Below are 144,179 nucleotides of genomic sequence, written 5' to 3'. Positions count from 1 at the left end.
CAAGCTGCCTACCATACAGGTACCTGTCACAGGACAGGGGAAAGGACCAGGACCTTGTTTGGACACTTTAGGCAGCAAGGGACTTATAGCAAGCACAAAGTGGAAGGCTGCCAACCTGACTTGTCAAGGGGATTTCACTTATTTCCGGGCTGCCTGGACACCTAATGTACCAGTTGCCGGTACCCTGGACTGAGGCCTGTTACATCTTCAGTAAACCAAGTAAAGATTGCAACACTGTGTCCTTTACTCATTGACCGGCATACACCACCATCGCCATACTCCCTGGGAGCCCTGGTGACCCCGGTTCACCTGTGTGAAGTGTCACCATCATTGCTGCAACAACATCCCCCTGAGGACCCCTTTAAAGCAGCGTCGGTCCCCCTCTGGCATCACGACAGACTTTATCACAATCCCCTCTAAGGACCGTTTCCCTTTTACAGTGAGTCCCAGGGCCACAGACTGGGTCGCAGCCACTTTGACATCCCCTTTAAGAGCTACCGAACCCGATGCCGAGCACCCCGCTGCCCTGGTGGGCAAATCATATATATATATATATACAGTGGGGCAAAAAAGTATTTAGTCAGTCAGCAATAGTGCAAGTTCCACCACTTAAAAAGATGAGTGGCGTCTGTAATTTACATCATAGGTAGACCTCAACTATGGGAGACAAACTGAGAAAACAAAAATCCAGAAAATCACATTGTCTGTTTTTTTAACATTTTATTTGCATATTATGGTGGAAAATAAGTATTTGGTCAGAAACAAAATTTCATCTCAATACTTTGTAATATATCCTTTGTTGGCAATGACAGAGGTTAAACGTTTTCTGTAAGTCTTCACAAGGTTGCCACACACTGTTGTTGGTATGTTGGCCCATTCCTCCATGCAGATCTCCTCTAGAGCAGTGATGTTTTTAGCTTTTCGCTTGGCAACACGGACTTTCAACTCCCTCCAAAGGTTTTCTATAGGGTTGAGATCTGGAGACTGGCTAGGCCACTCCAGGACCTTGAAATGCTTCTTATGAAGCCACTCCTTCGTTGCCCTGGCGGTGTGCTTTGGATCATTGTCATGTTGAAAGACCCAGCCACGTTTCATCTTCAATGCCCTTGCTGATGGAAGGAGGTTTGCACTCAAAATCTCACGATACATGGCCCCATTCATTCTTTCATGTACCCGGATCAGTCGTCCTGGCCCCTTTGCAGAGAAACAGCCCCAAAGCATGATGTTTCCACCACCATGCTTTACAGTAGGTATGGTGTTTGATGGATGCAACTCAGTATTCTTTTTCCTCCAAACACGACAAGTTGTGTTTCTACCAAACAGTTCCAGTTTTGTTTCATCAGACCATAGGACATTCTCCCAAAACTCCTCTGGATCACTGGATCATCCAAATGCTCTCTAGCAAACTTCAGACGGGCCCGGACATGTACTGGCTTAAGCAGTGGGACACGTCTGGCACTGCAGGATCTGAGTCCATGGTGGTGTAGTGTGTTACTTATGGTAGGCCTTGTTACATTGGTCCCAGCTCTCTGCAGTTCATTCACTAGGTCCCCCCGCGTGGTTCTGGGATTTTTGCTCACCGTTCTTGTGAACATTCTGACCCCACGGGGTGGGATTTTGCGTGGAGCCCCAGATCGAGGGAGATTATCAGTGGTCTTGTATGTCTTTCATTTTCTAATTATTGCTCCCACTGTTGATTTCTTCACTCCAAGCTGGTTGGCTATTGCAGATTCAGTCTTCCCAGCCTGGTGCAGGGCTACCATTTTGTTTCTGGTGTCCTTTGACAGCTCTTTGGTCTTCACCATAGTGGAGTTTGGAGTCAGACTGTTTGAGGGTGTGCACAGGTGTCTTTTTATACTGATAACAAGTTTAAACAGGTGCCATTACTACAGGTAATGAGTGGAGGAAAGAGGAGACTCTTAAAGAAGAAGTTACAGGTCTGTGAGAGCCAGAAATCTTGATTGTTTGTTTCTGACCAAATACTTATTTTCCACCATAATATGCAAATAAAATGTTAAAAAAACAGACAATGTGATTTTCTGGATTTTTTTTTCTCAGTTTATCTCCCATAGTTGAGGTCTACCTATGATGTAAATTACAGACGCCTCTCATCTTTTTAAGTGGTGGAACTTGCACTATTGCTGACTGACTAAATACTTTTTTGCCCCACTGTATATATATATATATATATATATATATATATATATATATAAATATATATATATACACCAGTTAACTGTGAATATTGTTAGTTGTTGCAGCTATGGACATATCTTGTATTTTACTGGTCTGTCTCTAAGTTGTTATTTTTGTACCTTGTTGGGTATTGTTAACTAATTTTGTATTATAAACCCTGTTTTCATATGTACCGCACACTGGAGTAAAAGGCGACATAAGAATAAGAAGAATAAGAAGAATATTTAATCCTAGTGAATATCTTACATGGGTACCTTCTTTATTTCTGATATATACATCCTAAATGCATTCATTTCCATTTATACCCATAGTCCACAATATTGCTTATGGTCACTTCGATATACATAAACACATATCCTGGTGTGGTATCCCACAACAGAAAAGAAGTGAAAGGAATTATTTTTTATATTAAAAAGGTAAATTTTTATTACATAATTAAATCAGAATACAACAATAATAAAATAAGTGAAAAAGAGCAAAATAGACAGGGGGGTGGTGACAAAAACACCAGATTACAACGGGAGAAAAAATAGCACCGAAAATGGTTCCTGTACACAGGGGTATAAGAGCTATGTAGCTACATAGAGTCAACACAGCACAGTACCGTGAAACCAAATATAATGCACCGGTAATATTACCATAAGGTCATGACAACTACAGCAAAGTGCTAACGGGTATCAAGATGTAAAGAATATATATAGATAGCAACCAGAAACCTTCAAAGGAATATATTGTCCTGGAATCAAGCAACTACCTACATAGTATAGGGACTAACTGTGCATGACTTTTATGCCAGAATAATGCAGAAATTGCTAATATATCTGGTGTGTGCGCTAAGCACTAATCCAAAGCCTGCAATGTAGTATACCCAATGTAGAGAGAAATTCCAAAGTGACAGTTCTGGTTACCTGTAGTGTGACTGCTATGTCATGAAAAGACCGACTGTGTAACGTGCAGGATAGCCGGTGCTATGGTCCCGAGCCCGACGAGCGCCGTTTCGCACAAGCTTCTTCAACTGGGGCGTGTGGAGGAATGGTCAGGCATGGGGGATTATATATCACTGCTGGATGATTGCACCGGAAGCATACAGAGGAAGTTCAAATGTGCGCGCGCATGCAGGGCCGTCCCACCGTTGCCAAGGGAACCCCCCGAGGGCGCTCCGTGACACGCAGTGGAACGCACTGCGGTCACGTGAGGCGGCGCCATCAGGAGGTCAGAGGCGGAGCCAACGGACCCCGCGCACGCGCGCGAGAACTCCAGAGATGCCGGCGAAGAAAGAGATGAGAGGGAGAGGGTGAGACCACGGGACTGGGTTTGTTGTTGGTGCGTGTATCTAGTGCAGCGGATAGATAAAGAGGGGGAGTCATATTGAAAGAGTGGATCGCTAGTAAAAAAAGGGGGAGGAAAGGAAGGGGGCGGGCCAGATGACCGAATTGTTGCAGACACTGGGACTGAGACTGTGCCGCATTGAAGGGGAAATTATAGAAGAAACCCCCGTAAAGGGAATAAAAACCAAATGTTTGGACTACTGAACCCAATATATATTGATACATGTTGAGAGAAATTGGGCATAGTAAAAAATATATATATTGGTTGACAACCATGGACAAGTGCAAAGCTGCACAAAAGTAAAGTGCATATGTGACTATGTGAAAAAAGCCGAATATTATTATAATATTAATAGGGGAAATATTGATTGCAAGGGTCTAATAATATATTTGTTGAATGATTCTAAGGAATAAAAATGTTAAGGATACACTAAGGTATGTGCCAAATAGACATAAATAAGGTGCTGAAGTGACAAAGGGGAGGAACTAAATGTTATGACCGCATTTGTAAAGGAAATGTTGTTACAAACATATATATATATGCAGAAAGTAAAATGCTGGTGTAACGGTGGAGGAGGATTTGATGACTGCGTTAGTGCAAAAATAGGCATAAATAAAGTGCTAATGAGACAATAGGGAGGGGGAAATGTTGTAGCAAACATATATATATACAGAAAGTAAAGTGCTGGAGTGGCAATGGGGAAGGATTTAATGACTGCATATGTGCAAAATATGCATAAATAAAGTGCTAATGTGACAATAGGGAGGGGCTAACTATTATAACAGCTATTATAAGAGAAATGTTGTTACAAGCAATATGTATACATATATAGGTAGGGTGCAGGTGTGACAGAGGGAGAGAGTTACGTGGCAGTATTGTAAGAAAAAATGCTGTTGAAAGCCTATAGTTATGCCTAGGCAAAACATATTTTGTCGGCAAGGGTGAGGGACATGCGAATGCATGTTAAACATGATTAAACACCTAAATATGTGCAGATTAAGCATACATAAGGGTTCATGTGACTGCAGGGAGAAGAATGAACACTATAATAAATAACAATCAATATATCTCCTTTGCCTCTTTTCAGTTCTGGATTTCTGCACCCAAGGCATCATATCACCTCTCCCCAGAAAGTCCTCAGAGATCCCTTATCCCAAAATGTCCACTCCCAATCTAGGCGGATTTCAGTCGTATGGACGCATAGAAGACTTTTGATGCATCAAGTATATTTCGTGGAGATGAAGAAGAAGGTAAATATAACTGAATTCCATTCAATCCTGCGAGCATCCCAGATGTTCATGCTGAATATTATACAGGTATAGCAGCATAAATACATAATCCTATAAGTTGAAACAGAGGTTAGTATGAATATAGGGACAACAATATAAATTACAACAATTAAAAACAAGGGTTCTAAAAACTACATACGAAGAATACTAACTACATACTAAAAATAGATATAGTTGCCTATACACTAAAGATAACTAGTAATTAAAATGCCTTAAAAACCTAAATATAAAATTGAAGAGATACAGTTTACAAAAAGGAATTAAAGCCGAAGCTTTCATTTAGGCCACGTGGTGTGATTGTGCCAAGTCTATATATCCATTTGCTCTCTAGTTGTGCTAGAGACTTGGCCAGATCACCTCCACGTAGACCCAAATTGATCTGATCAATGACTTTAAATAAAAGGCCTCTGGGATTACAGCTATGATGAGTTTTGAAGTGACGTGGTACAGATTTCAATAAAGATAAATCGTCTATAGTTTTGGCCTTTTCAATATCCCGAACGTGTTCACGGACCCGAATTTTTGCCTCGCGAGTTGTTAGGCCAATATAAATCAGCCCGCATGGACAAGTGGCATGATAAATAATTCCCTTGGAGGAACAAGTGAGGTATTTACGGATTTCAAAAGTTTTAGATCCATCAAAATTCGTGAATGAATGGGCCCTCTCTGTATTCAGGCATGCCTTACACATGCCACAGGGGAAAAAACCTTGCTGTGATGATTTTTGAGTTAATTTAGATGCTGGCTCGTAATGACTATGAACCAATAAGTCACGTAAGTTTTTGCTTCTTCTTGATATTAGTAAAGGGCCATCGGGGAGAATTTTCTGTAGGACAGGGTCCGTCATCAGGATATTCCAATGTTTCTTAAATAAGGTTTTGAGGTCATTCCAGCGGTTGTTATATGTTGAAATATATCTAACCTGGTCATTGTTTGTTTTGGATTTTTTGTTGTTTTTATTGGAGGAAAAAAGCAGTTTGTCTCTAGTGATTGTCTTTGCTCTCCTATATCCATTTCTTATGTACCGTTTGCTATAACCCCGGTCAAGAAATCTATTGGTGAGGTCGACAGCCTGGTTTTCAAAATCCTGTTCTTCGGAGCAGATACGTTTTGCTCGTAAAAATTGGCCCACTGGTATACCTTTGATTGTATTTGAAGGATGTGAGGAGGCTGCATGTAAAATGGAATTAGTGGAAGTGGGTTTTCTGTGGAGGTTGGTACGAATCATGCCATCATGTAGGACATCAATTTTGATGTCTAGAAACTCCAGTTCCCGGCCAAATTGATAAGTCAGGTATATATTTAAATTGTTATCATTTAATTTTGTCACAAAATTATGGAGTTCATTAATTGTGCCTTCCCAGACAAACCACACATCGTCGATATATCTCATTCATCCGTGTGCCAACTGTGCTTCTGGATACAAGTCCCCCTGAAAAATCTCCCTTTCCCATGCCCCTAAAAATAAGTTAGCATATGACGGGGCACAGGAAGCACCCATGGCGGTGCCTTGTGTCTGCAAATAAATATGTTTATTGAAAGTGAAGATGTTATGAGTCAATACAAACTCCAAGAGGGAGATAATCAAGGGGATTAGAGCTTGATCCATATTGCTAGATCTCAAAAACCATTCTGCTGCCTTAAGTCCATCCTGATGTTTAATGGAGGTGTACAAGGCCTCCACGTCGGCTGTGACCATAACCATATGTTTTTCCAGGGATAAGTTATTGAGCTTCTGTAAAGCTGATGTGGTATCCTGAATATAGGACGGTAACGTTGACGCTATTGGTTTCAAAAAATAATCAATAAAGTCGGAAATCACCTCACAGAGGCCTCCATTACCCGAGATGATGGGTCTTCCTGGCGGATCCACGGGATTTTTGTGCAATTTGGCATGAGGTATAGGGTAGGCAATTTAGGACTTAAATTTTGAACAGTGTCCAGCATTTTACGGGTAATAATTCCTTTTTCGAAGGCCTGCTCGACTATGGATGTTAATTCAGTATGATACCTCGAGAGAGGATTAAATGATAATCTTTGATAACAGTGGGGGGCATTTAGTAGTTTATAGGCCTGCTTCTCATACATATCTACAGGCCACACTACCAAATTGCCCCCTTTGTCTGCTGGCTTGAAGACAACGTCCTCCAGAGACTGGAGGTGAACCAGGGCCAATTTTTCCTCTTTATTAATATTGGAGGCCCAGGATGGTATTTTTGATAGTAACTCTATTTCATCTGTGAGGACCTTCGTAAAAATTTCAATGGCCGAGCATGTGTTAACTGGAGGGAATTTTTTAGATTTATTGAATAATTCATGTGGAAAGTTGCTTACCTGAGTAGACGAATTTTCCTGTAGAAGTTCCTCCAAGTTCCTCAATGCTTCCCTTTCTTCCACTGTGGAGAAGGTGTTAGTGATATCGTTTTTATAATGCAATTTTTTAAGGGTCAATTTCCTAGAAAAAAGATGTAGATCCTTTACAGCCGTAAAGGTATCCAATCGATTGGTGGGGGAGAAGGTTAGTCCTTTCTCCAGGAGTTTGACCTCGGTCGTGGACAGTTGGTATTGGGATAAATTAATTACCTTAAGCTGTTGTCCCTGGGTACGAAGGGCTTTAGATCTTGTAAAAATATCTGGCAATTTTTTTGATGATGTATCCGCCGTTGAGTTTTCAGCATCACTAACTGAAGTATTGATATCAGAAGTAGATGCGGCAGAGCTGACTGATGGACTTCTATACTGGTTTGATCTAGGCGTCCTCTTGTCAGTGGATTTCTTTTTATGAACTGGGTTGGTCTTCTTAAATTGCCACCGATATATTCTGTCTGTGTCGTAGTCATTTAAGTCTCTTTGGAATTTTTTTGTTTTGCTTAGACACACTTCGTTTTCCCATTTGTCGACATCTTTATTAATCTCCGTCATGATTTTGTCAAAGCCCTCAACCGGAGTGTCCTTCATCAATCTTTGTTCACATTCCTCAATTTCTGAGTCCAGTAATGTGAGGGACATTGTATTTTTATCAATAATAATCTGAAGAAATTCCAGAGAGCAGGTCATGGCTGTAGAGATCCATCGTTTAGTTAATACGTCATCTTCAAGTTCGAAAGAGGGATATAGCTGCACCCTTAATCCTCTTGGGATAATTTGTTTATCGATGTAATTTTCCAACGCAGATCTATTCCACCATATACGTGTCTTTTTATACAGGGCATTTCTATACTGTTTGATCAGATCTTTATTGATAGTAACTGCATCCTCAGTAACCTGGGTGGCCCCCTGCCTAAATACATCAGATGCTTTAGCTTGCCAGTTTTTTTCCCTGGCTTTGAAATCCATTTTATGGAGTAGGCGGACACTCTGTCTACAAAATACAGAAAAAGTCAATATACCCATAGTCCACAATATTGCTTATGGTCACTTCGATATACATAAACACATATCCTGGTGTGGTATCCCACAACAGAAAAGAAGTGAAAGGAATTATTTTTTATATTAAAAAGGTAAATTTTTATTACATAATTAAATCAGAATACAACAATAATAAAATAAGTGAAAAAGAGCAAAATAGACAGGGGGGTGGTGACAAAAACACCAGATTACAACGGGAGAAAAAATAGCACCGAAAATGGTTCCTGTACACAGGGGTATAAGAGCTATGTAGCTACATAGAGTCAACACAGCACAGTACCGTGAAACCAAATATAATGCACCGGTAATATTACCATAAGGTCATGACAACTACAGCAAAGTGCTAACGGGTATCAAGATGTAAAGAATATATATAGATAGCAACCAGAAACCTTCAAAGGAATATATTGTCCTGGAATCAAGCAACTACCTACATAGTATAGGGACTAACTGTGCATGACTTTTATGCCAGAATAATGCAGAAATTGCTAATATATCTGGTGTGTGCGCTAAGCACTAATCCAAAGCCTGCAATGTAGTATACCCAATGTAGAGAGAAATTCCAAAGTGACAGTTCTGGTTACCTGTAGTGTGACTGCTATGTCATGAAAAGACCGACTGTGTAACGTGCAGGATAGCCGGTGCTATGGTCCCGAGCCCGATGAGCGCCGTTTCGCACAAGCTTCTTCAACTGGGGCGTGTGGAGGAATGGTCAGGCATGGGGGATTATATATCACTGCTGGATGATTGCACCGGAAGCATACAGAGGAAGTTCAAATGTGCGCGCGCATGCAGGGCCGTCCCACCGTTGCCAAGGGAACCCCCCGAGGGCGCTCCGTGACACGCAGTGGAACGCACTGCGGTCACGTGAGGCGGCGCCATCAGGAGGTCAGAGGCGGAGCCAACGGACCCCGCGCACGCGCGCGAGAACTCCAGAGATGCCGGCGAAGAAAGAGATGAGAGGGAGAGGGTGAGACCACGGGACTGGGTTTGTTGTTGGTGCGTGTATCTAGTGCAGCGGATAGATAAAGAGGGGGAGTCATATTGAAAGAGTGGATCGCTAGTAAAAAAAGGGGGAGGAAAGGAAGGGGGCGGGCCAGATGACCGAATTGTTGCAGACACTGGGACTGAGACTGTGCCGCATTGAAGGGGAAATTATAGAAGAAACCCCCGTAAAGGGAATAAAAACCAAATGTTGGGACTACTGAACCCAATATATATTGATACATGTTGAGAGAAATTGGGCATAGTAAAAAATATATATATTGGTTGACAACCATGGACAAGTGCAAAGCTGCACAAAAGTAAAGTGCATATGTGACTATGTGAAAAAAGCCGAATATTATTATAATATTAATAGGGGAAATATTGATTGCAAGGGTCTAATAATATATTTGTTGAATGATTCTAAGGAATAAAAATGTTAAGGATACACTAAGGTATGTGCCAAATAGACATAAATAAGGTGCTGAAGTGACAAAGGGGAGGAACTAAATGTTATGACCGCATTTGTAAAGGAAATGTTGTTACAAACATATATATATATGCAGAAAGTAAAATGCTGGTGTAACGGTGGAGGAGGATTTGATGACTGCGTTAGTGCAAAAATAGGCATAAATAAAGTGCTAATGAGACAATAGGGAGGGGGAAATGTTGTAGCAAACATATATATATACAGAAAGTAAAGTGCTGGAGTGGCAATGGGGAAGGATTTAATGACTGCATATGTGCAAAATATGCATAAATAAAGTGCTAATGTGACAATAGGGAGGGGCTAACTATTATAACAGCTATTATAAGAGAAATGTTGTTACAAGCAATATGTATACATATATAGGTAGGGTGCAGGTGTGACAGAGGGAGAGAGTTACGTGGCAGTATTGTAAGAAGAAATGCTGTTGAAAGCCTATAGTTATGCCTAGGCAAAACATATTTTGTCGGCAAGGGTGAGGGACATGCGAATGCATGTTAAACATGATTAAACACCTAAATATGTGCAGATTAAGCATACATAAGGGTTCATGTGACTGCAGGGAGAAGAATGAACACTATAATAAATAACAATCAATATATCTCCTTTGCCTCTTTTCAGTTCCGGATTTCTGCACCCAAGGCATCATATCACCTCCCCCCAGAAAGTCCTCAGAGATCCCTTATCCCAAAATGTCCACTCCCAATCTAGGCGGATTTCAGTCGTATGGACGCATAGAAGACTTTTGATGCATCAAGTATATATATGTTTGTAACAACATTTCCTTTACAAATGCGGTCATAACATTTAGTTCCTCCCCTTTGTCACTTCAGCACCTTATTTATGTCTATTTGGCACATACCTTAGTGTATCCTTAACATTTTTATTCCTTAGAATCATTCAACAAATATATTATTAGACCCTTGCAATCAATATTTCCCCTATTAATATTATAATAATATTCGGCTTTTTTCACATAGTCACATATGCACTTTACTTTTGTGCAGCTTTGCACTTGTCCATGGTTGTCAACCAATATATATATTTTTTACTATGCCCAATTTCTCTCAACATGTATCAATATATATTGGGTTCAGTAGTCCCAACATTTGGTTTTTATTCCCTTTACGGGGGTTTCTTCTATAATTTCCCCTTCAATGCGGCACAGTCTCAGTCCCAGTGTCTGCAACAATTCGGTCATCTGGCCCGCCCCCTTCCTTTCCTCCCCCTTTTTTTACTAGCGATCCACTCTTTCAATATGACTCCCCCTCTTTATCTATCCGCTGCACTAGATACACGCACCAACAACAAACCCAGTCCCGTGGTCTCACCCTCTCCCTCTCATCTCTTTCTTCGCCGGCATCTCTGGAGTTCTCACGCGCGTGCGCGGGGTCCGTTGGCTCCGCCTCTGACCTCCTGATGGCGCCGCCTCACGTGACCGCAGTGCGTTCCACTGCGTGTCACGGAGCGCCCTCGGGGGGTTCCCTTGGCAACGGTGGGACGGCCCTGCATGCGCGCGCACATTTGAACTTCCTCTGTATGCTTCCGGTGCAATCATCCAGCAGTGATATATAATCCCCCATGCCTGACCATTCCTCCACACGCCCCAGTTGAAGAAGCTTGTGCGAAACGGCGCTCGTCGGGCTCGGGACCATAGCACCGGCTATCCTGCACGTTACACAGTCGGTCTTTTCATGACATAGCAGTCACACTACAGGTAACCAGAACTGTCACTTTGGAATTTCTCTCTACATTGGGTATACTACATTGCAGGCTTTGGATTAGTGCTTAGCGCACACACCAGATATATTAGCAATTTCTGCATTATTCTGGCATAAAAGTCATGCACAGTTAGTCCCTATACTATGTAGGTAGTTGCTTGATTCCAGGACAATATATTCCTTTGAAGGTTTCTGGTTGCTATCTATATATATTCTTTACATCTTGATACCCGTTAGCACTTTGCTGTAGTTGTCATGACCTTATGGTAATATTACCGGTGCATTATATTTGGTTTCACGGTACTGTGCTGTGTTGACTCTATGTAGCTACATAGCTCTTATACCCCTGTGTACAGGAACCATTTTCGGTGCTATTTTTTCTCCCGTTGTAATCTGGTGTTTTTGTCACCACCCCCCTGTCTATTTTGCTCTTTTTCACTTATTTTATTATTGTTGTATTCTGATTTAATTATGTAATAAAAATTTACCTTTTTAATATAAAAAATAATTCCTTTCACTTCTTTTCTGTTGTGGGATACCACACCAGGATATGTGTTTATATTCATTTCCATTTGTCTGTGCATTGCATATACATTTTTCTACAACGTCTGTTTTCATCTAAAGAAATAATGAAGCAGGATAGGCAAATGAAATCTTTATGTTTCATTTCATTTCCATTAAGTTAAAAAAGTAAAACACACTGTGACGTGTTTCTGGCGTCAACTTTGCCCTTAGTCATAGAGAATGTCTGTTTCCAGTTTATTTCTGGATATTGTAGACCTTTCATTTGCCACCCGTAATTGTACATTTTCATCCATTTGTCAATGAGACCAGAGTATTCTATATCTCACCGCTACACGTGGCCACATTTCCATATTTCATCAATCATATCATTTATATAATGTGAATTTGCAAGCAAGCATGTTTATGGAAACATGACTTTCCACACTGGAAAAACAGCCCTGTGCCGTACATAATAAGTGACCTTTTCTCAGATTTTATTATTTAAAATTCTAATAAATGTAAATCAGCCAATTAAACATTATATGTTGGCACTTAGTTTTTCTGAGTAATCTGTGGGAAGGCATCTCATGCTATACTGAAATTGTAATACCACCACTGATATGCTATTCCTTGTGGCATTCATAATTAGGATGCACAATTAAACAGAGGAGTTGTTTAGTTTACCATACAAAACTAGGCCATAAATCTACTTTCCGTAACCCTCCGGAGAGAGTCATTCCGAGTGCAGACTCCACGTCTTCATCAAGATGAGGAAGGACACGGGGGATCGATGTAAAAGGTCATAGTAAGTTTTCTAATACTCCTGGCAAATGAAGATCAACCAGTGAATCAATTTGACCAAAGCATGTGTAGATTTTCCCTAATCCTTTTATGATAATGGTGTCTTACATGCGAAAGAGATTCAATCCTGCAATATCTTTATCTAGAAAAGTAACTTCTTTTATTAGGCTTTTATTTTTCCAAATCGTTAGGGTGAAAAAGTTAAAACATGGCAATATAAAGTCATAAAGCCGTTGTAAGAAAGATCTTATAAAGTGAAGAATACTTTGACTTCCATTTATTAATGAAATGATTATTGTCTGTCATTATCAAAGAAAATATCTAAAAGTTTATAATGTGTCTTAAATGAGTTGCCGCTATTGGACAAACCCTTTTCAATGGCCCCAGGGGGCTGAATAAAGTTTAAAAATCTATTCTTACCTCCTAGACCGGTGCTGCTGCTTTGCTTTCAGCTGTGTGTCTCCAGCTGGATGGGACCACTGCGGCAAGCCAGTGACCACTTGTCAGTTGTAGCCTTTGCAGTTTTGTCCAAACAAAAGAGCAATATTTCTTCTGCCTGAACAAAAATATAGTGTTTGGCTAAGTTCAAACATTGCATTTGTGCAGTATTTTTTGCTGCTTTTTATGGAAGGCTGGGGTCACCCTTGCGAGTGCAATGTGAGAAACTCGCGCGAGTCTCTCGCATCAATACTCGGCACTCAGCAGTTTGGACCAGAGCGTTCAGCTGCATAGAAATACATACAGCCGCACACTCTGGTCCCGAGTGCTGGCGGCAGTGTCGGGTATTGAGGTTAGAGACTCGCACGAGTTTCTCACATTGCACTCGCAAGGGTGACCCTGGACTAAATAAAAAACTGTTTTTTTTTCAGTACTAGCAAAAACTTTGAAATTTCAGAAATCTCATACATACAATTGTTTTTTTTCTTATTCCAGGCCAAATTGGAAAACTGTTGTTTTTGACAACTGCATCACGTAAATGCTTTCAGAGGTTTTTTTTACAGTAGAAAGCAATGAGAAATTGTAAAAATTGTAAAAAAAAGCTGCAAAAAACACGGCTGTTTTCCTGCTTTTTTTGTTGCAAGAAAAACAAACTTTACTTCACTGTAGAAAATTAACTCTTATAATCCGCACTAAAACATGCAGAAAAAAAAGCAGCAAAACCTGATTTTTGAGCTTTAGAAAGCAGGTTTTGCCTGCAGAAAAAAACGCAGCAAAAATGTAACTTAAATAATAATCTTTATATAGCGCTAACATATTCCGCAGCGCTTTACAGGTTGCACACATTATCATCACTGTCCCTGTTGGGGCTCACAATCTAAATTCCCTATCAGTATGTCTTTGGAATGTAGGAGGAAACCGGAGTACGCGGAGGAAACCCACGCAAACACGGAGAGAACATACATGTTTGCAGATGTGTCCTTGGTGGGGTTTGAACCCAGGACTCCAGCGCTGCAAGGCTGCTGTGCTAACCACTGTGCCACCGTGCTGCCCATGAGTATAGCTTTAGGCTGAAATCATTTTTATGTATTGATATCCTTAACAGGTCTATCAATCTAATTTCCTTATCCAAGAGGGTAATAAAATTTTCCTGGCCTCACTGCAAAATTATAAGGGATCCAAAAGGTACAGTATCTCATGCAACTAATAATACTGTTGACTTTTTATAATACATCATAGCCTGGTTGCAACAATTACTGCTTCAACACCATGTAGCTACACGAATGTCATTATTAGAGCGGGTTCAGCCGAACAGTTGAAAAAAGTTAGGTTCAGCTATCAGAACAGTAGCCAAGCCCAAACCAGGACCCCATTCACATGAATGGAAGGCCCAAACATCCCTTGTTTGCCATGCTGTCATCTGCATGACAGGGCAGCAAACACTGTCTCTGATCGGCAGTAAAATCATTATCGCAGATCAGAGAGCTGTGACTGCCATGCAGTAAGCCTAATTACAGAGAACCAGCATCTGTGCTATAAATAAATAAATCATAAATCAAATTGACAAGGGTTCCCCTGTATTTTTGATAACCAGCATGGCAAAACTGACAGCTACGGGCAGCAACCCTCAGCTTTATCATGGCTAGCTATCAAGAATAGAGGGGTACCCATGCCGCTTATTTAAATTATTTAACTAAATAATTTAAAAAATGGTTGAGGTCCCTGCCCATTTTTGACAACCAGCCAAGTGAAAGCAGACAGCTGGTGGCTCGGCTCTTCCATCTTGCCATGTGGCAGTGGCTAGGGGGGTAATATTTGTGGGGTTGATGTCACCTTTGCATTGTCAGGTGACAACAAACTCACCGGTTAGTAATAGAGAGGTGTCTATAAGTTTGTATTAAAGACAAAACATTTTATAAATAAAAAACACAGTTATACTCATCTAACACCCATTTCCTTGAAGCCCTGGTATCCTGTAAAAAAAGCAAAAATAAAAAAAACATATCCCTTACCTGTTCAATGTTCTGTCCCATGCCATAATCCATGTCTGTGATAAATGGTTCAACCGTCCAGGCTGAAAACTATGGGAGAATGAGCTATTGCAAGCACAGTGTCAATGATTAGTCATAACTGCAGGTCACTGAGGCTGCATTCTCAGCTGGGCCAATGAACTGCGGTGACCTCAATGAGGTCACCGCTAGCATGCTGAGGAAAAGTCTCACAGTGCAGAGCTGAACTCAGTGAGTTCACCGCAGTTCACTGTGAGAAAATTAGGTGGTGAAATCACTTAGCTCAGCCCTGCACCGTGAGTCTTTTTCTCAGGATGCTAGCGGTGATTTCACTGAGATCAGCGCAGTTTATTGGTCGGGCTGGGAATGCTGCCTTAGTGAACTGCGGTAAACTCAATGACATCATTGCTAGTCAGCTGTCTGCTTTAGCTTGACTAGTTGTCAAAAATGGAGGAGACCCATGCTGTTTTTTAAACTATCTATTTAAAAAATTTAAAAAACACATTGGGACATCTCGATTCTTGATAATCAGCCATGAGGGTTGCAACTCATAGCTATCAGTTTTGCCTGGCTGATTATCAAAAATATAGGGGAAGCCACACCATTTTTTTTATTTATTTACTTGTACAGCAGGCATCGGCTGATGAATACTTCCATGAGCCGCTGCCTGATATTGCTGTTTTCAGCGACTGCATGCATATGCTTGATAAAACACAGTGAACCTACACCAGTTGATGACATGGCTCCCCAAACATTCACTGATTGTGGAAGCTTCACACTAGACCTCAAGCAGCTTGGTTTGTCTGTCTCTCCACTCTTCCTTCAGACTCTGGGACCTTGATTTCCAAGGTCTAGTGTGAAATATCCACAATCACTGTTGGTTGCGGGAGCCATGTTATCTGCTGGTGTAGGTGCACTGTGTTTTATCAAGACAAAAGTCAGCGCAGGAAATTTTATAGCACTCCATAATTCCCTCTGCCGACAAGCTTTTGGGAGATATAAATTTAAATCTCCATCAGGACTTGGCACCTATCCACACTGCCAAAAGTACCAATATCAGGTTTAGAAAACAACAGTATCACTGTGCTTGATTGGCTAGCAAACTCATCTGACCTTAACCCCATAGAGAATCTATGGGGTATTGTGAAGAGGAAGATGAGAGACACCAGATTCAACAATGCAGATGAGTTGAAGGCTGCTATCAAAGCAGGCTTTCATAACACCTCAGCAGTGCCACAGACTGATCGCCTCCATGCCACGCCACATTGATGCAGTAATTGATGCAAAAAGAGCCCAGACCAAGTATTGAGTGTAGAGCACCCAGCCAGAGCCTACGGGTTCTCGGTACTGGGTCCAGTCATCGTTAAAGGGATGGTCTCAGTAGCAGCGACCCGGTCCATGGCCATGGGCATCCAAGTAAAAGGGACAGTCTTTAAAGGGGTTTATAAAATAATAAATGTTCGTGACGCCACCTGTGGTATTCGGTCAGATTTGACCAATGCTGCCTATAGGGGTCCTCTGGAGAGTGATGGCACTGCAGCAAAGATGGTATGGCTTTCCACAGGTGAAAGTGGGGTTCCCAGGGCTCCCGGTGTGTTTGGCAAAGATGGTGTGGTGCCAGAAATAAATAGAGGACTCAAGGTTGCAGTTTCTTTTCCTGGTTTACTGATGGTAGACAGCCACAGTCCAGGGTACCAGCAACAGGTGTTGACGAGGTCCAGTTGGCTTGGAGGCTATGATGGATCCCTCTCTCAGGTGAGGTTTGTAAGACGTCCTTCTCGTGATTTGAGGCGAATCCCTTGCTGCCTGTGGCTCTGCCAAAGTCCTCTCTGTCCCGGTCCTAAGACAGTACCTGTATGGTAGGCAACACAAGCCTTTTAACAAGGTCTCTATTATGACCTGGGCTCTATGTGTTGCTGTACCTTTGGGTGTAGGTGTGGGCAGACAACCTGTAGTCTTCTGCCTTCTGGTTCTGCTGTGGGACATAAAGTACTACACAGCCTCGGGCTCCTGGTGCCCCCTTTCTGCGCTTCAGCTTGGAGGGAGCCCAGTCACAACTCTCCTCCAGCTCCTTTGTTCTCCTGTGCTTCTCCCCTCTGGCACTTGCTATCAATGCAACCCGTCTGCTTCTCTTCCCTCTCCTGGAGCTGCAGCACCACATGTGGCTGCACAGCCCCAGCTCAGCTCTCACTTCTCTCTCCTCCACTGTCTGCTACCAACTCCCTCCTCAGACTGACTTGACTCCTCCTCCAAGTCAGAATATATATATCTAGGGAAGCTCCCCTGAAACCAAGTTCAGAGCTCCCCCTTCTGGCCTGGAATCAGAATAAGGTGCATGTATGTGTACCACCTGTTAAAGGGATCCTCCTTGCTTCCAGGCATGGCATCACCCTCCCTGAAACGAAAGCGAGATCACTGTAACAGCCGGTTTCCTGAGGTGTTACAAGTGCATTTGCTGAACATACATTTCAGTAGGCCAACATTTCGGATGTTTTCGGAAACACCGTCGAACCCCATTGAAACCAATGGCAGGCAAAACAAAACACATACAAACACATGGAAAACACATAGAAAACACCTTAAAAGGTGTCCAAAAGCTGACAAACTGCTCAGAAGACACAACAAACACATGGAAAAGTCACAACTACATATAGTCATGCGAAAAGAAAGAGTTGGAGGAGTAAAATGAGGAGGAGACACAGATATAGGCTTGAAAAAGGTCCACGGACCGAAACGTTGCAGATGGCAGAATAAATACGGGAGCTGTTTTTTCACAATTGCTGTGGTGCTGTCCTTCTCTTCATGCGCTTACAGATATAGGCTTGTCATGCCCTTCTAAAATCAAGGAAGGCTGGAGTAAAAATCTAAACTCACTATACCAACACCCAGACGTCTTGACAAAAAAAAATAAAATAAATATCTTTAGGTAGAATGGCGGCGGGTCCATTCAGAACACTTTCCTTAGAAGACGTAGTGGTACCCCCGTTGGGAGTTGTGCCAAAAATGAACCCAATACATTCAGACTAATCCACCAGATACTGAAGCTTTGGAGAAGACCTCTGAATCCCAGGCCATAGTATGAGTAAACAACTCTGCAGACGACCCCACCCACCTGGAATTGATGATGGCAATGTGATGTAAAACTCAGCAAGGGGACTAAATAAAGAGTCTCCATTTTTTCCCAAAAATCGGCCACAGACACCACTTAAGTGGCATCAATTTCGCCAGAGTATTTTATAACAGTTGGTGAGTTGATTTTCTAAAATCATCAAGCTTTTAGTCTACCCAAGATGACACAGGGGTAGAAAAGTCCTTGCGGATCCAGGATTTGTTCATCTTGATGAACGTTAGTCTGTCTACATTGTCACTGGACAGCCGCATGCAGTTATCTGTCAGCACACCACCAGCAGCGCTGAACACACGTTCAGAGAGAATGCTGGCTGGGGGGCACGACAAGATCTCCAAGGCGTGAGTGGCGAGCTCAGGCCATTTTTCAAGATTGGAATCCCAAAATGAGCAAGGGTCCAGTTCCAAAGTCATGGCATTGATGTTAACTTGGAGATACTCTTTTACCATCCTCTCTAGGCGTTGGCTGTGCGTCAGACTTCTTGTCTCCTGTGGCCTTGCAAAGGATGGTCTAAAAAAATCTTGAAACGATTGGAAAAATTGCTGTTACCACCAGATACGATGTTACTGTTACGGTTTGAGTGATGACTCGATAGTCCCATGGTTGGCAAGTTAGAACTCATAGATTCACTTCGTGCACCACTGGTGTTTTGTGGAAAAGCAGATGTTAGATTCTGTAACAGTCTCTGCTGGTACTCCTGCATGCGTAAATCCCTTTCTATGGCAGGAATTATTTTACCAAATTTGCTTTTGTACCGGGGATCTAAGAGTGTGGCAACCCAGTAGTCGGTATTACTTCGGATTCTGACAATCCGAGGGTCATGTTGCAGGTAGTGCAGCAGGAAGGCACTTATGTGTCTTGCGCATCCAGGAGGACCAAGTCCTTGTTCTCTTGGTGGTGACGCGGTGAGAATCATGCTTCCTTCGTCTGCCCTCTCTCCCCAACCTCGCACAACAGAAATTTGATCAAAGTCTCCCTCATCTGATGAGTCTCCCATGCCCAGCGCCAGTTTGTCCTACACTTCTTCATCACCTCCTGCACCTTCCTCAACAGTTTGGCTGCTACCATGTGCCCTCGGCAATCGCTCTCCCAAGCCTCCAATGCCAGCCGCCTTGGTGCTGCCAACCTTCTTGACCTTGGAGATATGATCCCTTCTGCATACGACTCCTCCTGTTGCTCCTCCTCCTCCTCCTATTGTCCCACCACCTGACTCTGAACACTGTGTAAGGTGTGCTCCAGCATGTAAATCACTGGAATGGTCATGCAGGTAATGGCATCGTCAGCACTAAACATTTTTGTTGCAATTTCAAAACTGTGCAGAAGGGTGCATAGGTCCCTCATCTGAGACCACTCCTGCAGCGTGATTTGCCTCACCTCTTGATCTCGTTGGCCCAGGCCATACGTCATAACGTCATAACGTATTGCACCAGGACTCGTCGGTGCTGCCGCAGTCGCTGCAACATGTGCAGAGTTGAATTCCACTGTGTGGGCACATCGCATTTCAGCCGGTGAACTGGCAGGCCCAACAACTTCTGTAGAGATGCAAGTCGTCAAGCTGCGGGATGCGAACGGCGGAAGGGAGCACACAGCAACTGTGCCCTCTGCAGTAGCCCATCTAGTCAGGGATAGTGGGATAAAAATTGCTGGACAAATAGGTTCAAAACGTGAGCCATACAAGGCACGTGTGTGACATTGCCTCGGTGAAGGGCCACACCCAGGTTTGCAGCATTGTCGCACACAGCCTTCCCTTGCTGCAGGTTGAGTGGAGACAACTATTGTTGGAACTCGGTTTCCAGAGCTGACCACAACTCCTCAGATGTATGACTCATATTTCCCAGACATTTCAATGTAAACACTGCCTGATTCCATTGAGCCCTGGTCACAGCATAGTGAGGAAGTGTGTAGGATTCCTTCTGCGCAATTACAACGCGGGTGGCATTACCAGAGAGGCTTTGGGTGCAGGTGGAGGACCGAGAGGAGGTGGAGGAGGCAGAAGCAGTGGAGGAACTTCTAGATACAGAGGATCGACGAACAACTCGTGGGGACGGCAAGACTCGGACAGCAGCCCCTTCTCCTGGTGTCACCGTAGTTACCCAGTGCCCAGTCACCGACATGTAACGCCCCTGTCCATGTCTAATCGTCCAAGTGTCTGTGGTGAAATGCACCCTGTCACACACAGAGTTTCTCAAGGAAGCGGTGATGTTGTGTGTGACATGCTGGTGTAGCGCAGGCACAGCTTTCTTTGAGAAGTAGTGGCGACTAGGCATCTGGTACTGGGGCACTGCGACGGACATAAGATCTCGAAAATCATCTGTGTCCACCAGGCGGAAAGCCAGCATTTCTGTAGCCAACAGCTTGCAGATGGAGAAATCCATCCTCTTAGTTTTGTCATGGCTAGGAGGAAATTGTCTTTTACTTGTCCACATCTGAGGGACTGGGGGCTTGTTACCATGCTTAGACGGAGTTGAGTAGGGTGTCCCCGGCAAACTGCTGGTCTGTGAGGAAGGTGCAGGTGGAGATGTTATGTTGCCTTGATCAAAATGTGGTGTCGATGTCAGAGAGCGCTCAACACCAGCAGGTGTTTCCACGTGCAAATGTCCTGATGACCTGCCAATCACACTGGCTGTTGCGGGTAAAGAGGTGGAAGGTCTGCATCCAAAACCATGTGTGACTGCTGTCCCCACAGTCACAGAGGATGAAGAGAATGCGGATGCACTTGATGGGGCAGACGGTGGTTGACCCGGCCCACTAGGCCGCAATGTAGCACAGTGAGCTTCCCACTGCAACTTATACCTCATATCCATGTGACGGTTCATGCATGAAGTACTCAAGCTAGTGATTTTTTTGCCTCTACTGAGATTTTGTTGACAAATCTTACAGCTAACATGAGTTGGGTCATCCTTTGCGATGTCAAAAAAATGCCTAAGTTATGCAAGGCTTAAAGCCCGTATGACCTGAAGAGCCACCACGACTTCAGGTCTGAGGCACAGTCGGGGTTGAGGATGCAGTTGTTGATGTGCTTCCAGTACTCTGTCTCTGTCCAGGAAGGTGCACCGTTACCTCATTGTCAGACTCGTCACTAGCATCCTCCTCCACCTCCTCTGCTGACCTCATGGACTGGCGGACTGGGGGTCTACAAACTCGTCATCATCATCCTGTGTGTTCTCACGCCTGTCGTCCTCAGAGCCAACCTCTTCCTGCCCCGACCGAAAAGTCAAGTTTTCATTCCAATCAGGTATCTCAGTCTCATCATCATCTTCCTCATTGTCTCCACCAGCAGGAGTTACAGTTTGGGAGCGAGGGTCTACATTATGCTCAGAACCTTTTTCATCTGGGCCTGGATCCGACTCACAAAGATTCTGGGCATCAATGCAGATCATTTCCTCATCTGGATTCACAGAAGCTCTGGAGCAGACCTCTGATTCCCAAGCTATAGTATGCGTAAACAGCTCTACAGACTCAACCATGTGTGTCACCCCATAATCAGACGGGCAGCTGGAGACTTGGGAGCTGTGAGGAAGCAAGTGCAATTGGGGTGACAACTCTGAGGACTGGAGTAGTTGTGATGTTGAAGTTGACATGGAGGAGAGCCCACTTGAACGAGCACTTGATATCCATTCAAGCACCTGCTGTTTTTGTGCATCTGGAATTTTCAGCGATGCTTGTAGCGATGGTCGTAAGAAAGGGATCATATCAGATTATCCACGAAAAGAAGTAGACATCTTACTTTGGCTGGAAGATGGTCTTTCTTCTGCAGATGTTACTGTTGCTTGACCACCTACCCCACGGACACAACCTTTTTTTCCCTTTCCAACACACCTATTCCCCTTTCCACCAGCAGCAGGTCTTTTGCCACTCATTTTAGTGCTTAACTAATTGGCAACTCTGTATCTGTATTTGTTGGCACAACAACCGATGGAAGAAAACCGAGCAGAACTGAGTGGCAAAACTGTGGTACTAGGCCCAAAACATAATAACTGGATTAGATGCAGTGAAAATTGAGATACACAGACATTATATTTAGTTTCACAGGCGGGCTACTCTGCTGATGTGCAGACACTTCTCCTAGGCCCTAAACTATCAACCGGATTAGATGCAGTGAAAATTGAGATACACAGGCGATAGTTTGTTTCACAGGCGGGCTACTCTGCTGACGTGCAGACACTGCTCCTAGGCCCTAAACTATCAACTGGATTAGATGCAGTGAAAATTGAGACACACAGGTGGTATAGTTTGTTTCACAGGGAGGCTACTCTGCTGATGTGCAGACACTGCTCATAGGCCCTAAACTATCAACTGGATTAGATGCAGTGAAAATTGAGATACACAGGCGGTATAGTTAGTTTCACAGGTGGGCTACTCTGCTGACGTGCAGACACTGCTCCTAGGCCCTAAACTATTAACTGGATTAGATGCAGTGAAAATTGAGATACACAGGCGATAGTTTGTTTCACAGGTGGGCTACTCTGCTGACGTGCAGACACTGCTCCTAGGCCCTAAACTATCAACTGGATTAGATGCAGTGAAAAATGAGATACACAGGCTTTGTAGCTAGCTTCACAGGCAGGCTACTGAGATGACTATCAGACAATGCTATTAGCCCAAAAGGATTGGCTGAGCTAGATTACACCAAATGCTGTGACAAACACTTGCACATCACTGGCACAGACCAGCCTGGCAATCAGTGCTATGAACTGCTGTAACCTACCCTGAAAAGGGCTGATATTACAACTAGTCCCGAATCCTCCCGACTCCCTAAGCCTATCTCTCTGACAATTCGCTCCAAAAAACACAGTATTAGTCTGTATAGCACCCACAGCAGCAGCGGTGCAGTCTAACACCAAGCTGCAGCAGTGAGAAATGGTGGCGACAGGGTAAATTGCTGGTTCTTATAGGGCAAGGACATGTTACATACACAGCCAATGACACATGCCCTTGCTTGTGTGCATCATATGCACATTGCTGTGTGTGTGCGCTGCTGATAGGCTGAGAGATTGCACCGCCCCACTGTAAATGCGGGAAAGAAAAAAAAATGGAGATCGGCATTATTTCAGCACAGATCTATCCCCCCCGCCCACTATACACTGAAACAGTCTATTAACAATGATAAACAGTTTTAATGTGCAAATCAACCTAGGCTTTTGGTGAACAAACATTTATCAAATAGAAACTCGAACAGCCGAATTTTAAGCAAATTGTTTGGGTTCGTCGAACGACTCAAAAACCGCCCAAAACAGCTCGAATTTGAAATTGGCGAACAGTTCGACTCGAACACCGCTCATCTCTAGTCAGAACTGGATGTCTAATCCATGGACGGAGACAGAGGTGGAAATCACAAAACAATCCCAAGGTCAGGATCAGAGGCAAATAACAATCAGGAAGATTTTGGAGAAAGCTAAAAAAAGAAGTTTTCTGCAACAATGTGTGTAATGAAGGACAATATGCACCGCTTTACTGTTGAAAGTTAATTTATCAATCTCTGATGTGAAAGTCACAAGGCCGCTCTCAGTGTTGGGTCAGGGATGAGTTGTATTTAATTTAAAAAATGCAGTTAATCTAAAAGATGGATAATGCAATGGCACTTCAAATATAATAGGAGCAATATTCTTATTTACAACAATGAGTCAAGGCTTTTACGATATTTCAAATTAAATTTATTGAGCAGAATAATGCAATGCTTAATTATACCTGGAGGTGCAAGACTATATCTCAGCTAAGACAAGTTTACAAAGGAATGACTCTTTATATTGTGCTGGACTCCCATGTCTTTCCACTACAATGCCCATGATTTTTAGTTCAGATTAGACCTTTGATCAGTTCAGTAACTGTGGTCTGTACATGGAGCGTGAAGCGTAGTGTGAATCAAGCCTCTACACTGCGTGATATGCAATATATGCAGAGTGCATTGCAGTAACAAAGGTAGAAAAGGAATGAGACAAGACTAGTCACATATGAGAAATAGGGTTTTTTTGCCACCCAGCGTGGAATTGTACACCTACACATTCACTTTCTTAACTTGGATTCTAAAACAAAGGACTTTTTTATTATAAGATTGCATTTTTGTAAGCCAAGTAGTGATGTAAAATTGTGTTTTTGTAGAAATTCTTTCGTTATGTCAAAATTGGTTGCAAAATGGTATTTGCAACCTCCACCCCACAACATTAATACCATTGTTAATAAGTAAAAAAGAGAAATGGATAGATGGAAGGGGGCATAATTACAAGTGTAGTCTACTCGTATGGCAGCATGTTAACACAAAGAGACATAACAGATGGCTTAATTTATTCGAGTGGTATTGAATTCTACTCTTGTCTTACAAAAGTCTGAAAATTGAAGAATACAGATTTTTTTTTATGGTTTGCTTCCTGCCAATTTGCTAAACAGTAGGAAAAAGTAAAAAAAAAAAACCACACAGCTCACAGCCCACCTTTCTGACTTCTCCACCTCATCCCTATCTGCTCTACAGATTTCTGCACCTTTGCCACAAAGCATCTCTGGCCCAGTGTTCACTCTAGGTTAGGACTTTCATTGAAGTGAGTCTTTTGCATTTGAAATTTATCTTTACTCTGTTGATTCATTCAGTTGATAAACAATTACTTTGCGGCACAATTAATTTTCTGGTAAAATCTACGTGATTCAATGAATTTGATCTGCTCTTCTTTAGCTTGTATACTATCCGTAAATTATGCAGACCTATGGGATTGCTTTATGCCAGTGTAATAAAAAGAGTATACACTCGAGTATAAGCCGACCCGAGTATAAGCCGACCCCCCTAATTTTGCCACAAAAAACTGGGAAAACTTAATGTCTCGAGTATAAGCCTAGGGTGAGAAATGCAGAGGCTACCGGTAAATGTCAAAAATAAAAATAGATACCAATAAAAGTAAAATTAATTGAGACATCAGTAGGTTAAGTGTTTTTGAATACACATATTGAATCAGTAGCCCCATATAATGCTCCATAAAGTTTATGATGGCCCCACAAGATGCTCCATATTAAAATATGCCCCATATAATCCTGCATAAAGGGTAATAATGGCCCCATAAGATGTTCCATAGACACATTTGTCCAATATAATGCTGCACAAATGTTGATTATGGCCCCATAAGATGCTCCATAAAGATATTCTCCCCATATAGTGCTGCACAAACCTTGATTATGGCCTTATAAGATGCTCCATACAGACACTTGCCCCATATAATGCTCCACAAACATTAATTATAGCCCCATAGGATGCTTCATACAGACACTTGCCCCATATAGTGCTGCACAAATGTTGATTATGGCCCCATACAGACACTTGCCCCATATAATGCTCCACAAACGTTAATTATAGCCCCATAAGATGCTTCATACAGACACTTGCCCCATATAGTGCTGCACAAATGTTGATTATGGCCCCATACAGACACTTGCCCCATATAGTGGTGCACAAACTTTATGGCCCCATAAGATGCTCCATAAAGACACTTGCTGTCTCACTTACTCACTTCTCCATCACTCAGGCCCCCAGCACTTTCAAAATTCACCTGACTTTGTTCCATTGCCGTTCCATCTTCAGCGTCTTCTGCACTGACATTCAGGCAGAGGGCATGCACTAACCACATCATCACGCCCTCTGACCTTAGCGTCACTGCAGAATGCGCTGAAGGCGGAGCAGCGCCCGGAACAGGGAGCAGGTGAATATCACGCAGTGCTCCTCCTCCCCATTATACTCACCTGCTCCTGGCGCTGTGCAGTCCCTGCTTCCCCGGCGCCGCAGCTTCTTCCTGTACTGAGAGGTCACTGTTACCGCTCATTACAGTAATGAATATGCGGCTCCACCCCTATGGGAGGTGGAGCAGCATATTCATTACTGTAATGAGCGGTACCATGTGACCGCTCAGTACAGGAAGAAGATGGGGCACCGGGGAGCTAGGGACCTGCAGGGACCATGCCAGGAGTAGGTTAGTATAATTAGACACCCCCGCTCCCCCTCCCCTGCCGACCCCTGGGTATGACTGAATTATAAGCCAAGAGGGGGACTTTCAGCCCCCAAAAATGGGCCGAAAATCTCGGCTTATACTCGAGTATATACGGTAATTAAAAGAAGCAAATTCAACAAAATTATTTAAATATTTATTTAACCAGTTCACCCATGAGCCTGATTTAATCTTCCTGACCAGGCCAAATTAAAAAAATTCTGATCATTGCTATTTTCTGTCAAAACACTTCTGGAGCACTTAAATGTATTATGTTAGTGGTAGATTTAGGCAAATATTTTTTATTTCTGAAAATATCAGAAATTTTGCTAAAATGTTGAACATTTTTCAATTTTCAAACTTTTAATTTTTATGCCCTTAAACCAGATAGTTTAATTACACAACATAATTAATAAATAACATGTTTAATTTTAATCAATATGATTTTTTAAACCTACCGTATATACTCGAATATAAGCCGAGATTTTCAGCCCAAATTTTTGGGCTGAAAGTGCCCCCCTCGGCTTATACTCGAGTCACGGTAGCGGTGGGGTCGGCGGGTGAGGGGGACAGTGCGCTGAGGTATACTTACCTAGTCCCAGCGATCCTCGCGCTGTCCCTGCCGTCCCACGGGCTTCGGCGCTGCAGCTTCTTCCTCTCTTCAGGGTCACGTGGGACCGCTCATTAGAAAAATGAATAGGCGGCTCCACCTCCCATAGGGGTGGAGCCGCCTATTCATTTCTCTAATCAGCGGTGCCGGTGACCGCTGATAGAGAAAGAAGCTGCGGCACCGAAGACAGCTGTGACAGGTGGGGACAGCGCGAGGATCGCCAGGACTAGGTGAGTATGTTATAATCACCTGTCCACGTTCCAGCCGCCGGGCGCCGATCCATCTTACCGGCGTCTATCTGCGCTCTGACTGTTCAGCTCAGAGGGCGCGATGACGCACTAGTATGCGCGGCGCCCTCTGCCTGATCAGTCAGTGCAGAGAAACGCCGGGACCGGACGCTGGGAGCTGCAATCAGCGAGGTGAGTATGGCTTTTTTTTTTTTTTTTATTGCAGCAGCAGCGGTTATGGCACAGACTTATACCGAGCATCTATGGGGCAATATGAACGCAGCAGAGCACAGTATGGGGCAGATATGGGGATATATGAACGCAGCAGAGCACAGTATGGGGCAGATATGGGGATATACAGTGGGGCAAAAAAGTATTTAGTCAGTCAGCAATAGTACAAGTTCCACCACTTAAAAAGATGAGAGGCGTCTGTAATTTACATCATAGGTAGACCTCAACTATGGGAGACAAACTGAGAAAAAAAAATCCAGAAAATCACATTGTCTGTTTTTTTAACATTTTATTTGCATATTATGGTGGAAAATAAGTATTTGGTCAGAAACAAACAATCAAGATTTCTGGCTCTCACAGACCTGTAACTTCTTCTTTAAGAGTCTCCTATTTCCTCCACTCATTACCTGTAGTAATGGCACCTGTTTAAACTTGTTATCAGTATAAAAAGACACCTGTGCACACCCTCAAACAGTCTGACTCCAAACTCCACTATGGTGAAGACCAAAGAGCTGTCAAAGGACACCAGAAACAAAATTGTAGCCCTGCACCAGGCTGGGAAGACTGAATCTGCAATAGCCAACCAGCTTGGAGTGAAGAAATCAACAGTGGGAGCAATAATTAGAAAATGGAAGACATACAAGACCACTGATAATCTCCCTCGATCTGGGGCTCCACGCAAAATCCCACCCCGTGGGGTCAGAATGATCACGAGAACGGTGAGCAAAAATCCCAGAACCACGCGGGGGGACCTAGTGAATGAACTGCAGAGAGCTGGGACCAATGTAACAAGGCCTACCATAAGTAACACACTATGCTACCATGGATTCAGATCCTGCAGTGCCAGACGTGTCCCACGGCTTAAGCCAGTACATGTCCGGGCCCGTCTGAAGTTTGCTAGAGAGCATTTGGATGATCCAGAGGAGTTTTGGGAGAATGTCCTATGGTCTGATGAAACCAAACTGGAACTATTTGGTAGAAACACAACTTGTCGTGTTTGGAGGAAAAAGAATACTGAGTTGCATCCATCAAACACCATACCTACTGTAAAGCATGGTGGTGGAAACATCATGCTTTGGGGCTGTTTCTCTGCAAAGGGGCCAGGACGACTGATCCGGGTACATGAAAGAATGAATGGGGCCATGTATCGTGAGATTTTGAGTGCAAACCTCCTTCCATCAGCAAGGGCATTGAAGATGAAACGTGGCTGGGTCTTTCAACATGACAATGATCCAAAGCACACCGCCAGGGCAACGAAGGAGTGGCTTCGTAAGAAGCATTTCAAGGTCCTGGAGTGGCCTAGCCAGTCTCCAGATCTCAACCCTATAGAAAACCTTTGGAGGGAGTTGAAAGTCCGTGTTGCCAAGCGAAAAGCCAAAAACATCACTGCTCTAGAGGAGATCTGCATGGAGGAATGGGCCAACATACCAACAACAGTGTGTGGCAACCTCATAAGACTTACAGAAAACGTTTGACCTCTGTCATTGCCAACAAAGGATATATTACAAAGTATTGAGATGAAATTTTGTTTCTGACCAAATACTTATTTTCCACCATAATATACAAATAAATTGTTAAAAAAACAGACAATGTGATTTTCTGGATTTTTTTTTCTCAGTTTGTCTCCCATAGTTGAGGTCTACCTATGATGTAAATTACAGACGCCTCTCATCTTTTTAAGTGGTGGAACTTGCACTATTGCTGACTGACTAAATACTTTTTTGCCCCACTGTATGAATGCAGCAGAGCACAGTATGGGGCAGATATGGGGCAATATGAACGCAGCAGAGCACAGTATGGGGCAGATATGGGGATATATGAACGCAGCAGAGCACAGTATGGGGCAGATATGGGGATATATGAATGCAGCAGAGCACAGTATGGGGCAGATATGGGGATATATGAACGCAGCAGAGCACAGTATGGGGCAGATATGGGGATATATGAACGCAGCAGAGCACAGTATGGGGCAGATATGGGGATATATGAACGCAGCAGAGCACAGTATGGGGCAGATATGGGGATATATGAACGCAGCAGAGCACAGTATGGGGCAGATATGGGGATATATGAACGCAGCAGAGCACAGTATGGGGCAGATATGGGGATATATGAACGCAGCAGAGCACAGTATGGGGCAGATATGGGGATATATGAACGCAGCAGAGCACAGTATGGGGCAGATATGGGGATATATGAACGCAGCAGAGCACAGTATGGGGCAGATATGGGGATTTATGAACGCAGCAGAGCACAGTATGGGGCAGATATGGGGATATATGAACGCAGCTACTGATGTCTCAATTAATTTTACTTTTATTGGTATCTATTTTTATTTTTGAAATTCACCGGTAGTTGCTGCATTTCCACCCTAGGCTTATACTCGAGTCAATAAGTTTTCCCAGTTTTTTGTGGCAAAATTAGGGGGTCGGCTTATACTCGGGTTGGCTTATACTCGAGTATATACGGTAATTGTTTTGTTTGTTCGAAATGTAGAAGGTTAAAATATGATCAGCAATTTCTTAATTTTCCAACCACAGCACATTTGAAGTGGCTTTGAGTGGCCTATAAAACAGAAAATACTCAAAAGTGACAACTTATTAAACTCTGCACCCCTCAAAGTTCTCAAGATCACAGTGAATATGATTATTAACCCTACAGGTGCTTCACAGGAATTCTAGCAATGTGGATCAAAAAAAATGAAAATTTTTCATTTTCTCTGAAAAATGTTGATTTAGCCCCAAATTTCAAGAGGGTGACAGAAGAAAATAGACCATGCAATTTGATGTGCAATTTTTCCTGAGTATGCCTATACCCCATATATGATAGAAAACTACTGCTTTGACACACAGCAGGGCTTGGAAGGGATGGAGCACCATTTGACTTTTGGAGAGCAAAATTAACTGGGATAGATAGCAAATGCCATGACATACTTGAAAAGTGACTATATTATGAAAAATACACTGTAGAAAGCTGTGAAAGTGAAAAAAAAATAATGTAACAGCAAAATTGTTGTTTTTGCCACAAATTTTTCATTTTCAAAAGGGTAACAATAGAAAATAATCCATACATTTTGCTGTGCAATTTCTCTTGAATACAACAACACCCCATATGTGGTCAAATTTTACTGTCACCATTTTACAAACTACATCCCCAATGAAATCATCTAGTAGTGCAGAGAGCATGGTGACACTACATGTGCTTCACAGAATTTTATACCATTGAGTGGTGAAGAAAGAATACCGTATATACACTACTCCCTTAGGCATGGAGTGGAGCGCATATTCATGACCTTAATGAGCGGTACCACGTGACCATTTAGCACAGGAAGAACTGTTGTGCTGGGACAATGGAGATGCAGGGACATTCAGCGAGGGGGGTGAGTATGACGGGGAGGACGGGGAGCCATGTATACAAGTATGGGACCAGGGGAATTGAGCATACAAGGATGAGACCGGGGAGCCGAGCATACAAGGATGGGACTGGGAGAGTCAAGCATACAAGGATGGGATCGGGGGAGCCAAGCATACAAGGATGGGACCGGGGGAGCTGAGCATAGAAGGATGGGACTGGGGGAGCCGAGCCATATATATGTGGCACCCCAGAAGTCCGGTTGTCACAGTGGCATTGCCTCCCTCACAGGGGGTGATGTCATGCCTGGAAGCAAGGAGGGGTTCCCTTACCAGGTAACATCAGCATACAACACCGTTCCTGACATCAGACTAGAAGGGTGAGCTCTAACACCGGTTTCAGGGGAGCTTCCCTATAAGTTCTGGCCTGAAGGTGGGGTTAGTCTAGTGAGTATTCTGAGTCTGAAAGGAGAGGAGAGGAGGGAAGTCGAGGAGAACTTAGGGAGTGGAGCTGTAGCCAGGCTCACCCCAGAAGAGAGCGCTGACAAAGGGGATGCCAGAGTCATTGGCTGTGTGGGTGCTGTATGCCCCGGCAGCCGAATCTGGAGGGCAGGGAACTGCAAGCTACTTGACTACACTGAACACCTGGAGGCACCGTAGCAGACCAAGAGCTGGGTCTGCCAGTGAAAAGGCAGTGCCTGTGATAGGCTCACGCTGACTGCCATACAGGTTAGAAGCAACACGCAGGAGAGGGACGGTGCAAAGTTTAAATAAGCAAGGACCTAGACTATAGCACAGAAGGTAGGCCTCCAAAACCACCTGGATAGTGGGATCCCAAGTTGCTTCCAGGCTGCCCAGACCCCATCATCATCTGTTATCCGTACCCCGGACTGCACCTGCAACTGACAGGTAAAGGAAACTGCAATCCTTGTGTCCCTAAGTAATTTCCCAAACCCTCAGTACTGCACCCCATCATCCATGATCCCTAACCAACTATACTGGTAGCCTTTAAGCCCTGCTCCACCTGTGGGAAGCAGAACCATCCCAGCTGCATCACCATCGGCCCCAGCGGTCCCTTTAAGCAGCGTCTGCCATCCATAGCCAAACACCACAGGTGGCATCACAAACTAACTCCCTATAGACTCTATGTCCCCTTCATTTCATTCATTTTTTTTGACTCCCAAGGACACGGACCGGATCACTGCTGCCATTACCACCCCCTTAAGAACCGTCGGACCTGACCCGGGCACCCCATGGTGAGAGTTTTTAATGTTAGTAGCTTTTTGTTATCCCAGTTTTTTGTATGTGTTTGTACACTAACATTTCCATCCCAGGCATTCTGAGGTACAGGGAGGGTCATCTTACGGTATAACAGGAGATTAGTAAGACTGGTGGCCAAAATCTCCTCACCTTAAGGTACCGTCACACTGGATGATATCGCTAGCGATCCATGACGTTGCAGCATCCTCGCTAGCGATATCGTCCAGTGTGACAGGCAGCAGCGATCAGGCCCCTGCTGTGATATCGCTGGTCGGGGCAGAAAGTCCAGAACTTTGTTTCGTCGCTGGCTCTCCCGCTGACATCGCTGAATCGGCGTGTGTGACGCCGATTCAGCGATGTCTTCGCTGGTAACCAGGGTAAACATCGGGTTACTAAGCGCAGGGCCGCGCTTAGTAACCCGATGTTTACCCTGGTTACCATCGTTAAAGTAAAAAAAACAACCACTACATACTTACCTACTGCTGTCTGTCCCTCGCTCTGTTTCTCTGCTCTGGCTGTGAGCGCCGGGCAGCCGGAAAGCAGAGCGGTGACGTCACCGCTGTGCTTTCCGGCCGCTGTGCTTACACAGGGCAGAGAAGCAGAGCGCCGGGGACAGACAGCGGTAGGTAAGTATGTAGTGGTTGTTTTTTTTTACTTTAACGATGGTAACCAGGGTAAACATCGGGTTACTAAGCGCGGCCCTGCGCTTAGTAACCCGATGTTTACCCTGGTTACCGGCATCGTTGGTCGCTGGAGAGCGGTCTGTGTGACAGCTCTCCAGCGACCAAACAGCGACCGGATCGTTGTCGGTATCGCTGCAGCGTCGCTTAGTGTGACGGTACCTTTAGAGACACCTTTGCGAGCAGGGATATTTAGGTTTCCAGCCCAAGGGACAGTGCAGGTCCCATTTCCCCATTTACATACATTCACAGCGTGACAAGTGCTCAGCGTAGAGCACACATAAATGTGAGATGAGCTTACTGTGATCTTTGGTAGGAATATCATGTTTAATTGATAAGACGGCTTTTTTCTTTGGGTTGATGTGATTACAGTGATACCAGAGTTATATGTTTTATGTTCGGCTACTATCACACACTAAAAGAAGACTTTTTTTTTTCTCCAAAAAGCTTTTGCCTTCCCATATTTTGAGAGCTATAATTTTTCTATATTTTTTCCAGCAGAGTCATGTGACTGCTTGTTTTTTGCAGGACAAGTAAACATTTTATTGGTACCATTTTCGGGCACATAACATTTTATATTGTTTTGTATTCCAATTTTTGTGAAACAGATTGAACAAAAACCAGCAATCCAGGAATTGCTTTTTATTTTATGCCATACACCATATGCTAAAAGTTGTAAGACAGCTTTATTCTTTGGGTCAGTATGATTACAGAGATACTGAGTTTATATGTCGAGTTTTGTGGACTATATGAGGGTGGGGACCATAATTTTGGGGAGGAAAATAGGAAGAAAACAGAAAATGATGGTGCGTCTTGAAGTCCGATTTTAGAGTAGCTTACTTGTAAAGGCAGCTGCGGTGGAGTGGGATCACAGGAGGTAGGGTTGCTGCTGCAGGAAGTTAGTGGCAGGAAGAATGAGGTGATGATCTGAATCTGCCACCTCTGGCGACCATTTTCCTGAAGCTTACTGCAGGTAAATCAATTGGAATGTATTGGGACTTCGCTCAATGCCAACATTTTCTGACAGCCCAAGGCTCACAGCCTTGCAGCACTGGGACACCCCCTCCTCCAAGCCCAGGCCCCGTGGCAACAACCCCCTCCTGTAGCAGCAACCTTGCCTCCTATGACCCCGCTCCACCACAGAGCCGCCCCCCTTGGTAAGCTATATTCAGATTATAAGATGCACCACCATTTTCCTCCCAAATTTGGGGAAAAAAGTCCGTCTCATAATCTGAAAAATATGGTAATTTTTTTATGTTTTGTCTCCATCAAAACCGGATAGTCTGATTGTATGCCTTCAAACAATAGATGTATACAGAAAAGAGTGTAAAACCTAACTTTTAATATCATTTTTATCCTGTCTTTGACAACCTATCTCTGTGCTGATTGGACTAACATTTCCAGTGTAAGGAATACCACAAGTGAGCATGAATTAGATGGGTGGGCTATACTCCATCTTGATAATTCTTTAGCCACTGGAGAGACTGGAGCGTAAACACCTAAAGTTGCAAAATTTTGAACAATATCATGTTGTACAGAAATGTTTTATCTTTATCTTCAGCTTCAACTTCAAATGTTTTATGCTAGAAAACCGGCTCCAAAATGTTGATGAATTAGCCCTAATATGTCATCACAAAATTACCAATTGTCATCAGGTTTAGGATATCATGTTTTATGTTAAAGGGAGCCTACAGTGAGAAAGGAACGCTGGCGGGGAAAGTTCATTTTCTCTCCTCAGCGTTCGGATAAGTGTGGGCACTTTGCAGATTAATAACGCTATTAACCTGCAGAATAACTCCTTATGTTTTTTTCAGGTGACATGTTCCCTTTAAAAAGTATTTTTTTGCATAGACCTTCTAATCTGAGCATGTTCTTCCTTCTGCAAAAGTAGTTTGTGAAGGGGGAGGTAGGGGAGATTTGAGCTTTAACATCACCAATGTGAATTGTTGATCCTGTGTTACCTTCTGAATATAAAATAGTTACTTCTCATAATGACTCTGTCAGTGATAACAGTGACACTGCTGAATTCTTTTGTACAGCTGTTCAGAACAAAATGTGCAAGTAGTGTATAAGGCTTGGTAGCCAGTGTAAAAATTACGAGATGTGTTATTTTTTTCTATTGTGTTAATAAGTATGATTAGAGATGAGTGGATCAATCCACAACGGATTGAGTTTAGGTAGAATTTTCAAAAATTTCCAAATTGGTTCACTTTGAGACTCTATTGGCAGTTCGCGGAAAAAATAAAACATTTTCCTGATATCGTTTTCCACATTGAGAAAAGGCTAATGTCTTTTTGTGTGGCCAAGTGGGCCTCCTCAAAATGCCCTGCAACTATGACATCTTAAGTCAAATGAGAAGAAATGTGGCACTCGCCCCAAATATGCTGAATTCAATGTCCTTTATGCAGTGACAGACATCAGTGGAGAGGCGGCAGGTAAAAGTGAGGGTGCGGGGAGTGAAAGAAGGACGACGGCCGTTTCGCGCAAATGCGCTTCCACATGCCCAAGTGCAAGATTAAAAAACGTAAATTCCTTTATAGGTAGATTAACACACTAGTAAAACAAAGTAAACTGTTGCTAACATCAAAATAATTTGCTTTTTGCAACAAATACTAATACATTCTGACATTTAAATGGATTGCAACATTCCAAACTTATAGAAATATGGCCATGTCAAGTTTGTCGTTTAGACCAATAAGACCTTTGGCATTCATTTTCATTATACACCTGGCTTCGCCTTGGAGGAGTAATTTGTTTAAATTACCGCCCTGGGGTGGAGATTTAACCAACTCTAAACCCGCAAATCGTAGTATATTAGGATCGGCATTATGCTTGTCATGCATATGTTTTTTTAACTGTAGACTGCCCTTACCTGATAACATTGAGTTATAATGCTCCCTAAACCTAGTTACCAACGGGCGTATGGTCTTGCCAATATAATGAAACAAGCATGGACAGAAAATTACATAGACTACAAACCTGCTTTTACAGGAAATAAAGTCGTGGACCATGTGATTTATCGGACCTATACGTATGGGACTGTTTAAAAAACGCAAATGACAAAAATTACAATTGCCGCATTTAAAGTTTCCCTGCGGCTGGGATTTTTTAACCAATTACTCTCAGTTGGGCGGAGGCGATTATGAACAAGAAGGTCGCCCAGATTTTTTGTGCGTTTTTACATTCAAACTGAGGACACTTTGCTGTTATTTTTGAGAGGTCCTTATAATTTTTTAACACATGCCAGTTTTTTCTAATAGCACCATAGACTTCATTGTCCATTGGGCTGTGTATAAAACTGAATGTAAACCTCTGCTGCTCCTTCTGTTTAAAAGGGTATCGCTTTTCCTTTCTGCAATTTTTTTAGAAGATGTGCTTGCGCAAGTTTACTCACCCGATTCTCTGCCTCATCTAATAACTGGGATGGATAATTCCTATTTATAAAACACGTTTTTATATCAGCGATCTGTTCTTTAAATGTCTCATCATCATTATTTAATTTTCTAAACCGTACCATTTGGCTATATGGTATGCTCTTTTTTGTACGGAATGGATGCGCACTATCGAAATGTAGTAAGTTATTTGTCGCCGTTGGTTTTTTATACATCTTTGTATTTAACTTACCATCAATTATGTCTATCTTCACATCTAATAATTCAAGCGTATTTTCACCAAAACATGATGTGAAATGCATGTTATCCTCATTGATGTCATTCAGAAATGTCACAAAATCATCAAAATCCTGTTTTGATCCATCCCAGATGATAAAAATATCATCAGCGAATCTCAAATACATTTGCTTATGTTTCAAAAAGGGATTTATGGTATTAGTAATGTATTTTTCTTCGAAGGCAGCGAGGAACAAATTAGCAAAAACGCACGCGACAGGAGTGCCCATCGCAGTGCCCGTTTTTTGTAAATACCACCTATTTATAAATTTAAAAGCATTATGCGATAGTACAAAATTAAGGCTCTGAAAAATGAAGGAGATGAAATCAGGGTCTTTGTCTGTATTCAAGAGTATTTTATGAACCGCGTCTATACCTTTTGCCTGAGGTATTCTGGTGTATAAGTTAACAATGCCTATTGATGCTAAAGCAAAGCTCGATTGCCAATCAATTGTTTTAAGAGCTAGTAGGAAATCTCCTGAATCTTTGACAAAAGAGGGTATTTTAAGCAGCAGTGGTTTTAGTAACCAATCTAAAAATTGGGACAGGGGCTCCGTTAGGGAATCAATCCCTGAAATTATTGGACGTCCAAGGGGATGTGTGGCATTTTTATGGATTTTCGGGATGCTGTACAAGCGTGGAAAATTAGGACACTCCGGCAATAATTTTCCAGCCTTATTTTTTTGTCAAGATTCCCTTTGTTACATATTTATTTAATAGAGATCTTAATTTCTCCTTAAATTTAACTGTGGGATTGTTATCCAAAGGTAAATAAGTTGTCGTATCATTAAGCTGTGTCATTTACATAATAATCCTTTTCTAAAATTACCAGGTTACCCCCCTTGTCCGCCTTTCTGATTATCACATCATCCCACTGCTGCATTTCTTGAAGTGCGTTTTCTTCGTTTTTAGACAAATTTTTTATGGGCTTTCGATATAAAATGGATTCATAGTAACATAGTAACATAGTAACATAGTTAGTAAGGCCGAAAAAAGACATTTGTCCATCCAGTTCAGCCTATATTCCATCATAATAAATCCCCTGATCTATGTCCTTCTACAGAACCTAATAATTGTATGATACAATATTGTTCTGCTCCAGGAAGACATCCAGGCCTCTCTTGAACCCCTCGACTGAGTTCGCCATCACCACCTCCTCAGGCAAGCAATTCCAGATTCTCACTGCCCTAACAGTAAAGAATCTGTTGTGAATTCTGTGGCTGAATTCACTCCTGTGGTCACAAGTGGTACTGCAGCTTCTGAGCTTCCTCCCTCAGGTGTTCTGGTGAGCTCGTTTACTGCTTCATTACTTAATTCCGCCTGATGCTGCTATCCTTGCTCCTTGTCAATGTTTCAGTGTTGGATCTGAGCTTCTCCTGATTGTTCCTGTGACCTGCTGCTCTGTATAGCTAAGTGCTTTTTGCTTTTTTGTTGCTTTTTTTCTGTCCAGCTTGTCTTTTGTTTTGCTGGTAGCTCTGAGACGCAAAGGGTGTACCGCCGTGCCGTTAGTTCAGCACGGTGGTTTTTTTTTGCCCTCTTTGCGTGGTTTTGCTTTAGGGTTTTTTGTAGACTGCAAAGTTCGCTTTACTGTCCTCGCTCTGTCCTAGAATATCGGGCCCCACTTTGCTGAATCTATTTCATCCCTACGTTTTGTCTTTTCATCTTACTCACAGTCATTATATGTGGGGGGCTGCCTTTTCCTTTGGGGAATTTCTCTGGGGCAAGTCAGGCCTATTTTTCTATCTTCAGGCTAGCTAGTTTCTTAGGCTGTGCCGAGTTGCCTAGGTAGTTGTTAGGCGCAATCCACAGCCGCTTTTAGTTGTGTTTAGGATAGGATCAGGTGTGCAGTCTACAGAGTTTCCACGTCTCAGAGCTTGTTCTTGTATTTTTGGGTATTTGTCAGATCACTGTGTGCGCTCTGATCGCTAAGCACACTGTGTTTCTGGATTGCCTTCATAACACCTGTCATTAGCAAACATAACAAGAATCCTCTTCTATGTTGGTGGAAAAACCTTCTCTCCTCCAGACGCAAAGAATGCCCCCTTGTGCCCGTCATCTTCCTTGGTATAAACACATCCTCAGCGAGATATTTGTATTGTCCCCTTATATACTTATACATGGTTATTAGATCGCACCTCAGTCGTCTTTTTTCTAGACTAAATAATCCTAATTTCGCTAATCTATCTGGGTATTGTAGTTCTCCTATCCCCTTTATTAATTTTGTTGCCCTCCTTTGTACTCTCTCTAGTTCCATTATATCCTTCCTGAGCACTGGTGCCCAAAACTGGACACAGTACTCCATGTGCGGTCTAACTAGGGATTTGTACAGAGGCAGTATAATGCTCTCATCATGTGTATCCAGACCTCTTTTAATGCCTCTTTTAATACCAAATCATGAAATAAATCAATGACATTACCGGGTGAAGTGGGTGGCATGAAGTTGGATCTCACTCCCCCTGTAAAGGGTTCGCTTCCACCTCTTCCACCTCACCTTCACCAAGCACAGCATGATCCGTTGTACTATCACATAAATTGGCTAAAAGCCAAGTGTCCTCAATGTCTCTAATGTCTGTCGGTGAATACGCCATAAATCCCAGATTTCCTATTGTGACGGGGCTCTCAGTTGCTATAGTTCGTTCTCCAGAGTTTTTATTTTTAATATTAGCAAAGTGTTTATGTAGATATAATTTTCTTACACTTTTGAAGAAGTCTATTTTAAATTCTGTCAAATCAAAAACTTCTGGTAAACAGAGATTTAGACCCCGAGATAATACTAGCTCTTGATCTACTGTTAATGTTTTATTAGACAAATTTATAATTTGTAGTTTATTATCCCCGGCAATGATAAGGACCTCTCAAAAATAACAGCAAACTGTCCTCAGTTTGCATGTAAAAACGCACAAGAAATCTGGGCGACCTTCTTGTTCATAATTGCCTTCGCCCAACTGAGAGTAATTTGTTAAAAAATCCCAGCTGCAGGGAAACTTTAAATGCGGCAATTGTAATTTTTGTCATTTGCGTTTTTTAAACAGTCCCATACGTATAGGTCCAATAAATCACATGGTCCATGACTTTATTTCCTGTAAAAGCAGGTTTGTAGTCTATGTAATTTTCTGTCCATGCTTGTTTTATTATATTGGCAAGACCATACACCCGTAGGTAACGAGGTTTAGGGAGCATTATAACCCAATATATAATACCAAGGAAGGTGACGGGCACAAGGGGGCATTCTTTGCGTCTGGAGGAGAGAAGGTTTTTCCACCAACATAGAAGAGGATTCTTTACTGTTAGGGCAGTGAGAATCTGGAATTGCTTGCCTGAGGAGGTGGTGATGGCGAACTCAGTCGAGGGGTTCAAGAGAGGCCTGGATGTCTTCCTGGAGCAGAACAATATTGTATCATACAATTATTAGGTTCTGTAGAAGGACGTAGATCTGGGTATTTATTATGATGGAATATAGGCTGAACTGGATGGACAAATGTCTTTTTTCGGCCTTACTAACTATGTTACTATGTTACTATGTAATATTATCAGGTAAGGGCAGTCTACGGTTAATGAAACATATGCATGACAAGCATAATGCCAATCCTAATCTACTACGATTTGCGTGTTTAGAGTTGGTTAAAACTCCACCCCAAGGCGGTAATTTAAAAAAATGACTCCTCCAACGCAAAACCAGGTGGATAATGAAAACGAATTCCAAAGGTCTTATTGGTCTAAACGACAAACTTGACATGGCCATATTTCTATAAGTTCGGAATGTTGCAATCCATTTAAATGTCAGAATGTATTAGTATTTGCAAAAAGCAAATTATTTTGATGTTAGCAACAGTTTACTTTGTTTTACTAGTGTGTTAATCTCCCTATAAAGGAAATTACATTTTTTAATCTTGCACTTGGACCCGTGGAAGCACATTTGCACGAAACGGCCGTCGTCCTTCCCTCACTCCCCGTACCCTTACTTTTACCTGCCGCCACTCCACTGATGTCTGTCACTGCATAAAGGTAAATAAAGGACACTGAATTCAGCATATTTGGGGTGAGTGCCACATTTCTTCTCATTTAACTTACAACTGGACTTCATTACGCTGGTATATGTTGAGCACCACCCAATTGATGCATTCACCAGCCATGTATATGAAAGGTGTTTGTAGAATCTCTCCTCATTTACCTTGCCTGTGATTATACTAATACCTGGTGCCGTTCATTTGTACTTGTTCGGGAATATGACATCTTAAGGATTATCATACCTTGAACAATAGTGGTCATCATCAGTACCTGGGTCATCACAGATTAACCAGCCCCGAAACAGATGTCAATGTGATGTCTGTTTTTTGGGGGAGGAACTGTTCTCTACTCTCCCTGTTCTGCTTGCCACACTCTCCCATTTTCAATGCCCACTGACAGTTCACTCTCTTGCCGGCTCATCACCTATCATTAAAGCCAGTAAGGGAGTGAACTGTCACTGTGTCTTGAAAAGGAATATCACTCACTGAGCTCATACTGAGCATACGCCAGAATTAAGAACCAACACATGCTCATAGTCATAGAACAAGCACTATCCCATCTCTTAAACAAAAGTCACTGATGACGCTTTATTTCAGGGCAAGGAAAGCAGCTGCAACAGTGACCGCAGTCCCTGGACCCTGATGACTTATTGTGTGAGTATCTCAACATGCACTAAGGATTTTGAAAAAAAGAGTCATCAAATAGAGTTAAAATAAATGAACCATATAGAGTAGAGGGAACAGTATGGACTTTTTAAATGTACTTGAAAATAGATTAGATCATCATATTAAATAAATAGACATTTAGGATTAAAATGAATATTAGTTTTGGATCACCTCATTAAAGAACTATCCAGAATAATATTTTGTACTGAATAAGAAGGTTTTAGGAGAATTACATAAATAATCGAATTGTAGTGACACAGTTAGAAAGCAAGTAGTATATTGTAATATTCTACAGAATGCTTCCAAATGATTTCCATGTACAATTGCTCAACTTATGTATCCTTTTCCACTTATCAGACCACAATGTAATATCTGCAGAGAAATCTTATTTTTTACAGTGTGTTGCTTTATCTTTAACAGGTGTGAGAGTTATCCCATTAAAACAGTAAGAGAACATATATAGACACTGAAACTAATGTCAGGTTACGACAAATTGGTCTGAAGGGCAGTGAGCCGAACCTCCAATGTTGATTTTCTTTCCAGAACAAATTGATAGAATCAGATCCTTTCCCCACATTCTGTGGATGAACTCAGCAGGTGTAATGCTGCATTTCAGGTAGTTGAACTAAATTATATAACCGTATCAATTTTGGAAAGGAAAAACTTGTGGATTACACAAAATTACACATATGTTTACATAACAGTTCAAATTTTTTTCAGAAAGTAATGTCTCAAAGCAGCTTACATTCTTAGTATAAATAAATATTTAAATAATTTATATCAAAATATAAAATACTACAATATTAAAAAAAATAAAATTTGAAACAGCTAATCTGAAAACTAAACTTATAATATATTGACTAAGGGTCATTAAAAGAGTTGGTTCAAGTCGATACGCATGTCCCAGCTTGGGTTACCAATCGTACAGAAATTCCAGGACAATCTGTAAAATAGTGTTATATAAAGACTTGACACTCAGATAAATGGGTGGAAATATAAAGGTTTATTTAAAGTGTAGTAGTACAGTGTGACATTTCAGTCGGCAAGGACCTTCGTCAGAGTACTAAAAAAAACATAACTTACAGCAAAAAAGTCATAGAGTCACATGAATGATGGTCATATATGGGTACAAGTAATATAATAGAAGGAAACACCAAACCATGGATCAAAGTGACACGTTCTCCAAAGTAAAAGAAAAGAAAACATAAAAGAGAGGGTCTTTCATACCACACTGTTAAGTTGTGAGTGAAGTAGACACGATGTCTGGGGGTATAGCCTCTTTAAATAAGATCCCATAGGACATGGGTTGAAAATACACCTAATACCAAGGGTCCTTAGGGAATTCAGTATCAATGTGGTGGCGTGAACATGGTATCCACCGCTTGTTCATGTGCACGCTAATGCCCAATGTGATGCATCAGACTAAAAGGACTAGGGGTGGGGTTAGCCGCTATTCTAACCCATTGGAGGCATAGGTGCGTGACCGGAAGTTAGGTCGTGTGTGACCGGAAGTGAGGTCGTGTGTGACATGAAAAAGTCCTATCCAGCAGTGCAGTGAAAACGTGTATAGCTTGCATGCCAGCAGAAGGAAGTAGTGTTCCACAGTAAGTTTCATAGGAGATAAGTGGTGGACGATATGGCCAAGTGAAGTTGTATAATGAAAGAATATTACTGCTAGCGCTTTAGATGGAAATCTATTAATTTATGAGTGAAGATCAAAGTGTGGCTCTGAAACAAAGAATAAGAACACCACCAGAGATATAAAACATAACAATTGGACACCTGAGGAGAAAGGAAATTTAAACTGACATTATAAAAAAGAACATATGTAATTATTATGGATATAGCTTTAATACATTTAGTCATATGAAAGCCTGGAGGCAACTGACATTGTAAAGAGCGTATGCAATTATGCTGGGTGTGTGTAGCTTACATATCATCATATGAAAGTCTGGAGGTCATAATCTCTATTCAGTCCCTATGGAGCCAGAGAATTTAACTCATGGGCAGCACGGTGGCTCAGTAGTTAGCACTACCTGCTTGCAGTGCTGGAGTCCTGGGTTCAAATGCCACCAAGGACAACATCTGCAAGGAGTTTGTATGTTCGCGTGTTTGCGTGGGTTTCCTCCTGGTACTCCGGTTTCCTCCCACATTCCAAAGACATACTGATAGGGAATTTAGATTGTGAGCCCCATCGGGGACAGTAATGATAATGTGTGTAAACTGTAAATCATTGAGGAATATTGTTATCGCTATATTAAAAAATAAAGATTATTATCATTATTATCATTGTTATCGCTATATAAAAAATAAAGATTATTAAAGATTATTATCCATTTGTTTGAGCATGCAAATTTGATCACCCCCTCATCACAAGGGAGGCGTGAGTTCAATAATTTGTATCTTTAATTGTCCGAGTTTATATCCTGCCGAAATGAAGTGGAATGGTAGGGGTAATAGGAGATTTTTGCATGTGATTGTAACCGGGTTCTCTGGTTTCCTCCCACATTCCAAAGACATCATGATAGGTAATTTAGATTGTGAGCCCCATTGGGGACAGCGATGATAATGTGTGCAAACTGTAAAGCACTGCGGAATATGTTAGCGCTATATAAAAAGATTATTATTATTATTACTTCTTAGACCTGGTCTTTTCACGTGTTTCTATTTTTATATTTTGTTTATATTTTTATTTTATTTTTAAACTTCGTAAGTTTAAGGATTTTTTGTTCACTTCATTTTGGGCATAACCTGATGTATGTACTCATCAAGGCACTGTAGTCATTAAGATGCAGAAAACAGAAAGCCATTTACAGAAAATGCTTGAACACTCACATGGGCTTTATTTTTAATGTAAGCTGTGGCAGAAATAGTTGAAAAGGGTTGTCCGGTCCAAAACTACGATGCTGCAGTCACTCTCTATGACTATAGACTTGTGAATCCTCACATCACATGCACTGTATGATGTGAGGATTCTCCAGTGTCAGTGCCAAAAATGGTAGTATATGCATACTTCTGGCTACAATCTGATTAGACTGTTTCCGGCCTCGCTTAATACACTTGCATTGAGCGATGCCACACCCATCTAGTCGGATTGTGGTCAGGAGTATACATATCATATACTTGCGGTGACATGAAAGCTGTTCATGTCACTGACAATAAAATATCCTCACAGCACGCAGTGAGCACAATGTGACAATTCACAAGTCTCTTAAGTTACGTAGAGTTTTAGATTGAACGATTCCTTTAATGTGGTCAGAAGGCTGAAGTCGAGAGAGTGTTTTCTGCCAAAATGGAAGAAATCAGTTTAAAGCTAGTTCTACACAGAAACCTATAGAGTAGCTAAAGACTGCTAGGTGTCACTGTTACATCGCTGTGCAATACAAGTGAATGGGGTCACATTGCGACCTTGAGGCTACTGCAATAGCGGCAAGTTGCAAAATGTCTAACCACCATAGATCTTTTGCGACTATCATCCATTAAAAGGTCACTTTGATGTGATTGGATGGCTTTTGCCCTCTTGATCAAAAAATGCTAAGTATCGTATTATTTTTGACATTTGCAGCAATGTTGGGGTTTATGTGTTGATCAGTCGCAGTGTGATGTTGCATCTTGTATGTTTGCCTCTATATTTTCTGCTACATTAAATTTTATTAGTTCAAGTTAAAATATGCTTTAAAAAGGATTGCCTCAAGAAAGCTGTAGGCTTTAATTCATTGACCCCGAAAAATGCTTTTGCCAAGACAGATACGTTCATCAATTGGCAAAAGGAGAAGGCTACCAAAGGCTAAAATTCAGGGTTTTGATTTACTCTGATGGTTTTACATATCTTATACCTTTTAGCCCCAGCTGTCTATCCTGAACCGTCTTCTCACAATATACTTGTACACTTGACTCTAATGAATGTCCTTGTTTCCTCAGTAGGAAAAGAGAAGAAAGCTGTTAACAGTGGTTTGTCCTCCCAAGAACAAGTCCAATTGTACAATACTGATTTTCCTTGACATCTGCTTTCCGGGGAGTTGGCAGACCCTCATATCTATTAGATGGTAATCCAGTCCGACTGAAATCAAGGGTTTAGATTATATACATTTACTTTTTATTGCCAGCTTTGCCCATACATAGCCTTCTATCAGTCCAGAGTGTAGCTTACTGGAGCATAACTCATGCTGACTGTGGTTGTGTTAGGGTTAACTATTACAGAAATATCTTGTAGGATGTGGAGATTTGAAAGAACATTTTTCAAAATGAGCATAACAAAGCATAGGATATTGGACAATGAGAAAATTAGCATGCGGGTTGCACACTTACTAATCCAGAAGGAATTTATTCACAATGCCTAGGGCGGTATCATCACTGTCAAGATGTCTCAATTAAACTATGCCATGATACAAAATGGAATAGAGTTTGGTTCATCTATTTGTTTATAATGTACTACATGAATATTGCAAATGAGAAATGTTAAGCAGGAGAATTTGGTAAAAGGGGATGGAGGATTTTGCTCACCTACATTTGGATTTTCATTTCAATTTTATTGCTTGTTATAGTTTGGGAACATTCAAAATGTTGAGTGAGAACGACTTAATTCTCCCTTCCCTCCCAAGATAAAGTGCTAGAAGACTATATCTACTACTTCTGGAATTGGTACGGGAGCTTAAAGTATCATCTTTATGTAGTATTCCTCTCCATTACCATTCCATGAAGTGAACTGAATCTTTGCCAGGGGCTGAAATGTCTTAAATGAGAAAGTAATTGGTATACATATAATCCACTGACTCACTTGTATGGATTATACAAACCATTACACTTTTTAGATATATAAAACAAGAAAGATGAGAGAAAATACCAGTTTTCGTCTAAAATTTAAAATTGTCTATTAAGTGAAAACACAAAATGCATAATATTTAAATTGCATTCATTTATATTGTCAAAAAGCAATAGAAGGCCACCCACCCAGAGTCCTTGCATCTCTACCTTAAGCTTGTTGGCACTCCATGTGACACATGTGTGATTCCGTGACATTCTCTCCAGCATATTATAGGACCTGGTCAGAGGCTTAATTATCGCAAATGTCTTTGGCCCTATTGCCTCAATTTATAGCACTAGTGTACTCTTAGATGGCAGAATGTTTATGTCTAATGGTGTTTTTAATGGTGCAATTGCAACCTCTCCACCCTATTTTTGTTAAAGGGAAATTCCAGTTTAAATGAAATATGAAAATGAACACTGGATATATTAGTATGGTTCCAACTGCTAGGAAGTGATCATCAGAATTTGGGTCTTATTTCTCCCTGCATTCAGTAGAATATTAAGCATGAAAGTCTATGCCACAGGAAAGAGAGCTTCAGTTAGTGGTTAGGGATCATTTGTTGACATTCAGAATACCTGTTGAAACCCCGTTCTAACCTTAGATGTTTAGGTATGTCTAAGGTTGCATACCCCTGTTTGCTGGCTCTAAGCCCTCAACTTTTCTGGCACATATCAGCTGATTGCATTAGGTAACATGTGCCCCTAGCAGCCACGGGTGGAATTGCGATCCACCCACGGCTGTTAACATGTTAACAGCTGGAAGCTCAGCACTAATTTCGCCCATCCGGTCCCATCTCACATTACCACGGGTCACTAATGGGTTGGTATGACAACCCATGGTATGCAGGAGACCCCTGTGGTTGTCATTGCCAGATAGCTATGAGTGCCACCTAGGGGTCGGCGCTCATAGCAAGTGAACATTTCCCCTACACAGAGCAGGGCTGCAGCCCTCCTCTGTGTAGCACAAGCAATCTAATGATTGCAGCTTCTAGTCTCCCATGGAGAATATTCAAGCAAGGGAAAAGTAAAAAAAAGTTTTTAAAAATATGAAAAATATAATAAAAGTATGAAAGTTTAAATCATTCCCCATTTGCCCCATTCAAACTAAAACAGTGAAAAAAAAATTAAATACACATATTTGGTATCGCCATTTCCAAAAAAAAGAAAAGAATTAATCTGATAGGTAAATGGTGTAACAAGAGAAAAAATCAATGTAATAACGGGAGATCAAAAGAACGCATCAACACCAAAATTATATCAATGAAAACGTCAAACCCTGTTGTGAATTCTGTGGTCGAGCTCCCTCCTGTGGTCATGAGTGGTACTTCAGCTGGTTCTGTCTATGAGCTTCCTCTGGTGGATGTGAGTGGGGCTGCGGCTTCTGAGTTTCTTTCCTCAGGTGACGAGGTTAAGTCGTTAGGTGCTGCTCTATTTAACTCCACCTAGTTCTTTGTTCCTGGCCTCCAGTCAATGTTCCAGTATTGGTCTTGCTCTCTCCTGGATCGTCTTGTGGCCTGTCTGCCCTGCATAAGCTAAGTTCTGCTTGTGTTACTTTTGTTTGCTATTTTTTCTGTCCAGCTTGCTATATTGGTTTTTCTTGCTTGCTGGTAGCTCTGGGACGCAGAGGAAGCACCTCCGTGCCGTTAGTCGGTACGGAGGGTCTTTTTGCGCCCTCTGCGTGGTTGTTTGTAGGTTTTTGTGCTGACCGCAAAGCTATCTTTACTATCCTCGGTCTATTCAGTAAGTCGGGCCTCACTTTGCTAAAACCTATTTCATCTCTGTGTTTGTGTTTTCATCTTTACTCACAGTCATTATATGTGGGGGGCTGCCTTTTCCTTTGGGGAATTTCTCTGAGGCAAGGTAGGCTTATTTTTCTATCTTCAGGGCTAGCTAGTTTCTCAGGCTGTGCCCGAGGCGCCTAGGTCTGGTCAGGAGCGCTCCACGGCTACCTCTAGTGTGGTGTGATAGGATTAGGGATTGCGGTCAGCAGACTTCCACGTCTCAGAGCTCGTCCTATGTTATTAGTAACTATCAGGTCACTTTGTGTGCTCTTAACCACCAGGTCCATTGTGTTTCCGAATCACCAGTTCATAACAGTACTGGAGGCCCAAAGTACTAATGCTTCTCAATAGAGGGAAGAGAGAAGTTCTGAGACCATTTTTTTTTCTTTGCACTGTGTTTTGTCTTTCTTTTCCCCTTTACATCAGGGTGGTTCAGAACACAGATGTGGACATGGACATTCAAGGTCTGTCCTTTTTGATGGATAATCTCACTTTAAGTGTACAGAACATTCAAGATTTAGTGGTTCAGAATCCTATGTTAGAACCTAAAATTCCTATTCCTGAGTTATTTTCTGGAGATAGAGCTAAGTTTCTGAATTTCAAAAATAATTGTAAACTATGTTAGGAGTAGAGTTTCCTCTGCTGCACAGGGGGAATCTCGATCCGTGTCTGCTGCGGTCTCCCATTCGGTATCGGCCGCAGTGGGCTCTGCTCAGCGGAGACGTCGCTCCCAGCGTCTCGCTGGGGCTGATTCGGTGCATAGGGTCACTACTGCCTTTTCTGGCTTTCCTATGGTACCCTGCACTGATCTGCGGCAAGCGAGCCTCTCTGGGACTAAGTCCTTGTTTACTCACACTGAGCATGCCCAGGGCAGGGTCTCCCATTGGAGGTCGAGGGCCACATGTTCGGTCACATGCTCAGGTGCTGCAGTACATTCCATTGGTCCTTCTGGAAGGTCCTGAAAGGGCAAAACATGCTCAGGTACTGTAGCACTTTCCATTGGTCCTTCTGGAAGGTCCTGAAAGGGCAAAAACTTCAGTAGCAGCTTCCTGTGCTGCAACTATATAAACTGCGCATGACCGCACGGCCATGCGCTAGTATCGTCTTATGCTATATGCTTTGCGCCAATGTGGTCATGTGTTTGAATGTGTTCAGGGACCCGGCTGAAATAAGCCCCTAGAATGCTGGCACCTCCTGCGAGGAGATTGTGTTTAAGTGTGTTCAGGGACCCGGCTGAAATAAGCCCCTAGAATGCTGGCATCTCCGGCGAGGAGTTTTGTATGCATGCATGACCACTCACTGCTCACATCTGGGTAGTAGGCCTGTGCCTCTGTGAAAGTCTAACAGGGCACAGAGCTTTCCTCTCGCGGTTACTCTGTGAAGCTAACAGAGTTGGTATATACCGCCATATAGAGCCGCCATTATTTAGCAGCAGGTGCTTTCCTGCACGGTGGATCCCGGGTTGCGAACGCACCAATTCCATTTAATAAATTATATATTTGGTGCGTTCCGCCAACCCTAACAAACTATTTCTGGCTTTGAAACCCCGCTCCTCTGGTGACCCAGTTCAACAAGTTAAGATCATTATTTCTTTATTACGTGGCGACCCTCAAGACTGGGCATTTTCCCTTGCGCCAGGAGATCCTGCATTATGTAATATTGATGCGTTTTTTCTGGCGCTCGGATTGCTTTATGATGAACCTAATTCAGTGGATCAGGCAGAGAAAAATTTGCTGGCTCTGTGTCAGGGTCAGGATGAGGTAGAAATATATTGTCAGAAGTTTAGGAAGTGGTCTGTGCTCACTCAATGGAATGAATGTGGGCTGGCAGCAATTTTCAGAAAGGGTCTCTCTGAAGCCCTTAAGGATGTCATGGTGGGATTTCCTATGCCTGCTGGTCTGAATGAGTCTATGTCTTTGGCCATTCAGATCGATCGACGCTTACGTGAGCGTAAAAATGTGCACCATTTGGCGGTATTATCTGAGCATAAACCTGAGCCTATGCAATGTGATAGGACTTTGACCAGAGCTGAGCGGCAAGAACACAGACGTCGGAATGGGCTGTGTTTTTATTGTGGTGATTCCACTCATGCTATCTCCGATTGTCCTAAGCGCACTAAGCGGTTCGCTAGATCTGCCACCATTGGTACGGTACAGTCGAAATTTCTTTTGTCCGTTACTTTGATCTGCTCTTTGTCATCCTATTCTGTCATGGTATTTGTGGATTCAGGCGCTGCCCTGAATTTGATGGACTTGGACTTTGCTAGGCGCTGTGGGTTTTTCTTGGAGCCCTTGCAGTATCCTATTCAATTGAGAGGAATTGATGCTACGCCTTTGGCCAAGAATAAGCCTCAGTACTGGACCCAACTGACCATGTGCATGGCTCCTGCGCATCAGGAGGATATTTGCTTTTTGGTGTTGCATAATCTGCATGATGTGGTCGTATTAGGGTTGCCATGGCTACAAGTCCATAACCCAGTATTGGATTGGAAATCAATGACTGTGTCTAGCTGGGGTTGTCAGGGGGTACATGGTGATGTTCCAGTTCTGTCTATTTCATCATCCACCCCTTCTGAGGTCACAGAGTTCTTGTCGGATTACCGGGATGTATTTGATGAGCCCAAGTCCAGTGCCCTACCTCCGCATAGGGATTGCGATTGTGCTATCGATTTGATTCCTGGTAGTAAGTTTCCTACGGGTCGACTGTTTAATTTGTCTGTGCCTGAGCACGCCGCTATGCGGAGTTACGTAAAGGAATCCTTGGAGAAGGGTCATATTCGCCCGTCGTCGTCGCCATTGGGAGCGGGGTTCTTTTTTGTGGGCAAGAAGGATGGTTCGTTGAGACCTTGTATTGATTACCGCCTTCTAAATAAAATCACAGTCAAATTTCAGTACCCCTTGCCGCTGCTGTCTGATTTGTTTGCTCGGATTAAGGGGGCTAGTTGGTTCACCAAGATAGATCTTCGTGGTGCGTATAATCTTGTGCGTATTAAACAGGGCGATGAATGGAAAACAGCATTTAACACCCGAGGGCCATTTTGAGTACCTGGTTATGCCATTCGGGCTTTCCAATGCTCCATCAGTATTTCAGTCCTTTATGCATGACATCTTCCGAGAGTACCTGGATAAATTCCTGATTGTATACTTGGACGATATTTTGGTCTTCTCGGATGATTGGGAGTCTCACGTGAAGCAGGTTAGAATGGTGTTCCAGGTCCTGCGTGCGAATTCTTTGTTTGTGAAGGGGTCAAAGTGTCTCTTTGGTGTTCAGAAGGTTTCATTTTTGGGTTTCATTTTTTCTCCTTCTACTATCGAGATGGACCCTGTTAAAGTTCAGGCCATTTATGATTGGACTCAGCCGACATCTCTGAAGAGTCTGCAAAAGTTCCTGGGCTTTGCTAATTTTTATCGTCGCTTCATCAATAATTTCTCTAGTATTGCTAAACCGTTGACTGATTTAACCAAGAATGGTGCTGATGTGGTCAATTGGTCTTCTGCTGCTGTAGAAGCTTTTCAGGAGTTGAAGCGTCGTTTTTCTTCTGCCCCTGTGTTGTGCCAGCCAGATGTTTCACTCCCATTCCAGGTCGAGGTTGATGCTTCTGAGATTGGAGCAGGGGCTGTTCTGTCGCAAAGAAGTTCTGATGGCTCGGTGATGAAACCATGTGCCTTCTTTTCCAGGAAGTTTTCGCCTGCTGAGCGTAATTATGATTTGGCAATCGAGAGTTGTTGGCCATGAAGTGGGCATTCGAGGAGTTGCGTCATTGGCTTGAAGGATCTAAGCATCGCGTGGTGGTTTTGACTGATCACAAGAACTTGACTTATCTCAAGTCTGCCAAACGGTTGAATCCAAGACAGGCTCGTTGGTCGCTGTTTTTCTCCCGTTTTGACTTTATGGTTTCGTACCTTCCGGGCTTTAAGGATGTGAAGGCGGATGCCCTGTCTAGGAGTTTTGTGCCCGACTCTCCGGGTTTGCCTGAACCGGCGGGTATTCTCAAAGAGGGGGTAATTTTGTCTGCCATCTCCCCTGATTTGCGGCGGGTGCTGCAAAAATTTCAGGCTAATAGACCTGACCGTTGCCCAGCGGAGAAACTGTTTGTCCCTGATAAATGGACGAGTAGAGTTATCTCTGAGGTTCATTGTTCGGTGTTGGCTGGTCATCCTGGAATCTTTGGTACCAGAGATTTGGTGGCTAGATCCTTTTGGTGGCCGTCTATGTCGCGGGATGTGCGTTCGTTTGTGCAGTCCTGTGGGATTTGTGCTCGGGCTAAGCCCTGCTGTTCTCGTGCCAGTGGGTTGCTTTTGCCCTTGCCAGTCCCGAAGAGGCCCTGGACACATACAGTGGGGTAAAAAAGTATTTAGTCAGTCAGCAATAGTGCAAGTTCCACCACTTAAAAAGATGAGAGGTGTCTGTAATTTACATCATAGGTAGACCTCAACTATGGGAGACAAACTGAGAAAAAAAAATCCAGAAAATCACATTGTCTGTTTTTTTAACATTTTATTTGCATATTATGGTGGAAAATAAGTATTTGGTCAGAAACAAAATTTCATCTCAATACTTTGTAATATATCCTTTGTTGGCAATGACAGAGGTCAAACGTTTTCTGTAAGTCTTCACAAGGTTGCCACACACTGTTGTTGGTATGTTGGCCCATTCCTCCATGCAGATCTCCTCTAGAGCAGTGATGTTTTTGGCTTTTCGCTTGGCAACACGGACTTTCAACTCCCTCCAAAGGTTTTTTATAGGGTTGAGATCTGGAGACTGGCTAGGCCACTCCAGGACCTTGAAATGCTTCTTACGAAGCCACTCCTTCGTTGCCCTGGCGATGTGCTTTGGATCATTGTCATGTTGAAAGACCCAGCCACGTTTCATCTTCAATGCCCTTGCTGATGGAAGGAGGTTTGCACTCAAAATCTCACGATACATGGCCCCATTCATTCTTTCATGTACCCGGATCAGTCGTCCTGGCCCCTTTGCAGAGAAACAGCCCCAAAGCATGATGTTTCCATCACCATGCTTTACAGTAGGTATGGTGTTTGATGGATGCAACTCAGTATTCTTTTTCCTCCAAACATGACAAGTTGTGTTTCTACCAAACAGTTCCAGTTTGGTTTCATCAGACCATAGGACATTCTCCCAAAACTCCACTGGATCATCCAAATGCTCTCTAGCAAACTTCAGACGGGCCCGAACATGTACTGGCTTAAGCATTGGGACACGTCTGGCACTGCAGGATCTGAGTCCATGGTGGCGTAGTGTGTTACTTATGGTAGGCCTTGTTACATTGGTCCCAGCTCTCTGCAGTTCATTCACTAGGTCTCCCCGCTTGGTTCTGGGATTTTTGCTCACCGTTCTTGTGATCATTCTGACCCCACGGGGTGGGATTTTGCGTGGAGCCCCAGATCGAGGGAGATTATCAGTGGTCTTGTATGTCTTCCATTTTCTAATTATTGCTCCCACTGTTGATTTCTTCACTCCAAGCTGGTTGGCTATTGCAGATTTAGTCTTCCCAGCCTGGTGCAGGGCTACAATTTTGTTTCTGGTGTCCTTTGACAGCTCTTTGGTCTTCACCATAGTGGAGTTTGGAGTCAGACTGTTTGAGGGTGTGCACAGGTGTCTTTTTATACTGATAACAAGTTTAAACAGGTGCCATTACTACAGGTAATGAGTGGAAGAAAGAGGAGACTCTTAAAGAAGAAGTTACAGGTCTGAGAGAGCCAGAAATCTTGATTGTTTGTTTCTGACCAAATACTTATTTTCCACCATAATATGCAAATAAAATGTTAAAAAAACAGACAATGTGATTTTCTGGATTTTTTTTTCTCAGTTTGTCTCCCATAGTTGAGGTCTACCTATGATGTAAATTACAGACGCCTCTCATCTTTTTAAGTGGTGGAACTTGCACTATTGCTGACTGACTAAATACTTTTTTGCCCCACTGTATCTCTATGGATTTTATTTTGGATCTCCCCGTCTCTCAAAAGATGTCGGTCATTTGGGTGGTTTGTGATCGCTTCTCTAAGATGGTCCATTTGGTACCCTTGTCTAAATTGCCTTCCTCCTCTGATTTGGTGCCATTGTTTTTCCAGCATGTGGTTCGTTTACATGGCATTCCGGAGAACATCGTTTCTGACAGAGGTTCCCAGTTTGTTTCGAGGTTTTGGCGAGCCTTTTGTGCTAGGATGGGCATTGATTTGTCTTTTTCCTCGGCTTTCCATCCTCAGACAAATGGCCAAACTGAACGAACCAATCAGACCTTGGAAACATATCTGAGATGTTTTGTTTCTGCTGATCAGGATGATTGGGTGTCCTTTTTGCCTTTGGCCGAGTTCGCCCTTAATAATCGGGCCAGCTCGGCTACTTTGGTTTCACCGTTTTTCTGCAATTCTGGTTTCCATCCTCGTTTCTCTTCAGGGCAGGTTGAGTCTTCGGACTGTCCTGGTGTGGATACTGTGGTGGATAGGTTGCAGCAGATTTGGACTCATGTAGTGGACAATTTGACATTGTCCCAGGAGAAGGCTCAACGTTTCGCTAACCGCAGGCGCTGTGTGGGTGCCCGACTTCGTGTTGGGGATTTGGTTTGGTTGTCGTCTCGTTATATTCCTATGAAAGTTTCCTCTCCTAAGTTTAAGCCTCGTTTCATTGGTCTGTATAGGATTTCTGAGGTTCTTAATCCTGTGTCTTTTCGTTTGACCCTTCCAGCTTCTTTTTCCATCCATAATGTGTTCCATAGGTCATTGTTGCGGAGATACGTGGCACCTGTGGTTCCATCCGTTGATCCTCCTGCCCCGGTTTTGGTTGAGGGGGAGTTGGAGTATATAGTGGAGAAGATTTTGGATTCTCGTATTTCGAGACGGAAACTCCAGTACCTGGTTAAGTGGAAGGGTTATGGTCAGGAAGATAATTCCTGGGTCTTTGCCTCTGATATTCATGCTGCCGATCTGGTTCGTGCCTTTCATTTGGCTCATCCTGGACGGCCTGGGGGCTCTGGTGAGGGTTCGGTGACCCCTCCTCAAGGGGGGGGGTACTGTTGTGAATTCTGTGGTCGAGCTCCCTCCTGTGGTCATGAGTGGTACTTCGGCTGGTTCTGTCTATGAGCTTCCTCTGGTGGATGTGAGTGGGGCTGCGGCTTCTGAGTTTCTTTCCTCAGGTGACGAGGTTAAGTCGTTAGGTGCTGCTCTATTTAACTCCACCTAGTTCTTTGTTCCTGGCCTCCAGTCAATGTTCCAGTATTGGTCTTGCTCTCTCCTGGATCGTCTTGTGGCCTGTCTGCCCTGCATAAGCTAAGTTCTGCTTGTGTTACTTTTGTTTGCTATTTTTTCTGTCCAGCTTGCTATATTGGTTTTTCTTGCTTGCTGGTAGCTCTGGGACGCAGAGGAAGCACCTCCGTGCCGTTAGTCGGTACGGAGGGTCTTTTTGCGCCCTCTGCGTGGTTGTTTGTAGGTTTTTGTGCTGACCGCAAAGCTATCTTTACTATCCTCGGTCTATTCAGTAAGTCGGGCCTCACTTTGCTAAAACCTATTTCATCTCTGTGTTTGTGTTTTCATCTTTACTCACAGTCATTATATGTGGGGGGCTGCCTTTTCCTTTGGGGAATTTCTCTGAGGCAAGGTAGGCTTATTTTTCTATCTTCAGGGCTAGCTAGTTTCTCAGGCTGTGCCCGAGGCGCCTAGGTCTGGTCAGGAGCGCTCCACGGCTACCTCTAGTGTGGTGTGATAGGATTAGGGATTGCGGTCAGCAGACTTCCCACGTCTCAGAGCTCGTCCTATGTTATTAGTAACTATCAGGTCACTTTGTGTGCTCTTAACCACCAGGTCCATTGTGTTTCCGAATCACCAGTTCATAACAAAACCCTCACCTAGCCCCAGATCCCAAAAAATGGAGACACTATGGTTCTTGGAAAATGGCAAAAAAAATTTAAACTTTATTTTTTTCACCACTTAAATAAAAAAAAAAAACCTATACATGTTTGGTATCTATGAACCTGTAATGACCTGGGAAATCATAATGGCAGGTCAGGAAAGAAATGTAAACTCAAAAATGGAAAAAGCTGCTGATGTCAGTTGCCGGCGCTGCAGAGGCACGCATTGGTGATAAGTGCTCCAGTGGAGCTGGAGACATTAAAGATTCTGTGTAATAGGAGAGATTTAGGGAGGGAATATTTAATGATTGGGGAGATTTAGTTTGCGGGGAACGTTTAGTTTGTGGGGGAAATTTTGTGTGGGGAATTTAGTGTGGGGGGAGCGGTGGGGGAGATTTATTGTTGGGGAAGGGTGCGGGTGACTTAGTGTGGGGGGAGGGGTGGGGACGATTTGAGGACACAAGTTTTTGGAGCAAGGAAAGGACAGGAGCAGACACAATAAGGGAAGCAGGATAAAATTGAAAACACTGTCAGGAGCAAGGGAAGATATGGGGGCATGAGGAAACAGTATGGGAGGATGAGTGCAGACACAATATGATGAGTGGGGTGATGGGTATAGACACAGTATGGTGAGTGGGGGATGGTGCAGACACAGTATGATGAGTTGGGGGTGGGTGCGGACAAAGTATGAGGAGCAAGGCGGGAATATATGAGCAGTGATGAGTGCTAACACAATATGGTTAGTGGGGAGATTGTTGCTGACACAAAATGGGGAGGATGGGTGTGAAAGCAGTATGAGGAGCAAAAGGGGAATGTATGCTAACACAGTATGAGGAGGGAATGTATGAGGGAAAATGGGAGAAGACATAGTATGGTGAGTGGGAGGATGAGTGTGGACAGAGAATGTGGAGGATGGGTGCAAAGGGAGAGTGCATGCAGACACAGTATGGGGAGTGAGTGTGGGATGGGTGTGGGGACAGCATTGGAAGCGAGTAGGGGGATAGGTGCAGACACAGTATGAGTAGCGAGGGAAAAAATGCATGCGGACACACTATGGGGAGCGAGGGTGATGGCTTGTGTGCACAGTATGAGGAGTCATGGGATGTGTGAGTATGCAGTATGGAGATCGAGGGTTAAATATATCAGGAGACAGTATGGTTGGCAGAGGGATGTGAGATAAGACATTATGAGGAGGGAGGGGGAAATGTGTGAGGGGACTATTGAGGGGGATAGTGTGAGGAGACAATATGGGGAGAAAAGTGTGAGTGAGCTCAATAAAGAGACTGAGTAGTGTTGGAGGTAGCATGGGGAGACAGTGTAAGGGCACAGCCAGGTGGGGACAGTATGCCAAGGAGGGAGAGTGTGATAAGGGGCACAATATAGAAATTGGGCCCTATGGGGCTACACAGAGTGAGAGGATAGCATGAAGAGTAGGCCTAGTATGTAAAAGAGAGGGCAATGCAGAGGGCATGTACCATAAGAGGAACATTGTGGTGGTCAAATTTTTTGCAGGAAATATAGTGAGGGACAATAATTTATTCAGGGGCTCAGCGTAGAGGCAGATATTTTTATTCAGGAGCATTATAATAACACTTATTTTTAAGGGCATCATGTGGGAATGTGCTGCAGAAGACTTGAAAAGATGGAAATCTGCAGAGATTGGCTGTGGATGAGAACAGTCAACATGGAATCTGCACAAGATGAAGTACCTCCATGTAATTTTTTTATGATACTGACTAATTCTCATATTTTTATTTATGTTAGGAGCATTAAAGGGGTGGTCCAAATTTGTGATGAGTCTCCAGTCATTCTATGAGACTGCAAATTTTCGAATTCCCACAATGTGCACTGCACGCTGTCAGAATTCTCTTGTGCTGACAATTTGCATACATGCGATCACAACGATTTGCAAATATGCAGTCATGTGCCAACTAGATATGCATGGCCTCACTCAATGAAAATGATTTGAGCGAGGCCAGACACGTCTAGTCGGAATGTGGCCAGAAGTATACAAATCGCATAATTGTGCTGACATGACTGTGCACTCTTGCTACTGGCAAAGTAGAATCCTAAAACTGTGCAGTGCAAATGCTATGAGAATTCAGAAGCCTACAGTCACCTAGAGTGATTGCAGAATTTCATCTCAAACCTGGACAAGCCCGCTAATTACAAATAAGCCTTGTGGCAGCCAATCCTTACAGCGTGCAATATATTCAATGTCAGGATTTAGCTCTGCTGGCAGGTTCCAGCAATCATCATATGGCCACTTCACTCACATGCAATTTTCATACTTACGGTCACGTGACAAATAGCTTCCCTTCCTGCTTCTCTCAGTTTTTCACTGAACATTGAGAGAATTAGGGAGAGCAACTCAATAGCACGTGACTAAATGTGCAAAATGCATATGTGATTGAGGAGGAGGTGCGGGTGCGGCCAAATGAATTCTTGCCTCACGTGCCCGAAAACCTAGATACACCTCTGACATCACCCCTATCCTTTTATCTGAATACGTGGATAAGACACTTTTACACGTTCCACATCTTTTGCGGAATTTATTTGATGCTGACATCACAGAAATGATAGACTATGGACATATACAGAATATTTTTTGGTTTCTCTAACAGAACAATAAAAATATTACCTGAGTTCTGTGGCTTTTTACTATGATTAATCTTAGGCAAGTTTTACTATTAGACATTTTTATGATCAAAGACTTATTTTTGCATATTTACTAGAAATAAGCAAATCAGTTAAAAACTTATCTAATTCGCTTAAAATTCTAGGTGGTTAAACTTTTTGAATCTATCAAAATGCTGGATTCTGAGGACCATGAAGGTTTTTTTTTAACCCTATATACTCACCTCTTCACAGTACTTCTCACACTTGTCCTGCTGCTACCACTCTTCTTTATTCTTCTGACAGGTTCCTGTTCATTCTTCAACAGTCTGGTCTTCCTTCCCGCCAGGCTTCTGGTAGGTGTAGCAGCTGCTGACTAGTCTCCAAAGATCACTTGGTGATCACTCTTTGTTAGATGTTGAGTTCCCACCTCTGCACAGGGGGAATCTCGAACCATCTCTGCTGCGGTCTCCCATTCTTCTCCAGCCGCAGTGGAGTCTGCTCAGCGGAGATGTCGGTCCCAGCGTCTTGCTCAGTCTCACTCTGTGCATAGGGTTACTGCTGCTTTTCCAGCTTCTGCCATTGAAGCCAGTGCTGGGCAGCGGTGAGCAGATGCCTTTGGGACTAAGTCCTGCTTTTCCTCTTCTGAGCATGCCCAGGGCAAGATCTCCTGTTGGAGATCGAGGGTCACATGCTCAGAAACTGCAGCAGATCCCATTGGTCCTCCAGGAAGGTCCTGAAGGTGCTCAATTTCTGTGGCAGCCTCCCATTGGTCCTTCTGAGAAGGTCATGTACATGCTGCAGCAATATAAGGTTCGCATGACCGCACGGCCATGCGCTAGTGCACATTTGTAAACGTGTGTGTGTTGTGAGTGAAAGTCGTTCTTTAAAATCCCCTCCCTATTGGATGACTGCTCGCGGAAGGTGGATGATTGCTATCTAGTGCCCGACTAAGCCATCAGCACATAACACACCATACAGCGTCTAATTGCTGACCGCCAGTGCGGCGCCGTGCGCTTTCACAGTGCTTTCCTGACCCAAGCCTGGGTGGTTAGTGGCGTCCACCAGTGCGGACACGCACGCACTCTCGTGCATCTTTAATTATTAGTTTGGTTACGCTGACACCCCATTAGCGGTGTCGAGCGCAAGTAGTCTAGACGGACTCGGATCCCAAGTCTTGGGACTGAGCTCGGTGACTCCTTGCTTGCGCTCTTGTGTCCGGTACTGTGGCCCTGTGACTTAACATGGTTCGCTTCCTTCACACAGGGTGAAGTTAACCCGTGTGTGTATTCACATTGTACCACCATATAGTCCGTCATTACTTGGCAGCAGGTTCCATCTCTGCACGGTGGACCCCGGGCTGCGAACGCACCTTGTTCTATCTTTCTTATTATTTGGTGCGTTCCGCTAGCCCTAACACTCTTCATATCAATGATATGCCCTGCATCCCACTCAACCATAAAAGGTGCGCACCACATGTTATTGACATGTCACATCCTATGTGACCATCTGGGGCATACTGCAGATCATTCATATGCCATGTGTTCTACAGGACCAAGGAACATAGTTAGCGGTAGCAGTGCCGATAGGACACATTTATCAAAGATAGTCTAGACCGGGTAAAATGCAAGAAAATTCTGTCAAAATAAGGAAGAGGAATGACAGCGGAATGCTGAGTATACACGTTTTTGGTTTTTTTTAACCCCTTTCTAGTGGATTCGATTTTCACTGAATTTATTTGAGACTTTTCTTCCACATTCTATTGAGAAATACTCCTAAAATTTTATTTCAGGAGCTTAGCTCAACACTACTGCACAGTTAATACATTATAAGAAATAATAATATAAATGATGAAAGATATAATCATTTTCAAGACAACTGACAAGGATATTATGAGAATAATAGATTCTTGTAAAAATGTCCCTTTATCGATACATAATTATAATAAACTTTGAAATTTATGATATTTTAAATGCAATTTTTCCTGTTAGCCATTACCATTTTCGAGAACTGCATCAGCTACTCCATTTCCACCCTGTAAACTAACATAACCTTGTGGCATTAACCTAATAATATATGGTGTTAATTTATTCCCACTATTGAATGCTGTCCTGCTTCGACACATTCTACACAAGCCAATATGATATATGAGGCCGAGAGCAGAAAATAAGATTCAGTCACTTGGTGATGATGTCAATTGATATTAAGCACTAGGAATTCTGCCATAACAGAGACTAGACTTAAACATTAACTTAGATTTCACATGATATGTGGCTTAAATAATATATTCTTAAAAGGAAGGTGCCATATAAAATTCAACAATTGAAAAATGTAAAGTGTCAATGTTTTAATGTAAAAACAAATATATAATTTAATGGAGTAAAATTTGAAAAGTAATTTGAAAAGGTATGATATTTTCCACTTATTAACACTAGGGGGTGCAGCAGCTGAAATTTGCTATGAAAGCCTAGTGTGGTGCTAGCTCACATTATGACTGCAGTAACTGTGGGCGGGATCAGCTCATGTGTGTGACATCTCCTCTCCTTCTGGGTGTTTACAAAATGATAATTGAGGGTGAAGTTTAGGATTACAGTATAGAACCATTTTGTTGGTGACTGCAAAGTGATACTGACAAGTATACAGTGTCACAAATTCTGTTAATTGGTGTTGCTCGCTGTATCTTACGCTGGGGTTAGATCACGTGCTATGATTAAATACACTTAGAGTGGGATTAGATACAGGGCTCTGTGTGGTGTATTACATGATGGAATTAGAAATAGGGCTCTGTCTAATTCTATAGGGGCAGTAGTATAATGTGTGGCCCTGCTCTATTTACTTCTATGGGAGCAGTGGTGTATTGTGTGACCTGGCTCTGTCTACTTCTATGGAGCTTTGAAAAAAAATAAAGTTGGATCCAAAATGGCCGACTTCAAAATGTCCGCTATGGTCACCACTCACCTCTGAAAAGTTTCCTCCCTCCCATATACTAATGTGCCACAAGCAGGAAGTTGATATCATCAACCATTCCCATTTTATTTAGGTGTATCCATATAAATGGCCCACCCTGTACTGATGCTAGGCTGGAATCACCTCTCGCTGCCATCGATATTCGCCTCATCCAGGACCTTCACTCCCTGCATCTTCTGTCCCCACTCCCAGCCCAGCAACCCCAGTCCCTGTGCTAAGCACTGAGCAGTGACAGGGGGAAAGTGCAGCCCGCAGCATAAGTTACAGGCTTGACAAAAATTACTCTAATTTCCTCCCACAGCTGTGACCTGGACAGCTCAGGCGGTGTGCCCAGGTCAGAGCAGGAAGCAGCCACAGTGTAGGAAATGCATCTGTCCAACCGCAGACTCCCATGTACAGGGGCTGCCATATTTGAAGTGTGTAAGTGTCGTTGCACATCAGCAAATGCAAATGGCAGCGCCCAGTGGCTGCAGAAAGCAATAATTTACAAAATAAGCGTTAAAACGGTGAACTTAATTTTTCATAAAAAATAATTGATTATATTAACCCCTTCATGACCCAGCCTATTTTGACCTTAAAGACCTTGCCGTTTTTTGCAATTCTGACCAGTGTCCCTTTATGAGGTAATAACTCAGGAACGCTTCAACGGATCCTAGCGGTTCTGAGATTGTTTTTTCGTGACATATTGGGCTTCATGTTAATGGTAAATTTAGGTCAATAAAATCTGGGTTTATTTGTGATAAAAACGGAAATTTGGCAAAAATTTTGAAAATTTCGCAATTTTCACATTTTGAATTTTTATTCTGTTAAACTAGAGAGTTATGTGACACAAAATAGTTAATAAATAACATTTCCCACATGTATACTTTACATCAGCACAATTTTGGAAACAAAATTTTTTTTTGCTAGGAAGTTATAAGGGTTAAAATTTGACCAGCGATTTCTCATTTTTACAACGAAATTTACAAAACCATTTTTTTAGGGACCACCTCACATTTGAAGTCAGTTTGAGGGGTCTATATGGCTGAAAATACCCAAAAGTGACACCATTCTAAAAACTGCACCCCTCAAGGTACTCAAAACCACATTCAAGAAGTTTATTAACCCTTCAGGTGCTTCACAGCAGCAGAAGCAACATGGAAGGAAAAAATGAACATTTAACTTTTTAGTCACAAAAATTATTTTTTCGCAACAATTTTTTTATTTTTCCAATGGTAAAAGGAGAAACTGAACCACGAAAGTTGTTGTCCAATTTGTCGGGGTAAACCACTGTTTGGGCGCACGGCAGGGCTTGGAAGGGAAGGAGCGCCATTTGACTTTTTGAATAAAAAATTGGCTCCACTCTTTAGCGGACACAATGTCACATTTGGAGAGCCCCCATGTGCCTAAAAATTGGAGCTCCCCCACAAGTGACCCCATTTTGGAAACTAGACCCCCCAAGGAACTTATCTAGATGCCTAATGAGCACTTTAAACCCTCAGGTGCTTCAAAAATTGATCTGTAAAAATGAAAAAGTACTTTTTTTTCACACAAAAAATTCTTTTCGCCTCAATTTTTTCATTTTCACATGGGCAATAGGATAAAATGGATCATAAAATTTGTTGGGCAATTTCTCCCGAGCACATCGATACCTCATATGTGGGGGTAAACCACTGTTTGGGCACACGGCAGGGCTCGGAAGGGAAGGCGTGCCATTTGACTTTTTGAATGGAAAATTAGCTCCAATTGTTAGCAGACACCATGTCGCGTTTGGAGAGCCCCTGTGTGCCTAAACATTGGAGATCCCCCACAAGTGACCCCATTTTGGAAACTAGACCCCCCAAGGAACTTATCTAGATGCATATTGAGCACTTTAAACCCCCAGGTGCTTCACAGAAGTTTATAACGCAGAGCCATGAAAATAAAAAATAATTTTTCTTTCCTCAAAAATGATTTTTTAGCCTGGAATTTCCAATTTTGCCAAGGGTAATAGGAGAAATTGGACCCGAAATGTTGTTGTCCAGTTTGTCCTGAGTACGCTGATACCCCATATGTGGGGGTAAACCACTGTTTAGGCGCACGGCAGGGCTCGGAAGGGAAGGCACGCCATTTGGCTTTTTAAATGGAAAATTAGCTCCAATTGTTAGCAGACACCATGTCGCGTTTGGAGAGCCCCTGTGTGCCTAAACATTGGAGATCCCCCAGAAATGACCCCATTTTGGAAACTAGACCCCCAAAGGAACTAATCTAGATGTGTCGCGAGGACTTTGAACCCCCAAGTGCTTCACAGAAGTTTATAACGCAGAGCCATGAAAATAAAAAAAAAAATTATTTTCTCAAAAATGATCTTTTAGCCTGCAATTTTTTATTTTCCCAAGGGTAACAGGAGAAATTTGACCACAAAAGTTGTTGTCCAATTCGTCCTGAGTACGCTGATACCCCATATGTGGGGGTAAACCACTGTTTGGGCACATGCCGGGGCTCGGAAGTGAAGTAGTGATGTTTTGAAATGCAGACTTTGATGGAATGCTCTGTGGGCGTCACGTTGAGTTTGCAGAGCCCCTGATGTGGCTTAACAGTAGAAACCCCCCACAAGTGACCCCATTTTGGAAACTAGACCCCGAAAGGAACTTATCTAGATGTGTGGTGAGCACTTTGAACCCCCAAGTGCTTCACAGAAGTTTATAATGCAGAGCCGTGAAAATAATAAATACGTTTTCTTTCCTCAAAAATAATTATTTAGCCCAGAATTTTTTAATTTTCCCAAGGGTAACAGGAGAAATTTGACCCCAATATTTGTTTTCCTGTTTCTCCTGAGTACGGTGAGACCCCATATGTGGGGGTAAACTACTGTTTGGGCACATGCCGGGGCTCGGAATTGAAGTAGTGACGTTTTGAAATGCAGACTTTGATGGAATGCTCTGCGGGCGTCACGTTGCGTTTGCAGAGCCCCTGATGTGGCTAAACAGTAGAAACCCCCCACAAGTGACCCCATTTTAGAAACTAGACCCCGAAAGGAACTTATCTAGATGTGTGGTGAGCACTTTGAACCCCCAAGTGCTTCATAGAAGTTTATAATGCAGAACCGTGAAAATAATAAATACGTTTTCTTTCCTCAAAAATAATTATTTAGCCCAGAATTTTTTATTTTCCCAAGGGTTACAGGAGAAATTAGACCCCAAAAGTTGTTGTTCAGTTTCTCCTGAGTATGCTGATACCCCATGTGTGGGGGTAAACCACTGTTTGGGCACACGTCGGGGCTCAGAAGGGAAGTAGTGACTTTTGAAATGCAGAATTTGATGGAATGGTCTGCGGGCGTCATGTTGCGTTTGCAGAGCCCCTGGTGTTCCTAAACAGTAGAAACCCCCCACAAGTGACCCCATTTTAGAAACTAGACCCCCCAAGGAACTTATCTAGATATGTGGTGAGCACTTTGAACCCCCAAGTGCTTCACAGACGTTTACAACGCAGAGCCGTGAAACTAAAAAATCATTTTTCTTTCCTCAAAAATGATGTTTTAGCAAGCATTTTTTTATTTTCACAAGGGTAACAGGATAAATTGGACCCCAGTAATTGTTGCGCAGTTTATCCTGAGTATGCTGGTACCCCATATGTGGGGGTAAACCACTGTTTGGGCACACGTCGGGGCTCGGAATTGAGGGAGCACCATTTGACTTTTTGAATACGAGATTGGCTGGAATCAATGGTGGCGCCATGTTGCGTTTGGAGACCCCTGATGTGCCTAAACAGTGGAAACCCCTCAATTCTACCTCCAACACTAACCCCCCCACACCCCTAACCCTAATCCCAACTGTAGCCATAACCCTAATCACAACCCTAACCCCAACCCTAACCCTAAGGCTATGTGCCCACGTTGCGGATTCGTGTGAGATTTTTCAGCATCATTTTTGAAAAATCCGCGGGTAAAAGGCACTGTGTTTTACCTGCGGATTTACCGCGGATTTCCAGTGTTTTTTGTGCGGATTTCACCTGCGGATTCCTATTGAGGAACAGGTGTAAAACGCTGCGGAATCCGCACAAAGAATTGACATGCTGCGGAAAATACAACGCAGCGTTTCAGTGCTGTATTTTCCGCACCATGGGCACAGCGGATTTGGTTTTCCATAGGTTTACTTGGAACTGTAAACCTGATGGAACACTGCTGCGAATCCGCAGCAGCCAATCCGCAGTGTGGGCACATAGCCTAATTCTAAAGGTATGTGCACACGCTGCGGAAAACACTGCGGATCCGCAGCAGTTTCCCATGAGTTTACAGTTCAATGCAAACCCATGGGAAACAAAAATCGCTGTACACATGCTGCGGAAAAACTGCACGGAAACGCAGCGGTTTACATTCCGCAGCATGTCACTTCTTTTTGCGGATTCCGCAGCGGTTTTACAACTGCTCCAATAGAAAATCGCAGTTGTAAAACCGCAGTGAAATGCGCAGAAAAAACGCGGTAAATCCGCCATAAATCCGCAGCGGTTTAGCACTGCGGATTTATCAAATCCACAGCGGAAAAATCCGCAGAGGACCAGAATACGTGTGCACATAACGAAACCCTAGCCCTAACCCTAGCCCTACCCCTAACCCTAGCCCTACCCCTAACCCTAACCCTACCCCTAACCCTACCCCTAACCCTAACCCTACCCCTAACCCTACCCCTAACCCTACCCCTAACCCTACCCCTAACCCTAACCCTAACCCTACCCCTAACCCTATTCTAACATTAGTGGAAAAAAAAAATTCTTTATTTTTTTATTGTCCCTACCTATGGGGGTGACAAAGGGGGGGGTTCATTTATTATTTTTTTATTTTGATCACTGAGATAGATTATATCTCAGTGATCAAAATGCACTTTGGAACGAATCTGCCGGCCGGCAGATTCGGCGGGCGCACTGCGCATGCGCCCGCCATTTTGGAAGATGGCGGCGCCCGTGGAGAAGACGGACGGACCCCGGCAGGATCGGTAAGTATGATGGGGTGGGGGGGAGCACGGGGGGGATCGGAGCATGGGGGGGTGAATCGGAGCGCGGGATGGGTGGAACGGAGCACGGGGAGGGTGGAACGGAGCACGGGGGGCGGAACGGAGCACGGGGGGGTGGAACGGAGCACGGGGGGTGGATCGGAGTGCAGGGGGGGTGACTGGAGCACGGGGGGGTGATTGGAGCACGGGGGTGAGCGGACAAGAGCACGGGGGGAGCGGAGCACAGGACGGAGGGGAGCGGGGCAGTGTACCGGGCAGATCGGAGGGCTGGGGGGGCGATCGGTGGGGTGGGGGCACATTAGTACTTCCAGCCATGGCCGATGATATTTCAGCATCGGCCATGGCTGGATTGTAATATTTCACCCGTTATAATAGGTGAAATATTACAAATCGCTCTGATTGGCAGTTTCACTTTCAACAGCCAATCAGAGCGATCGTAGCCACGGGGGGTGAAGCCACCCCCCCTGGGCTAAACTACCACTCCCCCTGTCCCTGCAGATCGGGTAAAATGGGAGTTAACCCTTTCACCCGATCTGCAGGGACGCGATCTTTCCATGACGCCACATAGGCGTCATGGGTCGGATTGGCACCGACTTTCATGACGCCTACGTGGCGTCATGGGTCGGGAAGGGGTTAATATAAAGATAAAAAATCTTTCAACCGTCCCTTTGAACAACTAACATTTATATTTCTTTTATTGATTATTTCTGTAGTAAAGCAAATTGATACTAAAAGTTGAATTTCCTGAAATTCGTAGTTACCGGTGAATTAGAATAATTTGAGATTTGATTAGCTTGGATTGCAAAAAACAAACAAACAAAAGCGTGCTATCACATGAATTGGTCTAGTGCAGTCAGTCAGGTGGTATTATCATTGGGACTATAAGGCCAAATTCACATGTTTAGTATTTGGTCCGTATTTCACACCAGTAAGCCAAAACCAAGAGTGGGTGAAAAATGCAGAAGTGGTGACGTGGTTCTATTACACTTTTCCTTTGATTGTTCCATTCCAGTAAAGCTTGGCGGCTAAGTCACTTTAGGCCTTTATGCCAGAAAACAAAAATTCACCTAGCTCTTGTTGTATTCCTGGTGCCATAACATTTTTTTTTTTTTGGTGGCAAACTTGTATTAGGGCTTGATTTTTTAAAAAAAATGAATTGATAAGGAATATTAATAAAACAGTTCTGCCACTGTTCTTTTTATGGTTTAAATTTTACACTGTTCACCGTGCTGTATCAATTAAGTTTTAACTTTATGCTGTGGGTCAGTGCAAATATGACAAAAAAGTAATTTATACAGTTTTATTTATTTTTAATTACTTTTGTACTTCTTCTTAACTCACTGGGTAGAATAAAGAACTAACAACACAAATTCTATTTTTTTAAACATCAATCATTGTTCTGTATAATTGCATGTGTGGATTGATATGATCACGGCAATACCAAATTTGTATAGTTTTTTTTTATATAGTTCCAGTAGAAATTGCTTAAAAAATGTTTTTTTGACACCATAATTTGACACCCATAACTTTCTTAATGTTCCATAGATAGAGCTTTGTGAATTTTTTTTTTTGCGGGACAGGTTGTAGTTAGTGTTGAGCATTCCGATACCGCAAGTATCGGGTATTGGCCGATACTTGCGGTATCGGAATTCCGATACCGAGATCCGATAGTTTTGTGGTATCGGGTATCGGTATCGGATCCATAGGGATGTGTAAAATAAAGAATTAAAATAAAAAATATTGATATATTCACCTGTCCGGCGGCCCCTGGACATCACGCTGGTAACCGGCAGGCTTCTTTGTTTAAAATGTGCGCGTTTAGGACCTGCGAATGACGTCCTGGCTTCTGATTGGTCGCGTGCCGCCCATGTGACCGCCACGCGACCAATCAGAAGCCGTGACGTCATTCGCAGGTCCTCAATTCCTAGAATTAGGAGTTTAGTGAATGAGAATGACGTCGCGGCTTCTGATTGGTCGCGTGCCGCTCATGTGACCGCCACGCGACCAATCAGAAGCCGCGACGTCATTCTCATTCACTAAACTCCTAATTCTAGGAATTGAGGACCTGCGAATGACATCACAGCTTCTGAATGGTCGCGTGGCGGTCACATGGGCGGCACGCGACCAATCAGAAGCTGGGACGTCATTCGCAGGTCCTAAACGCGCGCATTTTAAACAAAGAAGTCTGCCGGTTACCAGCATGATGTTCAGGGGCCGCCGGACAGGTGAATATATCAATATTTTTTATTTTAATTCTTTATTTTACACATTAATATGGATCCCAGGGCCTGAAGGAGAGTTTCCTCTCCTTCAGACCCTGGGAACCATCAGCATACCTTCCGATACTTGGTGTCCCATTGACTTGTATTGATATCGGATATCGGTATCAGCGATATCCGATATTTTTCGGGTATCGGCCGATACTATCCGATGCCGATACTTTCAAGTATCGGACGGTATCGCTCAACACTAGTTGTAGTATTTACTGGTACCACATTTTGTTACAAACTACTTTTTGATTACAGTTTCTTTTTTTTGCAATAAGCATGAATAATGAACATTAAGGCCTCAATTCATCTTTGCCTTTAAGCCTGTTTTTCATTTAGTTTTGGGTGTTTTGCACTTTTTTTGCTTGAACCAAATTCATTAATTATTTGCGCCTTTTTGCAGAGTTTAATTTATGCCTCTTTCACACATCCATGTCTAAGGTACAAACCCAAATGAATGGGTCTGAGCACATGTCAGTGTGTGCCCCATACATAGACATGTCCGTTTTTTACCGTCAGCACGGGCGGCAAAACGTCCAGCATACATGCACATGGAGAACACAAAATGACGTTATCCATGTGACACGCATCGGCACCGGGAAAGAAGCGCTACACACCGCACTGATTGCTGAGCAGGGGAGAATGATGAGAGCCATCTTCAGCACCTGCCACTGGGGAACAGCGCTTACTGTAGTGCTTCTTCCCCGGCGGCCATCCATGTGGTACTGATGCAGCACACGGGCGGCACATGGTTGCCACACGTGTGCCACAAGTATTACACACATGGACACATGGAAACATGGACATGGATATCTTTGGTACCGGTTTCTCCAGTACAGGAAATAAACGGACATGTGAAACTGGCCATATGTTGTTTTATTCCTGCTTGGAGGGCAGAGTCAAGCAATTGCATGTGTTTTTGCCTGATTCATCAATTGCAACTTTTTAAAAAGCCACAAAATGTGGTGAAAGTATCTATTGCAGTACCACCCTGGTGTATTTTTGAGTGCGTTAAAACATTGGGCACAATTTTTCAGAGTACTGCCACCAGCTTATGACTTTTTGTGGCAAAAGTTACAAAAATAGTTTAAGGATTTCTTCATAGGTCTGTTTTTTGTGTCCTTATGTGGCCTGTCTTTTAAAGGTCGAAAATACGGACACACGCACACCCATTGTATTCAATGGTGGTGCGCAGTTGTCAGGTTTTTCACACCGTGTGTTCTGTGAAAAATTTTCCGAAATGTCAGGTTTGTTTTGCGCACCATGGACTAAATGCTGCACACTGACAACACACAGATAACATCCATGTGTAATCATTGTGAATGTACCGGTGCCTGGGAAGTAGTAATACAGTTTGCGCTGTTCTCAGGTGCCAACCATCTATTAAAAGCAGCTCTCAGACTTTGCTCCGACTGAAGCTGAGATCAGCATGACCAGGAGACAATGATGGGAGTTGTATTCAGCAGCAGCTGTGTAATTCCTCTGTAAAATAAAGAATGACATTAAAAAAACGGAATTTTCAAAACCTGCAGAGCGAAAGCCCATGTATGGGGGTTGATGTTAATAATCTGGGAAAAGAGACAATATCCCATAAGATTCCAAAGCTATTAATAACTGCTCACAGCTGTTTGTTCAGCCTTTCCTGGTGAATTTTCAGGAGAACACCAGAGAAAAATTAGCAGCATCCATCATTCTTCCCACTTACTTTGTGGTGGTGGGGGCAAATGAGGTAATAGAGTTGGGGTTGATGTCACATTTTCATTTTCAGGTGGCATTAAGCCCAGGGCTTAGTAATGGAGAGACATCTTTAAGACACCCACATTAGTAACCCCATAGTAATTCTGGAAATAAACAAACAGCCAAATGAAAATCCTTTATTTGAAACAAAAATAAACACCCTGTTTTACACATTTATTTAAAAATGAAAAGCAAGTTATGGTTAACTACTCCATTAAAGCCCTTGTCCCCTGTATAAGACAGAAAATAATAAACAACAAAAATACTCACCTTACACCCAATCCATTGATGCCCATGTGTCCTGTAAAAAACAAAATTAGTAAACAACCATATCCCTCACCTGTCCGAAGTGCTAGTGAGCCATACTGTTCCATGCCGTAATCCATCTCTGCAATATGTGGGTTTTAATATGAACAGTGCCAGTGCCACAATATCACCATCCACTCTGAAAAGCAGGGCACAATGAGCTACTGTGAATGCAGCGAAAAAATAGCAACGATTACCACTAGAAAAAAACGAACGTGACTTAAAAAAAACCCAATTAATGAATTGGGGCCTAAATCAGGTGATAAAATCCATCTTGTGGTTTTTATTTACCACATTTTCCGGCGTATAAGACGACTTTTTAACCCCTAAAAATTCTCCCAAAAGTCGGGGGTCGTCTTATATGCCGGGTATGGGTGCACGGAGCGATCCTGGATGGTTCCCAGGGTCTGAAGGATAGGATACTCTCCTTCAGGCCCTGGGATCCATATTCATGTAAAAAATAAAGAATAAAAATAAAAAATATGGATATACTCACCCCTCCGACGGACCCTGGCTTTCAGCGGTGCAAGCGTCTGCCTCCATTCCTAAGAATGCAGTGAGTGAAGAACCTTCGATAATGTCGCGGTAACATGAGCGGTCACGTGAGCGGTCACGTGACCACGACGTCATCGAAGGTCTTTCACTCACTGCATTCTTAGGAACGGAGGGAGACGCTAGCAGCGCTGAGAGCCAGGGTCCGTCGGAGGGGTGAGTATATCCATATTTTTTATGTTTATTCTTTATTTTTTACATGAATATGGATCCCAGGGCCTGAAGGAGAGTTTCCTCTCCTCCAGACCCTGGGAACCACACGCCGTATAAGATGACTGGGCGTATAAGATGACCCCCATCTTATACGGCGGGTATATCCCAAATTCCATATTTTATATGGAAAAGTTGGGGGTCGTCTTATATGCCCAGTCGTCTTATACGCCAGAAAATATGGTAATCTTTATTTGCAGTTTTCAGTTAAGAAGATTCTCGTGCTTCCTGGCGGTGGAGGCAGCGACGCCTGCGCTGTTGCATGATACATTGTATATTTGGCATGTAAAATTATCTTAATCAAGAACGCAATAGATGGTACTGCGCAGGTGACCCTCCTGGCGCCATTTTACTGGAGGAAAAAACATAGCTCCATCAAAATGGCGCTGGTGGCGCCTGAACTTTTTCATCTATAAGATCAGATGTCACTACGCAGGAGTTGCCGCCTGCGCCATTTTGATTAAGATAATTTTTTTCCCAACAGCACAAAATGCCTAAATAAAATGAATATACGCCTATTATACATCATATCATGCTACAGTATAGGCACCGGTGCCTGCTTGATGAATGTATTTTTTTTCAAACAATACTATTTTCACTATGTAAAATAGGGGGCAGGTAACTGAAACTGACGCTCCCTCTCCCATCATTTCCCCTTGGTGTATAAAGTCTCATCACAGAGAGCATAATGGCGATGGCACCCACTGACCTGCGATGTACTGGTGCTTCAGAACTCTTACTGTAGAGATCGGAGCAGCGGGGGAAAGAGTAGGAGAGGTGGGCATTGCATTTTTTTAAATCAGTGAGTACATTGTGGTGGTTATAATACTCTATAGAGGACTATGGTTTGTATTATACTATTTGGAAGAGTATGGAATGCATTTTAGTATAAGTATGACTATGGAGTGCATTATGCTATAAGAAGACCTATGTGGAGTGCATTGTGCTACTTGGAGAACTAGGGGGTGCAGTATATGTTTGCCTATGATTTTGACTATAAGTTTGACTCTGGTTGACTATGGGGAGTGTTTTATACTGTATATAGGACTATGTGGAGTGCATTACACTGTATAGAGGACTATGGAGTGCATTCATTAGGTCTTCAATAGGAGGAAAATTACTTTGTAGGAACTGTAAAGTTGTGAGATATTCTTTTCTGTGACCACGCCAAATATTAATTATTTATTGTTTTTGTTTGGTTGGGATCAATTAAAACTTCTGCTATGTTTGTCCATAATTTCAATGTACGCCCCTGCATATGATTTTTGATTATTTATTTTATTTTCCCAATGTTAATAAAAATAGCAATTATGTAATAAGCATGATAAAAAAATTGTAATCGATGTAGACAATATACTTGAGTCCAAAATGTATGGTAAATGAAAATGGGTGTAGTAATATGTGAGTTATAGAGCACAATAAATGTGCATTCTTTAACTCTCATTTTACCACATCTATTGTATATTACCAGATCCATTGTATGGCAAAAAATGTGGGCGCCATTAACAGCAGCACCACCTGCATTGCTGATAACTAGGGTTGAGCGAAACGGATCGTTCATTTTCAAAAGTCGCCGACTTTTGGCAAAGTCGGGTTTCATGAAACCCGACCCGATCCCTGTGTGGGGTCGGCCATGCGGTACGCGACTTTCGCGCCAAAGTCGCGTTTCGTATGACGCGCTTGGCGCCATTTTTTTCAGCCAATGAAGGGGCGTGGGCAGAGTGATGACATAGGTCTTAGGGGCGTGGACGCCTATCGCCATGTTGTCGCTTGTGCGATGTAGCGATTTGCACTGTGTAACACCAGCTTTTCAGTTCAGGGACGGACGGAGGGGAGAGAGAGAGAGAGAGAGAGAGAGAGAGAGAGATTGAGAGAGAGAGAGAGAGAGAGAGAGAGAGAGAGAAAAAAAAAAAAAAATATCCCATTGCCTTTGCATTGGGTTTCGTGTTTCGGTCGATCCTCGACTTTTCGCCATAATCGGCCGATTTCACTCGACTCGACTTTTGCGATAGTCGGGTTTCGCGAAACCCGGCTCGACCCTAAAAAAGTCAAGGTCGCTCAACCCTACTGATAACAGCCGGTAGTAGTAAAGCCAAACACAAATCTCAAATTCTCTACTTTGCCACTGCCAAGTGTATTACTGGGGAGGAAGAGGAAAGTGTAATGGATTGTATAGCACATGCATCATCTCAGTCACAGCAGGAAGATGGTACCTCCAAGTTACATATTCTTGGATGCTGTACCTCTATTTGCATGTTATCCCTCCTAGTTGAATATTACCTATTGGAAATACTCTTATGAGTAATTTATGCTTTTTTTTGCTTACCTACTAGATTTAGTGACCATCCTGATCTGGTACACCTTGCCGCGCTGGGATTTTATGCTTTATTGATTTACTAAGTACTTTTAATACAGCAGAAAAGGGGCAGCGGTGCTTACCTGCCAAGGTCTCCGAACAAATGCTCTATCAGGATGCAGCAAACCCATGTAGTAAAGATGGCGGCAACACGGGTGCAAAATACTGATAAGACAACCACTCTAGTGCAATCATATACTAAGCAGTCACCTCCTCTATGAATCGGTAGGCTGTGAGTGGTTGTCTTATTAGTATTTTGCACCTGTGTTGCCGCCATCTTTACATTAGTTTGATTCATCCGGATAGTGCATTTGTTCGGAGACCTGGGCCCCTTTTCTCCTGTATTAATTCAATAATTTTTGGAGGATTTGTAGTCCACTTTCTGTCGCTTTGCTATTAAGTCCACTAAGTATTTTACGTTATTTACATTTACTTTTACTACTTACTTATGGCAGGGTATCTGTTCATTATTTTATCCTTGCTTTTTTACATTTTTAATGTTCAGTCAGCTGCCACTAGGCTTGCAACTTTACACAATGACTTATTTGAATACAAGTCTAACAAGTTCACCAGAAGCTTTGTACACCTTTACAACCAATTCAATTGAATTGAAAAAATGAAGAAATACCCCCGGTTGATAATATCCATCCATTTTCTGCCTAAAGATTCTTTAAAGAGCCTATATGAGAAATTAACCTAGTGTTGTTTGATACTTTACTCATATTGTCATCAATCTGTCCCTTTCTTCTTGCTAATTTACAAATTTTAAGGAAAATATGGGACAAATGAAAGGTATGACTGCAGGATCAGACTACCAGAGTTTGCGGTCTGTTACCATATAGACATATTGGTCTGCATAGAAGCTTTAGACAAAACAAAATAGGAGGTTTTAAATTAATATTAAAACTAATTAATATTAATTTCAAAATTGCTTAAGTCTTCACTTTATGTGTATTGTTAGTGTCGGACTGAGATACCAAGGGCCCACCAGTAACATTGACTCTTGGGGTCCAGTATTCCGCAACATGCAAATATATTACCTTCATTCACAAATTTACCTTTCTTCTATCTAACAATAGGCTTGTAAGTTTGTGAAATTAATGAGATGTTGCTTCTGCCTGAATATAGTAAATGAAGTGTATTGTACCAACTGCAACTCATACATAATGGGTGGGTGGCCCACTGCCGCACAAGGGCCCACCGGGGGACTCACCTGTTTCTCTGTGGGCCAATCCAAGCCTGTATTTTTTACCATTTTAAAAATAAATGATTATAGAATTTCATATATATCCAACATGCACGCTTTATTTATTTCTGTCCATGATATTTAAAGCCATATTGAAATTGGCGAATGGGGGTTATATTCAATTTTGTTTGAGACTGTCTTACAGCATAACAGTAGGCTGTCATGTAGCGGATATGTTTTGAATTTTCCATCTGAAGTTGGTTAGCAATTCTTAGGATGAAATCCACAGCACATGAGCAAAAGTATCCATGTGAAATATATATTTTTCTGCATATCTGCATCAAAATGTGTAACGGAATCCACAATGGATTATTTTAATAAGTTGATCTGACCATGGGAGTTTTTCATAAGTTTATATTTCTCAGGCGCTTCTTTAGAACATGTATCATATTGTAAAATGTGATTATAGTATTGCTCTTATTTAATAAGACTACATTAGATCTTTAGCAGAGCCAATAGTATTGATTTACTCTGATGCAGCTGCTCCTCACATGACAAGTCATGTGCTCTATACATAATGTAAGACTAAGTGCAAACATCATATCTGTTCCTTCCAGTTGCAGTCCATTAAGATGTAATGGAATCTATTAAATTTTTATAAAAACAAATTGCATTTTATTTAATTAAATATGTATGGCAATTTGGAAAGATACTATGAAGACAATGTCTGCTTACACTGACACTGCATTTGTATGTACACTAAACTTTTCCATTTCACACCAAGCTTATAACGAGTTTAGCAATAATATTTCATTGATGGTGATATAACGAATAATAAGAGCCAGATAGAAATGTCAAACCATTATTCCTTCTACAAGTATGAAAATAGGCAAGCCATATGGATGCTGCAGAACAGGAGACTGAGGTACAGTGGATACGGAAAGTATTCAGATAGATTTAAAATTTTCACTCGTTGTTTCATTGAAGCCATTTAGTAAATTCAAAAAAGTTCATTTTATGTCTCATTAATGTACACTCTGCACCCCATCTTGACTGGAAAAAAACAAGAAATTTAGTAATTTTTGCACATTTATTACAAAAGATATACTGAAATATCACATGGTCACAAGTATCCAGACCCTTTGATCAGTATTGATTAGAAGCACCCATGAGTCTTCTTGGCAATGATGCAACAAGTTTTTCACACCAGGATTTGGGGATTCTCTGCCATTCTTCCTTGCAGATCCTCTCCAGTTCCATCAGGTTGGATGGTGAACAATTTTCAGGTCTCTCCAGAGATGCTCAATTGGATTTAGATCAGGGCTCTGGCTGGGCCAGTCAAGAATGGTCACAGAGTTGTTCTGAGGTCACTCCTTTGTTATTTTGACTGTGTGCTTAGGGTTATTTTCTTGTTGGAAGGTGAATCTTTGGCCAACTCTGAGCTCGAGAGCACTTTGGAAGAGGTTTTCATTCAGTATATCTCTGCATTTGGCTGCATTCAAGTTTCCTTCAATGACAACCAGTCATCATGTCCCTGCAGCTGAAAACATCTCCATGGCATGATGCTGCCACCACTATGTTTCACTGTTGGGTGGGATTGTATTGGGCAGGTGATGAGCAGTGCCTGGTTTTCTCCACACATACCGCTTAGAATTATCATCAAAAAGGTCTATCTTCATCTCATCATACCAGAGAATCTTATTTCTCATAGTCTAGGAGTCCTCCATGTGTTTTTTAGCAAACTATGTGCGAGCTTTTATATGCCTTCCACCGAGGAGAGGCTACCTCTCTCAAAAAGGCTCTTCTCCCATGATTGCTCAGTTAGGCTGGACAGCCAGATCTAGGAAGACTTCTGGTAGTCCCAAACTTCTTCCATTTAAGTATTATGAAGGCCACTGTGCTCTTAGGAACAATGAGTACTGCAGAAATTCTGTTGTAATCTTGGACAGATCTGTGCCTTGTCACAATTCTGTCTCTGAGCTCCTTGGCCAGTTCCTTTACCTCATAATTCTCATTTGGTCTGACATGCACTGTGAGCTGTGAGGTCTTATATAGACGGGTGTGTGTCTTTCCAAATCAAGTGCTATCAGTTTAATTAAATGCAGCTGGACTCCAGTGAAGGAGTAGAACAAGCTCAAGGAGGATCCTAGCATTTCTTTTGCGGTGTTACTATCAGTGTGTCAAGAGTGGGAGAAGAGGGTTGCATTGACAATCCAACACAATGGGCAGCACTTTGAACACATTTTATAAGTGGTCATAAACTTGTAAATAACTCATGAAGGAATAAAGTTACATTAAAACCAAGCACACCATTGTTTTTATTGTGAAAATAATGTTGTCATATGACCCTCTTCCCATTGAAAAAAAATAAAGTTGGATCCAAATTGGCGGCCTTCAAAATGGCCTCTGTGGTCACCACCCATCTTGAAAAGTTTTCCCCTCCCATATACTAATGTGCCACGAACAGGAAGTTGATATCACAAACCATTTCCCATTTTATTTAGGTGTATCCATATAAATGGCCCACCCTGTATATAAAGTTTAGGGATTCTGTATTCCCTTCTTTTGTTCTGGGATTCTGTCATCTTTCCTGGGATATGGTGATATATTATGTTAGAAATGTTACCTGCTACAGCTTAACAATATTATTAAGGAAATTTTTGTATGGACATACACAACATCAAATTAATGGTAGATGCTACTGTAAAGGCCCCAATATCGACAGTTTCAGCAGACAGTTTCATGTGTATGGGTGCCCCCTATTTTTTCCTGACAGATGATGTAAAGGGAGATAAGAATCCTTTTTGCTTTTAAAGAGATAAACCGCCATTGAAAAAGTATGGCAGCGGCTCTCTCGTCAAGATTACAGTAGTGATTGGCAGATTGAGTATTCCTGTGCATGGGAAGTCAAGCGAGATGGTTGCTGGCTAAAGAAATCGTCGAAATAGCTTGGCCAAAAGCTATATATTGGAGCTTTAACACATACATCCCAGTGTATGTTAATTGGCGCTAAGGCCACTTTCACACATTGAGTATTTGGTCAACATGAGTGGGTGAAAAATGCAAAAGTGGTGATGTGTGTTAGGGCTAGCGGAACGCACCAAATAATAAGACAGATAGAGTATGGTGCGTTCGCAGCCCGGGGTCCACCGTGCAGAGATGGAACCTGCTGCCAAGTAATGACGGACTATATGGCGGTACTCATAAGTATACACACATGGGTTAAACTTCACCCAGCATGAAGGAAGCGATCCTGTTGCATCACAGGACCGCGGTACCGCTCATAGAGCGCGAGCAAGTAGTCAGCGAACTCAACCCCAACTAGGATTGAAGTCCGATTAGACACTTGCTGGCACAACACCGCAACTGGGTGTGTAAGGAAACTAAATAATAATATTAAGGCACAAGAGTGCATGCGGTGCCGCACTGACGAACGCCACTAACCACCCAGGCTTGGGTAAGGAAAGCACAGAGGAAGTGCACGGCGCCGTACTGGCGGTCACAGCAACTGGACGCTGTAATGTGTGATTAGTGCTGTAGGATAAGTCGGGCGCTAGATAGCAAACATACACCTTCCGCGAACAGACATTCAATAGGGAGGGTTATTTAAAGAGCGACTTTCACTCACAACATACACACATTAACAATTGTACACTAGCGCATGGCCGTGCGGTCATGCGCAGTTTATATAGTTGCAGCACAGGAAGTGGCCACGGAAACTTTGCCCTTCCAAGACCTGCCAAGAGGACCAATGGAATGTGCTGCAGAGCCTGAGCACATGACCCTCGATCTCCAACGGGAGATCTTGCCCTGGGCGTGCTCAGTGTGTGCAGACAAGGACTTAGTCCCAGAGAAGTCCGCTCGCTGCTGACCAGCACTGGCTTTAATGGCAGAAGCTGAAGAAGCAGCAGTAACTCTCTGTACAGAGTGAGACTGAGCAAGACGCTGGGACCGACGTCCCTGCTGAGCAGACTCCACTGCGGCTGGATAAGAATGGGAGACCGCAGCGGAGATGGCTCGAGATTCCCCCTGTGCAGAAGCGGGAACTCGAGACCTAACAATGTGTTTCTGTTATACTTTTCCCCTGATTATTCCGCTCATGATTTTGGCTTACAAATACTGATGCAAAATACTGATCAAATACTGAACATGTGAAAGTGGCCTAAGAGTGATCTTAACACAAAATTTTTTATCATAAATTTTCATGGTTTACATATGTATATTGTGGGGGCATATTTTGCATACTTATAAGTTCAAGGAACAATACAGATTTAATTAAGGTTCTAAATCAAATTAAGGAAAAAAAACATTTTGCTATAGCAACCAACACATTACAGAGTTAGACAGGTGGCCATCTGTTCAACATTTAATGCCGTCTATTTAAAAATTTCAGTATGTGCTCATCTACGAATAAAACATTTGACATTTGATCGGCCTTGGCGCACTGCCATGCAAAAGGTGATAAATTTACAGAACTCTATTATTTTTTTTTACATATTTTAGATAAAAAATGACATAAAATCATACATTTATAGGAAAGACAAAGTGGTATAACTATAGCATTTAAGTGTGAAGGGTCTATTATTCAGGATGTGTGTAGAATATATTTTGCATACGATAACCTTTTTCGATAAGAAGATGCTACCTTAGCACTATATGACTATATGCAATCATTCTGGCACTATATGTCTTTCACTTTGGTGTATTGATTTTTCAAGTAATTTGCGGAATCGCTCTGTGACAAATAACCTTTCACATTTATGTCAAGTGGTAAAATAATGAGCAATGCATAGGAATCTTCAAATCCAAACAAAGTACCATGCTACCACAATAAATGAAATGTTACATGCAATAAATAATATATACTAAAAGGAAGCCCTAAAAAAGCCTAATGCGCACTTGTGTTACACATAGTCTCTTACTGAATGCATTTTGTAAGTTTTAACATTGGATACATCATTATGGATTAAATATTGCTAACGGCCAGAGGCTGTAATCTGCATAAATCAGTAATCTGATGCATGTATTGTTATACTGTATAATACAATCAATTGGTAAATGAGTATTCCGGCTCCGTCGCACCATATTAGAGGTGAGCGATGCCAAAGATGATGTTGACACCTAGTGCTACATATGCAAGATTGGCAGGTTTCATGCATGTGTCTTGGCAAGTATGTGTGGTTTTTAATATAATCTCCTTTGCACATGTAACCTGCACTGAACATCATCCCCTTATAGTAGTAAAGAGAAAAGATTGACACCAAATTTCAAAATGTTGGAATTTGTGTTGATTTTATCTAACCTCCTTTCCGACATCTGCCGTACATGTACGGTGCAAGTTGAGATCAGGTGTATGTACAAGCAGCACGACTCATTCCTGGCAGATGATGGCTGTGTTATTCTTTTTTTTTCACCACAAAAATAATACAAAAAACTGGATAAGTTTGGTATTGTCATAGTTGGTCTCACCTGGATGCCCGTAATGCCAATTTGTTTTGATCCTACAACAAACTATTTAATTTCACTGTATTTGGAAGTTGTTTTTATTTGTTTGGAAAAATGAATTGGATCATTCAAAATCACTCATTATTGAAAAAAACAATCCACATACAGCTATATTTATAGAAAAATAATAACGTTATGGTTACTGGAAAAGGGGGGGAAAATGTGAAAGCAAAACTTGGCAGTGTCGGGAAGGGGTTAAATATTTGACTTACAGTACAGACCAAAAGTTTGGACACAACTTAACATTTAGAGATTTTTCTGTATTTTCACAACTATGAAAATTGTACGTTCACACTGAAGGCATCAAAACTATGAATTTACACATGTGGAATTATATGCTTAACAAAAAAGTCTGAAACAACTGAAATTATGTCTTATATTCTAATTTCTTCAAAGTAGCCATCTTTTGCTTTGATGACTGCTTTGCACACTCTTGGCATTCTCTTGATGAGCTTCAAGAGGTAGTCACTGGAAATGGTTTTCACTTCACAGGTGTGCCATGTCAGGTTTAATAAGTGGGATTTCTTGCCTTATAAATGGGGTTGGGACCATAAGTTGTGTTGTGCAGAAGTCTGGTGGATACACAGCTAATAGTCCTACTGAATAGACTGTTAGAATTTGTATTATGGCAAGAAAAAAGCAGCTAAGTAAAGAAAACATGTGGCCATCATTACTTATAGAAATGAAGGTCAGTCAGTCCGAAAAATTGGAAAAACTTTGAAACTGTCCCCAAGTGCAGTGGCAAAAACCATCAAGCACTACAAAGAAACTGGCTCACATGAGGTACGCCCCAGGAAAGGAAGACCAAGAGTCACCTCTGCTTCTGAGGATAAGTTTATCCGAGTCACCAGCCTCAGAAATCGCAGGTTAACAGCAGCTCAGAGTAAAGACCAGGTCAATGCCACACAGAGTTCTAGCAGCAGACACATCTCTACAACAAATGTTAAGAGGAGACTTTGTGCAGCAGGCCTTCATGGTAAAATAGCTGCTAGGAAACCACTGCTAAGGACAGGCAACATGCAGAAGAGACTTGTTTGGGCTAAAGAACACAAGGAATGGACATTAGACCAGTGCAAATCTGTGCTTTGGTCTGATGAGTCCAAATTTGAGATCTTTGGTTCCAACTACCGTGTCTTTGTGCGATGCAGAAAAGGTGAACGGATGGTCTCAACATGCCTGGTTCCCACCGTGAAGCATGGAGGAGGAGGTGTGATGGTGTAGGGGTGCTTTGCTGGTGACACTGTTGGGGATTTATTCAAAATTGAAGGCATACTGAACCAGCACAGCTACCACAGCACCTTGCAGCGGCATGCTATTCCATCCATTTTGCGTTTAGTTCGACCATCATTTATTTTTCAACAGGACAATCACCCCCAACACACCTCCAGACTGTGTAAGGGCTATTTGACCAAGAAGGAGAGTGTTGGGGTGCTATGCCAGATGACGTGGCATCCACAGTCACCAGACCTGAACCTAATCGAGATGGTTTGGGGTGAGCTGGACCACAGAGTGAAGGCAAAAGGGCCAACAAGTGCTAAGCATCTCTGGGAACTCCTTTAAGATTGTTGGGAGACCATTCCCGGTGACAACCTCTTGAAGCTCATCAGGAGAATGCCAAGAGTGTGCAAAGCAGTCATCAAAGCAAAAGGTGGCTACTTTGAAGAACCTAGAATATAAGACATAATTTCAGTTGTTTCACACTTTTTTGTTAAGTATATAATTCCACATGTGTTAATTCATAGTTTTGATGCCTTCAGTGTGAATGTACAATTTTCATAGTCATGAAAATACAGAATAATTTTTAAATGAGAAGGTGTGTCCAAACTTTTGGTCTGTACTGTACATCACAGGTTACAATTGTTCAGACAAAAAGAAATAAATATAAAAGATTAGTTAATAATAATGGCAGTCTATCTGTCCATCCATCCATACACACATACATCTATATATCCTTCTATATATATATATATATATATATAGTCAGGTCCAAAAATATTTGGATTTGAATAACATTTTTTTTTAATTAAAATGAAGCAACTGAGATGAAATTGAAGTGTAGACTTTTAGGCTTATTTAAAGGGGTTGAACAAAAAAAATCTTGTGAAACGTTTAAGAAATACCACCATGTTTCTACAAAGCCTCATCCTTTCAGGGGCTCAAAAGTATTTGGATAACACAGGTCTGCAAAAAATAAAATTTCAAGAGCTGATATGGCTATTACACCTAATCTTTATGTTTTTTGGTGTGCTGAATATGAAAATGACCTCTGTTTTGTCATAGAACATCACGTTTCCTCACAATTTATGTAACTATGCTAAATAAGGCAATACAGTGAAATAAATGAAAATAGACTTAGAAAATTAAGTTTTTACTACAAATTTTTCATGAACATAATTTTTGAACTGGAATGAGCTCACTAATATTCATTAACATCTATTTTTTTCCCTGTGAGGCTGCTCTTGATACATTTACGCTTGTGAGTAGCATCTGGAATGTCTCTTTGAAGCATCCAACAGTAGTTTGCCATCTTTGTAATGCTTCATTTTCCCTGGTATCTTCTTTCCATCTCTTTAATGTCCTGGTGGAATCGTTCACCTTGCTCTTCACTCACAGCTCCCACATTTTCATTAAAGTAGTCAAAGTGGGAAGGGAGGAAATGCATTTTCAAACTCATCAAGCAACCTAAAGCTTGAAATGCTTTCAGCATTCGTCGAACAATCATTTTGTAGTCAGGATCTTATTTATTGCCAAAATATTTCTCTACCACCTCTTTAAATGCAATTCACCCTTCTTTTTGGAAATCCATCATAGTATTGACAAATTCTTTATCAACTATAAGCCTTCAAAATGTCTAGTCCGACGAACACACCTTCCTTCAATTTTGCCTCCGCGATGCTTGGAAACTTGGTGACCAAGTATTTGAAACATTCCCCATCTCTTGGAAGTGATTTTACAAATTGCTTCATCAAGCCCAATTTTATGTAGAGAGGTGGAAAAAGAACTTTATAGGAAGGTACCAAAGTTTCTTGGCAAACATTTTTTTCCCTCACTGTGAGCACCCTCAGCTGCCAAATCTTCTTGGTCCAGTGATTTTGTCGGTCTCGACTGTCCCACAGACACAGAAAGCTAGGGTATTTGGTATATGCAGCATGTTTCCTGAGCAGCATGCGCAGGATCTTCAAATCCTCACACACTTGCCAACCATGGTCTACATATTTAAGTTTATGAAGAACCAATTCCAAGGTCTTGTAGGTTTCCTTCAAATGTACGGAATGATCTGCAAGGATGGAAGCATAAAAACTGCCATTGTGGAGTAAAACTGCTTTGAGACTTCTTTTTGAAAAATCTATAAAAAGACGCCATTGCACTGAATCATATTGGATTTTGAATTGACCCATCAAACCTTCGACACTGATGCAATAAACCACCTTGTCTTCTTGGGCAAAGTAAGAAACAATCTCCTTTTCACAATGTCTGAACCATGAAAAAGACACTCCCTGTAACATTAAATACCTACTTTTGAGCCTTGGTACGAGTAACTCAGTGGCATCTTTGGGAAGATTCAAGTCTCTTACTAAATCCTTCATCTCCTCCTAGGAAAAAATGTTAGTCTTGTATCATCTTCAAAGTCAGAACTTGATTCATCATCTGGTTCAAGTATGATTGCACCTTCATTGGAGCTAGGTATCTCTTCCAAGGTAGCAGGCTCCTTTGGTACTGGTATATCTGTGTCATGGGGGATTGGATGAATTGCTGAGTGAAGATCAGGGTATGAAATGGAATGCTTCCATTTGGAATTACACCCTTTTGCATTGCATGTCCAAAAGTAACAGTTGTCACTATGGCTCTTTTGCTCTTGCCATACCATAGGAATCCCTTAACGGAAAGCTTTATTCTTACTCTTGAACCAATTTTGGAGGTCCTCAACACACTGGTTGCACACTTTGAGGCCCCCAAACTTTATCTTGATCTCCAAGTTTTAGTCCGAAGAGAACAAAGTGTACGTTTTTCATGAAGTTTATAATATTCAGCTGTTGATTCAACACTGTATATTCACCTCAAATGAAACAGAAATGGTCAGGTGGATTTAAAACATGTCCGCAAAGTCATAAAAATAGTTTGGGGAAACATGGTTGATGAATAAAATTCCAATGCAAATTTCTTGAAAGCATAAGGACTTTCATTATGTAACTAACCACCTGATTGCCAACACTCAATCATGCAGTGCCAATTGATGTTAAAGGAGAAAGAAAATAAGCTGCCTGCCGATGATTCACACCAGAGTTTACAGAAGAACCTACAGGTTTGTGGACATTCCTGATGTTTAGGATTTTTTACAATATTTTTTTCGTTATTAAAATACCAAAATACATTGAAATTATATGAAAATAATCAAACAGCTTTTTAGTCGCAGACCTGCGTCATTAAACTTTGCCATAAATAAAATATTCATTTTTAATGCTTTGTAGAGAATCCTTTTCAGGCAAAACTGCCTAAAGTCTGGAAGCCATGGACATCACCAAACATTTTATTTCCTCATTTGTGATGTTAAGCCAAGTTGTCACTTGTTTGTAGGTCTTTCTGATTAAAGTTTTGTTTTAAGCATGTGAAATGCATGCTCAATGCTGTTGAAATTGCATCAGCCATTGCTGAATATTCCACTTATTTGCCTTAAACCGGTTTTCCCACAAAAAAAGTACATTTTAATCAATAGATTTTGGAATAAAAATAACTTCCACAATGAAATATTTTTTTTTAAATATTCCTTTGCTGAGATAATCCTATAAATGAGCCCCTGCTACTGTATGTATCTATGTCTGACCATGCAGCAACATGCTTTGAACATACCACATCTCGTGGGCAGGGGAAGAAGCAAAGGAATGTACAGACATTACAGCAAAAAATCCTGGCTGATTTTATTTGCAAAGTACAACATTTCCCTGCCTGTTTTTAAGCAATATTTTAACTTAAAAAAGAATCATTTGTGATCCCATGCTGTCCTGTCTGTATACTTTTTTGCTTCCTTCCCTGCCTGGGGGATGTGGTGTGTTCAGACCATGACCCTGTTAAAATTAACTTTAAACACGGGACAACACCTTTAAAAAACATATGAGTTGCTTTCCCAGTATGATTTTGGTCATTTGTCCATCTGTACTGTGTCCCATCATCCTTGCTGCATTTGATTGAATCTGAGCAGAAAGAATAGCCCAGTATACTTTAGAACTCATCTGGCTGCTCCACTATGTTTCACAGAGGATGTGGTGTATTTTGGATTGTGAAAAGTTCCAAGCCATCTCCATACTTTTCTTTCTCCCATCATTCTGGTACAGGATCTCTTTGCCTACATCATGCTGATCTCAAATAAGCCAATGATACAGTATGAAATGGAGTACTAGGTCCACAAATGCTTAAAAAGGTATAAATGTAATTAAATACATGATAAATACACAGACATTTCATCAAAAAATAGACATAATGTACAAAAATAAGTATGAGAGACACAAAGGATCAGGTAGATGATGGCTACTGTGTCCTGGCTAGAATGAGCAAGAGCATAATATAAAGTGCTAGTGCCTATAAACCCAACATGGGAGTAAAGGGGGTGGATAACAATGTATAAGACAACTCGTCCTGTTAATCCATATATGAACCATACCTCCAAGTACTATCCCCTCTCCCAAAAGTGCTTATCCATGCTGCCATTCAGGCAGGAACACACTCCACTCTGCCACCGATGCGCGTTTCGCATGAGCTTTATCAAGGTGCGGTAGTGTCATGTGTGTCAGGCTGGGGTTTATATATCCCTCCTCCAGGTGCCCTTCGTATCAGCGCATGTATCCAGTGAATGCGTGCCGGATGTTCTCAAATAAGGTAGCAAAAACTGCTGAGAGATACCCTTTATTGTTAACCCTCTGTATATGCTCTCATGAAGTCTTCTCTTTATGATAGACTTTTATACTGAAACGTACTTCCTAAAGAGTGTTCTTCGCTTAGGTGGATGTTGTGAAGGGATTTTTTTCACCAAGGAAAGGATTCTGCAATCATCCTCCACTGTTGTCTTCCATGGATGGCCAGGCTTTTTTGAGTTCTCAAATTCACCAGTGCGCTCTTTTTCTGCAGAATGTTCCAAACTTGATGTGGTGACTCCTAATATTTCTGCTATCTCTCTGATGGATTTCATATTTTTTTCAGCGTAATGATGGTCTGTTTCTCTTCCATTGAGAACTTCTTTGACACCATGATATGGATTCACAGCAGCAGCTTCCAAATGCAAATGCAACACCTGGAATCAGATCCAAAGCTTTTACCTACTTAATTGGTGATGGGTTAACGAGAGAATAGGCGATACAACCCATTAAATAGTTGCTGAGATAAGAAGGCCATCCATACCAAATGTAAACTCCGAAAAACAAACAACAAGAGCCAATACACCTTTAGTACTGAATTAATATGCAGGGCCACAAATACACTGTGGCATACAAACACACTCATGCACTGTGTGTCAGCATTAATGTGTTTGCACTGTGATTTATGAACACATATACTATCTACTACACATGAACTATCATCTGTAAAAATTCTAGAAAATCTGGGTATTATTGTTTTTATTCCAACCAGAAATCTGTGAATTGACAGCTTGGTATGTCCTTCATACTCACACTGTTCAGTTAGTGCTGACAGCTTGGACAAAGGAAATGTGTAAAACCAGTACCTGCATCCCTGCATGACTACCCATCCCCAACCATGCAGGAACACCGATGTATTCACCACCCCAGGCCGTGCAGCAAGTTTCTTGTCCTCTACACTCTCTGACAGAAGTTATGTCGCCTATCCATGTTATGTAAATAAAAGCATATAACCTGACATTAAATTCATCCATGGGTTGTATAAATTATTCTTTTGAAAGTTGAAACCCTCCGAAATGTGGTTTAGGTTAAGAAAATAAATTGGCATCAATGCAGAAATATTGATCAGTTAATGGACACAGAATGGTCAGATTTTTGCAAGACAAAAGTTTTGTCACCTGGTCATATAATGCACCCAATCCTAGTTTATATCCTCACCTGTGCTCAGTAAATGATCGGTTAATTAGTGTGTGTAGAAAAAGAAACACAGCACCCCTGACATTCACTTGAACTGCAACTTGAGCTCTGACAACATGCCAAAAATCCACCCTGCGACCAAAGCCTGGATTATCAAGAGGCTGAAGACCAGATCCATTGCAGAGGTGGCTGGCACCTTTAATGTGTCTCAGCATCTAGTACAAAGAATTAAAAAATGATTTGAAGAGACTGGAGATGTGTTTGACAAGCCTAGGTCCGGCAGACGCCACAAGACAACTGCTCAGGAGGAACGCTTGTTGGTTAGAAAATCCAAAGAAAGCCCCTCTTCCACTGCAGCAGAATTCCAACAGACCTGGTCACCTCAAGTCCCTGTGTCAACTAGAATAGTTTATAGGATTCTGTCTCGAAATGGCCTCCAAGGTCAAATCAGTGCCCAGAAGCCAGCACTAAACAAAAGGCAAATAAAAAACCGTGTGGCATTTGCAAAGTCCCACAGCCTGCTAAACAGAAGCTGGAAAAGTGGCAGAAGGTGGAGTTCTCTGTTGAATCTTCAGTAGAATTACACCACAGCTGCAACAAATACTACAGGAGACCCACTGGAGACCGTATGGATCCAAAATACACCCAGAAAACAGTTAAATTCGGTGGTGTGCGAAACATTTGCAAAGTGGAAGGCAATATCAATAGCCTAAAAAATCAAGAAGTATTAGCTACCTCTTATATTCCAAATCATAAAAGGGGTCAAATTCTGCAGCAGGATGGTGCTCCATCTCATACATCCATCTCTACAACAAAGTTCCTCCAGGCAAAAAAGATTAAGGTGCTCAAGAACTGGCCAGCCCAGTCACCAGACATGAACATCATTGACCATGTTTGGGGTAGGATGAAAGAGGAAGCTTGGAAGACAAAACCAAAGAATCTAGATGAACTCTGGGAGGCATGCATGACTGCATTGTTTGCTATTCCTGATGACTTCATTAATTAATTGCATGAATCGTTTTGAACCGCATGGATGCAGTCCTTCAAGCTCATGGAAGTCACACAAAATATTAAATATGACTCTAATAGCACCACAACTTCATTCACCAATGTTATGCAACATATATTTGTATTTTAAGTTAATTATTTCTTTGAATATCACATTACTTTCTGTAGGCGACATAACTTTTGTCTTGCCAAAATCTGACCATTCTGTGTTCATTAACTAATTAATATTTTATATAAATTGATGCCAATTTATTTTCTTAACCTAAACCACAATTCGGAGGGTTTCAGCTTTCAAAAGAATAATTTATGCAACCAATAGATGAATTTAACATCAGGTTATAAGCTTTTATGTACATGGATAAGCGACATAACTTCTGTCAGGTGTACTTGCTGTGTGCAGTTAACTCCTGATCCTCTGCTTGCTGTACATGCTTAGGATGCACTCATGGGAACATCCAGATTCTTAAAGGGAAGGTGCCATCAAAAAAAATTTTTCCAGCGATTGAAAAAATGTAAAGAATTAATGTTTACGTTTTCTTAAAAAATATTATAATTTGTTTATAATTTAGTAAAATATGAAAAATTATTTTAAAAGGTGCACACTGCAGTAATTATGGGCGGAGTCTGCTGACATGGGTGTGATGTCACACCTCTCCTCCTCTCCTAAGGGGAAATGGGTAAAAATGAAACTGAAATGTATCAGACAATTTCTGCTGAACGTGGCATTACCTCATATGTGGATGTACTGTACTGCTTAGCTAAAGAGTGAGACTCAGGAGGAAAGGAGTGCCATTTGAGTTCTGGAGAACAAATAATTATAGAACAGGTTGCAGACTATATGTGTCTCCGCACCTCGACATGCTTAACATGTCACTCTCCGCAAGGAAAAACAATACTTCTTGGATCCCGGGCAGATGCCTCTCAATCAGCCAAACCAGTTCTCCACTTTGCACTGACGAGGGGCATGAACCCGAAACACAGTGTCTGCAAATTGAGATTCTGGTTTGGCATTTATCCTAAGTCATGTGACAAGGCTCGTTAAAGGGTCAACATTGACTGTGTTAGGATTGCTGCTTCCAATAGGTGGCACTAGAGTTCTAGTCCTCTTCCTCTCTGAAGAGACAATTTGCATATTTCCCAGAGGAGCATTGCGGCTTTAAGTCTCCTCACCTCAACATGCTTAACATGTCACTCTCTTCAAGAAGAAACTATACTTCTTGGATCCCGGTCAGACGCCTCCCAATCAGCCAATCCAGATCTCCACTTTGTACTGACGAGGGGCAGTACCCCGAAACACAGTGTCTGCAAATTGAGATTCTGGTTTGGCTTTAATCCTAAGTCATGTGACAAGGCTTGTTAAAGGGTCGACATTGACTGTTAGGATTGCTACTTCTAATAGGTGGCACTAGAGTTCTAGTCCTCTTCCTCTCTGAAGAGACAATTTGTATAGAACTCTTAAATGCCAGAAGAGCAGGATCCACTCTCAAGTGAGCCCATTTTGGAAATTACATCTCTCTGGGAATTTATCTACAGGTGCAATGATGATTTTGACTCCATGGGTGTTTTTGAGAAGCATGCAGTATTGGATATCGCTGAGTGAAAATTGCAAATCTGACAGTGAAGTGCCCAGTGGCTGAAAAAAAAATTAATAATAAGAAAAATATTAAAGTTAAAAAATGTAAATTTGTATTAAAAATAGTTGTTTATATAAACTATCATTTTTAATACAAAAAATAAAATGCAGCACCTTCCCTTTAAAGAGACAGTGCGTGTGCTCCTATTATGTCCTCAACCTATTGCTGGGAGGCACTTAGTACTTAAGGCACCTTCAACTTTTGGAAGGTGCCAGAGCAGCATTCTCCTCCAGTGTGTGTGCAGCTACTGAGTTGCCAGGTCCTGTCATGTTTCTGACCTTGATTGAACCTGTTTCCCTGGGTCTGAATACCCAGGTCTTAACTCTGAATCTGTACCTGTATCTGATCTTTCCTGCTTCTGCCACCTTGGGGGCTGATTACTCAGGCCTGAGCCTTGAACCTGTACCTCTGTTTGTCCTTGTCTGAATTAGGACCCATCCCTTAACCTGTTTGTAGCTCATCTGGATCAATGCCTACCTTTAAAATCCACATTGTCTGAAGAAGTACCTACTGTATAGCTAACTTGCAATGTCTGAACCAGTACCTATCTCTATTCCATTGTCACTGTGCAGCATTAGGTATCTGTACACAGAATGTTATCACCCAGTTGTCAATAGAATAAAGTTCTAAGAAATCATAACTCAGAATTATTATTTTATTGAAAATCCAATCATTGGACAACAGCAACTCCAATTTTCAATGATGTTTTCCCTATTCTTATTAACATTCATGTTTGCATTGCACAAGTATAACCAAAAAGGAATCCAAACACAAAACTCTGTATTGTATGAGGAGTCCCAATTGTCCCACTTCTACATGAAAGTGTATACCTCATACTTTTAAGGCATGTCCCTAAGACCCACACCTTTATCGGGAAAGGGGCCTTATTTTTGTCATCGTGAATGACAAACATGAGCATTACTGAACCTTCTTAAATGTCGGAACTGAAAATTTTCAGCACAATAGTGAAGCAAAGTTTTGTTAAAGCATCATTTCACCACAGTCTGATATCCACAAACTTTTTGTAACTCATTGGTATGTTGCATGAAAAGTGAGGCAGCTTTATAAACATGGTGTTACAGAACCCCCCAGCACCAAGAATGTTATGCAGTATATGTATGTATAATAGTTTCCATGTGAAATGCATCAGTCCACAGGCTGCGCCCCTGGACAAGATATTCTCTATCTGACCTCCCCCACCTTTGTAATTCCCACAGTAAATATCAGCAGGCTCCGGCCCCCTGCGGCTATTGTAATGTATGTCTGGCCGGCTGTTTTCCTATTGGCCTGCCCTGTGTATCTGTGTTATATATTCTGTTTGCTGTGAATAAAGGGTGTTTTTAGACTGGAAATACATGGAGAAGCAGTCAGCTTTTATATGCTCTCATGTAATCAAGAAATTCTTGCCATCGTCCTTCATTCAGAATCTAGCAAAAGCAGAAATGGACCTCCTGAAACACGGGGGGGTGCTAAAAGAGGTACTCCAGCACAGTAGACCCCATTACACATGGCATCAGTACATGGGAATCAATGCATTGATAATAACCTCTATTTTTTTCTAAAGAAGCCATTGATAATTTCTTCTTCATTGCATTATATTCTGAAATGGTATCAATAATCTGAATTTTGTAACTTGTCTTTTTACTTATTTATAACAATGGTTTATTAGCAGAGAATGCAAGTTATCCATCTATTTTATAGCAGGGAAGCCACAAATCATGCAGGTACATTGCAACATAAGAATATGAGATTCATTATTAAAATATTACAATACGCATGGTTTCTCTTAATTTTGGCGAGTTAATGCAACACTAATGATTTACAGCTGGTCTCTGTTTTTTGCATGTAGGAGAGAATCATTTCCAAATCTAGAGTTAATTGGTCTCTGAAAGGCCTTGTTATCGCTTCACAAAAGGTTGCATTATTTTTTTGTTCCTGGAAACAGGTGCTAGTTACATTGTTAAATTGCTACCAATATATATCTTCTCATGATCTGTGCTCATGTCACCATTTCCGCCTACCTGCTGGGAGTAAATTGCTTGCATGTAATCATTGGTAAGCGGCTTCCACTGAAAGCAGCTGTGGCAGCTGGAATGAGACTAAAAAGCAATGGCTTTTCGATAAGTCTCATCTGCTATGGATGACAGTCCTCTACTAGGAAATTTGGATCATGTAATATCATGAAGGCTCCCCTTGACTTACAAGATTACAAGACTTTTTATTATGGTAACTAGGGAAGAGATGTTGACCATTGTCCCCCACCAATAAGTTGATAGCATCTAATAAGAATTGATAGGAGTGTTTTATTAGGATGTCAGCATCTATTGTAATAGTCTTCCCAAGCTGCTAATGAACATCTCACTATTTTAGTAACTTGAAAGAACAATGGTTTGCTCATGAAAAATGAATTATTTTCGTGTCTGTTCTATTTGTTTGTCCTTTTCATAGCAGTTTGACTCCATTGTAGAAGAACTCCTTCTTTGTTCAAATAATATTTTTATGCACTTGCCAAGTGTTTGTTTCACTATTGGGGGCAGGATCAATGGCAATTCCATAGTTACAATATGTCTGGTTAAGTGGCATAGTATGGTTTGCCAGCCAAGCACCAGGACAAGGTAAGTATTTTGGCCTACCTAAACAATAGACCAGTAGTCCCCAACTTTTCTACCTAGAGAGCCATATTCAGCTTTGAGAGAGGATGGCGAGCCACATCCAAACCTCCCTGCTCTCTCTAACCTGGAGTAGGGACGTCCTACTCCCTCCGCCTACAAAGTAGTGACACTCAAAGCCACCTTTAGCAGTATACTGACATACAAACTTTCCTCGTCGCACCAAGACGTTCTGCTACTTTATCTTATAGGTAGTATACTTACATCTAGGGGTTCCCACAATATCCCGATTTGGCATTCTCTCATTAAGCACCTCCACCAACTGGCAGTATCATTCTATCTCAAGAATACTATACTTGATTTACTTCTAAACCACTAAGGTCAGTGTATGCTCATCAAGATCTGCTCTGCTGTTTTGAGCTACTCACAAAACTCATCATTTGAAGTCCCGATTGTCATACTTTTTTACTAGCCATGGTGCTAATGCACTAAGCTGGAAGAAAGCCGTAAGCCACAAATCTTAGGCGCACGAAGCACAAGTGGCTCTCTAGCAAAAGGTTGTGGATCCCTGCCATAGACTCATAGCACTTCCTGAGTCTCTTCCTCCTTGCCAGTACTGAACTTCGTGTCTCCCAAAAACGTGTACTGTATTTAAAAAAAAAAAAATGCTTATGTAGTTATATTTCGCCCTTTGGCCTTCAAGCTTTTCTTTTTTGCTTGTATGTTGAAATCTGATATAACATTTTAAAGGTCTGACATAACATTTTAACTATTTTATTACCCTAGCCTTAATGATAGCCTTAACTTTAGCCCTAGCCCTAACCCTAGTTAGTCTTTAACCCCTTCACAACATTTGATATGAGTTTACATCATGGTCGGGAAGGGGTTCCCATAAAATGATGTAAATTTATGTCATGGCAATCATGCGGGCACAGGAGTAGTGCCCGTACTATTGATGTCTGGAACTCCAACTTTCACTGCCAGGAGCGGAGTCCGCACCCCCGAGTCATTTAACACCTCCCTCTTTTATCCAATCGGCACTCGTGGAACATCATCATGAAGGCCCAATCATTGCCATGCCAACCGAGGTCATCATGTCTGCCAGCTATGGAGGCCTGTTTAGACCACGCCCATAATATGGTCTCAAAGGTGATCTCTCACTGCATCATTGACAGGTATAATGCAATACAATGCATTATATTAGTGATCAGAGTAGTAAAGATTAAGTTAAAAAGTTACAAAAATAAAAAAAATGAAAAATCATTATTAAAATATAAAATAAACAAAAACTGAAAAAATCTCAAACCAATAATTAGGTATAGTTATGTAAAAAAATAAACAAAAAAATTAGACATATTTGGTATCACCACAACCACGAGACGACCTATAAAACCGTCACACTATTTATTTATCACTTCAGTGAACATCGTAATTTTTTTTATAAAAAATGTGTAAAAAAATGCATTTTCATCATACTGCCAAATAAAAGTGGCATAAAACATGATCAAGAAGTCAAATGTAAATAAAAATGAAATCACTGAAAACCTCATCTTCTCACACAAAAGAAAATCTGCCATGCAGCTCTGTCATCAGAGAAATAAAAAAGTTATAGCTCTCAGCATATAATGATGCAATAACAATTATATCTTCTATAAAATAGTTTTTATTGTATGAGAGCAGTAAAAACAATGATATACCATAAATGTGGCATTGCTGTAATTGTACTGAACCAAAGAATAAAGCTGTCATAAATTTTACCATATGGCAAACAGCATAAAAAAACTCAGTAGATAATCCCTGAATTGCTGGTTTTTGTTCTTTCTGCCTTCCAAAAATCGGAATAGAAAGGGATCAAAAAATGTTATGTGGTTGAAAATGGTACCAAAAAACTTAACTCATTTTGTCTTCAAATGATCTCAGAGGAAAATTATAGCTCTTAAAATATGGCGATGCAAAAACTTTTTTTGGAAAAAAAAACTTTTACTGTGTGATAGCAGTCAATCATAAAAAAATTACATAAGTCTCATATCGCTATAATCGCACCAACCAGAAGAACAAAGCCATCTAATCACTTTTTCCGCATGAGGATCTGCATAAAAAAATAAATAAAAACTATACGTGATTCAGATGGGACTCCTGTCAGGAGATTCCCTTTAATGAGGAAGATGAACACACTGCGATCTGACTGGCCTTTGATCTGACTGTGTCCTTCTTTTTACGCGTGCATAAAAGCGTGGTTGGCTACAGTTTTGTTTACCTCTAAAATGAAAGCCACCACTGAACAAAGGCCAGACAGATTCCATAGTAACTCTGCTTCCTCATTACAGTGAATGGACCCATCTGGGGTTTCATCTGAATCACGTCATTTAGAGAATTAAATGGAAACCTTATATAATTGATCAGCATAGAGCACAGGATACATGTGATCCAAAATGTTAAATAAAATGTTCCAGCAAAGCTTCATCTCATTCCACAATAAAAGCAAACTTCCTCTCACCTCCGTCATCTGTCAATGGAAATATAGAGAGTTTCCATGTTACAAGTAGCTGAAAGACTCTGGAAGAGCTATCGCTCCTCGTTCTCAAAAGAAATCCAGCAAATTCTGCTTTTCACAAATCCAAATGCCCCTCTCACTTTTGAGCCCCACAGTGCCTGAATCACATTTAGCATACACATATTTGGAATTTCTCTAGCTATGAGAGCCACCCTTAAATTATGGGTGCATGTCTCCAGAAGCACAAGCTGTGCATAATGTATGGGCACTACAATGTACTGGGCACTTCACTGTCAGATTTGCAATTTTCACTCAGCGATATCCAATACTGCATGCTTCTCGAAAACACCCATGGAGTCAAAATCATCATTGCACCTGTAGATAAATTCCCAGAGAGATGTAATTTCCAAAATGGGCTCACTTGAGAGTGGATCCTGCTCTTCTGGCATTTAACAGGTCTATACAAATTGTCTCTTCAGAGAGGAAGAGAACTAGAACTCTAGTGCCACCTGTCAGAAGTAGCAATCCTAAAAGTCAATGTCGACCCTTTAACAAGCCTTGTCACATGACTTAGGATAAAAGCCAAACCAGAATCTCAATTTGCAGACACTGTGTTTCAGGGTACTGCCCCTCGTCAGTACAAAGTGGAGATCTGGATTGGCTGATTGGGAGGCGTCTGACCGGGATCCAAGAAGTATAGTTTCTTCTTGCAGGGAGTGACATGTTAAGCATGTTGAGGTGAGGAGACTTAAAGCCGCAATGCTCCTCTGGGAAATATGCAAATTGTCTCTTCAGAGAGGAAGAGGACTAGAACTCTAGTGCCACCTATTGGAAGCAGCAATCCTAACACAGTCAATGTTGACCCTTTAACGAGCCTTGTCACATGACTTAGGATAAATGCCAAACCAGAATCTCAATTTGCAGACACTGTGTTTCGGGGTACTGCCCCTCGTCAGTGCAAAGGAGAGATCTAGTTTGGCTGATTGAGAGGCATCTGCCCGGGATCCAAGAAGTATTGTTTTTCCTTGCGGAGAGTGACATGTTAAGCATGTCGAGGTGAGGAGACACATAGTCTGCAACCTGTTCTATAATTATTTGTTCTCCAGAACTCAAATGGCGCTCCTTCCCTCCTGAGTCTCACTCTTTAGCTAAGCAGTACAGTACATCCACATATGAGGTAATGCCACGTTCAGCAGAAATTGTCTGACACATTTCAGTTTCATTTTTTACCCATTTCCCAGTGTGAAAATGTAAAATGTGAGACTAAATCAAAATTTTTGTGGTAAAAATGTAATTATTCCTTCACTGCCCAATGTTAAAAAATGTTGTGACACTTGTGGGGTCAATATGATCACGGCACCCTTAGATATATGCAAATAGAAATGTAGTTTGTAAAATGGGGTCACTTATGTGGGGTTCTGCTGTTCTGGCACCTCAAGGGCTTTTCTAGCACGTAAAAGCCATAATAACAAAATCTGCTCTATAAGTTTTTCTACTTCCCTTCTGAGCTTTCCACTGTGCCTGAAAAGTATTTCTTGGTTGCATGTAGGGAATGACGTACTCAGCAGAAATGCCATAACAAACTGTGAGGTCCAGCTTTTCCTATTAGCCCTTGTGTTATGGCATCTGCAATATATTCCAGCCAAAATTGAGGTTTAAAATTCAGTTTTGCTCCTTGCCTTCCGAAACCTGCCATGTGCTCAAACAGTAGTTCTCAGCATGCGTGGGGTATCGTCGTACTCAGGAGAAATTGCACAACAAATTTTATGGTCCAATTTCTCCCGGTACCCTTGAGAAAGTGAAACATTATGGAAAAAACAATGATTTTGTGAGAAAAATGTATTTTTCATTTTCATGGCTCAATGTTATAAAATTCTGTAAAAGCATCTGTGCATTGAAGATGCTTACCATACATGTAGATAAGTTTCTTGGGGGATGTAGTTTGCAAAAAAATTATGTTTCATATGCTTAAGTTAAGTAGACACGTAGTAAATGCTATTTATTGACTATTTTTTGTTATATACAGTGGGTACGGAAAGTATTCAGACCCCGTTACATTTTTTACTCTTTGTTTCATTGCAGCCATTTGGTAAATTCCAAAAAGTTCATTTTTTTATCATTAATGTACAATCTGTACCCCATTATGACTGAAAAGAAAACATAAATGTTGGAATTGTTGAAAATTTATTAAAAAAGAAAAACTGAAATATCACATGGTCATAAGTATTCAGACCCTTTGCTCAGTATTGAGTACAAGCACCCTTTTGAGCTAGTACAGCCATGAATCTTCTTGGGAATGATGCTTGTCACACCTAGATTTGGGGATCCTCTGCCATTCTTCCTTGCAGGTCCCCTCCTGTATGGTCAGTTTGGATAGTGAACATTGGTGGACAGCCATTTTCAGGTCTCTCCAGAGATGCTCAATTGGGTTTAGGTCAGGGCTCTGGCTGAGCCAGTCACGAATGGTCACAGAGTTGTTCTGAAGCCACTCCTTTGTTATTTTAGCTGTGTGCTTAAGGTCATTGTCTTGTTGGAAGGTCAACCTTCAGAAAAGTATGAGGTCCAGAGCACTCTGAAAGAGATTTTCATCCAGGATATTGCTGTACTTGGCTGCATTCCTGTTTCCTTTAATGACAACTAATCGTCCTGTCCCTGCAGCTGAAAACACCCCCATAGTATGATGCTGGCACCACCATGTTTCACTGTTGTGATTGTATTGGGCAGTTGATGAGCAGTACCTTGCCACAATTCTGTCTCTGAGCTCCTTGGCCAGTTCCTTTGACCTCATGATTCTCATTTGGTCTGACATGCACTGTGAGTTGTGAGGTCTTATATAGACAGGTGTGTGACTTTACAAATTAAGTCCTATCAGTTTAATTAAACACAGCTGGACTCCAATGAAGGAGTAGATCCATCTCAAAGAGGATCACAAGGAAATGGAAAATATGTGACTTAAATATGAGTGTCTGAGCAAATGGTCTGAATACTTATGACCATGTGATATTTCAGTTTTTTTTTTAATAAATATGCAAAAATTTCTATATATCTGTTTTTTCACTCAAGATGGGGTGCAGAGAGTACATTAATGAGATTAAAACTACTTTTTTGAATTTACCAAATGGCTGCAATGAAACAAAGAGTGAAAAATTTAAAGAGGGCAGAATACTTTCCGTACCCACTGTAACTCTCTGATTTATGGGCATAAAAATTAAAAGTTTGAAAATTGCGAAATTTTCCAAATTTTCATCAAAATTCATTTTTTTTCACAAATAATCAAATCATGAAATAATCAAATAATGAAAGTCAAAGGGAAACTCAATCTTTTTTCCAGAAGACCCCAACAGGAGGGCTGAGGAAGCAGCAAAATTGTTGAAATGGATGGAAACATTACTAAAATACAGGGTGGGTCATTTATATGGATACACCTAAATATAATGAAAATGGTTGGTGATATCAACTTCCTGTTTGTGGCACATTAGTATATGGGAGGGGGAAAACTTTTCAAGATGGGTAATGACTAGTGATGAGCGAATATACTCGTTACTCGAGATTTCTCGAGCATGCTCGGGTGTCCTCCGAGTATTTTTTAGTGCTCGGAGTTTTAGTTTTTCTTGCTGCAGTTGAATAATTTACATCTGATAGCCAGCATAAATTCATGTGGGGATTCCCTAGCAACCAGGAAACCCCCACATGTACTTATGCTGGCTATCAGATGTAAATCATTCAGCTGCGGCAAGAAAAACTAAAACTCCAAGCACTAAAAAATACTTGGAGGACCCCCGAGCATGCTCGAGTAATCTCGAGTAACGAGTATATTCGCACATCACTAGTAATGACCATGGCAGCCATTTTGAAGTCGGCCATTTTGGATCCAACTTTATTTTTTCCAATGGGAAGAGGGTCATGTGACACATAAAACTTATTGAGAATTTCTTTCATGAGTTATTTACATTGTGTTGGATTGTCAATGCTACCCTCTTCTCCCACTCTTGACACACTGATAGAAACACCACAGAAGAAATGATAGCACAGGCTTCCAGTATCTGTTTTTTCAAATGCTGCACATCTCATATCACAGCATAGACAATTGCCTTCAGATGACCCCAAAGATAAAAGTCTAAGGGGGTCAGATTGGGAGACCTTGGTGGCCATTCAATTGGCCCACGACAACTAATCCAGTTTCCAGGAAACTGTTCATGTAGGAATGCTTGGACCTGACACCCATAATGTGGTGGTCTATGTGGTGGTCTATGCCCACCCTGTAGAATGGGAACAGCATGGGGAAAATGCCTGACCCCCAGGTCGCTGCTGGAAACAATGTTGTCAAGTCTTACTCCAAGTTTACAGACTGACAATAGAACATACAATACCAAAGATAATATAGATTTTACAGGAAAAAATGTTAGGAAGCCTTCTTTCCTGCATAGAGACAAAAAAAGGCCTACTCCACCCCTTAATAGTGGGGTCATCTCCCACCATATTTCTCTGTTGCCTTGGACTACAGTGGATGACATAATAGAGGGGGAAAATAAAACTACAACCACTGGTAGTGACCACTAAATGGAATTTTAACATTTTCCCTCCTTATCTAGGCATGTGTTGTGTGTGACATAAAAAAAAAATCAGACACCTTCTATGTAATTTTTGAAGGAAGGACTCTGAAAGTCAAATGCATGACCTGCCTAAAATGATAAGGAAGAGGAGCACCATTAAGATACACACTGTGTTAGACATAAAGGAAGACGTCATACACATTCAGTTAAAATTATTTAGTGAGACTCCTGGACTCATAAAACCTCTGCACTAAGTGTAAGGCCTGCCAAAAATTAGAAGGACGTACTGCAATACACCCTGGAAGACACATAGAGGAGGGCCTCAGAAAAAAAGTTTTTCCCCATTTTTAAAAAGTGGGACTCCTAGACTGGTAAAGCCTATACTGTAAATGCAAGGACTGAAAAATATTTACCCCTGGGGTATACATAAATGTAAAAGAATTGTAAAGGTAGGCCTCATACAGAACATCTAAAAATTATGAATGATGGCCACCTGATGACCCTCTAAAAATTACGAGCTCAAGCCACGTGTTTACCCTCTAAGTATTATGAGTGAGGGTTGCCTGTATACCCTCTGAAAAATTAAAGCAAAGGCCGCATGATGACCCTCTAAAAATTACGTCCTAATTCCACATCCCTTACTGCACTCCTTGTGCAATTTTAATTTGGTATATATAATATACGCCTGCAAACTTTCTGGTATTAATAGAAAAAAGAAAATATGCAGCCCTGAAAGAACTTTTGTTTTTAGGTTGCAGCAACAGAATACATATTGAAGGACTGCAGGGCAATAAACCCTACCTAAAGGCCTCCAATCCAAAACTATCCCTCCTCCACCAACTATCCCTACACTGAATACAGGTAACAGTGGTTTTACTAAAGAAAGGACAGAATGTAGCCTGATAAGGACTTTTGTTTTTATGGTGCAGCAGTGATATACAAGTGTTTCACAAGCAATTAAACACTGCCTGTAAGCCTTCTCTAATCTAAGCTCTCTCTCATAGAACAACTCTCTTTCAGTTGCTTCTAGAGGAAAGTGTGCCGAGCATCACATCACTGTGTTTTATATACGATGTGATGATGCTATACGACCAGATAATAACAGTAATATCAGTAGCCAACATGGCTACGGTACTACCGTGAATGCCATGCCCTCCCCACATGTTTATTGGCTTCCAATAGCAATCCCCCAAGCAGAAAGCTCGCTGTCTTGGAGTCATATTTGGCATCCAACTTTCCTTTATTTTCTATATTCAATCACTCACTCGCCCCTGTCACCTTCACTTCAAAACCATCTCCAGAAATAGACTTTTTCTCACCTGTGAAACTGCAAAAACTCTTACTGTCGCTGTTATTCACTCTTGTTTGGACTACTGCAACTCTCCTCTGCTTGGTCTCCCTCTATCCAAATTTTCTCCTCTCCAATAGATCCTGAATGCAGCAGCCAGGGTCATATTTTTGTCCAACCGCTTCACCAATGCCTCTACCCTGTGCCTGTCACTACATTGGTTACCCATTACTTCAGAGTCCAATATAAACTCATCTCCCTCATTTCTGCACTGCCCTATATCTCATCCCTCATTTCTTTTTATCGCCCTATATGTGACCTCCATTCTGCAACTGATCTAAGACTAACATCCTCCATAATCCGGACCTCACAGCGCCATCTCCAAGACTTCTCTCATGCTGCACCAGTCTACTGGGATGTACTACCCCAAACGATCAGACTGATACCTACCCCCCATGTTTTTAAGTATGATTTAAAAATACATCTCTTTAGACATGCCTATCCCCTCAACTCACTAACCTAACTCTCACCGCTCCCTCCATCTAAATATTAATCATAATCTGCTCCTTCTTATTCATCTGCCTCCACATCCTCCATGCACCCAATAGCACATGGCAACTGCCCTTAGACAGATTACGCAACTTAATATGAAAATTAGTCAATACTCATGGACAGGCCGTGAGGCAGAAGAGTCAGATGTTCTGAGGTCAATACCAAGAGAGTATGTGGATAACTAAGGGAAAACACAAAGGCGTAAGTCAGGTCACAGTCCAGGGTCAATAACAAGACATAGCAGATCAAAAGCCTAAGGAGAAGACAAAGGGATAGTCACAGCATAGTCTAAAGATTCAGGCCAGCAGAAGATCAGAACTCAGAGCAACATAATCAGGCTAATGCTTACCAAGAAACACAAACTACCTCTGGCACAGGCATACAGCTCAGTTAAGTAGCTGGGCAATCAACAGAACACCAAACACCTGAAGAAAGTCCTGCAAGTCCCAGTCACAGTTTGGACAGCAGAGTTGTCAATAAAGGCACCGGCAGCCCAGCAAGCCCATCACAATATTGGATAGCCAAGCTATCAATCCAAACAAAGACAACTCAGCAAGACAGTTTCCATAGAACAGCATAACAATCACTCACTGAGCGGTGGAATCGTGACAAAAACCCTTATTATTAGGGTTGAGCGACTTTTACTTTTATAGGATCAGGTCGGGTTTCACGAAACCCGACTTTTTCAAAAGTCAGGTCGAGTGAAATCGGCCGATCCTATAAAAAAGTCGTGGTCGGGGTCGCCCGAAACACGAAACCCAATGCAGTGCATTGGGTTTCCAATGGTTCCCAGGGTCTGAAGGAGAGGAAACTCTCCTTCAGGCCCTGGGATCCATATTTAAGTGTAAAATAAAGAATTAAAATAAAAAATATTGCTATACTCACCCTCTGACGCGCCCTGGTACTAACCGGTAGCCTTCCTTCCTTAGAATCAGCGCGTGAAGGGCCTTAGATGACGTCGCGGCTTGTGATTGGTAGCGCGACCGCCCATGTGACCGCTCACGCGACCAATCACAAGCCGCGACGTCACCGAAGGTCCTTCAAACCAGGCATGTAAATGTGAACTAGCCACTGCACCCTTTGAATCCTATGTACTTTTATCCCTCTTCTAACTGCTGGTATGTGCGAACTGTCTCCTAATATGAACTAGCCACTGCACCCTCTGAAAATGGCCGACCCGTTTCGCTCAACCCTACTTATTATAATAATAATGGTTGGACCATACATAACAAGCACGTTCTACCTATTGTGTCCCCCTATTTCATTATAGATTGTAAGCTTGAAAGCAGGGCCCTCACTCTAACTGTAACTGTTGAAATGTGTTACATTGTATTGTTTTTATCTGTACATGTCCTCGCTTAATTGTAAAATGCTGTGGAATATGTTAGCGCTATATAAATAAAAATTATTCTTATTATTATTTACTGTCTAACAGCCACAAAGCTTGCAGGGTGAGAACTCAGCATGGTTCTTGAGCACCCACAATACTCGATTGAGTAACGAGTGTACCTGAGCACCCCGATGCTTGATCAAGTATCGAGCAATGGCGAGAACGCTCACGCATCACTATTTCTATTATTTGACTCCAGCCTCTATATCTTCCAACTTCATAAGTACAATGTTTGACAAAGGTCTGACCTTCAGTATAAAATATCTCACAACTGTTTGAACAAAGTACTTAATAAAAGTACAGCAAGTTCTGTGCACACCAATAATTGAGTCACAGATCAAAAATATCTTGAGCCTTAAATCTGTGACGATGTGAAATCTAAATAGGAGAATTCACTGCACACTCTGGGTTTTTCGTTGATGCAAAAAGTTTATTTTATCTGTATAGGCAAATTTAAACACACAGGTGATGGGAGACATTCGGCAAAATAGACTTAACGTTTCACCCAGCCTGGGTCTTAGTCAAAATGCAATTGATTATGGAGCAGGATTACATGTAAAGTTTCTATATGTAGATGAAAAATGTTTTTGTAAAGATTATGTGCTGTTTAGTCACTGGTACCTGGCATATTATGTACAATGCTGAGTGGTCACGGTTATCAGCGGCACTCCCGTGCCTGTCAGTGTGGTTTCTGGTGTGTCAAACCCAAATTGGGTCAAAATGATTTCTATTTTGTCACATATCTCCCAGCTCTTGTGTGTTTAAATTTGTCTTCACGGATATAATAAACTTTTTGCATCAACAAAAAACTCAGAGTGTGCGGGGAATTCTCTTATTTTAGACTACAGGTTACTTACCCAGTTGCACCTGCACATCGCTGGATGAAAGACTGGACGCAAATCATCTAATTAACTATGTGATTCCTGACTAGAGATTAGCAGAAAGATCCACGGATGTTTGACTTCCAGTCGAATTTCCTAAAATTTGCAGTCTCATGCAAATTCAATTATTTTTAGATTTACTTCAGAGTTCACAAAAAATTGCCTGCACCATTTCCCACACAGCTGAAGCATCAGAGAGCAAACATCATATTGCTTTTCTGCAAGGACCCCCCCCCCCATACTGCCCTGCAGCTATGATGGCTTACTAATTATCTTACGGTAGTAAGTACTTGGACAACACAAACTATCTTTTCCTAGTGGAGCACAGTTTGTTTTGCACTTATTTTCCATCTCCAGTCACTGGGTAAGTCTCCTGTTGAGTGTAAGTTCTTATGGTCAGTGGGGTTCTCTTTCTGTCCTGTAGAGTGTAAGCTCTTATGATTATAGTTGACCTTTCTCTCTTTTCCTCTCCTGCAGAGTGTAAGATGCTATGGTCATTAGGGTCCTTTCTCTCTTCTCTCTAGAATGTAAACAATTATAGTCAGTGGAGTCTACTCTCTCTCACTCTTTGTCTTGTAGACTGTTAGCACTGATGTCAATGGGGTCCTCTTTCTGGCTCTTGTAGAGAATAATCTATCCAGCTGAAAGGGGTCATCTCTCTCTCTCCTCTCTCGCTTGTAGAATGGAAGCCCATATGGTCAGCTGGTTACTTTCTCTGTCACTCTCTTTTTCTCTTTTTGCCCCACGTGTATTCTCCGAACAATTACAACATTTCCAGTATTGAGATTCATGCAAATTTATTCTCCAGAAACCAATTTTTTTGTGAAAATTTGATAAAGTCATCAAATTTGAATTTCAAAAGATCCACTTATCTCGATTCCTGACACATGTAATAAAGCGTTGTGAGCCTTTTGACAACTATCTCTAATTAGATATGAGCGGACTGTTTTAAATTCAAATTCACCAGCTTCACTGACTCTTCTAAAAAAATTTGATGTGTGGCAATTTTATTTAAATTTATGTGAATGGAATAACTGCAAATTCTCCAATTGCCCTCAAAATCTATGCTTAACACTTAGAGGTCCCCTAGGACTGTATTAAACCCTTTTGAGCTCTTTAAGGCAATAAAGCTGTAAAGTCTGAGGTAATACAATCACTGTGCCACGGACCGAGGAAAGCCTTAAGGGGCATAACTAGGCGAACACCTGACTCTTCACTAGGGCTCTTGAAGGTGTGGTTAGACGTGGCTCCATATGTACACCACGTGCTACTCAAGGATGGACCTCGGACACATGGCAGCTGACCCCCAAATTGGCAGGAAGCTGGAATGGCCAGTAACGGCAAGGCTCGGCTAGTACAGGCAGGCATGGTAGGTGTTCTGGAAGAAAAAGCAGATGGACGCAGGTATGGCTGGTACACAGACTGGTACGGCAGTTTGAAGCAGGTATGGCCAGTATAAAGTCAGGCACGGCAGATGCAGGCAGGTATGGCTGGTATACAGGCAGGCACAGCAAGTGCAGGCAAGTATGCTGAAATACAAACTAAAACAGCAGGTGTAGGCAGGTATGGCTGACATACAGGCAGACATGACTGATATAGGCAGATGCAGGCTGGTGTTCTAGCACTGGGGACCTGAGAACTAGCAAGCATGCAAACAAGTAGAGTGAACACGTTGCTTACGCACCTCCCAACAGATGAAGGTGCCTTAAATAATAAGTGTCGACCAGCCAATGGCTGGAGACACTTTAGGATGGTAAGCACTGTCTTTTTAATGGGCGGTGAGCACGCACGCACCCTATGCACAGTGCCCTGGGATCTGCTAGACATGCACAGATCCCTGTACAGCAGGAACTGGCAGTTATGGCTGGTATACAGGCAGGCTTGGCAGATGCTGGCAGGTACAGCTGGTATACAGGCAGGCACAACACATGCACGCTGGTAAGGATGGTTTATAGGTAGGCACAGAAGGTGCAGGCAGCTACAGCTGGTATGTAGGCAAGCATGGCAGGTGCAAGCAGGTGTGGCTGGTATATAGTCAGGCACGGCAGGTGCAGGCATGTGCGGCTAGTATACAGTCATACATGACAGGTGCAGGCAGGTACGGCTGGTATGCAGACAGGCACGGCACGTGCAGGCAGGTATGACTGGAATACATGCAGGTATGGCTGGTGCAGGCAGGTATGGCTGGGATAGAGAGCAGAGTAACACATTGCTCAAGCACCTCTCAACAGGTGGAGGTTCCCTAAATAAAAAGTGTCTCCCAGCCATTGGCTGGGGGTGACACCTTAGGACAATGTGTGCTGTCTATTTAAGAGATGGGAGCGCACATGCGCCCTATGCACAGTTCCCAGAATCTTCTAGGCTTGCACAGACCCTGGGAGGCAGCAGAAGTAAAATGAAGTGCTCATCAAGGGTCGAGGTGGTGAGTCACTTCCCTGCCAGAGAAGAGGAGGATGGAGAATGCATGGATGCTGATGCTACAAAAGCTTTATTAATATCCAACGTATCTGTGGGGAAAAATGGATGCTTACCAATTGTTACGAACCACAGTATTCGGGTGGCATGTACAGGTCTAGTATTTGACCTTTACAACAAGCAAGTTGGCAAAAGAGATTTTTTACAACACACATAATTTGTGAGGTAGACAGTTTTATTTCAATTTGTAAATAATAGGCCCCAATTCATATTCGTCTTGGAGCATGTTTTTTTGTCTAGTTTTGGGTGTTTTGCCTTTTTTTTCTTGCACTTACAGTACAGACCAAAAGTTTGGACACACCTTCTCATTTAATGATTTTTCTGTATTTTCATGACTATGAAAATTGTACATTCACACTGAAGGCATCAAAACTGTGAATTAACACATGTGAAATTATATACTTAAAGGGACTCTGTCACCTGAATTTGATGGGCTACGTAAATGCCCTGTGTCCGGTCCGATGGGCAGTGTTTCCTCTTCTTTCATTCACCCCTTCCTTTCCCACTGTCCACAATATTTTCTTGAAGTTGAGTAGGTTTCCTCCGTAGCTCACAAGTGCGCAATGCAATCTTGCCTTGCGCACGTGCAGTATGCTTTGCCCAACTGTGGGCAAAGCCGAAAAGCATTACTGCGCATGCACCGCCCCACTATGTCCCAGAACACAGCTAAATACTTCCGGGACATAGTGCGGTGGCGAATGCGCAGTAATGCTTTTCAGCTTTGCCCGCAGTTGGGCAAAACATACTGCGCGTACGCAAGGGAATATTGCATTGCACACGCATTAAATATGGAGGAAACCTACTCAACTTCAAGAAAATATTGTGGACAGCGGGAAAGGAAGGGGTGAATGAAAGAAGAAGAATCACAGCCCATCAGACCGGACACAGGGCATTTACATAGCTCGCCAAATTCAGGTGACAGAGTCTCTTTAACAAAGAAGTGTGAAACAACTGAAATTATGTCTTATATTCTAGGTTCTTCAAAGTAGCCACCTTTTGCTTTGATGACTGCTTTGCACACTCTTGGCATTCTCTTGATGAGCTTCAAGAGGTAGTCACCAGGAATGGTCTTCCAACAATCTTGAAGGAGTTCCCAGAGATGCTTAGCACTTGTAGGCCCTTTTGCCTTCACTCTGCGGTCCAGCTCACCCCAAACCATCCCGATTGGGTTCAGGTCTGGTGACTGTGGAGGCCAGGTCATCTGGCATAGCACCCCATCACTCTCATTCTTGGTCAAATAGCCCTTACACAGCCTGGAGGTTTGTTTTGGGTCATTGTCCTGTTGAAAAATAAATGATGGTCCAACTAAACGCAAACCGTATGGAATAGCATGTCGCTGCAAGATGCTGTGGTAGCCATGCTGGTTCAGTATGCTTTCAATTTGGAATAAATCCCCCACAGTGTCACCAGCAGAGTACCTCCACACCATCACACCTCTTCCTCCATGGTTCACGATGGGAACCAGGCATGTAAATGTGAACTAGCCACTGCACCCTCTGAATCCTATGTACTTTTATCCCTCTTCTAACTGCTGGTATGTGCGAACTGTCTCCTAATGTGAACTAGCCACTGCACTCTCTGAATCCTATGTACTTTTATCCCTCTTCTAACTGCTGGTATGTGCGAACTGTCTCCTAATGTGAACTAGCCACTGCACCCTCTGAATCCTATGTACTTTTATCCCTCTTCTAACTGCTGCTTGCTAAATGCATATTGATGTGCACATTTTCCTTACACCTACCTCTATCCTCCCATCTTATAATTTCCTTCACCAACCTTGATGCTAATCAAATGTACTATTAACTACAACCTGTGAATTACTCCCTGCTGTGAACTCCTCCCTCTTCCTCTCTCACCTGGCTTCATTTCATGGACTCTTCAAATGGTATAAGTTGCATGATGTTGGTCAGATATAGCCTTGGTCAAATGTGACATCATTTGAAGTGACATATTTAAAGTGGCATCAGAAATATAGCAGAAATAGTCCAGAAATCGGCCAGACGGTCAGACAAATCACTATCTTCAAAATTTACTTGATTTTCTTTTCCTCCCCTGCTCTTTAACCATGCTCACATTTCCCCCACCGTTTTTGCTCCACTAATCATCACTTTCCTTCACCCACCTGTTTCACTATCTCTGCTTATTCTCACTGCTGGTGACACATCCCCCAATCCTGCCCCCCATTTCCTACATTACTAAGCCTCACCCTATCCTTCTCACACTATGAGAAACTTTTGCTACCCCTCACACTTAAAACCTGTGCCACTGACCCCCACCCCTCTGCTTCCTCTCTCTGGGGCACTTTGGAATGCCCGCTCTGTCTGCAACAAGCTCCACATAGTCCATGATCTCTTCACTTCCCGCAACCTTTCCTTCTTGGCCCTCACTGAGACCTGGCTGACACCCTCTGACACGGCCTCGCCTGCAGCACTGAGTTACGGTGGCCTCCAATTTACCCACACTCCTCACTCTGGCAACAGACATGGTGGAGTGGGTATCCTTGTTCCTAAAAATTGCTCCTTCAACCCTATCCAACCCCCACCCTCCCTTATCCTCCCTTCTTTCGAGGTTCACTCTGTCCATATTTACGCTCCCTCCAATCTCCAAATTAGCTGTCATATACCGACCACCTGGCTCAGCCACTGCCTTCATCGACCAATTCTCCACCTGGCTCCTTCACTTTCTCTCTGCCGACATCCCCACCATCATCATGGGTGACTTTAATATCCCTACTGACACCCACCAGCCAGCAACCTCCAAACTACTGGCCCTTACTTCATCCTTTGGACTCACCCAGTGGTCCTCCACAGCCACCCACACAGACGGACATACATACATAGTAACATAGTAACATAGTTAGTAAGGCCGAAAAAAGACATTTGTCCATCCAGTTCAGCCTATATTCCATCATAATAAATCCCCAGATCGACGTCCTTCTACAGAACCTAATAATTGTATGATACAATATTGTTCTGCTCCAGGAAGACATCCAGGCCTCTCTTGAACCCCTCGACTGAGTTCCCCATCACCACCTCCTCAGTCTAGCAATACGCTAGACCTCATCTTCACTCACCTCTGTCCCTTATCTAATCTCACAACCTCTCCCTTCCCCCTATCTAACCACCATCTACTCACCTTCTCATCCTTGTCCCCCTCACCTGCCCCCCAGGTCCAGCCACTACCACATCCTCGCAGAAACCTCGCAAACCTAGACATTCACAGACTCTCAGGCTCTCTCCTAACCCTGTCCCCCATATCTTCACTCCACGACACGGACAGCGCCACCACTTTCTATAACTCCACCCTCACATCAGCAATAGACTCAGTCGCCCCTCTCATGCATGGCAGAGTGCGACGAACCAATAGGCAACCCTGGCATAACAATCTCACAAAATAACTTCGACAAGCATCCAGGGTCACGGAACGGCGTTGGAAGAAAACACGCCTGCCAGACGACTTCACTGCTTTCAAACAAGCTACACTTGACTTCAAATCAGCCCTCACCTCTGCTAAACAGACCTATTTCACCAACCTTGTATCTTCTCTATCCTACAACCCAAAACAACTGTTCAGCACATTTAACTCTCTCCTCCGCCCACCACTGCCATCTTCAACTCCCTTCATCTCTTCCGAGGACTTTGCCACCTACTTCAAAAACAAGATCGACCAAACAAGGCAAACCTTTACTTGTCCACCACCCCAACCACTCCATATACCAGATCTCTACCCTTCCCTAATAACCTCCCTCTCCAACATCACTGAAGGAGAGCTTACTCGCCTCTTTTCCAAATCACACCTCACCACCTGTGCACTTGACCCCATCCCTTCCCACCTGCTCCCCAACCTCACTAACACGCTCATTCCAGCTCTAACCCATCTCTTCAACCTATCGCTCTCTTCCGGTACCTTCTCCTCTGCCTTCAAACATGCCACCATCACACCCATCCTCAAAAAAACTAACCTTGACCCAACTGCTATGCCCAGCTATCGCCCCATATCACTGCTCCCGTTTGCTTCAAAACTCCTTGAGCAGCATGTCCATGCTCAACTTTCCTCCCACCTCTCATCTAACTCTCTTCTTGACAACCTCCAATCTGGCTTCTGCCCCCACCACTCCACCGAAACTGCCCTGACAAAAATTACTAATGACTTTGTCACAGCCAAAGCTAACAGACAGTTCTCCATCCTCCTCCTTCTTTACCTGTCCTCTGCTTTCGACACAGTCGATCACTGCCTACTGCTACAGATTCTTTCTTCCCTTGGCATCAAAGACCTTGCCCTATCCTGGATTGCCTCATACCTATCCAACCACACATTTAACGTTTCCCACTCCCACACTACCTCCTCATCCTGCCCTCTCTCTGTTGGAGTCCCTCAAGGCTCTGTCCTAGGGCCCCTACTTTTTTCCATCTATACCCTTGGCCTAGGACAACTCATAAAGTCCCATGGCTTCCAGTACCACCTGTATGCCAACGACACTCAGATCTACCTCTCTGGCCCAGATGTCACCTCTCTGCTGTCCAGAATCCTGAAGTGTCTGTCAGCCATATCCTCCTTCTTCACCTCTCGCTTCCTTAAACTCAATGTAGACAAAACCGAATTCATCATCTTTCCCCCACCTCACGTATCCCCCCTACCTGATCTATCTATTATGGTAAATGGCATCACGCTCTCTCCCGCACCTGAAATCTGCTGCCTCGGGGTAACTCTCAACTCTGCCCTGTCCTTCAAACCACACGTCCAAACTCTTGTCACCTCCTGTCACCTCCAACTCAAAAATATTGCCAGAATCCATTCCTTCCTCAGCCCACAATCTACCAAAACTCTTGTGCACGCTCTCATCTCCCGCCTCGATTACTGCAACACCCTCGTCTGTGGCCTCCCAGTTAACTCTCTTGCACCACTCCAGTCTGTCCTCAACTCTGCTGCCCGGCTAGTGCACCTCTCTCCTCACTACTCCCCTGCTTCTCCCTTCTGCAAATCCCTTCACTGGCTCCCAATTCCCCAACGAATTAAGTTCAAACTACTAACACTGATCTATAAAGCCATTCACAACCTGTCCCCTCCCTATATCTCTAAACTAATCTCCCAATATCTTCCCTCACTTAATCTTCGATCCTCCCAAGACCTCCTACTCTCCTCCACACTTATTCGTTCCTCACACAACCACCTCCAAGATTTCTCCCGAATGTCCCCCATCCTCTGGAATTCCATGCCTCAACACGTCCGATTATCCACCACCCTCGGATCACCGCCGCCAGAGCCGCTGCCTCACTGCCGCCAGAGCCGCCGCCTCACCCCTACCTTCTGTCTCTTCCCCAATATCCCATAGAATGTAAGTCCGCAAGGACAGGGTCCTCTCCCCTCTGTACCAGTCTGTCACTGTAAACCTGTTTACTGTAAAGTATGTAACCCCTTTCTCATGTACAGCACCATGGAATTAATGGTGCTATATAAATAAATAATAATAATAAATAATAATAGAGTCCATCCGTTCACCTTTTCTGCATCGCGCAATGACACGGTGGTTGGAACCAAAGATCTCAAATTTGGACTCATCAAACCAAAGCACAGATTTCCACTGGTCTAATGTCCATTCCTTGTGTTCTTTAGCACAAACAAGTCTCTTCTGCTTGTTGCCTGTCCTTAGCAGTGGTTTTCTAACAGCTATGAAGGCCTGCTGCACAAAGTCTCCTCTTAACAGTTGTTGTAGAGATGTGACTGCTGCTAGAACTCTGTGTGGCATTGACCTGGTCTCTAATCTGAGCTGCTGTTAACCTGCGATTTCTGAGGCTGGTGACTCGAATAAACTTATCCTCAGAAGCAGAGGTGACTCTTGGTCTTCCTTTCCTGGGGTGGTCCTCATATGAGCCAGTTTCTTTGTAGCGCTTGATGGTTTTTGCCACTGCACTTGGGGACACTTTCAAAGTTTCAAAGTACTACTTGGGGGATCATTTCTTATTGTTGTTTAGTCACCATTAAGTGATGTAAGTGAATACAGTAGTACATTGCCCACGATGTTGATGGGTGATATTATTTTGGGCAACTCATTGTGAATACATACTTCTGATACTGAATATTATGGTGAGGATGCAGGAGAGCTTTTTTGATGACTCTTCCCTGAAGACCATATTTGTGCAGGAGTCTCTGAATAGTGGAGCAATGTGTCACAACTTCAAAGTCTGCTAAGTCTCTCTGAAGGCCTTTTGCATTCAAGCGGTGGTTCTGATTTGCCTCTCTAGCAATCCTATAAACAGCTCTCACTGAAATTTTGCTTGACCTTCCAGACCTTATCTTGACCTCCACTTTTCCTGTTAACTGACATTACTTACATTTCGAACAGATGAAAGGGCAACTTGAAACTATTTCTTCTTATAGCTTTTTGCAGATTTGTGGGCCTTCCAGATCATTTTAGATTGTTTAACTGTTCAAAATAACAGTAATTTTGACCAGGTGTGAACAAACTTTTACATGACACTGCATCTCGGCTCTTCTGTGTCTCCTGTTAGTAAAGGAAGGGGGTGTTCAAGATAGATAGAAATCAAGTAGGTGGGAGGGTGCGCTAAACTGTTTAGCCTGCCAAGAGTCAACCAAGTGCCTTTGCTTGGTTTGTACAGTCATTTTGTACTGACAAACTCTGTTTAGTGTCCACTGCATGTAAATAAACCTTAACATATTGGTTGTAGCATTACTAAATGTCATAAAATTATGAATCCATTTACAAAAAAATCTAAAGAAAAAGTGTAAAATGTTTGTTTAAATCTATAGTGTAAAATAGTGTTTCTGATTAAAATTGAAAACAACACATTTTTCCTGGGGTGCTTCTATTCCCATACTGTCACATGCCTTGGTAATGGAAACAAATAGGGTAGGAGGCATAGATACTACTGTATTACTCAGGACCTGATTATATAAAGGTGAAAGTGAAGAGGAGGCAGTGGAAAACTGAATTTAGATGAGTAGAGTGCGAAAGATGAAGGGAGGAAGAAAGCAATAATACATTTTATATTCCACATCAAATTACTTTTTTAAATACATTTTTGCACAATAGTCATAAAACTCCTATATTTTGTCTTCATATCATTAATCAATTTTGTAATGAGAACTTGTATATAAATACTTTAAGTCTTAATGCAAAATTGTTGCAATTCAGAAAATCCAATTCGAAGCTTTGCTATGGAGCCTAGGGTTGGGTATTATAGCCCTGTCTGCTCCAATCATGAGATCAATTGGCATTTTTCAACTACTTGTTGCTTAACCTGCCAGCTTCTCTAGTGATACGTGAGTTAAAATTAAAGGAGCAGGTCATACATGTAAGGTAAAAACAAATATATACAGTATGTAACATTTTTAAGTCTCTGTGTTACATATAGTTATTGTTCAATGAATGCTGGTGAGATGAATGATGCTCACCAATATGTACAAATTCTTCTTGCAAAAAGTTGATATTTGTGCGAAAAAATAGCCGGAGGCCTGTTGTGGTTATTATTATGGTAACAGCTTCATTTTTTCAGAAATGCATAAAATACATTTCACACAAATAAATTACTGCAAACACATCAATTCTCAAGCTTAAATTCTGCAAAGAAAAGCAGGAAGATGATGATCTGTTACAAATGCCCTAAGGTGCAGAAAAAAAACCTATTCTCTAGACAGGAAAATTGTAAATTCAATCTGTTCTACAGGTAGAGCATTTTACTTTTCTGTGCCGCTATTGAAATCAAGATAGAAAGAAATCTATATTCTTGGGTAATAAATCTTATGAATGTTTTTCATGTATGATGTCCTGTATCTGGTCTGCCAGACAATACTATTATTTTATGCAGTAGTTAATATGTTGATATGGAGGAATGTAAGTCTACTGTAGGATGTTACAAAAGCAACTGCAAATCTCAAGGTCATAGCGCATTTTCCTATTTTAGAATTTCACTTTCATATTATAGCCATTCATAGAACCTTTCAATAAGACAAGATATTTTCTGTATTGAGCTGCAATCAGTACACTATGGAAATAAACAGCTAACAATTGTGAAGAGGTGTATGTTTGAGACAGGCTGAACTGGTGAAAATTCCAATTTGCTTACAATAGGTAGTCTTGTGATTGCTGCTCCTTCTAAGGTCTGAATTATTGGAATTACAATGTTACATGGAGGTTATGAAAGGAATCATAAATAATATGCTTAAATTAAATTAAAGATTGTAGGCACAGTAGCAAAATGTAAATCAAAGACTTGAAGGAAAACTTTTTATCAGAAGAGTGGCACAGGGGTGTCTTCAGAATTTATCTATTGTCTTTATCATTACTCAATTATTCTGCTTGAAGAAGCACTCATCCCATCAAAGATTTTATCCCATTAATATATTGCAAGCATGATATTATATAGCACTGTGTACCGAAAATTGCTTATTTTCCGTTTCTATCCAGTTAATTCTTTTCATTTATTTGCACTATGTAGAAACAGGATGTTATGGCTGGCGGAATGCACTGAATAGATTAAAGATGGTAAAGGTGCATTCGCAGCCCGGGGTCCACCGTGCACAGATGGAACCTGCTGCTAAGTAATGGTGGCACTATATGGCGGCACTACAACGAAGTAAACTCTGGTTCAGACACCCAGTAAGAACTAAAGCAAACTCTGTTGCTTCACAGAGTCGCAGTGAAACAAATGAAACGCTGTGCCCTGTTAGCGAACACAGGATGCAGCAGAAGAACGCTAGTGGGATCCCTGAGACTCACTTCCACTAAGCTGGTGATTGATCCCGCTCTGACCCTCGGTGGCTTTTGAGCCAGCGCCTGAGACACCCCGAGTCAGATGCAGGGATCAAGCGGGAGTTTCCACCCTACACTGAAAAGTTGTCAGGATAAATTAAGATATCAGCACAGAGTGCATGCAGTGCCGTGCAGGCGGACACTGCTAGTGACGCAGTACAGATCGTGTTCTGGTGCAGGATAGCACTGTCAGGTGCTAGGTAGCTCCAACATTCGTGAACATTCAACAACACAAGGAATGGGAATGATTAAGGAGCAATCACCAGAACAAGCACACATCCATAAACACACGATAATAGGTTTATACTAGCGCATGGCCATGCAAATCTTTTATAGCTGTAGCACTCAAGGACCTTCCAAGTGGTCCAATAGGAGCTGCTACAGGACCTGAGCGTGTGACCTCCGACCTCCAATGGAAGGTCGTACAGTGGGCATGCTCAGTATGGGAAAAGCAGGACTTAGTCCCTGAAATGCCTGCTCACTGCTGATCAGTACTGGCTACAAAGAGAGAGCCTGGAAAGGCAGCAGTAACCAAGCACACAGTATCAGCTTGAGCAAGACGCTGGGACCGACGTCTCCACTGAGCAGGCTCCACTGCGGCTGGAGGAGAATGGGAGACCGCAGCAGACATGGTTTGAGATTCCCCCTGTGCAGCAGCGGGAACTCGACTCCTAACACAGTCTTTGCATGAATCATTCCCTTCTTCAAATGCTGACACAGCTGCTCCCTCTTCACCCCTGCCAGGGACTTTTGCAGTGACTCATGATTCATGCAGAGAAAATAGACTTCCCGCTTCTTCATAGAGCTTAGAAGAAGTCAGCTAGTCAGTTTTTAATCACATGATGTCATAAAACTAATGGAAAAGAGAAGAATTAACTAGGTAGAAGGGCAAAATAAGCAATTGTAAATACACAGTGCTATATAATATGATTGCAATATATTACATTTTGATCAATCAGTGATTTGTTACGGCTGTCAAACATAGATGAATATAGACTAGAAAAAATATCAAGAGTAGAAATGTCTAGGATAAGTATTGTGAGCATGACAAGAACAATCTGCTGTAGATATTTCCTCACCTCTGTACAAGCGCAACTGCAGAGAGCGTTTTGGTGACAAAGTTCAATGTGCCTGACCAAAGTGTGTAGACATCAATAACAGAGTTTTCTAGTGAATGGTGCTAAGCTCCAAAATGAGATACTGTATTCCCAAGTTTAAATCAAAAACACTATTCACACCCATAACTTAATTCATGCTAGTGCATATCATATTTACTGTGACCATTTGAAGTCTTACAAACTTATGCCCAATTGTTACTCACTTTACCCAGTTTCAGTAGCAAGCAATGTCTGCAAGTCCATTTCTTTTTTTGCACTTTGGATTACTGTGGCAATTAGAGATGGGGAACTCTAGCAGCAAACTTCATGGTCCATATCAAACACCTAGTGTTCGAACATGGACACCAAAAACGAACTTCTCCAAGAAGTCGGTGTTACTGTTTGGGTTCGGCACCCCAATTATTGGATGTTTCCCACACTGTCATCTGCATGACATCTTGAGAAATACCGGTGGCTCAAATCGGTGGTAAGATTATTATTGCCAGTCAAAATGCTGCGGTTCCCATCCTGTCAGATGACAGAGTAAGTCAGCAGCTGTTCCCAGAGATAAAAGGTTTACCTCTGGTCACAGGCATCAGCTGATGAGAGAGTACCACTCCCATCAGCTTACGCATGCTGTCAGTGATACCAGTGAGAGCAAGCGCTGCTGATAGGAGTATTTATCAGCCAGCGCCTGTGCAATTAATATTTTTTTAAATGACGTGTGCTCTCTTCTATTTTTGATAATAAGCACAGACAAAACTGACAGCTGCGAGCTGCAACCCTTAACTATCAGCTTTAACATGACTAGTTATCAAGAATATAGGGATCCCGCCATTTTTGACAAACTGCCAAGTTAAAGCAGACAACTGGTGGTTGGTATTCTCAGGCTGGCTAGGGGCCATGGATATTTGCCCCCAGCCTAAAAATAGCAGCTCCCAGAAAAAGATCATCTATTAGACCGCTCAAACGACCAATCACAAGCCGCGACGTCATCGAAGATCCTTCAGGCGCTCATTCTTAGGAAGGAAGGCTGCCGGAGAGAACCAGGGCGCGTCCGAGGGTAAGTATATCAATATTTTTTATTTTGATTCTTTATTTTACACTTAAATATGGATCCCAGGGCCTGAAGGAGAGTTTCCTCTCCTTCAGACCCTGGGAACAATTAGAAACCCAATGCACTGCATTGGGTTTCGTGTTTCGGCCGACCCCGACCCCGACTTTTCTATAGGATCGGCCGATTTCACTCGACCCGACTTTGGAAAAAGTAGGGTTTCGTGAAACCCGACTCGATCCTATAAAAAGAAAAGTCGCTCAACCCTACTTGTCACCAATAAGAAAAAGAAATAGTAAACAACCATATCCCTCAACTGTCTGATGTGACAATAATCCATAATGTCCCATGATGATTCGGATGATTTGGAGAGCAGTCACATCAGTGACCAGGGAAATTGGCCCTCCTCCCAGGCTAAGGACATTATCCCTCAGCCTCCCCAGAAATGTCACATCAGCAAGATGCTCCAAATCTTGCACTTAGCCTCGCTCTTCCCACTTGCCCTGTGATGATGGCAAGGGAGGTAATATTTGTGGGGATGATGTCACCTTTGTATTGTTATGTGACAACAAGCCAAGAGGGATAGTAAGTCTATAAGATGCCCCCATTAATAGCCCCTTAGTAAGTTTGGAAATAATCACACAGCCAGAATAAAATACTTTATTTGAAACAGAAATCAACACCCAGTTTTATAAATTTATTTAAAAAGTTCCATTAAAGCCTTTGTCTCCTGTAAAAAAAAATAATAATAAACAATAATATCGCTCACCTGTCTGAAGTAAAGATAAGCCATACTGTTCCACACTGTTATCCATCTCTGCAATAACTGGTTTACAACCTGAATGGCAGCATGATGCAACTGTCCAGGCTGAAAACCATGGGAAAATGATGTTCTGTGACAGCAGTTTTGGTGACTAGCAGTGACATAATTGAGGTAACCGCAGGTCACTGAGGCTGCATTTCCAGCGGGATGTGAGCAAGGATGATGAACTATGGCGACCTCAAAAGCTGACATCAACCCCATAAATATTACCTCACTTTCCACTGCATTAGTACAAGTGGGAAGAGCGGGGCAAATCAGAATTGGTGAATCTAATAGATACATCTGTAGGCATCTGTAAGCCCCAAAATCCTTGGCTCCTGACCAGCCTGAGCATAACAGCCCACCAGCTGTCTGCTTTAACCTGGCTGGTTGTCAAAAGCATGCAGACTCCCATTTTTAAAAATTATTTATTTAAACATTTTTTAAAAATGGCACCCCTCTATTCTTGATAACGAGCCATCGAAAAACCTTACAGCTGGTTATCAAAAATAGAAGAGACTCTGCATTTTCTTTTACATTTAATTTATAGCATGTATTTATAGCACAGGCACCATCTGTTTTCAGCGACAGCAGGAGTTGGTTGATGGGAGTAGTACAGTCGATGCCTGTGACGAGAGGAAACCTTTATTCACCGGTCACAGCTACTGGCTCATGCTATCATCTAACACTCATGAAAAAGGAGTACACTAGGAGCGTATAGGTAGTCAAACAGTAGAAATACTTTATTAAATTACATATAATTTACATATAATAATAAAGTGCAGACAATATCCAAAATATACTATTATATTACAGTGCTCAAGGAAGATTAAAAGTAAGTGGGTGTCCCCCGGTGTCCACTGTCTAAGAGGCCAACATGCATACCAATAATAGAAAAGGCGTGCTGCTATAAGTCCATGTCTAGCTATGTATACAAGATGCCATACGACGTGAGGTGACAGGTTTACAGAGCAGCTCTTACCAATGCGAGGCACCAGGACAGGGCACACCGGATAGGATCCACAGGCACAACCACCAACGCGTGTTTCGCCCACTGATGAATTAGCTTTTTCAAGGGGAGATGACACTGAGTATGCATGGCGCCCTTAAGTGCAGCCGGTCGGCGACCATGTGACCGATCACCTGCTGGGTATGGGCCAGTAATCGCGGAGTGTTCAGCGCATGCGCGTGCTGCACGCCGAGTCCAGCATCACAGAGGGCATCATGCATCGCGGGGGCGCCTGGGAAAGGAAGGCCCAGAGCGCAAACGCGAGGCAGGTAAGATGCCGCTGCGACGGAGGACAGGAGGAAAAGCACAGCGGATGCGCACTGCTGCGGAAGGCCAGACGCAGAATGTGAAGCCGCCCACTCCTCAGGCCAAAGTATTGCCTGAAATGAGAGGAGGGGATTGGCCCAGGAACAGTCCGGCCCCTAATATCCACATACAAAGCCAGTGCGTAATATGACATGAAAAATAAATAATAGCGGCTAGTATGCATGAATGACCCAAATCTTCAACCACAGTAATAGTACAACTAAAGCATCATAAACCACAATAAATAGAGGACTTGTACGTCAGATTCATGTTGATTGTGGGAAGATCGTATTTTCAGCGTAATGGAAAGGGTATGCTCCAGCCAACAATGATGTATAAATTAAGAGATACCAGCAACTCAGTCATCAAAAAGGTTGCAACTAAAAAACATGCAAAAAAATAACCATTAATAAAATACATTAAAAACATAATATAAAAAAGAAGATCCCAAATGGGTACCCACTCTAAAGGGGAGATGTAAATATGGAGGGCAAGAGATGCACAGGAACAGAAGAACCATCACAAAAATATATGACTCAAGGAGATCAAAACAGTCACATGCCTGATGGTTAGGGGGGCACCACCATAAGGCACCAATATTAATAAAGGGAGTTTTAGAGGAAGGAGGAAAAACTTAAGGACTCATTTAGTCCTTTAGGTACCATCATCACACGCCCCCGGATGAAGATACGATCGAAACGCGCGTAGGGGTTTCCTTGAGTGTGCTTCAGTGAGGTGAATATGCTTTTCTGTGCTCTATACTTACCATCTTCTTAAGTTTAGTACGTGCGCATTATATGGGGATATTTTATTGGGGCATGTGCCACAGAAGTTGCGTTATGTACATGCTCTTGTATATCTATGCATGGTACTATGATAGTTCTTTTGCAGCTTAATTTTAGCACGTAAACTACTATTCAGCACATTTGCACTTTAGAGAGTTCACATTCAAGCAGTCACCTTACAATACGATACCTAAAACCTATATAGCATTTTTATGCAATAATCTGACCTATGACATAGTCTTACATCAAAGTCAGCATGTTGGTTGGATATAATTACTAAGCACACATCAAGGTTGTTTTTGGAATAGAGGTTCTTGCATAAGTTTTTGTATTATATGTTTTTTAAAAAAAAAGTTGTTTCTATATATTAATAAAGTTTATATATTTTGAACTAAACATTCTGTGCCCTGAATAAGATTCTTGTGGGCCTGTGGGTAAGATCAGTTATTTGAATGTGTTCTAACAGAGGTTCCAAGGACTAATATGTATAAATATAGTGGGCATAGAGCCAATTTTACAACCACAGCTATAGACACAAGACAGATTTCATCTATATCAATAGAAAAGAGCACAGTCTGGATAAACGCTGTGCACTCATCTTATATTGTCAAAAAGATGCCAGTTAAGCTCAATAGGGTACTCATCGTTGTATGATGTTCTGAGGATAAGTTCCTCATGCCTCAAAGGCAAAGAGACTGTGCTCTTTTCTATTGATATAGATGAAATCTGTCTTGTGTCTATAGCTGTGGTTGTAAAATTGGCTCTATGCCCACTATATTGTAGTTTATCCATAGGGCCACTGTTAGGGTGAGCCGTCGAGGAGTGGGGGCGCCGTTTCCGCTGTACAGTAGGGTGCCAACCTCCACAGTTAGGTAGGCTGCCAGAGCAGGGAACAGTTATAGAGAGGTACTCTATGCATGTTATGCACTTTTTTGCACTTTAATTAAGTTTGTCATTCACTCTACCTCACACTGTCTATTTGATTGCTATGGATGACAAACGTTGAAAAGCAATCACTGTCTTTTTCATATTTTTCCCTGTCGTGTTTGATTGGAGTTTAACTGCATCACATTATTATCAGGGGCTGGACAGGAGTAAAAGGGACAGCCACCGTGGAGCGGGGGCGCCAATCTCGAACAATTGTAGGGTGCCAATCTCTGCTGCATAGGCAGGGAAATTCAGAACATTTACAGTGTGAGGGTTATGTTGTAGCTAAGCACGGTTGTTTGTATGGTGAGTGTGTTCAGTATTTTAAGTAATAAAAACGCAGTTTTATTCAGTATTGGCTAGTTGCAAGGTTTCCTGGTATAGTTTTCTTAAAATAAAGAATTAAAATAAAAAATATTGCTATACTCACCCTCTGACGCGCCCTGGTACTAACCGGCAGCCTTCCTTCCTAAGAATCAGCGCTTGAAGGACCTTCGGTGACGTCGCGGCTTGTGATTGGTCGCGTGAGCGGTCACATGGGCGGTCGCGCGACCAATCACAAGCCGCGACGTCATCTAAGGTCATTCACGCGCTGATTCTAAGGAAGGAAGGCTGCCGGTTGGTACCAGGGCGCGTCAGAGGGTGAGTATAGCAGTATTTTTTATTAAAATTTTTTATTTTACACTTAAATATGGATTCCGATACCGATTTCCGATATTGCAAACATATCGGAACTCGGTATCGGAATTCCGATACCAGATTCAGAAGATCGCCGACCTCATGGCCGACCCCACACAGGGGTCGGGTCGGGTTTCATGAAACCCAACTTTGCCAAAAGTTGGCGACTTCTGAAAATGGCCGACCCGTTTCGCTCAACCCTAGCCCCTAGTACTAAAGGGATTAGTTATAGATGGAACATAATGACTGCGGACAAGCAAACTACCCAAATTCGGGGATCTTTTGGTGGTCATTAACGGGAAGTCACCCAAGGCTTGGGCCAGGGAAGGTTCGGTCATCAAAACCGACCAGTGCCTTTTCAATATATCTCTCATGTTGGACCATTCGTGGTTATATGTTGCAATAAACCTAATTTTCTCTCCATCTGTCCTCCTCCTCCGTCCACTGGTGTCAGTATACAAAAGGTCCCTATGGGGCGTCCTCCTGGCTTTCTCAAAACCCCACCTAATACTTCTACAACTGTATCCATGGTCTCTAAAGTGCCCCTCGAGGTCTGCCGCCTGCGCAAAAAATCTATCATCAGTAGAGCAAATCCGCCTCATTCTTAGGAACTGTCCGACCGGGACAGCCCCAATGGTGGTGGGATTGTGTGCAGAGTCAGCATGCAGTAAAGCATTGACTGCTGTCTACTTCCTGAAGATGTCAGTCTGGATTCGGCGTGTACTGTCGATTTCAAGCTTGACGTCCAGAAAGTCGATATGCTGTAAATCAAAGTTGTATGTCAATCTAATATTGAAAGGATTCTCATTAAGTTGGCTCATGAAATCCCCAAGCTGCTGCGCCGTCCCTCCCCACAGGAAAAGAACATCATCTATATATCTAAACCAGCACAGCACATGGTCCACGGCCCGCACCCCCGTCGCCAAAAATAGATCTCTCCCATGAGCCCAGGAAGAGATTGGCATACGAAGGGGCACAGGCCACGCCCATGGCTGTGCCGCGTTTCTGTAAATAAAATCCATCCTTAAAAGTAAAAAAATTATGGGTCAGGACTCGTGTTGAGCATTCCGATACCGCAAGTATCGGGTATCGGCCGATACCGAATTCCGATATTTCCCGCGTATCGGATACCGTTATCGGAAGTTCCCAGAATTCAAAACTGCACGCAGCAGCCAATGAGGAATGAATGGAAGTGTGGGCACATCCTGTTTAGCATGGTGGGCATGTAAGTACTGGCAAGGCTGTGATTGGCTGCTGAAAAGATGTCACTATGCACTATAAAAAACGCTGCCGCCATTTTGCGCTCACTCTGCTGTGATTTCAGTTAGGGACAGGACGCTGTGTTCTAACTGAGGGCCAGTTGAGATAGCGAATTGCTTCATTGCGCTTTTCCCAGGCTAATTTAGCAAACGCTGTGTGTTCACCTTGCTTTTGCCTTGCAGCGCTGTTTTAACAGCGTTCTGCAAGGTCTCTCTCAGTGTGTGTGTGTGTGCAGCTCACTCTGTAGTCTGTGTGCAGCCATATACCCGGTTGTATTCAGCTCAGGGGGGGTTCACACTGCCTCATACTGTTCTATCCATTGTCCTTTTTTGCTCATAGTGCAGCCTTCTGCACATTTTTTCTAAAATTTCCTATTAGTGTCTTTCCACCCATCTCTAGCTAAATTGTGGAAAAACACTACATAGGATAACCTATAGGAGGGTTTTTGGGCCTTGCAGCGCCGTTTACGGCTGTCTGCACGGTCTCTGTGTGAGCGCAGCTCGCCCTGTAGTCTGTGTGCAGCCACAGCCGGTTGTATTCAGCTCAGGGTGCGTCACTGCCTCATACCGTAAAATAACTTTTCCTTTTTTGCAAATAGTGCAGCCTGCTGCAAATTTTTTCTAAAATTTCCTATTAGTGTCTTTCCACCCGTCTCCAGCTAAATTGTGGAAAAACACTACATAGGATAACCTAGAGGAGGGTTTTTGGGCCTTGCAGCGCCGTTTACGGCTGTCTGCATGGTCTCCGTGTGAGTGCAGCTCGCCCTGTAGTCTGTGTGCAGCCACAGCCGGTTGTATTCAGCTCAGGGTGCGTCACTGTTATGACCTGGTGGTTAAGAGGCCACACTGAAATGACCTGGTGGCTAAAACGCAACATGGAACGAGCTCTGAGAAGGTGGTATCTCTACTGACCGCAGTCCCTAATCCTAACAACACAGCTAGAAATAGCCGTGGGATGTTCCTGACACTCCCTAGACACCTCGTCACAGCCTCAGATATAACTACCCCTAAAGAAGGAAATAGAAAGCTATCTTGCCTCAGAGAAACCCCCAAAAGGAAAGACAGCCCCCCACAAACATTGACTGTGAAAGGAGAGGGAAATGACGAACACAGAAATGAAATTAGATTTCAGCAAAGGGAGGCCAAAACTAAACTAGATAGACAGAGAGCAAAGGATACTGTGCGGTCAGTATTAAAAACTACAATATCCACGCACAGTTTACAAAAAAGAACTCACGGTGTGGAGGGGCAAATCTGCTTTCCCAGAGCTTCCAGCTAGCCTGAATAAGACATAGTGACAAGCTGGAAAAAAGAGACAAAATGCAAAGCAATAGAGTCCAAGCAAATGGACAAACAAAACTAGCAAAACTTATCTTTTGCAGACAAGGACTGGCCATATGAGAAATCCAAGGGAAGAATCAAATCCAACCAAGAACATTGACAGCAGGCATGGACTAAGGCCCAGAGCAGGTTTAAATAACAAACCCAGGCAAGGCGATTAGTGAAGGCAGCTGCCACAGCTACCTAACAGAGCAGCAGTTCCACTTGAAACCACCAGAGGGAGCCCAAGGGCAGAACTCGCAAAAACACCATTAGCAACCACAGAAGGGAGCTCCAGAACGGAACTCACAACAGTACCCCTCCCTTGAGGAGGGGTCACCGAACCCTCACCAGAGCTCCCAGGCCGATCAGGACGAGCCAAATGGAAAGCATGAACCAAATCGGGAGCATGAACATCGGAGGCAACAACCCAAGAATTATCCTCCTGGCCATAACCCTTCCACTTGACCAGATACTAAAGCTTCCGCCTCGGAAAACGAAAATCCAAAATCTTCTCTACCACATATTCCAATTCCCCCTCAACCAACACCGGAGCAGGAGGATCAATGGAGGGAACCATAGGTACCACATATCTCCGCAACAAGGATCTATGGAACACATTATGAATGGAAAAGGAAGCTGGAAGGGCCAAACGAAAAGACACTGCATTGATAATTTCAGAAATCTTATGAGGCCCAATAGAGCGAGGCTTGAACTTAGGGGAAGAAACCTTCATAGGAACATGACGAGAAGACAACCAGACCAAATCCCCAACACGAAGCCGGGGACCAACACACCGACGACGGTTAGCAAAACGCTGAGCCTTCTCCTCAGACAACGTCAAATTGTCCACCACATGAGTCCAAATTTGCTGCAACCTGTCCACCACGGAATCCACACCAGGACAGTCAGAAGGCTCAAGCTGCCCTGAAGAAAAACGAGGATGAAAACCAAAGTTACAAAAAAAAGGCGAAACCAAGGTAGCCGAACTAGCCCGATTATTAAGGGCAAACTCGGCCAACGGCAAAAAAGTCACCCAATCATCCTGATCAGCAGACACGAAGCATCTCAAATAGGTTTCCAAGGTCTGATTGGTTCGCTCCGTTTGGCCATTTGTCTGAGGATGGAATGCAGAAGAAAAAGACAAATCAATGCCCATTCTAGCACAAAAGGACCGCCAAAACCTAGAAACGAACTGGGAACCTCTGTCAGACACAATATTCTCCGGAATACCATGCAAACGAACCACATGCTGAAAAAATAATGGAACCAAATCAGAAGAGGAAGGCAACTTAGGCAACGGCAACAAATGGACCATCTTAGAAAACCGGTCACAAACCACCCAGATGACAGACATCTTCTGAGAAACAGGAAGATCAGAAATAAAATCCATGGAAATATGCGTCCAGGGCCTCTCAGGAATAGGCAAAGGCAAAAGCAACCCGCTGGCACGGGAACAGCAAGGCTTAGCCCGAGCACAGGTCCCACAGGACTGCACAAACGAACGCACATCCCGCGACAAGGAAGGCCACCAAAAGGACCTAGCCACCAAATCTCTGGTACCAAAAATCCCAGGGTGACCAGCCAACACTGAACAATGAACCTCAGAAATTACCCTACAAGTCCATCTATCAGGAACAAACAATTTCCCCACAGGACAGCGGTCAGGTTTATCAGCCTGAAACTCCTGAAGTACCTGCCGTAAATCAGGGGAGATGGCAGAAAGAATCACCCCCTCCTTGAGGATCCCAGCCGGCTCAAGAACTCCCGGAGAATCAGGCAAAAAACTCCTGGAAAGGGCATCAACCTTCACATTCTTAGATCCAGGAATATACGAGACCACAAAATCAAAACGTGAGAAAAACAAAGACCACCGAGCCTGTCTAGGATTCAACCGCTTAGCAGACTCGAGGTAAATCAGATTCTTGTGATCAGTCAAGACCACCACGCGATGCTTGGCTCCCTCAAGCCAATGTCGCCACTCCTCAAATGCCCACTTCATAGCCAACAACTCCCGATTGCTGACATCATAATTACGCTCAGAAGATGAAAATTTTCTGGAGAAGAAGGCACAAGGTTTCATCAAAGAGCCATCAGAATTTCTCTGAGACAAAACGGCCCCTGCCCCAATCTCAGAAGCATCAACCTCAACCTGAAAAGGGAGACAAACATCTGGCTGATGCAACACAGGGGCAGAAGTAAAACGAGGTTTAAGCTCCTGAAAGGCCTCAACAGCCGCAGAGGACCAATTCACCACATCAGCGCCCTTCCTCGTCAAATCGGTCAGAGGCTTCACCACACTAGAAAAATTAGCAATAAAGCGATGATAAAAATTGGCAAAGCCCAAAAATTTCTGAAGGCTCTTTACAGATGTAGGTTGAGTCCAATCATGAATGGCCTGGACTTTAACAGGGTCCATTTCAATAGCCGAGGGAGAAAAAATGAAACCCAAAAAAGAAACCCTCTGAACTCCAAAGAGGCACTTAGACCCCTTCACAAACAACGCATTAGTACGAAGGACCTGAAACACCATCCTAACCTGCTTCACATGAGACTCCCAATCATCGGAGAAAACCAAAATATCATCCAAATACACAATCATAAATTTATCCAGATAATTCCGGAAGATATCATGCATAAAGGACTGAAATACCGATGGAGCATTAGACAGCCCGAATGGCATTACAAGATATTCAAAATGGCCTTCAGGCGTATTAAATGCTGTTTTCCATTCATCACCTTGTTTAATACGCACAAGATTATACGGCCCTCGGAGGTCGATTTTAGTAAACCAACTAGCACCCTTAATCCGAGCAAACAAATCAGAAAGCAAAGGAAACGGATACTGGAATTTGACAGTGATCTTATTGAGAAGGCGATAATCTATACAGGGTCTCAAGGAGCCATCCTTCTTGGCAATAAAAAAAAATCCCGCTCCCAACGGTGACGAAGACGGGCGAATATGCCCTTTCTCCAAGGACTCCTTTACATAACTCCGCATAGCGGCATGCTCTGGCACAGACAGATTGAAAAGTCGGCCCTTAGAGAACTTACAGCCAGGAATCAAATTAATGGCACAATCGCAGTCCCTATGAGGAGGCAGGGAACTGGACTTGGGCTCATCAAATACATCCTGGAAATCCAACAAAAACTCAGGAACTTCAGAAGAAGGGGACGAGGAAATGGACATCAAAGGAATATCACTATGTATCCCCTGACAACCCCAACTAGTCACAGACATAGATCTCCAATCCAGCACTGGATTATGTTCCTGTAACCATGGAAAACCCAGCACAACAACATCATGCAAATTATGCAACACCAAAAAACGAATATTTTCCTGATGTGCTGGAGCCATGCACATAGTTATCTGTGTCCAGTACTGAGGTTTATTCTTGGCCAATGGCGTAGCATCAATCCCCCTCAAGGGAATAGGACTCTGCAAAGGTTCAAAGGAAAAACCACAGCGCTTGGCAAATTCTAAGTCCATTAAGTTCCGGGCAGCGCCAGAATCCACAAATGCCATAACAGAAAAGGACGACAATGAGCAAATCAGGGTAACAGACAAGAGAAATTTAGGCTGCACAGTACTAATGGTAACAGACCTAGGGACCCTCCTAGTATGCTTAGGGCAGTCAGAAATAGCATGGGCTGAATCACCACAGTAAAAACACAGGCCATTCTGACGTCTGAATTTCTGCCTTTCTGCTCTAGTCAAAATCCTATCACATTGCATAGGCTCAGGACTTTGCTCAGAGGACACTGCCATATGGTGCACCGCCTTGCGCTCACGCAAGCGCCGATCAATCTGAATAGCTAGAGACATAGATTCGCTCAAACCGGTAGGCGTAGGAAAGCCCACCATAACATCTTTAAGGGTTTCAGAAAGACCTTTTCTGAAAATAGCAGCCAGCGCCTCTTCATTCCATTTAGTGAGCACAGACCATTTTCTAAATTTCTGGCAATATAACTCTGCCGCTTCCTGACCCTGACACAGGGCCAACAGTGTTTTCTCAGCATGCTCTACAGAGTTAGGTTCGTCATACAACAATCCGAGCACCTGAAAGAATGCATCTGCATTCAATAATGCTGGATTCCCTGTTTCAAGAGCAAATGCCCAGTCTTGAGGATCACCACGCAGTAAGGATATGATGATTTTCACTTGCTGAATGGGATCACCAGAAGAACGGGGTTTCAAAGCAAAAAACAATTTGCAGCTATTTTTAAAGTTCAAAAACTTGGATCTGTTCCCAAAAAACAAATCAGGAGAAAGAATTCTTGGCTCTAGAGCCGGAGTCTGAACAATATAATCTTGGATACTCTGGACTCTTGCAGCAAGTTGATCCACACGAGAAAACAAACCCTAAACCTCCATACCAGAGCATATATCCAGCACCACCCAGATATCAAGAGGAAAAAGAACACAGAACAGAGCACAGAAAAAAAATGGTTCAGAACTCTTCCTTTTTCCTTCTTTTGAGATGCATTCAATTCATTCTTGGCCTGCTGTACTGTTATGACCTGGTGGTTAAGAGGCCACACTGAAATGACCTGGTGGCTAAAACGCAACATGGAATGAGCTCTGAGAAGGTGGTATCTCTACTAACCGCAGTCCCTAATCCTAACAACACAACTAGAAATAGCCGTGGGATGTTCCTGACACTCCCTAGACACCTCGTCAGAGCCTCAGATATAACTACCCCTAAAGAAGGAAATAGAAAGCTATCTTGCCTCAGAGAAACCCCCAAAAGGAAAGACAGCCCCCACAAATATTGACTGTGAAAGGAGAGGGAAATGACGAACACAGAAATGAAATGAGATTTCAGCAAAGGGAGGCCAAAACTAAACTAGATAGACAGAGAGCAAAGGATACTGTGCGGTCAGTATTAAAAACTACAAAATCCACGCACAGTTTACAAAAAAGAACTCCACACCGACTCACGTTGTGGAGGGGCAAATCTGCTTTCCCAGAGCTTCCAGCTAGCCTGAATAAGACATAGTGACGAGCTGGAAAAAAGAGACAAAATGCAAAGCAATAGAGTCCAAGCAAATGGACAAACAAAACTAGCAAAACTTATCTTTTGCAGACAAGGACTGGCCATATGAGAAATCCAAGGGAAGAATCAAATCCAACCAAGAACATTGACAGCAGGCATGGACTAAGGCCCAGAGCAGGTTTAAATAACAAACCCAGGCAAGGCGATTAGTGAAGGCAGCTGCCACAGCTACCTAACGGAGCAGCAGTTCCACTTGAAACCACCAGAGGGAGCCCAAGGGCAGAACTCGCAAAAATACCATTAGCAACCACAGGAGGGAGCTCCAGAACGGAACTCACAACACGTCACTGCCTCATACCGTTAAATAACTTGTCCTTTTTTTGCAAATAGTGCAGCCTGCTGCAAATTTTATCTAAAATTTCCTATTAGTGTCTTTCCACCCGTCTCCAGCTAGATTGTGGAAAAACACTACATAGGATAACCTAGAGGAGGGTTTTTGGGCCTTGCAGCGCCGTTTACGGCTGTCTGCACAGTCTCCGTGTGAGCGCAGCTCGCCCTGTAGTCTGTGTGCAGCCACAGCCGGTTGTATTCAGCTCAGGGTGCGTCACTGCCTCATACCGTAAAATAACTTGTCCTTTTGTGCAAATAGTGCAGCCTGCTGCACATTTTTTCTAAAATTTCCTATTAGTGTCTTTCCACCCGTCTCCAACTAAATTGTGGAAAAACACTACATAGGATAAACTAGAGGAGTGTTTTTGGGCCTTGCAGCGCCGTTTACGGCTGTCTGCACGGTCCCCGTGTGAGTTAAAGTTGCTCTGTAGCCCGATCTGCAGAAAAAAAAAGTAAAGTTCACCAAACACCACTGAACACTTGTGTAGGCCACATTTTATCAATAATAAAGTCTAGTCCACACTTTACAAAATTAGTGTTTCTTACACCTGTTAGGAGGAGCATTTCAGGAATAAGCACACTAAGGCCTTAGTACTTTTCTGCTTATCTTTATCTGTCAACCAAGATGAAGAGGGCAGGGAGTAAGGCACGTGGGCGTGGAGCAGGGAGAGGAGCAGGGAGAGGGCGCGGTGATTCTGTGCCTGCTGCGGGCACCGGTGACTCATCATCACTCAGTTTCAGCAGGGAACAGTCCTTCATGCGCAGCTTTGTCGGAGAGCGCCGTGCACCGCTGCTACGTGAAGATCAAATTGAAGCCGTTGTCGGATGGATGGCAGCTAACGCATCGGCATCGACTTCAATTAGTGCCACATCCTCTCAGGCACAGACCACTGGAGAGCAGCCATCTGTCTCTTCACCACCTGCCAAATTGGCCAGGCAGTCAGAGAGCCCAGGACAGGAGCCGTCTCTACTTCTGTTCTCTGAATCTCTTGGCTTGGAATCAGGGGGCCAGCCAAGCAGCATTGGAGAAATGGAAGAAGAGGCAGTGTGCAGTGATGCCCAACAGCTTTGTCTCTCTGACTCTGAAGAGGCGGGTGGGCCAGTGCCTGCGGTGACCACAGCACAATACGCATCTGATGATGAAACTCAGGTGCCGCTTTCTGGTGCGTACTGTGCTGCCGAGACTACCCAGGAGGAGCAGTTGGTGGCAGAGGGTAGTGGAGATGATGAGGTCCTTGACCCATCGTGGCGTGAGGAACAGGAAGGTGGTGGGAGCAGCTCTGAGGAAGAGATTCCCCTAACGGGCCAAAGAGGGAGAGGGAGGGGGAAGACTGCGGAGCCTGTAGCCTCCACTTTGGCACCCGTTAGGAGCCTGTCTCTTCCAAAAGCCAAAAAGGGCGCTCCCAAGACTTGCAGTGCCTGGTCCTTTTTTGACACAGTTGCAGATGACATTTGTTTTGTCAAATGCAAGCTGTGTCATCAGAAAGTAAAAAGAGGTAAAAGTGTCAGCAACCTCAATACCACAAATATGTGGAAACATGTGCGGACCAGGCACGCGGTGGAGTTACAAAAACACACTGAAGACCTAGGCCAACCAACAGCGGCAGCTACCACCTCTTCAGCTCGTGTTGCCTCTTCCTCCAGCTCACGCACAGCTGGTTCGGCTTCCTCCCAGGATCGCCATGGAAGAACCTCTGGCACTGTTGTCCAGAGACCTAGTGTAATTCCACCCACAGCACCACGTTCCCAGTCATCCCCACACTCCCAGCCTAGTCTACAGCCATCAGTAGTACAGGCACGGGAGAAAAGGCGGGCATTCTCGGCCAACCACCCCCAAGCACAGGCTCTGAATGCAGGCATTGCCAAACTTCTGTCACTGGAAATGCTCTCATTCAGGCTGGTGGAGACTGATAGCTTCCGTGACTTGATGGCATTGGCAGTCCCACAGTACAAGGTGCCCAGCCGCTTTTACTTCAGCAGGCAAGCTGTCCCTGCCCTGCACAAGCATGTGGAGGGACACATAAAACATGCGCTACTGAACGCCGTCAGTAGCAAGGTCCACCTCACCACCGATGCGTGGACCAGTCAACATGGACAGGGGCGATACCTTTCCCTCACTGCCCATTGGGTTAATGTTGTTGAGCCAGGTACAGATCGTGCGAGTGGCGCAGGACATGTCCTGCCCACTCCAAGGATTGCAGGAATCCAGTCTGTACGCATTGACTCCTTCTCATACACAAGTTCCTCAGAATCATCGCTGCAGGAGCCGTCACAGTCCACCTCCACATGGACCCGTGAACGTTTACCTGTTACGACCGACATGAGCACAGCCGTGGCCAAACGTCAACAGGCCGTCTTGAAACTAGTTTCTTTGGGGAATCGAAGCCACACAGCGCAGGAGCTCTGGAATGCCATCAAGCAGGAGAGCGATGTGTGGTTTGTGCCAGCGAATCTCCAGCCAGGCATGGTAGTGTGTGACAATGGCCGAAATCTGGTGGCAGCTTTGGCCATTCGCAACCTCACTCATATCCCATGTCTGCACATGTGCTCAATTTGGTTGTGCAGAGTTTTCTGAGGGACTATCCGGATCTTGATGCACTGCTGCACAAGGTCCGCCTAGAGTGTGCTCACTTGCGGCGTTCCAGCTTGGCAAGATCCCGCATTGCTGCTCTGCAGCGCCGATTCCGCCTTCCGGAACACCGCATCATATGTGACCTACCTACCAGGTGGAATTCCACGTTACATATGTTGGAGCGGTTGTGTGAGCAGCAGCAAGCAGTAATGGAGTACCAGCTGCATCAAGCGCAAAGAAGTCGCAGTCAGCGCTGATCAGACTTCACAACCACAGAGTGGGCCACTATAAAGGACGTCTGCCAGGTTTTGCATCCTTTCGATTATTCCACGTGGATGGCAAGTGCAGATGATGCACTAGTCAGCATGACTGTCCCCCTTATCTGCCTGCTTCAACAAACACTGCAAGCGTTAAGGGATGATGTTGTGGAAGAGGTGGAGGATGAGGAGTCACCTTTTCCATCAGCTTCTGGATAGACAGCACCACGTGATTCCTCACAAAGGGGTAGGCAGGGCCACTTTGTAAGGAGGATGAGGAGGAGTCAATGGAGGAGGAAGAGCTCCGTCCAGAGGAGGGAGTTACACAATTGTCCAGTGGTCAGTGTGTACAGCGAGGGTGGGGTGGTGACGAGCGGACAGAGATCATGTCTCAAGCAGGGGTCAGCGTTTCTGGGCCAGTTGGCAGTCTACAGCACATGGTTGATTTCATGCTGCAGTGCCTGAGAAACGACCGCCGCATCGACCACATTCTCAACATGCCTGATTATTGGGTGTTCACCCTCCTCGATCCTCGCTACCGGGACAACGTCCAAAACCTCCTCCCAGCGTTGACCCGGGAGCGTAAAATGCGGGAGTACCACGACACACTGGTGAATTCCATCATCTTCTCCAGTCCAACTGAGAGGAGTGCTGCTAGTGCTTTACAAAGCAGCTCAGTGCGTCGAGGCAGTGGAGGAGGCTCTGCACAAAGAGGGAGCAGAAGCAGTGCTTCTGCCCAAGGCAAGACCAGTATGGCACAACTGTGGCAAACTTTTGTGTGCCCGCCCCAAATGTCTACACCATTACCGGCGGCTCCAGTCAGCAGGAGGCAACGGTTCCGTCAGATGGTGACAGACTACATGTCTTGCCCTCTTAGTGTACTCCCATACGGCTCTTCCCCGTTCAAGTTTTGGGTCTCTAAGCTGGATACATGGCCAGAGCTAAGCCAGTATGCATTTTAGGTGCTGGCTTGCCCTGCGGCTAGTGTCTTATCGGAACGTGTCTTTAGTGCCGCAGGTGGTGTACTAACAGACCGTCGCTTGCGACTATCCTCCGATAACGTTGACCGGCTTACTTTTCTGAAAATGAACCAGGCCTGGATCTCGCAGGAATTTGCCACTCCTCTGCCTGATTAAGTAATTGGGTGTCATCCAGGTCTCCTGCTGTGTTCATCTTTCTACCACCTGAACTGCTATTCCTGGGCTCCAACACCACCAGTTGCGGCTCAGAAGTGCAGGCTGCACAGTCAAAATATACGACCCAGTGTTATTGGGTTTCAGTAACGTCAGCTGATCCCCAGCTGTGTAGCCGGCAATGTGTCCTGCGACCGCCACGCTGGCACAACAACCTAAATGTAAGGGAACCTGCCCCCCCTGGCGTTTGTTACTTAAAGAGCCACCTTGTGCAGCAGTAATGCTGCACAAGGAAAAAGTAGCTCTTTTAGTTTAGCTTCTTGCACATGCAGAACTTAACACTTATAAAATGTGTTCACTGATACCGTTATACCGTCCCGGAGCTGGGACTTTCCTTCGTAATGTGACGCAGCACAGCCGTCATTCCTACCACCTTGGTGCCGTGCGCTGCCTCCTCAGCGTTGTTTTAAGCTGTCACGGACCCTGCGCTGTTCTTTTATCCCTTGGCCATGCCCAATTTGCGCTGCCTGTCTTCTGACATAATTTGGTGTCAGGCTGGCTGCGCCTGTGCGGCCGCGCTGCCCGAGATCCCGCCTCGCAGTGTCTTCTGATTGAATCACACTGCGGGCCTGGGATCCATGGGCATGCGCAGTGCATATCTTCCCCTCAGGCTCTCGCTCATCTCCCTCCACCTTCATCAGACTGTGCGCCGTCAGCTGATCCCTAATAGCATGCCACGGCCGTGACGCCGCACAGTCTGAAGAAGAGGGAAGGAGGGGAGTGAGAGTCGAGGATATGCACTGTGCATGCCCATGGATTCAAGGCCCGCAGTGGGATTACATTAGACGACACTGCGAGGTGGGATCTCGGGCAGCGTGGACACACAGGCACTGACAGCCTGACACCTAAATGATGTCAGAAGACGGGCACCGCTAAGTGTGCATGGCCAAGGGATAACATAACAGCGCAGGCTCCGTGACAGCTTAAAACAACGCTGATGAGGCAGCGCACGGCACCAAGGGGATAGGAATGACAGCTGTGCTGCGTCCCATTATGAAGGAAATTCCCACCTCCGGGACGGTTTTACGGTATCAGGGGACACATTTTAAGTGTTTACTTCTGTGTTTGCAAGGAGCATAATTAAAAAAGCAACCTTTTCCTTTTGCATCCTTAGTGCTGCACAAGATGGCTCTTTCAGCTATAAAACGTCTTGGGGGGGGTTAAAGGTTCCCTTTCAACGTGCTCCAATCAGGCTTCGGCCTACACTCTGTTCCTCTGCTACTCGTGCTGTCCCTGGGCTCTAACACCGCCAGTTGGTTCCTGGAAGTGCTGTCCGCACAGTCAAGAGTCGCTCCTCTGTCATTGGGGTTCAGTAACGTCAGCTGATCCCCAGCTGTGTGTGCGGCAATACCTCCAATCTGCTCCTCCTGCTGTCCCTGGGCTCTAACACCGCCAGTTGGTGCCTGGAAGTGCTGTCTGCACAGTCAACAGTCGCTCCTCTGTTATTGGGGTTCAGTAACGTCAGCTGATCCCCAGCTGTGTGTGCGGCAATACCTCCAATCTGCTCCTCCTGCTTTCCCTGGGCTCTAACACTGCCAGTTGGTGCCTGGAAGTGCTGTCTGCACAGTCAACAGTCGCTCCTCTGTTATTGGGGTTCAGTAACGTCAGCTGATCCCCAGCTGTGTATCCGGCAACGTGTCATGCGACTGCCACGCTGGCACAACAAAAATGTAAGGGAACCTGTTCCCCCCCCCTAGGCGTTTGTTACTGAAAGAGCCACCTTGTGCAGCACTAATACTGCACAAGGAAAAGGTTGCTCTTTAAATTATGCTCCTTGGAAATGCTGAACTACACACTCATGTAATGTGTCCCATCACACCGTCAAACCGTCCCGGAGGTGGGACATTCCTTTGTAATGTGACACAGCACAGCCGTCATTCCTACCCCCTTGGCTCCATGCGCTGCCTCCTTAGCGTTGTTTGATTCTGTCACAGACCCTGCGCTGTTATGTTCTCCCTTGGCCATGCACAGTTTGCGCTGCCCGTCTTCTGGTCCACATCCTGGTTCCAGCACCGTCAGCTGGTTCCGGGCAGAGCCTTTGACTTAGGTGCCTCCTTCTGGGTATCTGAGTTCCGCCAACGCCAGGCGGTCCTTGGTAGTGCTTTTAAGCACGGACACCTACAGCTTAGTAACCGGGTTCCAGCACCGTCAGCTGGTCCTCGGTTGTGCCATTGGCTCTTGCACAGTTGGCCAACGCATCCGGGTTCCAGTACCGTCAGCTGGTTCTCGGCAGTGTCTTTGTCACGGGTACTCCCTCGTGCCCAGCCTGGCTCCAGCACCGTCAGCTGGTTCCGGGTAGTGTCAAGGTCACTTAGACGCCTATGCGTTGCCCCGTCTTGTTGCAGTCGGGTTAGCCAACTTCATGGTGCCTCCAGTTTAGGAGTTTCCTATGTGGGCTGCGGGAATTGGCAATCAAGGCTGGTTCTGTAGTGCCAGTAGGCCAAGCTCCCCCTGTAGGACTGTTGGTGTGCGGTAACTGCGGCAGCCTCGTGGCCTAGCTGTTCTCTCCTCTCCTGTGGACCTTCTGGTCCACATCCTGGTTCCAGCACCGACAGCTGGTTCCGGGCAGAGCCTTTAGCTTAGGTGCCTCCTTCTGGGTATCCGGGTTCCGCCAACGCCAGGCTTTCCTTGGTAGTGCTTTTAAGCGCGGGTACCTACAGCTTTGTAACCGGGTTCCAGCACCGTCAGCTGGTCCTCGGTCATGCCATTGGCTCTTGCACAGTTGGCCAACGCATCCGGGTTCCAGTACCGTCAGCTGGTTCTCGGCAGTGTCTTTGTCACGGGTACTCCCTCGTGCCCAGCCTGGTTCCAGCACCGTCAGCTGGTTCCGGGTAGTGTCAAGGTCACTTAGACGCCTATGCGTTTCCCCGTCGTGTTGCGGTCGGGTTAGCCAACTCCATGGTGCCTCCAGTTTAGGAGCTTCCTATGTGGGCTGCGGGAATTGGCAATCAAGGCTGGTTCTGTAGTGCCAGTAGGCCAAGCTCCCCCTGTAGGACTGTTGGTGTTCGGTAACTGCGGCAGCCTCGCGGCCTAGCTGTTCTCTCCTCTCCTGTGGACCTTCTGGTCCACATCCTGGTTCCAGCACCGTCAGCTGGTTCCGGGCAGAGCCTTTGGCTTAGGTGCCTCCTTCTGGGTATCCGAGTTCCGCCAACGCCAGGCGGTCCTTGGTAGTGCTTTTAAGCGCGGCTACCTACAGCTTTGTAACCGGGTTCCAGCACCGTCAGCTGGTCCTCGGTCGTGCCATTGGCTCTTGCACAGTTGGCCAACGCATCCGGGTTCCAGTACCGTCAGCTGGTTCTCGGCAGTGTCTTTTGCTCTTGTACCTTCTGCTCCCCATCCTGGTTCCAGTACCGTCAGCTGGTTCAGGCAGAGCCTTTGGCTTAGGTGCCTCCTTCTGGGTATCCGAGTTCCACCAACTTCGGGTGGTCCTTGGTAGTGCTTTCAGGCACGGGTACCTCATGCTTAGTAACCGGATTCCAGTAATATCAGCTGGTCCTCGGTAGTTCCATTGGCTCTTGGACCTTCGGCTACACATCCGGGTTCCAGTACCGTCAGCTGGTTCTCGGCAGTTTCTTTTGCTCTTGTACCTTCTGCTCCCCATCCTGGTTCCAGTAACGTCAGCTGGTTCCGGGCAGAGCCTTTGGCTTAGGTGCCTCCTTCTGGGTATCCGAGTTCTGCCAACATCAGGCGGTCCTTGGTAGTGCCTTTTAGCACAGGTACCTCCTGTTAGTAACCGGGTTCCAGTAACGTCAGCTGGTCCTCGGTAGTTCCATTGGCTCTTTGACCTTCCAGTTCCAGTTCCATCAGCTGGTTCTCGGCATTTTCTCAGCCTTCTTGTACCTTCTGCTACATTTCCAAGTTCAAGACCCTAAAAACGACGACCCGGAAGACCACCCCTAAGATGATGACGACACCATAGACGACAACCACTGAGATGACGATGACCCTGGAGATGACGACCCTGAAGACCACCCCGATGACGACGATGATGGCGGAGACAACGACGGCGGAGACGACGACGACCCTGGAGATGACGACCCTGGAGACGACGACTGTTATGACCTGGTGGTCAGGACAATAATGGACCTGGTGGTTAAGAGCACACGGAATGACCTGATAGTTACTGATAATAAAGGACGAGCTCTGGGATGTGGGAACTCTGCTGACCGCAATCCCTAATCCTATCAAACACACTAGAAATAGCCGTGGATTGCACCTAACGCTCCCTATGCAACTCGGCACAGCCTAAGGAACTAGCTAGCCCTGAAGATAGAAAAATAAAGCCTACCTTGCCTCAGAGAAATTCCCCAAAGGAAAAGGCAGCCCCCCACATATAATGACTGTGAGTAAAGATGAAAATACAAACACAGAGATGAAATAGATTTAGCAAAGTGAGGCCCGACTTACTGAACAGACTGAGGATAGGAAAGGAAGCTTTGCGGTCAGCACAAAAACCTACAAAAAGACCACGCAGAGGGCGCAAAAAGACCCTCCGCACCGACTCACGGTGTGGAGGCGCTCCCTCTGCGTCCCAGAGCTTCCAGCAAGCAAGACAACAATAAAAATAGCAAGCTGGACAGAAAAAAAGCAAACCAAAGAAAATACAAGCAGGAACTTAGCTTCTGCTGGGAAGACAGGTCACAAGAGCGATCCAGGAGTGAACAAGACCAATACTGGAACATTGACAGGTGGCATGGAGCAAAGATCTAAGTGGAGTTAAATAGAGCAGCCAGCTAACGAATTAACCTCGTCACCTGTGGAAGGAAACTCAGAAACACCCACCAGAGGAAGTCCATGGACAGAACCAGCCGAAGTACCATTCATGACCAAAAACCCAGGAAGTACCATTCTAGCAAAAACCCAGGAATTTTCTTCCTGACCATAACCCTTCCACTTGACCAGGTACTGGAGTTTCCGTCTCGAAATACGAGAATCCAAAATCTTCTCCACCACATACTCCAACTCCCCCTCAACCAACACCGGGCAGGAGGATCAACGGATGGAACCACAGGCGCCACGTATCTCCGCAATAACGACATATGGAACACATTATGGATGACAAAAGAAGCAGGAAGGGCCAAACGAAATGACACAGGATTGATATCCTCAGAAATCTTATACGGACCAATGAAACGAGGCTTAAACTTAGGAGAGGAAACCTTCATAGGAACATAACGAGACGACAACCAAACCAAATCCCCAACACGAAGTCGGGGACCCACACAGCGCCGGCGGTTAGCGAAACGTTGAGCCTTCTCCTGGGACAATGTCAAATTGTCCACCACATGAGTCCAAATCTGCTGCAACCTATCCACCACAGTATCTACACCAGGACAGTCCGAAGACTCAACCTGCCCTGAAGAGAAACGAGGATGGAAACCAGAATTGCAGAAAAACGGCGAAACCAAAGTAGCCGAGCTGGCCCGATTATTAAGGGCGAACTCAGCCAACGGCAAAAAGGACACCCAATCATCCTGATCAGCAGAAACAAAGCATGTCAGATATGTTTCCAAAGTTTGATTAGTTCGTTCGGTTTGGCCATTTGTCTGAGGATGGAAAGCCGAGGAAAAAGACAAATCAATGCCCATCCTAGCACAAAAGGATCGCCAAAGCCTCGAAATAAACTGGGAACCTCTGTCAGAAACGATGTTCTCCGGGATACCATGTAAATGAACCACATGCTGGAAAAATAATGGCACCAAATCAGGGGAGGAAGGCTATTTAGACAAAGGTACCAAATGGACCATCTTAGAAAAGCGATCACAAACCACCCAAATGACCGACATCTTTTGAGAGACAGGGAGATCCGAAATAAAATCCATCGAAATATGCGTCCAGGGCCTCTTCGGGACCGGCAAGGGCAAAAGCAACCCACTGGCACGAGAACAGCAGGGCTTAGCCTGAGCACAAGTCCCACAGGACTGCACAAAAGAACGCACATCCCGTGACAAAGACGGCCACCAAAAGGATCTAGCCACCAAATCTCTGGTACCAAAGATTCCAGGATGCCCAGCCAACACTGAACAATGAATCTCAGAGATAACTCTACTAGTCCATCTATCAGGGACAAACAGTTTCTCCGCTGGGCAACGGTCAGGTCTATCAGCCTGAAATTTTTGCAGCACCCGCCGCAAATCAGGGGAGATGGCAGACAAAATTACCCCCTCTTTGAGAATACCCGCCGGCTCAGGAACACCCGGAGAGTCAGGCACAAAACCCCTTGACAGGGCATCAGCCTTCACATTCTTAGAGCCCGGAAGGTACGAAACCACAAAATCAAAACGGGAGAAAAATAACGACCATCGAGCCTGTCTCGGATTCAACCGTTTGGCAGACTCAAGATAAGTCAAATTCTTGTGATCTGTCAAGACCACCACTCGATGCTTGGCTCCTTCAAGCCAATGACGCCACTCCTTGAATGCCCACTTCATGGCCAACAACTCTCGATTACCAACATCATAATTACGCTCAGCAGGCGAAAACTTTCTAGAAAAGAAAGCACATGGCTTCATCACCGAGCCATCAGAACTTCTTTGCGACAAAACAGCCCCTGCTCCAATCTCAGAAGCATCAACCTCAACCTGAAACGGAAGCGAAACATCTGGCTGGCACAACACAGGGGCAGAAGAAAAACGACGCTTCAACTCCTGAAAAGCCTCTACAGCTGCAGAAGACCAATTGACCACATCAGCACCCTTCTTGGTCAAATCAGTCAACGGTTTAGCAACACTAGAAAAATTAGCGATGAAGCGCCGATAAAAATTATCAAAGCCCAGGAACTTTTGCAGGCTCTTCACAGATGTCGGCTGAGTCCAATCGTAAATATCCTGGACTTTAACAGGGTCCATCTCGATAGTAGAAGGGAAAAAATGAACCCCAAAAATGAAACCTACTGAACTCCAAAGAGACACTTTGACCCCTTCACAAGCAAGGAATTCGCACGAAGGACCTGGAACACCATTCTGACCTGCTTCACATGAGACTCCCAATCATCCGAAAAGACCAAAATATCATCCAAATACACAATCAGGAATTTATCCAGGTACTCTCGGAAGATGTCATGCATAAAGGACTGAAATACTGATGGAGCATTGGAAAGCCCGAATGGCATAACCAGGTACTCAAAATGGCCCTCGGGCGTATTAAATGCTGTTTTCCATTCATCGCCCCGTTTAATACGCACAAGATTATACGCCCCTCGAAGATCTATCTTGGTGAACCAACTAGCCCCCTTAATACGAGCAAACAAATCAGACAGCAACGGCAAACGATACTGAAATTTGACTGTAATTTTATTAAGAAGGCAGTAATCAATACAAGGTCTCAAAGAACCATCCTTCTTGGCCACAAAAAGAACTCTAATCCTAACGATGATGACGACGAGCGAATATGGCCTTTCTCCAAGGATTCCTTTATATAACTCCGCATAGCGGCGTGTTCTGGCACAGATAAATTGAACAATCGGCCCTTAGGAAACTTACTACCAGGAATCAAATTAATTGCACAATCGCAATCCCTATGAGGAGGTAGGGAACTGGTTTTGGGCTCATCAAATACATCCCGATAATCCGACAAAAGCTCTGGAACTTCAGAAGGAGTGGAAGATGAAATAGACAAAAATGGAACATCACCATGTACCCCCTGGCAACCCCAGCTGGACACAGACATAGATTTCCAGTCCAATACTGGATTATGAACCTGTAGCCATGGCAACCCCAAAACGACCACATCATGCAGATTATGCAACACCAGAAAGCGGATATCCTCTTGATGTGCAGGAGCTATGCACATGGTCAATTGGGTCCAGTACTGAGGCTTATTCTTGGCCAAAGGCGTAGCATCAATTCCTCTCAATGGAATAGGATACTGCAAGGGCTCCAAGAAAAAACCACAGCGCCTAGCATACACCAAGTCCATCAAATTCAGGGCAGTGCCTGAATCCACAAATGCCATAAAAGAATAGGATGACAAAGAGCAAATCAGAGTAACGGACAATAGAAATTTAGACTGTACCGTACCAATGGTGGCAGACCTAGCGAACCGCTTAGTGCGCTTAGGACAATCGGAGATAACATGAGTGGAATCACCACAGTAAAAACACAGCCCATTCCGACGTCTGTGTTCTTGCCGTTCAGCTCTGGTCAAAGTCCTATCACATTGGATAGGCTCAGGCCCATGCTCAGATAGTACCGCCAAATGGTGCACAGCTTTACGCTCACGCAAGCGTCGATCGATCTGAATGGCCAAAGACATAGACTCATTCAGACCAGCAGGCATGGGAAATTCCACCATGACATCCTTAAGGGCTTCAGAGAGACCCTTTCTGAAGATTGCTGCCAGGGCACATTCATTCCACTGAATGAGCACAGACCACTTTCTAAACTTCTGACAATATATCTCCGCTTCATCCTGACCCTGACACAGAGCCAGCAAGATTTTCTCTGCCTGATCCACTGAATTAGGTTCGTCATAAAGCAATCCAAGCGCCAGGAAAAACGCATCAACATCACGCAATGCCGGATCTCCTGGCGCAAGGTAAAATGCCCAGTCTTGAGGGTCACCACGTAACAAAGAAATAATGATCTTTACTTGTTGAACAGGGTCACCTGAGGAGCGAGGTTTCAAGGCAAGAAACAATTTACAATTATTTTTGAAATTCAAGAACTTAGATCTATCACCAAAAAACAAATCAGGAATTGGAATCCTAGGCTCTGACAAAGAAAATACAAGCAGGAACTTAGCTTCTGCTGGGAAGACAGGTCACAAGAACGATCCAGGAGTGAACAAGACCAATACTGGAACATTGACAGGTGGCATGGAGCAAAGATCTAAGTGGAGTTAAATAGAGCAGCCAGCTAACGAATTAACCTCGTCACCTGTGGAAGGAAACTCAGAAACACCCACCAGAGGATGTCCATGGACAGAACCAGCCGAAGTACCATTCATGACCACAGGAGGGAGCCCGACAACAGAATTCACAACAGACGACCCTGGAGATGACAACATGGAAGACCGAGAAGCAGAAGAACAAGAGGCTGCAGAACAAAGAGCAGAAGAACATTAAGCATAACACTTAATATCAGAGCAAAAGGTATTATCTAAATTATATGCAGAAGAAGACTAAGCAGTGTATGGGGGTGAGTCCGTTCCTCCTCGTGGTGCCCCTGGATAAAGCCTGATGCTGCAGGCCAAACTGAACGCCGACAAATGTAACTTTTGTGACAGGCAGAACGGAAGGTGTAATCTTCAAACTTTTATAGATAACAACTACGGGAATATGAGAACAACTATGAGAATATGATGAAGAAGTAGAATAGGAAGAATAATAATAGTTGAAGAAAATGATTATGAAGAATGTAATAAAAAAATGTAGAAGATGAAGAAGAAGATGAATAAGGTGAAGAAGAAGTTGATGTCAAAGATGATGATGATGATGATGAAGATGAAAGTGTGGGAAAAGTAAAAAAAAGAAAGGGAAGGGTGTGGAATAGTGAAACATCAATATCTGACAAAATAAAAAAAAACTTTACATAGTCAATATCTTTGTACCTCCGAACATCTTTAAAAAAAATTAAAATTCCTGCTATTCTATTTGATTGGGCTAAACCTCTATGCCTTTAATGTCTCCGCCACCTCCCCAAATACATCCTGCATTATTCTTAGTTGTTTTCCTTCATGTAGAATGAACCTACAAGGAAAGAAAGGGTTTATTTTAATTCCGATATTTTGGTCCCATTGACTTGTATTGGGATCGGATATCGGTATCGGCGATATCCGATATTTTTTGAATATCGGCCGATCCAATCCGATACCGATACTTTCCGATATCGGAAGGTATCGCTCAACACTAGTCAGGACAAAGCGCAGCAGCTCGAGGATTAAATCACACATGGGGCCGCCCAAGTCGGAGGTCCCCAAGAAGAGGCGCACTGCAGCTAGACCGTGTTCATGATCAATGCACGTGTATAATGTTTGCACATCGGCGGTGACCAAGAGGATGCCAGGATCCACAAGGACGCCGTCAACCCGTGTAAGGACGTCTGTCGTCTCCTTGACGTATGATGGTAATACCTCTACCAGAGGTTTTAGGTAGAAATCAATGAATTTGCAAATTGGGTCACATAAACCCTGAATGCCTGACATGATCGGACGCCCCGGTTGGTTGACGGGGTCCTTGTGGATCTTTGAAAGCAAGTAGAATGTTGGTGTCCTTGGGGACCTCACCGTCAAACCCTCCAGAATTTTCCTATCTATAATCCCTTCATCAAAGGCCCTGCCCAGTATCTAATATGTTGCCTGGTTTTGCTATTATCATCTAACACTGTATAATCCACAGCTCTCTGACCAGTGGTAATAATCTTACCATCGATCAGAGCCTGTGTTTGCCTCGCTGTCATATAGATGAATGGAGTCCAAGTTCAGGTTTGGATACCATTCGGGTACCCGAACCAAACATTTCTTAGATGTTTTGCCAAACTGGACAGACCTGTGGGTTTACCCATAACTAGTGACAACCCAACATGCTCCAAGGATGTCATCAGCCAGAATAATTTATTTCCAGTTCACGCAGCAGGATACTACCTTTGTATTTGTGGCACCCCTAGGGGTATTTGCCACAAAAATAGTTACTGACAGTAAGTACAAATACTAAAATAGCAAGACTGCACTACCACCTCCGGCCAGAAGGGGGAGCTCCAGAGACTCCCCTTGATCCATTCTGGTCTGAGAGAAGAAATGGCAGTTGGGCTAAGGAGCTGAAAGTGAGA

The sequence above is a fragment of the Ranitomeya imitator genome, chromosome 3, assembly GCF_032444005.1.
Source record: "Ranitomeya imitator isolate aRanImi1 chromosome 3, aRanImi1.pri, whole genome shotgun sequence".
In the NCBI taxonomy this organism is placed as follows: domain Eukaryota; kingdom Metazoa; phylum Chordata; class Amphibia; order Anura; family Dendrobatidae; genus Ranitomeya; species Ranitomeya imitator.
The sequence above is the reverse complement of the archived record's forward strand: the minus strand, read 5'-3'. Positions refer to the sequence as shown.